The 144179-nt window shown below is 32.6% G+C and overlaps 7 protein-coding genes across 7 annotated transcripts; 3 read left to right on the plus strand and 4 right to left on the minus strand.

Moving 5' to 3' along the window:
• Positions 1 to 2461: 2461 nt before the first annotated feature.
• On the plus strand, positions 2462 to 30682 carry LOC137928950 (gamma-aminobutyric acid receptor subunit alpha-6). Its single transcript, XM_068771958.1, has 11 exons — positions 2462 to 2621; positions 18943 to 19320; positions 20073 to 20140; positions 20465 to 20685; positions 21831 to 21913; positions 22672 to 22806; positions 26700 to 26827; positions 27562 to 27747; positions 28550 to 28681; positions 29166 to 29358; positions 30519 to 30682. The coding sequence occupies exons 1-11, from the start codon at positions 2462 to 2464 to the stop codon at positions 30680 to 30682; spliced, it is 1848 nt and encodes a 615-aa protein (XP_068628059.1).
• Positions 30683 to 33808: 3126 nt separating this feature from the next.
• Ac13E (Adenylyl cyclase 13E) lies at positions 33809 to 46640 on the minus strand. The gene is made up of 8 exons (XM_068771703.1): positions 46393 to 46640; positions 45537 to 45884; positions 44443 to 45449; positions 44118 to 44372; positions 43675 to 44046; positions 42080 to 42462; positions 36980 to 37183; positions 33809 to 36452 (listed from the first exon to the last, which is right to left on the minus strand). The coding sequence occupies exons 2-8, from the start codon at positions 45821 to 45823 to the stop codon at positions 34629 to 34631; spliced, it is 4332 nt and encodes a 1443-aa protein (XP_068627804.1). The 5' UTR covers positions 45824 to 45884; positions 46393 to 46640; the 3' UTR covers positions 33809 to 34628.
• A 1914-nt stretch (positions 46641 to 48554) lies between these two features.
• LOC137928852 (uncharacterized) lies at positions 48555 to 49898 on the minus strand. The gene has a single exon (XM_068771844.1). The coding sequence runs from the start codon at positions 49800 to 49802 to the stop codon at positions 49041 to 49043; it is 762 nt and encodes a 253-aa protein (XP_068627945.1). The 5' UTR covers positions 49803 to 49898; the 3' UTR covers positions 48555 to 49040.
• A 711-nt stretch (positions 49899 to 50609) lies between these two features.
• On the plus strand, positions 50610 to 70399 carry LOC137929054 (probable phosphorylase b kinase regulatory subunit alpha). Its single transcript, XM_068772114.1, has 17 exons — positions 50610 to 51002; positions 51580 to 52565; positions 52702 to 52915; positions 53804 to 53913; positions 56095 to 56242; positions 57077 to 57241; positions 58214 to 58381; positions 58945 to 59074; positions 59520 to 59605; positions 60323 to 60508; positions 61566 to 61822; positions 63942 to 64070; positions 64496 to 64634; positions 66217 to 66321; positions 67785 to 67900; positions 68647 to 68904; positions 69758 to 70399. The coding sequence occupies exons 1-17, from the start codon at positions 50744 to 50746 to the stop codon at positions 69971 to 69973; spliced, it is 3672 nt and encodes a 1223-aa protein (XP_068628215.1). The 5' UTR covers positions 50610 to 50743; the 3' UTR covers positions 69974 to 70399.
• Positions 70400 to 71416: 1017 nt separating this feature from the next.
• mRpL28 (mitochondrial ribosomal protein L28) lies at positions 71417 to 75998 on the minus strand. Its single transcript, XM_068772113.1, has 5 exons — positions 75870 to 75998; positions 75499 to 75766; positions 72971 to 73290; positions 72116 to 72297; positions 71417 to 71594 (listed from the first exon to the last, which is right to left on the minus strand). The coding sequence occupies exons 1-5, from the start codon at positions 75888 to 75890 to the stop codon at positions 71537 to 71539; spliced, it is 849 nt and encodes a 282-aa protein (XP_068628214.1). The 5' UTR covers positions 75891 to 75998; the 3' UTR covers positions 71417 to 71536.
• A 780-nt stretch (positions 75999 to 76778) lies between these two features.
• Positions 76779 to 91990, plus strand: LOC137928843 (protein lava lamp-like). The gene is made up of 10 exons (XM_068771835.1): positions 76779 to 77064; positions 77963 to 78092; positions 79766 to 79879; positions 80670 to 80827; positions 80969 to 81167; positions 81281 to 82480; positions 82727 to 82834; positions 82913 to 89318; positions 89665 to 89819; positions 90399 to 91990. Exons 1-10 carry the CDS (start codon positions 76945 to 76947, stop codon positions 90476 to 90478), a joined length of 8670 nt encoding a protein of 2889 aa, XP_068627936.1. The 5' UTR covers positions 76779 to 76944; the 3' UTR covers positions 90479 to 91990.
• A 1128-nt stretch (positions 91991 to 93118) lies between these two features.
• Positions 93119 to 110912, minus strand: CycD (cyclin D). Its single transcript, XM_068771750.1, has 5 exons — positions 110572 to 110912; positions 108018 to 108239; positions 100648 to 100810; positions 95622 to 95743; positions 93119 to 95471 (listed from the first exon to the last, which is right to left on the minus strand). Exons 1-5 carry the CDS (start codon positions 110797 to 110799, stop codon positions 95289 to 95291), a joined length of 918 nt encoding a protein of 305 aa, XP_068627851.1. The 5' UTR covers positions 110800 to 110912; the 3' UTR covers positions 93119 to 95288.
• Positions 110913 to 144179: the final 33267 nt, after the last annotated feature.

The raw sequence follows: 144179 nt of genomic DNA on the forward strand, positions 1-144179 counted from the left end.
AAAACGTCTTCAAAGATATTATTTTTATATCTGTAGCAGCTCTCCAAGAAAAACAGTCGTGAAGCATTTTTATAAAAGGTATTAAAGGATTACATTACATCGGCGTAACATCTTTCGTTCATCTCTTTTTTAAAAACGTTTATTTTATACAAACATTTTATGAAGATTTACTTTTTAATTACAGAGTTCAAAGTTGTTATAACTAATGAAAAAAGGTTGAACGTACCTCTCATTTATCTAGATCCTTTTTCATGCACTTGTAAATTTTATTATCCTTATATAATATTTAACGTGTTTTAAGGTTTAAGAAAACAAAGACTTTAAGGCCATTGCTAAATGGAAAAAATCATGTAAATTTTTCAAATTTAAAGTATCTCTATTTAAGTACGCAAGCACATTTAAATCGTTAATTATTTTAACATTATATAAGCCACACAGAATGCTGATCTGCTATCAGCCGACTAGTAAGTCAACAGTTACTCTTTTTTAATTTAAGAATAGTTGATGAATATATTACAATATCTAGCCTGCAAATTAGTCAAAAATATATAGATGAAATTATACGTGTCCGGACATTATATCAAAAAACATCGTCTCATCGACATATCACCAAAGTAACATTTTGGCGAAGTATAACGCCTCTTACATAGTTCATATCGAAAAGAGTAGGTAAGTTAAGGATAGGTTGTTTGTATTTACTGCAATAATTAGCCCCTATTTAAACTACTATTAAATATATTTATGACACGTTAATTTTAAAAAGCATCGATAAAATATGTTTCAGTCTTGCGTCCGTCGGTATAATGTCGTCGTTTTAGCCAAATATATCTATGGGGAGATACGCCATAATCGCAACGTTTGGCGGACCAGTTGTCGATTACAGTGTGGTATTATGTTACGCAGAGAACGCTGCTACCCATCCTCTGGAGTAAGCAGTGGCAATCCTTTACAATTAAGACACAAATTGTGAATTATTTATAATTATATCCCGAAAATCGACCCCGCGGCCGCAAGTTGCAAGTCTTAGTCCTCTATCGCTGGTCAACCACAGCTCGGTATATGGTTAAAGCAAACATTCCTTGTTTAGCTTTTATATGCCACGTCCTTTACAATCTGGATCACCATCTGATACTCTCTGTCTGTCTCTGATATAACTTCATATGCATTTTATTATTATTTACAAGGACCATCCTACCTCTTAATTTTAACATTTATGGCAGCCGTCACTTCTTCAAATACCAGTCTATTTTTTTGTACCTCTGGTGACTGGTGTACATCTGTTTTGGTTTAATCTGATTGTTTAGAAAGCGATTAATAGTTTGGGAGACATATTAATACTATAACTTGTTGAGCAGATGTGCCCTAAGAAAAAATACCATAACGCCGCCGTAAGCGTTCACAGCTGACAGAACGGAGCGGCCGATACTCTGCCGGTCTTGCCGCACGTATAACTGAGGCGCACAACACCAGTCTGGTAGTATTATAACTGATAGACAGAATCCTTACGTTTTCGGTATCCTAAAATAGACACAATAAAAACTGACGCTTGGGACTGTTAATTGAGCCGGCAAAATATATGAATTTTAATGATTATTAAAAAATATATAATTTTTTATAGTGTCATGAACTTTAATTATGATCTTTGTGACAATACTGTTCAGGGCACCTTCTGTGTATCAGGTTAATTTTACGACTTTTACTAAACGCGAAGGTGTCGGTTAATTTTAAGAAAGGCTTTGCATTAAAATTTGGCATCTTTTTATTTAAAAAAAGCCAAAATTTATGAATGTGTCTGTACCTTTGACACTTTGTTTCCACTTGACCGAATTTGATGAATGAACAGTGCCATGTCTCATTTCGCTTGTAATGTTGACCTATAATTGTAATATATTTAGTTAACTAATATAGAAACTACATTTGTTACGTCTGGATATACATGGAGAAACCGAGTAATTATTTTTTTTCGTTTTACCTAATTATGTTTATAACTAAAAATAATAAATATATTTTTACCTTTATAACTTCGTATAGGAGAAATAAATTTCATACCTACTCATTGCGTTTCCAAAAACTAATCCTTTTAATGGTTCTATATTCGCAAATTCTTAAATTTTAATTCTATAAAAACAAACTAATACTAACTAAATGAAGAGAACGCCTCATTTACGTTTTGCTCACGTCGCATAATTAACGATTTATATACACGATACCTATCTGACTTTTCCTATAACGTCTGATTGCTACGTTTACAAAGTAATTAAATTTTACCCCCGATGATTTTACTTTAAAATTCTATGGTTTATAACGACAGTTATTTATAATCAAAGAATGTTATTACCGATTTTAAAACAGGATTTCAATTTTCGAACGTAAATAAAAATTCAAACTAGATAACAGAACTCTTTGGGCCTCAAATCGAAAATTTAAGACAAAAGTTTAAGACCGACGTTTGACGCCAATTATGATTTACGGCACTCAAACATGGTTTCTCACACTGGGCTCTATTAAACGCAAGCAAGCTTACAGTCACCGGACAGCGAGCAGGCCTCATAAAGCGCTGAACGGATGGCTGCTGGGGCCTTTAAGTTCTAGAGTAAAGACCAGGGAACGACAAGAACAGTGTAAGACGTCCATCGACAAGAATGCGCTTATTAACGTCGTCGAAAGACGCTGGTTGCAGGACCTTTTCAACCCATCCTACTGAAATCTATGAAGAAGGGCTATGAGCTTGGGCTCAGTAGTAGACGTTACACGAGTGAAATATTTTAAAACTTAAGTTCAATAAGTATAATACGTATAATTACGTAACTTGTTACCGACTATACGATTTGTTATTAATAAAATTAAAAAAAATCAAAATATTTTACACTTCCTTGTAGAAGATAAAGTTTACATTTGCAGCAGAGATATTTCGATCACACTTATCAATTTACTGCGAAGTTGTAAATTTTTTCACGACCAAACGTAGCGAACTTTCAAAGAGCCCTCGTCTAAATACCCTTAAGATGAATAGGGTCGACATTTTGAAAAGGTCCTTATATAGACATCGTTGCGATAAGCAAGTAGGGTGTTCTGGAATACTTATTGAAGCGGTATGAAGCATTTCTTTCGTTATTTCTGGATGCAACGTAACTAGCCTTGACCTATTGCCACTAAACTAACTTGTCACTAATTTTCTATTTGTTTTACTTCTTGCTAACAATTCCCTCAATAATTCTACCTACTTTTCAAAATTTAATGGCCCGAATTGTGTAAATATATTTTTCAGAAATTTATAAGGCGTGTCGTCATTGATTTTTGATTTGTTATTTAAAAATTATAAAATACACTCACGCGTGGCTATATACAATTAGAGCCATCTATCGGCATTATTTGAAGTTACCGCGTTCCGACATATAATTTCGTATGTACAGGCTTTCCACATAAATAAACGTAACCCGAAATTGAGGCTAAACTGAAAAAATATGAATGAAAACCACAAGCTGCAAAGACGCGTAAAGCTCGATAGAGTAATAATTGTAAGTACATGACTTGATTGCTATTTTCTATCATAATCCGGCCACAGCAATATGACTTAATGTTTGTTGTTTAAAGAAGGGTAAAATTATTTTCATTTTTTATAAAAAATTGAGAAGTAGATATTTCTAATGTAAAGAACATCACAGGGTTGATAAAATTTGTAAAATTTTTGTGTCAATTAATTTTAAATAGGTGTCCTAGATTTTTTTATTAATTTCCTGGGGTTTCCTCCTTTCGTACGATTACTTTTCAAAGAACTTATTACATAGCCAATTTCATTTAACATGAAAGATAACAGCAGTAAAGTCTACATTATGTAAACACTTATTATTATTTAATCACGGAAGTTAGTAAATGTAAACAAAATTGATTAAAAACTTGAATTTATCATAGAATCTGTTTCCTTGATTAGAGGGACCGCACTAAACAGCCTTCGCTGATTGGAGGCCAAAGTTTAGTTTAAGTTGCATACTTTGTTTTTTTTATTTATTTAAAATTTGGAAAACTTTCAACTATGAAAACCGGATGGACTCTAAAATTGTTGGCTTATAGTTAAAGATGAGCAAACAATTAGAGTACTTATAAGATAAATACAATTAAAATTAAATCTTTGATAACAGAAACTAAACAACTTTTAAATTAAAAAGACAGAAAAATAATTACATATCGTGTTAGAAATGGTATGACTTAAGCATCGTCTTGCCGAAGACTAGTGAAAGAATGAAGATATCAAAGATGTACAAAAACGGATCGCATCTTCGAACCGATGCGCTGTAAATTATTATATAATTAAAACTACCTACACACCATTGAACAGTGACCCAGGGGTAGAGAGGTGCTTGCCAAGTGAGGCGATTATAGTATATCCTCCTATAAATAGCTTCGGTGGAGACTTATGCCTTGTTTTTGGTATGTATGGGCTGAAAAGACAACGGCCCTCGCACCATCCTATGTATCATGTTGTATTACTTTATCTACCTGTATCTGTAGCCCATATTTTTTTTCTATTCTATTGCATCTTATAATGTGCTGAAAATTTTATACTCTTATAAGACAATAAAGTTATTCTCCATCCAAGTTTTAAATTGATACTGAAACTTTAGCTACATTATTATAGTCCATAGAGTTAAAACCTAATTAAGCCTACGCTATTCAAAAGAGAAGTCTTAATGAACGAGCTTGCGGTATCAACATCGTGTAGTGTTCCTTGCAAGGGCAAAGTTGACAGACTGCCAATTATCGAGCCATGAATAACGTCATTCAATGTCAACCAGCTCTTGCAACCACTTGCCACGTAGCTATCGATCATCGCGGAACTCGGGTAGTTGACACTGAATTTGTGTAGTTGATTTTTAACTTACAATGAAAAATACGACACACGTGACAATAAATTTATCCTATAATACTTTAGATTAAGTGAATGTTTAATAAAACTACAAAAGTAGTATCTATTGCTCTAAGAGGTGATGGCCGCTGGGGCCTTAAGAAGTGGAGGTCACAGATCACTGACGACTTTATTATGGTCGTTTAAAGGCTTCCAATTATTCCTATTGAAAATAAATAGAGAAGACTTATGTCCAGCTGTGGACGACAATGATGTTGATATAAAAAAATAACAATTCTGCTATAACGTATCTCCAATACGACTAAAGTAGCCAAAGCCAGACGTAAAGGGCCATTGATGGTGGAGGGTTTTTATCATCTTCATGTAACTGCGGTATTACTTGACTGCTATGAGATATTCAGCCTTCTTCAGTAACACGCCTAAGACATCGTGTGTGCAGTATCAAAGAGAACCAGTGGCTTAATTTGGAGAATTCTGGTCTTTTTGATATACTTAGTACTCAGGTGGTCATCTTCAGGTTTTCCTTGGCTTTAATGTATAAGGCTTTATACACGAGAAGAGACCAAATAATTCGCAATAGATCGTATTAGTTTCCTATTCGATTTGTAGATGTAAGAAAGGAAGGGCCAACAGAATGATAATTTATTAGTATAATAAATATTCAATTCAGTACAAGTGTACATTGTTCGTATTTAAAAATCCGGACCTATTTGTACCAGTTTAAATTGAAATTCGTCGGAAAAGACTTCAATAAACAGGTCATCAAAATAAAACGCAAGGCGGGTCATGAGGGGTTCCAAATTGTTTTAAAGAAAATCCATCAGAGACGTCGGAAAAATATGTAAGCAAGCAAAGGGCTTATTTTATAACAATTTATAATATATACATATAAGTATACACATAGATACGCGTTGACATTTAAATGTTGTTTATTTAAAAATATATTATAATAAGAATAGTATATTAATTATCTTGTGTATATGTATGTAGTTTATCATTTATAGAATATGTAGTTATCAGAATCATTTCTAGTAATTACTTGTCTTGTCAAAAAACATCGTCATCGCTTTTAATGACAATGACAAAATCAACCTAAAAGATAAGCTCAAGATACTCTAAATAATGTACTAATAGAGAGTACTTTCTAAATCCCTAAAAATATGTAAGATATAGATATCATTTTTTAATTTACATTGACTTTAATATATTATCTTTTGACGATCGTATTGTCGAGCAGTGTTAGCATAGCGGTACAGTGCTGAGAATTTCGATTGTAGGCTGCGGGTTCGATTCCTGTGACAGTCTTATATAATTCACACTTTGTATGTAAATTATATGGGATTACCACTGCCAGTTTCCAGAGGATGGGCAGCAGCGCCTTCATGCCTGCCATAATACCACACCACGATTGCCAACCTTCGTGCCAAGCATGTCAATTCTGATATTTCCCCTGTATAAACCTTTAGCAGTGGCCTATACCTTGTAGTAGGTGTCTATAGACTGAAACGATACATCGTGTATTTTGACGATCGCATGCGTCGAGCGTATTTTTAACTTATCAATTAACTGGGCTCTTTGGGACTGAGGTCCGTAATAAGAGACCGTGTTAACAACTAACATATAATTTAATGCTTGATATCAATTTAAGCTTATTTTTTGACAAACTTGGTGAAATTTAGTAGGATAATTACAACCTATGTGTGCGAACATAACTAAGATTGAATATTTTTTTGCAAGTTATGCGAAAACACAAGGACGAATTTATTTTCAATTTTAAATACAATTTATATTTGACAACTAAAAATTCTGCACCTTACCATAAAAATCAAAATATATTTTTCTCGTCGGATATTTACGTCTCACAGAATATTGTCACCTAAAAACGCCTCCACGTCAGTGAAAGAATTGTTTATTTCATCACTACATTACTATTAGAACACAGTGGTAATTACTAATCATTAGCATTCTAAAGTAATGTAATTGCTTTTTTATCGATCACTTCGTTTAATGATTTAATATCGTAATTTTTAATTTATTTTTTTATATTTTGTAACACACAATATATTTTACTATTTTATACAAAGACGCAATTTTTTTTTCTTGTGTTGACGTCTAATTTTCAAAGACTTAGGACTGGCGTTTAAATTTAATCTATGAAAAAAAACGGTTGGTTTTAATATTTTCCTCCCAATCAATCTGTTTTTAACGCCATTGGAAACTTCTTTCGCACCTGAAATGAAAATAATTTATAAGATAAATATAGAAATAAAATTTAGCAAAATTGTTTAAGCCGTTCTCGATTTTTGCAATTAGGAAAAGATTTGGCGATTCTTTTTCATATCCTAGTGTTAATGCGGAATTTCTTATTAAAAAAATAAAAAAAAACATGTCAAACATGTTATGAACCTCGTGTACCATGCGTCAAATATAAAATAATCCATAATGTCAAGAATAACCACTAACAACTATTACAAGTGTAGTAAATGTAAACATAAAATTATTTACGCATATGATCAGAAAAAAATACAATATTTCTTCTCTTACGCTGATTCCTTTTGTTGTGTGTAAAATCATTACATATGTGAAACAAAATTTAGAAAATATACTTTCAATATAGCAAATTTAGCAAAAAAAATGCTAAGATATATATTATTTGCAATTAATAAAAAAACATTTATAAGAGAGTAATTTATTACCTTACAATACTTACATCATTTTTTCCTTTTTCAAGTGCTATAATTAAGCTGCAAAAAACATTTTATTTATTTTATTTACAACAATTCATAACCTTAAAAAATACTCTACAGATTACAGCTTCTATATTATAAGGAGAGAAAGCTGTCATAACTGACAACCAATAAATTTCATGTCAATTTTTCGTTTACATAAAAATCAATAAAAATTATTTCAAATACTGTTTGCAACAATTTGGAAAGAATGATCGAAAATTTAAGTTAACAATTAGGTAACAGTAGTATGATAAATGGATTAAATCAGAGATAATTCAGAAGATTAAAAATTTTAAACAAACTACGCATTAATTTTACAACAAACAAATAATTCTAGAAATCTAGAATTTCGATTAATATTTCAAAATGATGACCGTGACCAATGATGTATACTTAAGATGATTAAACAGAAGCGTTAGCATTAAATGCGGAATAAAGTTGTATACTGTTTATGATTTCAACTGCACAAATACAATGTCATCTGATTCAAGCACATAAACATTAGTAATTTATTGCTAGCTTTACGATAACCATAATTACTGAAAAAATCATCACTTTTGAATCGTCATGTACGTGTATAAACAGTGAGAGTAATACACCGCTAAACTAATGGTGAATTTGAAGTACACACAGATAATACAGAAATGTTTACCTCACTTCGGACAAGTGCTCATGGCTCTCGGATTCGCGTTAGACCATTACGAATTTTGTCAACCACCGCTGCCAAGTGCAGTAGTACTTATTGGTCATCTCTGCGTGTTATCTGATCCAAACAAGTTGTCGTCGGAAAGGCCGAAATTACGAATTGTAAATCTTATTTTCTTATTCGGTAATCTGTTTTCATTTGTCTACGATTTCTTATCAGCTTTACAAAGTTATGAGTAAATCTTGAATATTATATGTTTACTATGACATTTCTCGTTTGATTTTTAAAATATATTTTGCCAAACACACATTATATATTTCATTAAAGAAATATTTACTAGCAAGATTATTTTAAGCGCATGGGATTTAAATTGGGAGGTGCGTTTTATTGGGAATAATTCAAACATCTATAATTAAATTTCAAAACCAGACTTGTTAGAAACTTAAACGATTAAAATGGTGCTAATAACTAATAAAAGATAAGATAAATATAAATTCTACTTGTTCATAAATTCCCTTTATCGATACTAAAATGAACAGTATGAACGTCAATGGTTTTAGTAGTCTACAAAAGTACTCAGTAAGGTTTAAAAAAAAAGATGAAAAATCTTGCAGACAAAAAATGTAAAAAATATATAATAGATATAATGTAATAATTTACATTTTTTATAAATTAATATTATTAAAAAATATAATGAATAATGTTGTATGTACGTTTGCATATATGTATGTTTGTACACATTAATGAGCCATTTATATTTCTCCTGTTTCTATACTACGGTTGTCTGCAGAGATAGTCTAGTGTGATAAGTCCGCCCATTGTTTTTTTTTTTTGTTTATTATTAGATAATTTTTAGGTGCATTTTAGCGTGTACAATAAATAATATTAATTAAATTAAAAAGTAATACATGTGCAGAGTCTATTTCGCCTACTTGGTAGTTATGTAAAAAGTGTATTTAATTGTCATTTTTGACATAAGTCATAAATTTTCTACCAAAAACCTGATATGGTTTAACATAAATTCCAGTTTTTTTTATAAATACTTTTAGTGACATTCATTCATCTACTTGCGCAAAATGAACTTATATCCATGCAGTGAAATTGATTTAACAATGCAATAAATTAAGATGAAAATATCGCTTACAAAATGTGGCACAGAGTTACAAAAGAAAAGCAGCGCGTCTAAGAAGAAAAAAACTTTTATGCCTATTAAAAATATTAATCTATCATTGGCAAACAATTTATTGATAATAATAGTGTATGCGTTGGCAAAGATATTCGCCGATGAATATCCGTTTTTCGCCGGACTTATGGTTATATTGGGCCACCTTCTCGCAATATTATCAGATTCCTGTTCAGTATATCGTAATATCAAAAATGCAAACGATTGCAGAGAATATACGTCAAGTCTACTTTTTGTTATCGCAAACATTTTTTCCATCTTCGGTGAATACATGGAAATGCAATCGACACTAAACAGCCAAAGAGTTTTAATAAGTTGAATATGGAAGGAAAAAGAATACCTTGATGCCGTGCCTAGAATGCCAGAATTTTACCCGCAGTTTCTTATTTTAAAATTGTACTTCGTTTAATTGAAACATTGATTTGTCGAATTTGTTTCTGTTTTGCATGTTTACGAACGAGACGGGACATTATCAACAATTTATGTAGTCACTAAGCAATATAACTAATTTACTAACAGCAGAAATAATTTGTTTCATTCCGTTGTCTTTTAAAATTTGTCGACATTCAATTAAATCGGTGAAATAAGTACTCAAGCCCTTTCGCCATGACTTATCATTACTATGGTCAGAAATAGTAATTTTTAAAATGTGTATAAACAAAATATATGACGGGTAACATCAGCTCGTGCAATAGCCGACGAGAAAAGACTCTCGAGTGGCGACCACGAGCCAGTAAACGCAGCATGAGTAGGTACTACCCTACTACTACCCTACTACTACTACCCTACTAGGTAGAACCCGAGCGGGATTAACGAATTCGCTCTTACGCCTAATTGAATTAGCCATATTTCACTCAATTTTAAAACACATTTTTTTTAAAAAAAAAAAGGGAATCCTAACCTTTTAAGTCCTAAATAGAAATATTAACTCATCTTTGGCCCGTGCGTAAATCCGGCCCTGGGTATCCAACTAGGCCTTAACAAAATAGTCAAGGTCTCGGGAACTTGCTGGATGCGGCCAGCGTGAGGCCGATCACGGTGGCGATCTATGGGGAAAGCCTATGGCTTATTCGTGTATCCTGTTAATCTCCATTTAATTAATTATTTTCTTACTTTTCAAGGCATCTATTTAGTGTGGTAGTGGAGTTACATTTTCAGGTAACTTGTTCCGTGTTACACCCCTCTATTATTTGTAGACTCGTGGTTAATATTTAGAATTAATATGTAGAATAATGTAAACTTCTCTTAAATGACGATTTCACGACGATTCAGAACGACTATCTGTCTCATGATGTAAACGTTTCGATCAAGCTAATAATTCTGTCAGTGATAACAAATTACTATTGAGTAAAAAAAATGAAACGTAAATAACAATGAAAATGGTTAAAAAATTCAATCTGGTAAAAGTTATATAATAAAAACGATTATTTGTTGGACGATAATTTTAATTTGTTTACTTGGCTATGTTGGCTTAAAGAAATTAAAATTCATCTCGTTCAACTGAATTAAGCGGGCTCGGCGTTCGTTCGTGTTCAAGCCATCATACTGATATACTGCTCGTAAAAATAACTAAACGAAGTTAAAATTATAAATACACATCATGTTTTCGTATTAGCAGTGCTGACTTTACGCATTTTAATAACATCTCGGGGATTACTACTCTACATATACACATAGGTTTTTTTTTGGGTTTTCTATAGATTTTTAACACTCAAGAACTAAAGAGCTTTGCGTTATTAATTTGACAAGGCTATCAAGTCGTCGAGAAACATCTAGAACATCAAAAGTACGATCGATGACAGTTCAAAATTTGCCGCACTTTTACAAGACAAGAGTCCTCATGAATGTAAGGGTCATTTGCGTTGTCATCAGCAGATTTTTACGCTCTTATCGTTACTATCAAAGAAATCAAATAAGCCTGATGTCAAATTTGCTTAAGAAAATGTTTCAAATCATTCTAATATTAAACTAGTAATATTAAATCATTTACACATAATATAGGCTTTTATAATAAAGAAAAAACTTTTTATTTCCAAATATGTTAATATGGAATATTATTTATTTAGCCCGATTGTGACAGATATACATAATTTTGTTAACCACGTTGTGACTTCCCTATGTCATAGTTCATTTTTAACTTATAAGTTAATTAACTATTACTTTCATTTTACATCCAATCATGTTAAAAAAATACTAAAATTATTTATACAGGATGGTCTGTTATAGGTATAAAGGCTTCAAAGGGTGTAAATGTAAATGTAACTCATTTGCTGTTAATTAACATACGGTACTACTGTATCCAAAAATCAATTATTTTAGAAGTAATAAATAACGTAATGATAATTTAATAACGAATTGTTTTGAACGTATGGCTTATTAAAATTAATTATTGGTTACACTTGGTCCCTGCACATTGGACTTTGTAAGCTAGTGGCCTGTCGCATTTCAAATAGAAAAAATTGAATTAAAGTAACATATTTCAGAATGATCACTTTATACAGAGTGACTGAAAGTAGTATTTTATTCGTTAAAGCGATTTTTTAGCAAATGTGCAGCATTTAAAGCTTTATTTAACCAATAAACTCGTATAAAATTGTGATTTCAAATAAAGTTAGTTATAAAATGAGCGAATACATTTACGCTTTTAAAGCTTATACACCTATAACCAATCACCCTGTATATTTTTTTACAGTTTCAACTCAAGTGATCAATGTTATTATTAACATACACAAAGGAATTATTATTTTTAAAAAGTGACAACTACGTATTTATATTTACGTGATTCGAATCTCGAATTTAAAATCGGAATAGTGGTATTCCTCTGACTAAAACATACATGTGGGTGCTAAGAGAAAAGTTTTATTAGTACATCTAAACTACTCTCTTGTATCTGTTGTCTTAACTCTCGATTACTAGGAACCCAGAACGCGGGGGAAGTGTTAAACAATATATAACATTTAAGTAACATCCTAAAGTTGGATTACGATAATACGATTTAACTAAAACATACGAATTTAGGAAGAGCTAAGTTTTACTTTCTATGCATTTTCTAGAAAATAGCTTTTAAAGTCTACCGCTTACCTATACACAATTATATTAACACATTACTAATACTAGAACACGACCCACGCGTTTAAATGGCCCTTAGAGTTCTTACACTGGTAATGCCACACTTTTAACCTGAATTTTAGTTTTTCCTATTGCATAAAATTAAAGCCATTTAAACTAGGTTTCCAATCCGTTTTACCTAGACAAGATTTAAGACTGACTAGGGACGCTTTCGAACTATTTTATTCAAGATACCCGATTTTACATTTAAGTAAAGCTTTAGTTAAATACTATAAACTAATAATTGGATAGAATTTATTAATAACTAAAATTTACTATGTATAGATTACATAACAACAGATGACATATTTACAAAAAAAGGGTACACATCAAATAAACATTTTTTTGTCACTCCGGTAAAAAAATAATAAAACTTACTTTTAAATTGATCCGTTGGTCATAATAATATTATTTTAATTGTGTTAATCGTTTTAATATAGGATTAAGATTGACTAGCAATTTAATCTTTAGACAGGAATTTTTTTTATGTTATGACGAAAATCTTTATTCGTTAAAACTGGATAATTAAAAAAAAAAACTCTGTGTCATTTAACTAAATATAAGTGCACGTTTCACGCTTGGTGTTACAAATTATAATTAATAGAAATGTTTGATATTTCACAGCTTAAATCTATTTTGATAAATAGAAGGTTTCACCAGCGGCCTTGCCTATGTGCTATTTATACATATACACATGTGTCTCGGCATTCCTTTTGTCACGAAACAATAAAACATCTCAGTAGAGACCTAGTTACACCACTCTTAGAGCCACAAACCTTTGACGGAACGGGTGGAAATATTAGAAAATAGTAAAAAAAATGTGCGGACAAAATTCTTAAAACTTTATTGTAGGGTCGCCCATTAAACCTTGTTATTTCTAAACCAGAAGATATCGCCGTTCCTGAAATAAATTACTACAATCATTTTATTAAATTTAGTACATTATGACTTTTTCTTTTTTCCTTAACAAATTATCAAGATCGCTTGATCGTTCTGATATTGGGTGTGATGCAATAAACTTTGTGCTGGAAAATCTGTTTTTAAGTATTCTGTTAAATATTATTTAAGAAAGATTATTAATCCAAGTTATATTTTATTTCGGATTATTCACGAAACAATACTGATATAGGCTGTGCTTTTAAATGTTATATAAAGAAGACAGTGAAACTAAATCGCTTTATTCTTCATCTGTGTCCAAAACCAAACTCCAAATTTCCCTGAGGCCACTTTATGTACTGCCTAAAGCTTAGATTCGGTAGTATTTTCGTTGACTAAAAGCTGTCGCTATAACGCGGACCAACATTTCACCAGTAAGAATCAAATCCGGCAATCTAAGGATGCGTTTACATTCATATCTGGATTTGCTCTCCTACTGTTTGTTCTCGTTCACTCAATAACCTTTAAAAAGGTAACAGCGTGTAGGCACATCCTTAACTAACTTTTCAATTATTGATGCTTACTAATCTCATCTATCCCTTCCACTTGCTTTCAAAAGAGCCATTTAAGAAGTTATACAGGTATTTAAGTCAGTCCAGCGAACAAAGTATCGTATAAAAGACCTATTTCTATGTTTTTACTTTTTGTTTTTAGCATTTTACTACTTTATTAATATTTAAGGAATTTATTAATATATGAAATAGTAAGTGTCCCTAGTATTTTTTGTTGTAAAAAATATTTCTCGGAAAGAAATATAATAGAACTCTGCGCTACGAACACGAAGAAGCAACTAGAACGAAAACATATCGGCCCCGAGGAGCCGGCAATCAAGATCGTTCATTCATAGAAGGCGCAATCAAAGCGTGTCAGATTTCAATTACGGACCCATGAATGTACCTACATCTACAGCTTTCTACATACAGCATTTTACTAAAAGATTTTTCTCATTTTTAAAAGCTTGTAGTCAAAAGGAATGTGCTTGGGTACATAGATTGTTTCCGAGATACTTTCCATCCGAGTACACAAAAATCAAAAGATAAATAACGTTTTATACATTCGCCTTCGTTACAGCCCATAGACCAAAGATATCGATGATTGTATATACGTACGCAGAGGACGCTTCTGCTCATCCTCTGGAAATTTGTTTATGTGTGGCAAGTCTCAATCCTATGTAATTAATGCACATAGTGTGGATTATATAAGATTGTATCCTGTGTATCGAACCCGCTACATACGATCGTAACTCTAACTAACTAGTGGACTGATCCTCTACCACTGGGCTACCACTGCTCAATTATAAATTTATGCATAAAAATTGTTTCAAAACTTGTCTCAAACAAATCAAGTTTTATTACATGTATAATGTAACACGCATATTTACAATATTAACATATAGATACCTTACATTTACCGCATGACTAACAAATATAATTATTAATAAATGAAAAAAATCACAGATATCTTTAAGAGTCTATTGTACGTGTCGGAATACTTTAATAGATATCATAGATTTCTGATCGAAATTATAATCAAACTTTGTATATATGTATATATATATATATATATATATATATATATATATATATATATATATATATATATATATATATATAATGTTCTCGAACAATATAACTCTAGTCTACTAAATATCGTACATAACTAACGCGGCTGACATAGCTCTCAGACTTCGCAAGTTTTATGTCATACTTCCGGAAGCTCATTTCCGATGAAGCCAAAAGAGCTATAATGCTAACAACACTAACTTTAACCGATACTACATACCCGATCATTAAATATTGTCATTTGCACAAAAATATTTTGTGAGAAAGGAGTAAAAATCAACGCCAGCGTTTAGCAAGACACAGTTTAGAATATATTGATAAAGTCGTGTCTCACACCTTCTTACAAGGGTGGCCGTGAATATTCTAGCAGAACACTGTACCAACACACAAGACTATGACTTCATCAGACATGAAGACTGACCCTCTTGGAGGCTTAACTATGTTCTAACAAGACCTCATACCTCATCTTGGTGGTGTGTGGAACTTTTGATGAGTAGCCGCAGAAACTAGAAATAGTAATGTGTCAAAAATAAAGACGGACATTTGGAATGTAATAAATTTTAAATAATCTTATGTTGACACCTATTCTAATATAAAAATATTTTAAAAAGCCGTTCGTGTTAGTTGTAGAGGTAATTACAGAGAGTATTCAATGACCGACTACGTACAGTATGGGGATTATGCTGTAAATCAGCGCTGAGTGAAGACGCTGTGCAAACGATCCAATAAAATATAATATATTTTCCAGTGAAGAGTGTTCTTTACACTATGTATAAATAATAAATGAATCTTCCCCGACGCCAAAGCGGCCTACTGCGCATTCCTTACAGTGGAGCTGGACACAGTTCTAGCCCAAACATGAGGGCACGAGGGGTTCGTCCCTTGCACATCTGTGACCCACCTATGGACGAGACCGTGGTGCACTTGATCGCACTTGTCCCGTGTTCGGAAGACAGAGAACGAAGTTGAAAATCGAAAAAAGAGAGAGGATTCAATTAGGAAACATCGACTCCTTGGTGGAAGACGAAAAACCTAACGCTTCGTTGCTAAAATTCAGAAAATAGATCGTACTGGTTACAATAGAGAAAAATAAAACGTAGCAGTAAGGGTCGGGTATATATTATAATTAAAAAAATATTAAAATTGTATAAGAATGTAATTAGATAGATAAATAGGAGATTTAATATTAAAGACAAAAATTCAATTGCACTTTGATATGAAAGGAAACACCAAGGAAACCTACTGTGAAATTTAGGGAGCGAAGTAAAAGCAAGAAAGGTAATGTATAGAAGAAGTCACTCGGTATATTACCTTTCTTACTAAAGCCAGAGGAATGTGATATATTGTAAAGAAAAATAGAGGATTTTATTACTGAGATTCTGACGGAAAAGAAAAGAGTAAAAAGAAATAAATGGAAGTGAAAACATTATTAAATTGTAAAAAAAAAACCTACCAAGAGGAGAACGCGACAAAAACAAAAGAAATTAATTGAAATTTATTTCGATTAGCATCGTACACAAATCAATTTTAATCCTTAAATGTAGAAACTGCGGGAGAGATTCAAATGGTCTGGGAAATCTGTTTCATTTCCTCTCGTCGGCTGACCGCTACCCTGATTAAGTATGATTAGTGTCACATGAAGCGGCAATATCGAGATTATGAAAGCTACGGTAACTTTATTAGCCAGAAGTCACATTGAGTCTAGTTTTAAATAACGATTTCAGCCTATCAAGAATTATTGCTACATATAATAGATGTATAATGCACGTCGTTATTATAACTAATTTAAATTTTATTAACTTACTGTAAAATAGATTCGTGATGAACTCTTTTACTCGACTTCGTCGTAATAAATCTTTCTATATTGTAAATACATATGTGTTTTTACAATATTATCCCAAATGATATTCAGAAAGCTCCTATCAATAAATTTAAAAGAACATTTGTGTGGTAACAGGTGACCCTGTATTAATTTTATAAAAGATAACACACGGGGAATGATCCAACTTATTTCAATTTATATTATACTTATTTATAATTCTATATTCTTTAAGAAAAATACATAATCCCGCTGACTTTTCCCCTGTTCTTCACAGGTCTGAGACAATATAATATCTGAACATGTGATAGACTCGTCTAGACTTATATAAGCGATGTTATATTGTGTTGATGTTATACCATGGTTTGAACACAATATTTATTGAAAAAAATAATAATTGTAATCTACTCTGTGTTTGATAAAGAATTTTTGAATTTTGAATTCGGCAACAACCAGCTGTTTAAGTACTAACGCGGCGTGTAAATTTTCTTTCTTCATATTCTCTATATTCGATGATGTTCAGTGATGACATCCTTTAGAGCTTTTACAGCTTCATAGAAGTCATGATTTATGGATCCATAATATGTGATCAAAATGTAAATTAAACGTTAACAATCATGAGTGTTTATATGAATATACATATGTTAAGTGCGAGTATAGATAAAATGTTGTGTACAATAATATTGAAAACAAAAGCCTTTGTAAAATCACACTATTATAATCAACTGTATTCTTCGCCATTAGATAAACGGCATGCTCGTTTTTTCTCTTCTTACAGAATATCCTATATATAGAAAAGGTTCAAAACTGTTTGAATACCTGCAAAGAAGCAGCAATTCATTTTAAACTAGCAATGAATTATGAGAGCAGTAGTAGCCCAGCGGTAGACGACAGACACGTGTAATTGTCGCGGGTGCGATTCCCGGGATACAATCTTACATAATTTACAATTTAAGCATTAATTATTTTGGATTGCAACTGTTTACAAATAAGATTCCAAAAAATAGGCAGCAATGTCCTCTGTCACTAACGGACAAATATCACGCAGTGATCGCCAACCGGCCTGCCAAGCGAGACGAGTATGGTATATCCACCTATAGATTTCTATGGGGGAAGCCTACGCCTTGCAATGGACGTCGAAATATAATTGAACGATTTTATGATTTTAATTTAGTCTGTCTATACACTCAAACGCTTGTTATATACGTAACACTAGAACTTTTTAAGAGGATGACATCTTTTTCTGTTTACTACTGTACATATATACGTATATATACGCTGTTGTCGATTTATGTAGGTCAACATCACATCTGATTTTTTGAAACAAAAATAAAACCATTTTTATGCACATCAAGAAACGTTGAGTGCGCAAATAATATAAAATATACAACAAAACCGTCCCTGTTTAACATAAGACAAATATAATGTAAGGTAGTGGGCTCGATGCCAACATTTCGCTGGACGTTCTTGTAAAATCATAGAACAGTAGCGGCTACCGCTGCAATATGAAATCGCTTAATATTTATGCAATTATATTAAATGCATGTTCAACTCGAGCAATTACGTAAAATGTTGGGGAAATCGCTATTGAATTGTTACCGAACGACATTGTTTCCTGGCTGATTTGCATTTTAAAATATTGAATACACAAACTCGTGTATTTACGTAAAAAATCAGAGATGAGGGAAAATATTTACCGTATTAACATTTATTCTAATTATTCTAAGGATTAATCTGAAATTAATATTAAATCGATACCTTCTCTTTTTTAAATTTGAATTTATTTTTAATGATCACAATCATATCAGCAAATCTACGCCCACTACTATACGTAGATCTCTCCCAAATACCGCAACAATGACCTGCTTGCACTACCCCTTAATTAAACATACAACTTTTTTTGAAAAAAAATGTCGCCACAATCCACATTGTATGACGTGATAGCAGTGGACGTCCTATTTACTGCTGAAATGAATGTATGAATGAATGAATGATTGAATGAATGAATGAATTAATGAATTAATTAATTAATTAAATTTATTTAATTTGAATTTACTTCAGTTGAGTCTGTAGCAACAATAAATTGCAATTTTAGTTTTTAATTCTTTAACTATTGTTGTCAACAGATGTTTTGAAGCTGAAGCAAAAGGAGCAATATACTTGACAACTAAAAATGGAACATTTCCAATATCCCTTACTTCCGTGAATTCCCACAACGCCGCCGCAACGCAAGACACTCCGACGATTTTCTCCGCAACCACTAAAAATGTCACAGATCTACAATGGGACGAAATTTCCGACGAATTACTCTTCTCTAATTTTTTGAACGAAAGTCAGGATTATGACAATCTAAACGTGTGGAAAAACAATCATAAGCGAAGTATTAATGACGCCGTGTCTAAAAATATTACATCAGTATTGGAAAACTTATTAAAGAACTATGAAAATTCTCAACTACCTACGCATGGGAAAGGTAAAAATCACAGTTAGCTGTCATAATAGATTTATTTTCAAAAAGCGCAATAAGTATAACTGTTTGAATATAACTTTAAATTAATAAGCATGAAGCTACTGTGAAGAATAAAAAATACAACAAATTAATTAGAAGTACCCTTGACAATTAATTACGGAAGACTTATGAATAGTTTTGAAAATATTTTTCAACGGAATAAAATATTACGAGCTTAATTTATCTACTAAATATAGTTATATTGGTACAGTTTTTCTCTAAAATAATTATACAATTAAGATAACGACTCTTGTGATACCTGACTTCGTGAAAACATTTGCAATTTTGTTGCACGCATAATCAAACAATCTCAACGCCCCAGTAACCAGCGTAGGTTACTAGGCTTTTCACACAAGTATCCGATTTTTAATAAGATAATGATTGTCGAACTTTAAACGATTTTCACTTAACAATATAAACAAGTTTAATGTTATGAGCACAGTTGTATAGTACAGTTATAAATCGGCACTAAACTATTAAATCCTTAAATTGAATGAAAGTTCCAAAACTTAAAAAATAAGTGTTTTATAAATACTTAAAAGTATAGAAATGAACAATTCGAAAAACTTTTTTAGTTTCGTCAACTTTCATTTTAAATTTATTAGTTTGAAGTCAAATTAGTGTATTTAAAGCTGTACAGATATCGCATTTATGTAAATACCACAAAGACATCGTAAATGTTTTTAACGTGTAATGGCATATTTCCTTGTATGCAGGTTACCCAACCGTCGTCCAAACAAATATTTTAATCAGAAGTATGGGACCCGTGTCGGAACTCGATATGGTGAGTGTCGTCTACTTTAAGCCACTGAATAATTTTTCCAAGATTTTATTTTAAATATTTGCAAGCCGCACTTCCGATTTCGAATTTAGTTATTTAACTACATTTTTGTTATTCGTATTAAATATGATGAACGTTTTTGCACAGTTACATTTTTAGAAAAAAATGCACATCTCAAATATATTTTAAAACATTCGGATAGGTAATAAATGATGCGAGTCCTTTTACTTCAAGATTTTGCAATGTAATAAAGAACATGTCTAGAGCCGTAAGTGGCTGACTATACGTGGTATCCTTGTAAAATACACTCTTATTCTGTTCCCGCAGGACTACTCTATGGATTGTTACTTCAGGCAGTATTGGCGTGACACGCGTCTGTCGTTTTTTGGCCCGATTCGCTCCCTTTCCTTGTCCATCAAAATGCTGGAAAGAATATGGCGGCCAGACACGTATTTCTACAATGGCAAGCACTCCTACGTGCACACAATTACAGTACCCAACAAACTTTTACGTATCAGTCAACATGGTGACATTTTGTATTCTATGAGGTAAGATCATATTCACAATTTACGTAATTTAGGCTATTGCATAAATTGATATTTGTCTATTTATAAAATAGTTATTTCTAAAATGTAATAAATGAAAATCCAAAGTAATATAAATACAGTAAAAAATGCTTATCGATGCCATAAAGAGTTGTTATAATAAATGAAAAAATCTAATAAATGTAGGACAGACGATTATTAATTTTAAGACGTTAATCAAGATTGCGTCTCCATTTTAATTGGGTATATGCGAAATGAAAAATGCTCTTTTATTATTACGAGAGCAACTTATTCATTGGTAGCAAATTGCTTTGGATCTCGTTTCGGTTTGACGAATAAATTATTACAACGTTAAATGACTTCTAATTATCGGACCAAGTCATTTTGAGCGCATAAATTATAAATCTCATGCCTATTTTTCGTCGATAGTCATAAAATCTATGGAAATTGATACATAGCAGTGTACTTAATGTGTCATACTAAACGTAGATTTTTTTACGAATCTTTATATGCGTTATAAATTTATTTATTAGTTTTGATTTTGAAATTGGCAATATAAAACATGTTTAATGGCACAAAAACATGCAAAATCTAGTGAGTTTTAAAAACACCAATCTTAATCATCCTCGATGTTTCAACCGATGCCGGTCAAATCTAATAAGATACGCATTAAACTAATTATCAATACAGCAATTTGCTACCTACTTTCAGCTATTCCTTTTAACCATCCTGTATCATAATCCATCAAGTAAATTTTTTCCAGGATGTAGTTAATAGTAGTTTCCCTCATTGTAGCAATTTCAGATCCCAAAGTCCATCATTGTCGAGTCAGATGCCATAAACGATGTCAATTTAAAATCGCAACTTGTAGATCAATTGCAGCTCTCCTTCTACGATTGTATTCGTTCATAAATTGTACTTTATTCTTCTACGTGATCCTAAAGAAATATTATTTATAAGCATGATAATATTGTTAAAGATTAAAATTTCTCAGAAGACATTCAAAATTACCGAACACAATCGGTTTAGAAGGAATTAATCGACGGGTCGGTCTTTCCACAGGTTTATAGCGGATTTATTCGTAAATCCTTCTTAAGCATTTTGTAATTACAATTTACATTTTCGTTTAATATAATCGCAATTTACAGATTGACAATTAAAGCGAAATGTCCCATGGAACTGCGTAATTTTCCAATGGACAGACAATCTTGCCCACTTATTCTCGGAAGCTGTAAGTGTGTTTAATTTAAGTTTCCCAAAAAAAATTTACAAAAAATGATTACTATTATCTTTGAAAACGTGTGTCTTAGGTAAATGAATGAAATGTTATGAAATATTATGGTATAAAATTATTAAAAACAAAAATCAAAATCGAAAATCAAAAACTACATTTACGTCCCTATATTATTTATTACAAGGTATTTAAATTTTTGGTAAAGAAAAGTGATAAATATTTTGAATTTACTTAAAAAATGAAGCTAACATTCAATTATTTCGCATATTAATATCAAGCGTGTTTTAACGGTAAGCGGTAAGAGGTCATTCGCCATCTATATAATATACTTATGTTAGTTTTAAAGGTTTCGACGTCATTGTCGAATATAAGAATATCACCTTTATCCTGTACCAGTTTACGCAGGTCTCTTTGAGAAGAGGTCGTTTAGGTGGAAACGATAATATTCCATTGTATTATAATTCAAATTGGTCTAACGACGAAACCTTATATCGGTCTCACCAAATCAGTACATATTATATTCTGGTAGTGATATTAAAGTCGACATATTAACAAGAAAACCGATTAATTTTTACTGCTCTGGAATTGAAAATTTGTATACTAGATGGAAAAACATCTTCTTACTTTCCGGTCCCCCTTATATAATATCGGACTGTATTATATTTATAATTTGACTTAGAATTTCTGTTGTAAATACTACCAAATATTTTCATAAATTATGTAATACGAATAACATGGAGTCTCTTATTTTCTAGATGCATACTCCAACCAGCAATTAGTATATCAATGGCAGAATTCTCAGAGCGTAAATTTTGTGCCCGGCATGACGCTTTCTCAGTTCGATCTCATTAGTTTTCCTTATCGGAACTTTACCTTTACAAGAAGGGAAGGTAAGTAAACATGCTCACACCTATATTTAAAAAATCTTTTTAAGCATCGGTAATAATATTTTTTTTGTATTAAATTTTATTCTTAAAAAAATTAAACGTTTCGTTGCTTATTTAAGTTTAGATGTTTTAGGCTTTAAGCCAGACAACTGCCGTTAATAAGAAAATATTTATAGATTTACCCTGTAACTTATTATTATTTACTAGAACAATCTTTACAATCAATACTTAATGGTAAATATACTTCAGTAAACAAGAACGGCGAACTCCTTTATTATAACTCCTGCACAAATAGAAACTACATTGCGGTAATATAATTTTCCTATTATCTTTATTAAAGATATTTTCGTCTAAATATAAGATATTTTATTAAAAGATTATCGTTTTCACTCGTTAATATTCTTGTACAATAATAATTTTACAATACACGAAAACAAGCTGGAATTATTTTTTATTTATATTTATTTTATTAAATGAGGCCTGTTTACTGTTACTGTCATATTTAAAATAATATTATGAATCTTACTCGCAGAATTAGAATCAATACAACCAAACATAATATGCAAAAAGTACAAATAAAATAGAAAATAAAACAATTTATTAACAATTAAAAACGAACACTACAAATGCGGGTACAGACGAAACGTAATAGCAGTATAGATAGTAGAGATTTAAACGGATTTAAATCATGTGTGCAAGTTTTAATATTGCAAAAAGAATAATGTAGAATATACAAATAATTTTAATATTACTAATGCATTTGTTTGCTAATTTGTACATTCGTGGTAATGTTGAGCGGGAGCCAAATACGGGTCTTCTACGAGGAGGACAAAGACAAGTGATTAGACCACGAGAATATCTGCCACTACGCTCTTATATAATCTTTTTACAATAATTGAGAATCTACTTTCCCGTCAGAATCTTATGTACAATATATCCAGAACCGTTCAGCACTTGTGAAGTAAAATTAAAAAAGAACTAGAACTATTGAAATTAAGTTTCTTAACTAAATCTTTCGATTGTAATAAATAAAACATGAATCTTTTAAGAGTCCTTTCAAAGCACAGATTATTAAGAGAAAAATGTTAACATCTTGTCACGCTACTATATTCTAATACACTCTTAATAAAACTATGAGAATATGATTTTGGTTTCAGTTTTCGGAATTTTTTTTCTATTTATAATATTGAAATCTAACAATATAGATGCTTTCTTAAACAGTTTTTTTTTTCATATGAGGACCAAACGTGAATGACCTTCCTATACGACAATACCTTCAACGCTGTACGATAATTGTACAAGTATAGAATTGTCATACATTGGTAGGAGTACATTCTATGTTTACATTTAAAAATATAAATATGTATTCAACTCAAAATTTTACTTAAGTCTATCTAACCCCTTTCATAAACATTATAAAAATTGAAAAAATTGTAAAATGATGCATAATTAAGCTTTTTAATTTGCAGACATATATGTATATATAGATATATGTATGTATATATATATGTATATGTACATATATACAAATTCCGCAAATATTTAAGATAGCTTCAGTTAATCTAAGTAAGCTCCTATAATGTAACGATAGTGTAATATTTTGCTATAATTAACTTTACATTTAATACATTATTCGTGACTTGTTTTATTATTATTAGGAGAACTAGCATAATTATTACCAGACCTAGTGGACGCCTACTGTAGGCAAATGTTTTAACTTTTCTGCTCTATTATATGATACTAATTTAAATTTACGTATTGCTATAAACGTGCCTATTTAAAATAATGAATAAATAGTCATTATTTCATTCATTATTGAAAAGTTAGAAGAAATTACTTAAATATAAACTGTTTAACTTACACAAAACCAAGTAATATATACACAAATAAAATAATAAAACCTGTTAAACTTTATACACTTCCTACTTGACACTATTTATTCACTTTACTTCTGCTCAAAGGGCGAAGCTGAGGCGAGTGCTGTTCTAACTTTTACTGATTAGGGACCTACTTAATAAGTTACACTTTAGCGACTTCTTTTTCTTAACTTTGCTTTTTACTTGAACTATTAGAAGTTACGAGAAAAAGAATAAAAATAATATTTTAACCGGTACGCTATATATTTTCAACTCATTTTAACCGAAAAATAAATGTTTACTTGAAAATATTTTCAAAGATTGATTACTAATCTAAGGTATTTATTTTTCATATAACATTTAGCTGAAATCATTTAATAGGATGCAATTAAATGAATATTGTAGCAACTAATTCTGCGTCAAATTTTTACGTATGTATAAATATTAACTACCACAAAATTAAATATATTTTACATATCAGAGAGTCATTCCATTATTCATCTTAATATTTTAACACTGAATAACCATTTTAATTTTCCAATACAATATGTAACATGACATCCTCCCCGAGGAGTAAGTATGAAGCGTGTAAAAAGCGACAAGACAAATTGTTTCGACACGATTCAGCTTTTACTGTTACAGATTTTTTTCTTTTTTATGGTGATACCGACCTTACAGCTCACATTACAGTTGATATTACGTCGTCGTTGTAGTTTCAGCCCATAGACGCCCACTGCAAAGCATAAACCCAAAGATATCTATAAGATGATATACGATAATCGCCACACTTGGCAGACGAGTTGGCGATTGCAGTGTGGTTTTCACGTAGAATACGCTACTACTCATCCTCTGAATTTTTTTGTAAGCAGTGGTAATTCGATATAACTATTACATAAAGTGTGAATAAATAGGATTGTATCACGGGAATGGACCCCGCGACATACATTTGCAAGTCTCAGTTGTCTACAACTGGGCTAACCGTGTTCCATGTCATGATTTTATTATGGTAATTGATATTAGATGATCAGCAGTAATTTCAACGTAAAATAATTTTCGTTACTAATTCATTCATTTTTATTAATAATTTATGGTAATATTTCGTGAAACTAGAAGTTTCCTGCGCGAGACACAATGATGCTGTCGTGAAAATCGACTCCAAAAATATCTATTCAACACTACTTATGAAATGTCATAAAAAATTACACAATATATTTTAAGTTGGAATATATAAAATAAAATATTAATAAAAATGTAAATAATAAAAAAGAAAGGGAAAAAATAAAAAGTGTAATAATGTGAGAAATGTGGCAACAGATAGAATGCGATGTATGGAACGTAAATAAATGTCATAGAGTGGATGTTACTGTGAAGAGAGAAAGAAGATAGAATGCGAGTAGTATAAGGAATGGAAATAAAAAAAAATAAAAAAAAATTTGCAAGTCATAGATTAAGACGGGAACAAGAGAACCCCAAAAACGGGGACCTTAAAAATACAAGGTACAATGCAGTACATACGCGTAAATACGTATAACAAATTACTTTTGGAGTAAAATGCTAAATTGCACCATATTATAAAGGTGACTTATTATATATAGTAAAAGTATTACTAGGCCTTTAATAGCAATAACAGTAAACATTTATTTCATCTCTGTTCATAAGTACTAAAATACACATAAAATATTTAATGGAATCAGCGTTATCTTGCGGAAGTCCTCCTAAGAATCCTAAGTAAGATAGGGACCAATAATTAGCCACTTCCGCACATGCAGTGGTAGGGTCCAATTAGGACTCTGTGTTTGGCACTAATCGGAGTAACATAACCTGAAGATGCCCCGTGGATGGTGAAACACGTGTTGAGTGATTTGACGGTGGCAGTTGTGTAATTGGCATTGTTTGCCGCATTCGCATTTATCAGCGGACTGGCGGGCGGTGCACTTTGTTGCATGACTACCGCTGCATGTGCGGAAGTGGCTAAATATTGGTCCTTTTCATACTCATAAAATTTAAAGATTTTTGACATTGACCAATTTACTTTTACAGGCGACTTCTCCGTCCTTCAAGTATCTTTTAACCTTCAACGTCATACAGGTTATTTCCTCATTCAAGTGTATGTACCCTGTATACTTATTGTAGTGCTTTCCTGGGTCTCGTTTTGGATTCATCGAGAGGTAAGTTAAACATAGGGCAATATTTTCTGTATTCTTGTGATCTGTTTGGCCTTTGTAACCTGCACAAACTTACTAATACTCAATATTATTGGTTATTTAAACTATAAAATTAACAACATTAAATACCAATACTTGATATATGCTTATGCAGTAATCTCTCCTGTAATGCAACACTTTTATAACGCGTTTTCATATTATGTGAGATTAAAGCACTCGGATAACAAGACTGCGCCTTTTGTGCGGGGATTGCCCATGTTGTTTCTGTACTATTACATATATATTAATTAGCATTAACACTTCATAATCAATTTCGCGTATGTCTACACATTGTGCCAGTTGTGTATTTATATGTTCACATTTTCAATGTAAAATTTTATGACACAAAATTTGTTTACAACATAGTTTTTAATATTCTATATAAAACCCCTTTAACGACAAAAGTTAAATCATTTGTATATAAATCTTTATATGCGATCTTATGAGCGCGTTATAAGAAAATGTTCATACAACACGAAAATAACCAACCGTGTTATAGTGGATTATTATAAATTCACATTGCGGATATCAGTATCCCACGTGCGGTATTAGTGTGATATAAATAAAATACCGATTAAAGATTAATGAATTATTTAGAAACTTCAAATCGTATGTAATTTAAGCCGCTGCCGTTTTACTCCATACACAAATGCCAGTTTTAGTTCATCAATCTAATTTAAATATTACATCTTTTACAGGCTACCTCTGACCGCGTAGGCCTAGGAATAACAACGGTTTTAACCCTTTCGACAATCAGTTTAGATTCAAGAACTGACCTGCCTAAAGTGCGTTACGCAACTGCTCTGGATTGGTTTCTACTTATGAGTTTCTTTTATTGCATCGCTACTTTGCTGGAATTCGCCGGTGTCCACTATTTTACTAAGGTAAATAATTATTAAATACCAATGAGAATTACCATTGAGACACATCTAAACCTTATACACATAAGATATATCCACTCATAGCGAACGCATATGGCTATTTCCTCCGCACTTGCCTTAATGCCAGGAAGAGGCGTCCTAAAGACGTCCTCGTCGATCCGATCGTAGGGCTTCCACAACCCAAGCGTCCCACCACACACACTGCAGACATAACACTGCAAGCGTCGATCTCACTTAAAGAACATCCACTCAACCTGCGACACATCGAACAAATAAGCACGTACGATGTAACAATATCAGACATCAGACAACGAACAATCCGATTCCGACCTCCCGCCTCCGCGAACAGCGAGGATGATTCGAGGTAGGATCCGTATCATACCTTAAATTTCTGAGTATCCAATCGCTGCTATTCCAAGCCAACACTATTCATCTTGTAACTGGAAGACTTCCGTACAAGTAATAATTTTTCGCACGTTCCGTACCCTTCCGATCCGTGTACATAATTTCGATAAAGCTGTAAAAGCCCTCTGGGCTAAGTACGAAAATATCAACAGAAACAATAGACAACATTTCTGGTCGGGCTACAATAATTTAGAAATGGAAATAGTCTAATAAATAATCCATTCCAAGAATATAATAAAATGAAAGGAACCAAGTCTCACGAAGAAGCGATTGAATTTTGCTACCTACAAAAGGTAAAGGTTAAGTGCCGTCTGTGCCCAGTCTTTTCAAACTCGTAGAAACGGCTAATACCATTTGAATAGCAGAGTGCAAATCTAATATACAATTTAATTAATTTTAGGTCGGATCTGGTGAAATCGTCATCGATGACTCAGAGTGGGAAGAATTAATTGAAGAAGTTGGAGGTGACGCGCTTGCTGCAAAGCATTTAGCTGCACGTCGACGAAGCTCATCTCAATCCGTTGCAAATTTTGTACGTAAACAATATAAAATCATAAAAAATATTTTAACACAAACTTTAGTCAATGAATTCTCTACCCTAACTGATTAAACGAATGAATTAAAACGCATGACTGTTTTATACGAAATGCTAATATTGATATAAATCCATGGAAATACACCCGCGGGAATAATCACAGAGCTTCAACAGTTGCGGGCCGTATCAAATGGCACACCGCCTGTTGTGGCGATCAATGCGGTGTCCAATAGTGTCAGCGTTTTTCGAAGTGCAACGCCATTGCTGTGTCGTTCTTGAAGGCGAATCACAGGTCATACAAAACGATTGTTTCAAGGAAATAGACTTTTTTCAAAAAGCGCTAACGGTCGAGGCTCGCGGTTTAATAATCCTGCGATGAATGAGGCAGCTATAAAAACTACCATCGATTACTTAAAAAATTTACTACAGTTATATGACATTAGGTAGTATCACGTAGTTTATACATTTTGACAACTTTCAGAACTCATCCCTACCATCGCAAGGAAATTGCGTAAACGAAGGCGATGATTTACCTCCTCCACCAGAGCAAACATCTGTTCGACTTACAATGGAACGCACCACGCAGACAGAGAGAAGAGTACCCCGTTGGCGGCAATTACTTTACTGTCTCGCTGGGGATGACCGCTATCGTCGCCAGCGCCAAGTAGAAGCAGGTGAATTGGTCAACTTATAGTTTTACTTTTAAATAATAATGACTAGTCAACCTGTTTAAAAACAAATTATTATAATACAAAAAAAATTTTCTTACAATATCTTTTAATACAAAAAGAACGAAACAAGCTGGGTTTTGATCTCATCATCATTATTTTATCCGTAGGACGTCCAGAGCTGGACGTAGGCTTTCTCCATAGATTGTCAATAAAACCAGGAAGAAGCGCAGGCGCAGGAATGCCTGAGTGAAACGCAGAATATTTATCAGATTATAAATAATTCGTCTCTTCTCAGTAGTTTCTTCATTTACGAAGGCTATCCCCTTCTAGATAATTAGCTGTTTAAGCTCTTTCCATAACAGTTCCATGGCATGCTATGGAACATAAACTTTAAAATCATGAATTTGTACTTAGAAATCTGTGCAATATCAGTGTTCGTTCGCCAACTTAAGTCATGTGGTGATACGTGACCAATATTTACTAAATAAATAATAATACTAAAGCACTAGCGACTGGCACTTTAGCAACTTTGTTTAAGGTTATATGTATAATGGACGCAAATATGCTAGTCACGTTCTGTGTGTGCCGCAGTCGGTAATCAAAAATATTGTGTGCATCTTGGCAATCGCACCTTTTCTGCTCTCATCTCTCACATACCCTAAGCGGTGACTGAAATTTTAAGGCATACATGTTTTTTTACACTACACCGGTGTTTACAGCCTGTCCGGGATTGAAAAGGTCGAGCACTGTCGGCTCTAAATTTCCTTGTAGTCAGTTACCTCAAGCATGGGGGTTCCTACATTACCTTCTTCGAGGCCTAACTTTATTAAAACCTAAACCTATTTCCAAGCCCCATGTATAAAGTGATCACTCTGAAATAAGTAATATCAATTTATTTTTTTCTATTGGAATGTAACAACAAAACAACAAATTTAAGCAAAACAACGTCTGCAGGGACAGATAGTAAATAATTAAATGGTTTAATAAAATAGTAATCTGAATATTAAAAACGCTTTTTCATACCATATTATTGTTACATTATTCCAAAAACCATTGGAAGGGATTTATTATACATTGCCAGCAAATGAGCTATAAATTCACACATTTACATCTATAATTAATCACCCTGTAAAAGTAGAAATTCATTTAATTCTTTTATTCAGGTAAACGGGGCCACATAAACAGCGTGTCTCACATTGATAAAGCCGCCCGCGTACTCTTTCCTGCATCTTTCGCGCTGCTAAATTTGTTCTACTGGATGATCTACGCGTTTTCAAGCGACGACTTCGCATGGAGTGACAATCCAATGAACACACTTTCTCATTAGCATGTCATGGCACTCATATTTAGACGCTTATGTATGTCATATATATTTATAATTCTTAACGTAAAATAAATTATGTATTAAAGTGCTTAAGGTAATATTGTGTGTAGTGACACTGTCTGTTTTTAATAATAAATGTGAATGATAGCTTATACTTCATTACAAAAAACCGTACAATATACGCTACACAGTGTAATTATATATATGTGTGTGTATAAATATATAGTACAAGATAACATATCAGTTTCAGCACGGTAAAGGCAATTTGACAAAACTTATAGATAAGGTAAGAACTAACCATCTCACCTTTGCTATAAATTCCCTTTATTTAATTTTTATTATCTACGAAAAAATATTAGTAACAGATATATTCCAACGGATCGGCAAATTGAAGTGACAATGGGCGACATAGTGTCCAGAATTGAAGGCAAGCTCAGCGTACGACGTCCAATCACAAGGTGAACAGACGACCTTCTCAAGCTAGTCAAAAGACCCTGGGTACAGGCATCTTAACGTCATAGTAGAAATCTATGGAGGAAGCCCTTGTCTAGCTGTGGTAATCCTAGGGCATAAATGATGATATTTGTGAAACTTAAAAAAAAATACTTTCAATTTTTTTTATAATCATAACATGTCAATCGATCGATCGGTTATAATAAAAAAATAGGTGTAAAAATAAAATTAACATTCATTTTAAAATATCATATAATGTATTAAGTTTGCAGTACGCTAAATAGTCGAACAAAATTAGTACATGTTTTCGAAATGTAATAGAAAATGCAGACAATTAATATTGTAAAAGCATTGTAAAAATTATCACAATAGCAAAATGTCGTAGACCGGTGCTGCCGCAACTCCATCATTGACTTCAAATATAAACGGGTAATTGTATCTTTTATCTTTTGGCAGTAAAATTTTTTACGATTTTCCGATATACATTAAACGATACATTTTGGTGATCAAAGAGCGGATATTCTGATGCATATGCTAATAAAAAATAAGTTGCATAGAAAAGAAAGCACTTTTGGATCAAAAAAATCCCAGAATGGGCAAGTGAGATGGATAACTTACTTAATTGAGACAACAAACTATACTTGCTAGTGGACCAGGTGGATACTCCAAGAAATTCTTTTACTACCATTATGAACATTCTAACATTAGCCATTCTTTGTAGCCACCTCCATACTGTACAACGAATACCCTATCACTGTGTACCATACACGCTGTAGATGTTTTTATTTTATGCGATTTAATACCGCCGTTATTTTTAAAGTCAACGTGGCGCTGCAAATGGTATACAAAAAATAACATGTTGTGTTTAATTATGTAACGTTATAGCATATAAAAAGTGGTATATATTGGCACGCGAAATAGCAACTGATTTTGAGCACTACATTGTAACTATCCACATTAATAAAGCTGTGTTTTCATTTCTTTTTTTATTTAAATAACTACAATCATTGTACATAAGACCGATTTTTCTTTTCTTTTTTGTTTATTTAAAAAATATCTATCGCCCGATAGTTACATAGATATGTAAAAAAAATTACTATTTGTTTTGATATAAAGCTATAGAACATACATATCCTATATATTTACACAGATTACCAAATATATGGTGACACTTCCAGAACCTTCGATAATATAATAGAAACAATAAATAAACATTTATATTCAGTTTTGCTGGTTTTTGGCAACAATTTAAGTATTACTTCTTTTCTTAGGTAAATTTCACTTATCATGACCAATTTTCTTGACAAATATAAATAACGGAATTAAAGGGTGAGAAAAATTGCAGTCTTATAAAATAATGTTTTAAATATAAAAGTTTATGTAATAAATTCAATATTATAGTTATTTCAACCATCCATAAATCGATTTCAATGTCATTAATTAAAATATAAATAATGAATACAAAAAAAAATGTAAAATGTTTATTCGATATTACACAATCCCACGAGAAGTTATACTTCCAATCTGTATATGTATATGACTATATGTATAATGACATGCGCGCGAAATTTGAAAAGATTAATGTTGACACCTACCAGGCTGTTCACCTTCAAAGTTCCACAATTATACTTACCATTTACACGTATTAATCGATGTTAAAAAATTTTAAATTAATTAAACTGTAAAGAGAGCATAATTTACTTAAGTTATTTCGAATTTGGTCCAATATTTTTTTTAAATACAAATAATCTGTCTTTGAATACATCGAACTTCCGTCAATCCTGATGACCAAAAATACTTTTGATATTAAAAAATAGAAATTTTAAGGCAGATTCAAAATAGAAGTGGAATGTATAATAAGGCATTTATATTCATAAGCCTGAGAATATCTAAAACGATATAATTGTAGACATTTTCATTATATACATTAATGAGATTAATTAAGGATCAGCTGTAAACACGTGTATAATACTATTAATTTACATGTTACGTATTGATTTTACCAAAATATTAAACTTTTCAAGGAAAATTGCTAATATTTCTTTGGAAACTAAAATATTTGCCTTTAAAAAATCTGATTACTTATTTTTGAACTATAACTACTAAAAAATTCGTTTTAAATACACTCATTAACATACGCATGGTTTTCGTCAATGTAATTTTAATTAAAGCTTATCATTTGCAAGGTTTTCACATGGTTTTATTTAAAAAAAAAAAACATCTTTTGAACAAATCTTAAATTTTCGTTAGTGATATTGAATATAGTATTTATCAATTTACCTATTTTCTCCATCTAATTTTTAAAAAATATTGGATTAATTTGGAGAAAGTTGTCATAAATAATCTTTTAAAATAAAAAAGTTAATAGAAAGAAGAAGCTTTTAAATAATAGTTAAATACCTATTCCCCTCTATCGGACTGTTTAATGAATGATTTTTGTTTCTTCAATAGATACAATATAAAGTTCAATTATTTGGCCGACAATCTACTGAAAAAGCTAATTTTACAATTAAAAACTTTCGCAAAATTTCACAACCCATAAAAAAATACAGAAAATGATAGAGGTTTAAATAAAAAACGCAACGGTAAACAGATTGCAAAAAAAACAAAAAAGGAATAACCTTACAACATGTAACAAAAAGTTTGACATTGATTTAAAAAAAAAAGATGCCACAGATCACAACATTGAAAAGGACGCATGTTTTAGAACAAATAATTTACATAAAATTAAATATCTAATTTTCCTATCGATAATTATACTACATTCTACGATACAAATATTTTTACTTACAAATACGAATAATCATAAATAGATCTACATTACCTACCCTATCAAAACATAAACCAAAAAGTTGGATTACGTACATGTTAGCTATTTTTAATATAGAAAATAGTATTTATTACGCTATAAATAAGAATTATTCCTTTATTAAATCTCACTACACATGAATAGCCTGGTATACCCCTAACAGGCGATTTATAGTTACCTCGCAATTTTATTACAAATTATATACAAATATTTACTTTCATAGGACATTAGGTATATAGCAAATACCTCAATATAATGTCGGACTAGAACACTGGTCACACATTTATATAGGCAAGGATTATTAAGCAATTTTATTCTTAAGAAGAAATCACAGAGGAAAAGTCGCCATGTTTACGTTTCATTCAATAGAAAAAAGAAACTAGAAATTCGTACAGCCATATGTAAGTTATAAGTAACAAGGCCGCCTATACTAGAACCGCAGCGTTAGCTATTGTGAATGAAACGCAGCATGGCAACGTGGTTACGTTTTAGATGTCTAAAGCTCATAAATAGTTAGTACGATTTCATGCACGAGTATTTTTTCAAGTCTAGCATTTCAGTGAAACATTTATAAATAGAATACAAGTATCTCTTACCATATATATAGTGTCCCGTTTAATAAGGTCAATGTATAAAATATAAATAATTAAATCACAGATTCTACGTTTTTAAATATAATTATCTAATCTAGATGTCCTTCTTACCAGCTACCAGATACACATTCATATTATCTTTGCCTTTAACGTAAACACTGCCGCGAGGTTCGAACTCGTACCTAGCGGATAAGACGGGAACGCAGGCCTCGCCCACCTGAATGCGTTTAACGACTCCAGTGGAATCCATTCTTGAAGCAATATTTACGGCGTCACCCCATATATCGTAATATAATTTCGTGGTGCCTATGACTCCCGCTGTAACGTCACCGAAGTTATATCCGATCCGCAAAATAAAATCAAATTCCAATAAATCTTGATTGAAGTTATCAACAACCTTTTGCATTTCAAGTGCGAAATCCATCAACTGATACAGATGATCGTAAGTTCCCCTAGAAGTATGCCTCAGATCAGGATTGAGTCCGCTAGCTGCCATAAAAGTACTGCCTATCGTTTTTATTTTCTCAACGTGTTGAAACTGTGGCCTCTCCAACAATTCATCAAAGTCCGCAATCAATTCATTGAGTACTCTCAGGTACTCTTTTCCTTTTAAATACGATTCATCGTACATTTCGTTGAAATTTACTATACTCGCGAATATAATACCAACGTCTTTGTGATTTTCGGAATACTTTGCCGTATTTTTTAACTGGTCAGCAACGTGGCGGGGTATAATGTTGTGTAACAGCCAATCTGCTTGATTTCTCATGTTCTGTACTTTCTGCTTATCCAGATTGGCTACAACGTTGCTGTAAAAGCTTAATCTATAACTAATTTCAAATTCTCTGTTAAGAAACCAGACAAGCATAAGCAGCAAAGCGATGTCCAGATACAATTCTGTTAAATGCATTTTATGTTTTGCACCTTCGTATATTTCCGTTCCGTTATAATCCGTCCAATTATCGTATGAACCGTTAGTGATATTCGAAAACGTTGTGTTATGAACTAGGATTTGCGAAAATGAATTGAAACTAATATCGCCGTCTAGCAACTGAGTGTTGGCCTCGTGGCAACCAAGAACAGCGAAGAACAAGAATAACCCTGCGTATAACGTCACCAGAGTATTTTTAACAAGCCAACTCATCTGAGTAAAGTTACAGAACTGCACTATCCCAATGCAAAGTAAATACACGTAGAAAGATTGCTCTCCTTTCAATATAGTCATAGTGGTGTTCTGACATGAGAAATTAATTAAAACCGCCAATATGGGAAGACTAATTAAGAGACTTCCTGACAAATGCCAAGGCCACCAGTTGGACAATTTCTTAAAAATCTTTACCGATCGCCTAATCGTATTTGTAACCAAAGGGTCGTTCTTTGTTTTCCACTTCAGATAATGCCGGTAGACACAGAGAGACATGGCTACTGTCTCGATAACGATGAAGAATATCACCCAGCCATAAGAATGACGCCACTCGCTATACAATATAAATATTGAAACAGTGACTGCAATAAAAATGATTGCTGACGCAATAATATCCAGAGCTGTATTAAATCTAGACGTGGTAAGGGTAGGTGGAAAATCTTCACTGTCGTCGCTTCGGTGCGCTTTATCTCTATAATGTTCCTCCATCTCTGGTGACTTGAAGAATAAAGTGAATCTATTTAAGGGTGGCTGAACGAAATAGTTGATACCTGAACGGGCGCTATCTTGTACACATCTAATTAGCTGGAGATCTGATTGCTTCCGTAATTTTTGCAACGACTGTACTTGTTGTTCGTTTAGCGGCGGAGGCAACCGACTCTTGGACGTCATCTCATTCAAAGATGACTGACTTGATGTGTAATAACCAGAAACCCTGTGCTGCATTATATCGTTCTGCGACGTTGCCAATGCAGCCTGGTTAAGTGCAAATATCTGAAAAAAAGGAGTTATGTTGATAACTAGAAGAGGTTTTATAACATTATTTATCAAAAAATAATTATAATAAATAATTAGACAAATGTATGCTTAACGTTTCCAAGTACAAGTTTACAAATACGATAAAAGCGAAGAATTAGGATCTACAGTTCATCACATATGAATAAATTTAAATTATAATCAATATAATAAACAATAAAGTAAATCATTGCAATTCAAAAGTAAAAGAAATTTACTTGTGTTACCAATAGTCAGATATTTTTTTAATTTATTATACAATGAATTACAGAAAATATATAACGGCGACTAAAACGTACTGCTTCACGTATTAAAATAATAAATTACAAAACTCGCTGATTTGATATAATTAAAAATAAAATTTTTTAATAAATATTTATAGGCTATCCAATCATTTTTGTAAAAAAACGTTTTTGCAATATATGTATTTTGCTCGTAAGTATTTTTTGTTATCGAAATTCTCAGACCTAAACAAAAAAGACGTACATAATATTTTTTTAAGTTACCTGATGTTGAATACTGGACCGGCGACTAGTACTTCGAATTCCTGAGTCTTTTCGACTGTTAACAGAAGGACAGAGGCTGATTGAGTCATCTTGAACTCTAGGGGACTGTGCTGTGGGTAGAGGAAGGTTTAGTCGACGATCTTTGGGTCGCACCAATTCCCCTTGCGTAGCCAAGGTTGAGCTCCTAGCTCGGCAAACGGGTGTCTGAAATACATTTCCAGTCACTTAATCAACCACTATCTAAACATCTTGAATAAAAATTTATGATTTTAGTTTTCATCAACTACCCTAAGATTTAAGAATGAAAAAGCAATCGTGATCTGCATATGATAATGATAACATGTAATTTATAAACAGGAAGCTTAAGCTTTGTACAATATACAGGATGATTGGTTAGAAGTGTAAAAGCTTTAAAGAGGTAAATGTGTAGCCGATTCACTGTCAATTAATACACGATACACCCTTAACGACAATCAACGTTTTCTGAAATAATAAATAACGTAACGATAACATAGAAAATATGTTTACAAAATTTGCATTGATACATATCAAAGTTAATTATTGTTTACTACTATCCCTACAGACTTTATACTGCCAGAAGTTAATGCCCTGTCACAATCCAATAGAAAAAAAAATTGATTGACAATAAGTTTAAAATCTTCAAGCTTTTAAATTTTTACCTATAACCAATCATACTGTATAGACAGAATAGAACGGTTCAACTTATACGTCAATACTTTTATAACACTGAAATATTAAATACGTGCGAGTTAACGATTCGGGTAATTCGCATAGTTGCAAGCAGCGCGTTGATCATTGGCCTGTTTACGCAACATTCAAATGGTATCAAGTTCATTGCCACTCTACTAGCAACAGCTAAAAATACTGCAGGCAAATTAACACCACGCAAAGGTATCAATAATAATATTTTCTTATACATAAAATGTATAGTTACATTTTTCTATAACATCAGGTCTGTTAAAATACTCAATATTTTTTGTACATTATCATTTCAGCCATAGGACGTCTACCTGGACACAGGACTTCCCCGTAGATATTCAACATGACCAGTTAAAAACGACCTGCATCCAGCGTCTCCCAACGAACTTAATGAGGTCATCCACGCTGTGGGCATACGTTTTACATTGTGTTTTCTTACATATGTTACTGTAAGAAAAAAATGCGATTCAAACTAATATCTTTTCATTGACCATGGATATAAAAATACTCGGGATTCCTCTGGGAGATCGAACCAGATATGCGATTCGTAGACCAACAAAAGATACTGACATAGGTCGATAGTAACAGATGGCCGCTAGAGCCTTAAGGTTTTAGAGTGAAGACATGGAGCGGAAAACACAATGTAAAACGTATGCCCACAGCGTGGATGACCTCTTTAAGTTCGTTGGGAGACGCTGGATGCAGGTCGTTTTTAACTGGTCATGTTGAATATCTACGGGGAAGTCCTGTGTCCAGGTATCAATATGTATCTTAACTTTAAATGTTAATAAATCTATAAACCTAGTAATCTTGGATAGTATTATTAGCTATTATTGTAAAATTAAAACATCGTAACAATGTTTTTAATAGCCTACTCCTCTATCTCTTTTTATAAAGGTGACTAAGATGTATTGTTTCTATTGATGTAGTTTCTGCTAGCCTGAGAGGCTTTTGAAGCTTCATCGGAATTGAGTTCATTAAACAAAACTGAAGAACAAAATTTACTGACTCAATCTTATTGCAGTTGAACGATGACGATCGCACGAAGGGAGCAAACTACACGTGTGAGTGTAGAGTCGCCCTGGCTGTGTGACGCGGGGGCGGGCTGACTCCGGAACTGAATTGGTTTATGAGAAGTATAGTGCCTGATTTTGTTGAGTAATACGCGTATTTGCTTGAGATGTGTCATGGGTGGAGCGTTTGTTGTTTGTGAAGTCTACGCTTCCAGTGACTCAGAAGGTTGTTGTATGGTGAATGGGTTGCAGAAACTCTAAAATAGGATCGGTAAGATGATTCTTAGGAACTCTCTTCTGGACCTTCTTCTTAAAGGAAGAGAAATGGGTAACTAGATGCGCTAGCTATATGATTTGGGTGTATCGAGGCTAATTCAATGTATGCTTTTGAGGAAACCTAATGAGTTATTAATTTGTTTAAGTGATTTAAAAATTTTACAACGATTTTCAATTTCCTAGAATAAAGTGATTACCACATTAATTTATCTTTCTTATTTAAATGCGACGGGCAAATATCATCTGCCAGTACAAAATGATCAGAGACAGATAGTTGTAAATTAGAATTAGTTTTTAATATGTGACAATTCGAATTTTCGAAACGCTTTTTTTACGTTATTATTCATTATTTCTGAAACAATTGACTCCTGGACATGGTTTACAAAACCTTTAATTTAAAGCCAATTGACTATACAATCACCATTTACAACTTTTACATCTATAACCAATAACCTTGTATAACTAATCTCTCGTGGAGGCTTCTTTAATTAGACGTTATAAATGAATTTTAAATAATTATCTACCACAATGACTACCCAAACAGTCAGTAGTACAGTCCTCGAAGATTGTCAAGTAAAGAACACAAAAAACTAATTGAAAATAAATCAGACATAAAATTTCATAACAATATTAGCATAGAAACTGTACAAATCACACGAGGGACATTGTCAAGCTAAAGCGATATATCCACCGTTGTAACCTACATACTGTATCCAGTTAAGTGTTCTTGTTACGTGATTGCGCCTTGGTACAATAGGCCACCACCCCCAACGAACTAGGCCACGGTGCCAGCAAACGAGATATAATTTCATACTTAGAAGTGCTGACAACACAATTCAATAACGAAATAATAAACTAAAGCTTTCTACGTTGAATTTATATTTCTTTTTAGACAAGAAAGAACATTTTAATCACGATCCGGATTACTTTAGTTATTTAAGTCTTATTTATATAAACAAACAATGAATGGAAAACAATAAATACAGGAAATAAAAACGAACATATAGAGTCATAACGCCTAAATTTCGTCTACAAGAAGTTAACACGTCATTCATGTTATAAAGTTTGACATAATAGACATCATTTAAAAAAAAAACATTACTTTCATAGTCTTAATATTAATAATGACTCAATAAAACTCTGTAAATCTATGACGACCGAACTGACAATCACAAAATTACTGTACATAACCCTAAAATTGGCGGACATTTATTCAAAAAATTATCCGTAAGAAAATTATTAAAATATTTTTGGTGTGATCTGCGAAATTGAATCATTAAAATTTTTAACAGATCACTCTAGTTATATGTATTGGAGATTTTTAATTTCACATTAAAATATAAAAAAATTAAATACCTGAACTACCATAATTTAGTAGTAAGCGTATTTAAATCACACACCAGTTTACAGGGTTATGGCTTTGCAAGTGGACCAAGTATCCGGACAAAGGACCAGGACTAGGTTTTTGCGATACTGTCATGTCATAAATATTTACAACTTTCGTGTCAAATATATTAGTAAAAAAAACCGTAGACCTACCTTTCTTAGTTTTAAATCTTAATATAAAAGTATTTTATTGAATAACGCTTATAGCATTCAAGATATTTTAGTTTATTAAAAAAAAACTAAAACTATTGAGTTTTTTGACGGCTTTTCTAAGATTAACATTCCGAAGCAGTGAAAGCTTGCATTGTTAAAAATAATAGACGATTCAAAATGCGTGTAAACAATAATATGAATTCAAAAAATTAATTTTGGATATCTGAACACAACGTTCATACGTATTGCAGAAGTATGTATATATCATAAAAAATTAAAACATTGATTTAAAAGCCAATTTAGTTAATTTGTAGGTACCAGGCCGCGGCGTGGTGCAGGCTACTAAAATCTAAATAATCCAATATAGCAATTAATCTTTTAATCGCTCTGCGAAACAAACATTTAACGTAAATATTGATTCTATAGCTGAGACTGTGCCAAGTTGGAATGGATTTGTTTATATATGGACGCATACAATCTAAACTATTGCAATGATCCATGTAAACATAGTTCTGTTCTAATAATCAACGTTTATCAATTTATTAAAAAATAACTGTTTTCTTTATATAGCTTAAGAGATTAGATAACTAGAGAAATCATTTTATACTTGAATACATTTCACAAGGAATTTAATTATTTTCATAGAAAAATCTTATATTACTTAACCTGAAACTGAACAGTTGCCACAAAAAATATGTTCTAGTTAAATTTAAATGCTCTACATAAAACAATATATGAGTGATGGGTAGCGTTTTTGTAAAAATAAAAAATAATTTCAGCAAATAAAAAAATTTTTATATACAGCATGATTATGGATGTAAAAGCTTTAATCAGGGTAAAATTATAGCTCATTTGCTCTCAAATGATGAGTGGTACACTCGATTAATGATTTCAATAATCATAATTCACTTAAAGATATATTATCATAGAAAGAAAGAGCATTTTCATAATTTGTATTACTATTTGAAATTTTTTACTGTTCATTTTACTGTTTATTTTACTGTTCACAACGAAATGTGTTGTAATGTTTTATATTAAAACGAAAACAGATGCATCAATAGCGACATTGGAGGTACTTGCAGTTACTCTCTCATCATCGTTGCTATCTGTCACTTACTCGTAATATTTCATAATCACTTTAATATCATTACTGTGCTCATCAAAAGTTCTCATATGACAGTCACTATTAGATGAATCGGAAAAAGACATGGTTTCTTTCGTCATTATCCGTGTACGCTTGTTAAAAAACTTGTTAAAATATTGAAACATTCTCTAATTTCTCTAATACGATACTTTTACGGTAAATATATAAACACAGTGGTAGGCAGCAATAAACAAAAGCTTATGGTTCGGTAGAAATGTGCCAGTTTTATCTTTTATATAACTTTTACCGCAAACACATTTTTTTTTTTTAAAAAATTATCAGGCCTTATAGATCTGGTGATGAGTTAAAATAGTCTTTCACATTCCCACTTTCTCGGCTCTAGTGCTTAATGGCGCACTGAAACGATTAAAACTAAAACTATGGATACATTTATTTTAAAATATTTACCTCTGCATTCGGCCTTCCGTATTGTGATCTGTAACTACTACTTCTGGCAAAAGGCGACATGTTACTTCTGGACTGACTTAAATAAGATCTGATATCGATAATCTCTTTCTCGAACGAAGCCAAGTCCTGTCCTTGTGCTACATGGATCTTACTACTACTCTGCACCGGCCTGTGCTTATTGTCTTGAGATTCTATAACTATAGGCACTTGCTGATAACCATTGTTTGATTGTGAACCGTTCTCATCGCCTCTCTCTAGAAAATGAATCGTTTTATCACTGAAATTCTGTTTCTTCATTTCATGAAGCGGTGTATCCGAATGTTTCCTGAGAAATCTGGGTACCTTCCAATTTTTCAATTTGTTCGTATACTTGCCGTAACTCCCTGAAATAAAACGCGTTAATCGCTTACGTGATTCAGTTAACGGTCAATAATAGCGAAGCATCCGGATTTATCAAAAATACGACGCGTTTTATAGCTATTTTATAAAGCATTCAACCTATTGAAAAAATTACAGATTACTAAAATAAATTAACATTTCTTTCAAATCTTAAATAAAGTTTATTGGAAAATCATTTAGCACTTTAATGCCACCAAAACTATTCGATCGACAAGATCACATTTTGAAAGTGATTCGGAGTAATTGACCTTAGCGTAATAAATTAATTTAAACTAAGGTTTACCGAGACCAGTCTCGCATAACAATAACAATGTTAATTAAAATGTTAGATATCTTTTGATTTATTTACGTTACATTTTATACAATGATATCCATAAGATATTTTTTTTTGAAAAATCATACGTAAATCAATTTTAAAAATATTTCTGAAGCTTCGATTAAACTCGATGATATTCAAAGTAAATAAACAATTGGAGGATATATAATGTTTATAAATACTGTTCAATATTTGAAATCAACGTCATACATTCTCTACTACACGTCCAGTTTATGTAAGGACACATAGATCACGAAAATATTGAATAAGAATAATGACGCAATTCTTCCTAAATATATTAAATATAAAAATTCCTAAATATATTATTAATTTTATAAATGCTAGTGCAGGCGTACTAATGAACATGTAGAGATAAAAATAAAAAGAGACCCTTAACAACGATCTCCTCAAATAATCGTTTAGTCTGATTACAATAACACAATGTCGTGATGCGGCGGGAGCATCACCTTCTAGTAATTAAGTGTCATGCTATATCTTATCTGTGACTTGTGCCTTATGCCATTGATAAGTAAGACTTCTAATAAATAACATCGCTGTACATCACGCTATTTACACATTCAGCGCATGACCGTTAAAATAGTGTAAATAGTGACCGTTCAAACAATAAAAATATGTGAATTTAAATTATTGAAAATACAGTATATAAAAATGTTGAGTACTAAAGTCGATCTAAAATAGCACAGATGACATAAGGAAAAATTAAACTCTTATATTGTAATATGTTTAAAGTTATAGGAAAATCAATTTTTTCCTACAATAAAAAAAAATTTCAATCACACTTGACACCCATGGACTACGTGTGAAACTAAAGGATTAAAGGAGAATGTTTTTAGCCTTCATTAAAAATGTGTCAACTTACCAACAGACGTCGGACTTTTCGAAGAGTTATCATTGCTTTCGACGAATACCTTTTCCCTTTTCTCATCCAGTTCAGCATCAGAGTCTAGTATACTCGGTAACGAACTGGCCTTCGTGCGAAAATTAAACGGGTTAGGAGATAGGAAGTTTGAACTATTTGTATCACCTTTACTGGAGCCTTTCTTTTCATTTGGCATCTTTTGCGTTTGGTGAAAAAGAGGCAAAGGTGTATGGTTATAGGTTAAATTGGACTGTGGGGACGCGGCGGGAGATATGATGAGACGGGGATTAATAGGATTCGAAGGTGTAATACATTGATCATGGTCGTATGGAGAATTAAGTTGACGCCCCTCAATGAAGTAGGTTTTATGACCTGAACACATAAAATTTAAAATAATATAAAGCTAAGGGTAGACATGCAATGACTATAAAAAATTTACTCACCAAACACTTCGTCACCTTCTTCTAAAACATAGGATCCTACTAAAAATTTACTTGTTTGTTCCGAAATATGTACTCGTCCTGGTTTACCTGTAGACTCCATTTTGTTTGCAAAAGTTACATCATTGCTCCAAACATCAAATTTAAATCTGCGAGTACCAACAATACCACAAAGGACTGTCCCAGTATGAACCCCTACTCTCATATTAACACCCTCACCACGCTCTCTGTCAAACTCTTGTATTGCTTCTATCATACCTAAAATAATGATATGTCTTTAGTACCAATAAATTTACATAATAAAAACAAGTCTAGTTTTATTACCCACCAAGCCCCATTTCAACACAACATGTAGCATGATCAGGCCTCGGTTCTGGACACCCAGAGACACAGTAGTAGCAATCGCCTAGTGTAGATATCTTTTCGCAGCCATGTATTTGACACAATTCATCAAATTTCTCAAATAAATCATTCAATATATTTACTAATTCTTCAGCACCTTTATTACTAGACATCCTTGTGAAGCCCACAATATCAGCAAACAATATACTAACATTATCCATGGAGCTCATGTTAAATGGTCTAAACAATGATTTTATGTCACTGGCACCGGGGTTTGATGTTCTTGGATGCAATGAATGTTGCGTCTTAAAATTTGTTTCACATTCCAAAACTTGCTCTTCCATCAGCCAACTAGCAAGTTTCGGAGGCATAACTGAATGAATCATCTTTTCTTTTAATTGCTTTTCCATCTCCAATTGTCTTCTAACCAATAAACTTTGTCCTACTTTCATAAATGTGCCGCGCATTCTAACAAAAGTCATCAAATAAATATGCACTCCAATTATATGCACACAAAGTTGAAGTAGAACCCTCACAAACATTCCTGGATACTGCCATTCTTGTTCAGATAAATGTAAAATTATATTTAGTATTTCAAATACTATTGAGTACAAAATGCCTATAATAACACAAGCAAATAGTGGCAAAGGTGTTAATGTGTATATGATCAGCAGAATTTCAATACAAATAGTGAAATGTCCTGATTGGCTGATATCTGCCACTTGTGAAACTGTTGTTTCCAATTGTGTTGTCAGTGTAACTAGAGACAGGCTAAGAGTACACAGAGCCAGTGCCATAACCAGAGAAAGTCGAAAGGTAAAAATCTTATAAATATCTGTAAATGTCACAAACAGCATAGCACAGGTTATCAAGACAACTCCAGCAAATATAGAACACAAAAATGGCCATTTTATAGTTATACCATATAAACCAAGGACAACAAAGTAAACAAACCATGATATAGAAAATATCAAAATGTATAAAAGTGCAAATCTGAAAAAAAAGAAAGAACTCTTAAATTACAACATTAAGATCCAAAAAAATATTCAATCAACAATGAGTTCAGATATTGTAGCTTACCTGAATCTTAACCTAATCTGCCTAAAGGAACTACTTCTGTATTGGCCTTCAAGTATTTCTGAATCAAATCTGGGGTTCCACCATGTCCCTGGCGCTGCTCTTTCAAAAGCAATAGGTATAGCAAAACCACAACAGTTCGTTGTAGGGTTATTGTGGGCCAGATATGCCTGCACATGAGGGGCTAATCTTATCTGGGCATCTTCTCCCTCTGAGCATTCAGGATCATGTTTTGTTTCATAGAGCTCTGATCCCCCATTGCAGCTTACACACCCACTTTTAGTACTCATTTTTTAAATTAAGTTAATTCCATTTTACTGTAGTTAATTTGTTGTTGTACTTTAGTATGATCTATGTGTAACAGAAAAAAGTTATTTAATTATCTAATAGAAGCTATGAAGTTATTTTAACAATAATGAGTTATTTAACTTATAATATTGATTCTGTTATCAAGGCTAAGAGTAACATCTGTCTGTACCTTAATAAATCTATAATCAGTTGATCAGACACAATTGATCAGATTGTAAGTACATAAACTATACAACACAATGATTGTACAGTTCACTTAAAACATAATCAAGTGTGACTACAAATTATCAATAATGATAGATTATAACACTATTAAAACATTAAAATAACGATAAATCACATGAGAAAAATATATTTATTATTCATATAGAATAACTAAACAGCTGATACTAAAGTGATATATGCAATTATTTTTAAAAAATTACTCATACGTTATTTTATTCGTAGTTGCATAGATTTAGTTAAGACTATAAAGTAATAATTTCAAAAGTTTTTTCAAAACTTAATATTAACATAATAACGTATATAAAATAAACATATATTTACTCACGATTTTTATCCAAGGTAATAGTTTCATATCAGAATTCATGTATTATTTATTACGGATCACTACAAATCACTTTTCTTAAGAATGGCTAAACAAATTTATGAGACATTGCTTTAATATGAAACATTATCAGTAACATACACCACCACTAAAATCTATTCACTATTTCTGACACTTGTTTTTACTGCCTTAAGCTGCCAACAGATTAATAAATTTAGCCAACTTAAGGGCGGCGAGTTTACAAAACGCAATTCCAAATATTATTGGATATTTGATAACTTTTAACTAATATGCATAATACTTAGAGATTATTTAGACATAAAAATTCTCGAATTTATTTTGTAAGTAATATTATTTTAGATGACACAAATTGATAAATATCTCGACGTTTAATTTTTTTTTATAATAATGAGGAAATCGCAAATTAAACTACTTGATTACTAACTAATAAAACAAATTAATAATTGTTATGCCAAATATATGTGTCTAGCACAGGAATGACCTTCAGATAGTGATACTGACATGACCATCTTACTGAAGAGTACACACCAGTAAGCATCCGCTGTGGCCTCAGGCATCTATAACAATTTTTACAATAAAATTTGTAGTAGAACTACTAACGCGGCCTTAGTGATCACAGACATTATTTAATGGGTATTTGATTATAATATATTGTTATCATATACACATCCAAAAAGATAGTCCATAACAAAATGTAAACCAGTAGTATTTTGGTGGAAACGCGAAGAAATTGAGGTGATCAATGAGAGGATTAGGAATAAATGAAAGAAATGATAAACTCGTGAAAAGATGAATGAATTAATGACATTGATAAGGAAAAAATATGAAAATGCATATTATAAAATCTGTGAAAAAAATATTTTGTAAAAATAATCAAAAATAGTCTCTGCATAACCAAGACAAGGTTATTACGAGAGGCCAGCTGATGATTGTAGGCCGCTTAAGGCAGTTGTTCCCTAGCAAATACATTGTCTTTGAAGGACGCTCTACGCTACGTTGCTCAGTCGGACGCTCTATAAACCAGACACAACATTCCACAAAAACGAAACCTCGGCTTGGACTGTCACTCAATGCACATACAGGATCCCGCTTCAAACCGATTGTAAGATGGGCCCTCCAATGACCTTTAATCACGTCTGCTCTGCTGCGATCAAAAAACTTACGACATAAAAGTAAAAATTTCTTTACGGCAGTATCCAATCATCAGAGCTTAGGCTAGATTGTTAGTCATGAAAACAATTTTATTTACAAATCTCTGATATTAATTATTGTAAAGACCAGTTAATTTTTAAAGAGATTTAAAACTTAATAATCAAGTCTAGTGACCTATTTGGAAATCTTAAATTGGGGTGTATGTGTATTAAGTTATTTTTAGGAAGAAATTATATAGAGGACAACTAGTACATAATTTTTTCAACCTAACTTACTAGTTATATTAAGAAAATGAATTTTCAATTATTACCTGCATATAAGCAGATGCATGCTTTAACATGTCTGTTGAACAAGCAGGAATAGTTATCTGCCTCACCAAATTTTAAGAGTACTTTCATTAATAAGGCAACACTTGAATTTTAGATAAAAATAAAGTAAATATCCAATCTGTGTTAATTAATCATTATAAACAAAGCTGTTACATTATGTACAGGGTGATTGGTTATAGATATAGAAACTATAGGAGTAAATGCATATACCAGCATAAAGCAATAAACTTTTACACTTATTTCTAATCAGTGATTGCTCTGAAATTTGATACCTACATTTATTATTTTTTATTATAATATAACAAGCCAGTCGTGGGCCTACTTCAGATAGTAAAAATCTGAAAGGACATATAGTAAAGTAAAGGGTAAAAAAGTAATGGTAAACAGCAAGAAGAGATAGTAGTTATGTAAATGTTTTCTAGTATAAAATTATTACATTACATTAAAATATATTTCTTCTAGTACTTCCAAACCATCAGTTTTGGAAAGGATGTCCCATACATTAATTAACACCAAATGAATTTGGTTGGTGAATGTATAACTTTTACACCTATAACAAATTATTTTATATATATTGTTACTTAACCCAATTTTGATAATTAAAGACATATACATACGAAGAAAATTTATTGCAATGTGATTTTAAAGCCTAACTGTGTGTAACAGTATCAAACAATACACTATATAATTATAATATTTAGTAAAACATTTAATTAAAATCTGAGTATATCACAACATTTTTAAATGTATCTAAATATAAGGGAGACATTTTAAGTAGTAAGGCAAAATTATCAAAAATATATTATTCCATTTACATCAATATAGTTTACCGTAAAGGCATATCATAGCTCTAATATTGCATCACCTGTATAATCTTATTAATTAAGCTCATACGTCTTCTAATCACAATAATTTCCCTAAATTACTTATATTGCTCCATGAATAACTTAATTATCATAATACTTAATTTGGAAAAATATTCTTATTAAACAAAAGCTCTTAAACTTAATAATATTGTCCAGGTTCTTTTCATAATCATAGCTTCAAGGTTTTTTATGTTCTTTTGAAGAAAAATTCAAAAATAAGCTTCCTGATTTTCTTCCTCCCTTACCTTTGACGTTTTATTAAATATATTCACAAATCAAACAACTAGTCATTATACATTCCATCAAGAAGAAAATCCATTCTCTTATAATGTCTATTTTTCCATGCTTCTTGACCTCGCTTTATTGCCAAATAACCAATGACTGCAAACATTGGCACCACCAGTATTGTAATAACAATTGGCATAATCATACCAGGATGACTGTTTGGATTCCTGGCAGCTTTAGTGTTAGAGTCATCTTTAGGATAAAAAGCCTCATAATCCTTCAATGTTATTTGATCCAATGCTTCATTTGACAAAACCAAAGGTTTTTTTGGTATTTCACTTTTAGTATTTTTGTCTTTTGTATTGTGTTCTGGCAAATCGCCACCAGTCATTTTCGGATTAACTGGTGCTATTGTGCTATGAAGATTATTAGTAATCTTGTTAGGAATTTCATGCTCTTTATGGATTATGGTTACATTACTTTTACCCAATTTAGTACTATTTTGTGAATTCTCGTTATCGTCAACTGAAGTGTATACTACTCCTTTTCGTGCTACAACCGACTTTTCTTTATTTTTGCCCATTTCAGTATCCAAATTTAATAGAATATTATGTTTATCTTTTGGTGACGGTTCAATATCAACTGCTGGATTCGGTAATAATGAGCCACCTTCGCTTTCTAGAGTCATCTTAGTTTTATTATCTATGTGTTGAGATTCATTTAAGACTTCTTTACTCAATTTAATGCTTGGAGGTTGCGAATCTATGCTATTGCCAATAATATAGGGAATAAAACAATATAAAACGAAAAATAATATCATTTTGTAAATTAAAATCAAATAAATTCATAAACATAAATCATCAAAGAAAAAATAAACATAAAAAAAAATTATAAAAGTAAAGAGACTGACACTTACTAATAATATAGACCCATTTTGTCAAATGTTATGACATTATGTTTTCAAAATATGGACACAGACAAAACGTGATATACAGGACTATACAATATAATTAACTGTTTTTTTTAAATATTTATTTAACGAATGTTGTATTACTATTAACATTAGGTTTCATATTCTGTTGCATTAAACTACAAGATATAAAAGAATATAGTCATTAAAAGATGCCTCTAATAATAAATAATCTCCATTTTTTAATGTTAAGAACATTAAAAGCAAAATGTAATATTAGTTCGTTGGTTTCAGGTAAATTATAATTCTAAAACTTCAATTCATCAAATATAATTAAACGATAATTTATATAAAATTATTTCAGTCTAATAAATTTTCCATTAAGCATTTAAAATTTTACGATTTTAATTTTATGGAACATGTTTAATTTTTTATTATTTTTCGCTTTCATTTTTAAAGTGTTTATTATTGATATACTTTTATCATTAAAACAGGTATATATATTTTAAGATAATAATATGTGTAACATGTACCTATTTCTTTTATTTCGTGCGTTCAGAAACGAACACATTTATTTACATTTATTGTAAAATTGTATAAATGTGCCAAGAGTGGCTCTTACATCATAAATATATTTAATTAAAAATTCTTCTACGATTTCAGACAGACGAATGTATTCATTAATATGAAATATCACATAATATTAAACCTGTGTTGAAAAATAAACGGGTTTGACAATCTCGACATTCAAATGACATATTTTACAAATAGATTTTATTGTATTTAAAATATGTGTTGGTACTTAATTGGTTTTATTAATAAATATCATATCTGACTAAAAATTGTTAAAAATGAGGACCCGCAGTAATTCGGGAGTTCGTTTGGATTACTATCAAAGACTTGTGCACAAGTTAATTTTAGATCATCAACAACCAGTAACAGGATTGTTCCCTGCTAGCCCACATAATGATCATGCGTGGATTAGAGACAATCTTTATTGTATATTGGCAGTATGGGGGCTTTCAATGGCGTTTAAAAAAATCGCAGACCAAGATGAAGACCGTGCTAAAACATACGAATTGGAGCAAAGTTGTGTAAAATTAATGAGAGGTGAGATAAATCAGTAATTTTGGCTATATTCTGGTATTTTAACCTGAATTTATACGATACATTACTTTCATGATACTTTGAAATGGGCTATGGTAGCTGCGGTTAAGGTATATATTATGTATGACCTTATCATTTGCTATGACTTCCTCTTTAAATTGTCGCCTTATAGTTCTCAAAGCTAGTTCTCGAGGAACCTAAAGACGATTTTACAACCGTGACAGACATTGCCTCTGATTGGCAAAGTAAAGGGTATGAATTAGGTTCTAAGCAGTTTCTATCAGAATATGTTGCCATCAGGTCATCATTCATATCCCACTATGAAATTGTAATTCACTTTTGGTGAATTTCCTCACTTCCTGATGGAGGTCTAAGTCACAATAGAGAAAATTGTATTATGCTTACAACATACTTTAAAGAGGATTATATATCTATTTTAATGCGTATATAAATATGAATACAATGTGATACTAAGAATTTAAACTTGCTTCAAAATATAATCTACAATATTGTGGTGATCTCCAAAATTTTAAAAAATATTTCACAATGTTATACATATTTATATCAAAACATTTTTCAGGTCTTTTGATGGCAATGATGCAACAAAAAGATAAAGTTGAGAAATTTAAAAGTACACAACATCCTATGGACTCACTGCATGCTAAGTATTCCTCAATTACTGGCCGTGTAGTTGTTAAAGATAATGAATGGGGGCACTTACAAATAGATGCTATTTCATTGTACCTTCTTATATTAGCACAGATGACTGCATCTGGCTTACAAATTGTTTTCTCACTTGATGAAGTGGCATTTATACAAAACTTAGTTTTCTATATAGAATCCGCCTATTGCACACCTGATTATGGGATTTGGGAAAGAGGTGATAAAACCAACCATGGTCTACCAGAATTAAATGCCAGCTCTATTGGAATGGCAAAGGCAGCTCTTGAGGCTATGAATGAGTTAGATCTGTTTGGTGCACGAGGGGGGCCATCAAGTGTTATACATGTGTTGGCAGATGAAGCACAAAAATGTCAAGCAGTCTTGCAGTCTATGTTGCCTCGAGAGTCAAACAGTAAAGAACTTGATTCTGGTCTTCTTTCTATAATAAGCTATCCAGCATTTGCTGTGGATGATCCTCAATTAATAGCAAAAACTAGAGATACTATAGTCACCAAACTTCAAGGAAAATATGGATGCAAAAGATTCTTAAGAGATGGTCATAAAACACCCAGAGAAGATCCAAATAGACTCTATTATGAACCATGGGAGCTAAGAATGTTTGAAAACATTGAGTGTGAATGGCCTTTATTCTTTTGCTACCTTATACTTGACTATTGCTTTCAAGGTGATAAAACTAATGTATCAGAATATATGCAAAAATTGGAAAAAATAATGCTACGGAAAGATGATGGAATGCGACTTGTTCCGGAATTATATTCTGTGCCAGTGGATAAAGCTGATGCTGAACAGCATGATCCAGGAAGCCAGGAGCGCATACCGCTTGGTAGGTGTCCTTTCATATGGGCACAATCATTATATATTCTTGGAAAATTGTTACAAGAGGTTAGTTGCATTTCTAGAATCTGTTTCCTTAAAGATTATAACCAGTCTAATTAATTAACCTGGGTATAGAACATTATAATGTTATTATTACTGTTATAATTTTTGCTAAATGAATATATTATTACATATTTTTTAGGGATTTCTAGCTGTTGGAGAATTGGATCCTCTTAATAGAAGGTTGTGTTCGGAGAAAAAACCAGATGTGGTTGTACAAATTGTTATACTTGCTGAAGACAATGAGATTAGAGACAAATTATTGGAATATGATTTACATGTACAGACCATCAGTGAAGTGGCTCCTATAGAAGTTCAGCCAGCTAGAGTATTAAGCCATCTGTATACATATTTAGGTATTCAAGTATATTTATGCTTTTTATAAATGTATATTTATTACTAAAATAGCCATTTTCGTTTTATTCTCAACAATACTAAGTATGCTTTGAGAATGGCTCCCCCAATTGGGGTAATATTTAGTTGTATAATCATTAATACAGGGGAGAGTTTCTTATAGGGAGAAGAATACAAGAGCAAGGATGATAATAACTTTTGTCAGATGAATTTAGTAGAAAAAACATTTTTACTTGATCTAAAGTAATATTTCTTAGGATTTTTACTTTGCTTAATCACCATTGTCATTTTTCCCATATACTTTTTTTATAATTTAATGGGGTTAAACAAGCAATATGACACTACAATAGTGTACAATAATACACTCAAATAGAAGGGTTTTAACTTGAAATTATATTTCATAAGCACAATAATCATTATAATTGTATGATATAGCCAATCTGAAAATCATGAGTGGCTGATATAATAAATAGCATAATGATTATATAGTAAGAAAAAGTGTTAGTTGTCAAAATTCAGATTACTACATATCAAAATGAATTATTGTTTACTATCTATACCTGAAAACTTTGTACTGCCACAAGTTATTGGCATTACTGTTGTGTTTCAGAGAGATCTCTTTGTTTATGATCACTGGAATTAAGTATAAAAGCTTTACAGCCTTTAGGTGTCAAAATGGCTATACATTCACACCTTTTAACTTTTACACTTGTAACCAATTCTGTATATAAAATATGTTACAGTTATAAATTTGCTGTAAAATTAGGTACTATGCTAGTAATGACTTAACTAGTCTTTTAATAAAATAATATATTTATTATGAAAACAGTTCGTCACTATTTAAAGTCATATTTGGCAGAATTTAATTAACACAATTATTCATTTGTCAGGACGCAACAAAAAGTTGGGGCTTTCGGGAAGAAAGTCACGTGATGTCGGTATACTTAGTACAAGCAAGTTATACTCTTTGAATGACCGCATTTTCGCTTTTACTCCACAGGTATGTAGTAGATATTTAAAAATGTAATATTCATATTTTAATTCTTGTAAAAACCAGATGATGTGAGATGTTACTTAAATCTCAAATACTTTTGTAGTAATGAATATGGAGTTATTTTAAGTTATTTTATTGAGTGAATATAGTTTTATTTTATGATTACCAGAAATCGGATATTCAGTTATATTAAGTTAGTATTGGCTTATTATGGTAAATATTTTATTGATGGGCGAATGAATCTTGGCAAGAGATAATTGCTTGTGTTCATGACAAACCACTGTTACTTGTTTGTAGCTTAACATTATGAAAACAGTTGTTTTTGTTTTATTAATGGAATTCGATTCCATAATTTATTAACGAAAACATCTTTATATAAAAATATGATTATCTGTTTTTTGATCATTCTGCTTGTTACTATTATTTTATTAATCTTTTAATATTTTCATCGAAGACTTCTTTCAATTTTAGATTTCATTTAAGGTGTATAAATTAAAAAGATTTTTAGTTATATTTTGAAATACTGTTAGTACTACTTTAATGCCTTGTATGGGATTTAGTTTCTATTTTATAATATTCTCTGATTACTAAGGTAATGGCACCAATATTTTCTGTGTAAAAATTGTGAAATAAGCAGCAATTGACATAGGTTATATATTAGATACAGTTGACTTTCAAATGAACAGGCAATAAAAAATACTATACATTTTTGAAGAACCTATTGAAAATTGTTTTTTCTGTGATAAATATTAACGAAAACAAGTTAGTCTAAACTAGGGGTTCCTGGAATTATTTTCACATAAACCTCTTTTGAAGTTTGACCGTGGATTCCCTGCAACTACATTTTCGATATATTCCCAAAAATGTGAAGATTAAATCTAACTATGGAATTTTGTTTGGCATATATGAATATGCAAGTTTTCAAGTAACGGACGTCGAGCTTCTTGAAATATTATATGTCTACACTAATGGGACCCTTACATAAGAATTGTGATCACAACACGGCGTGCCAATAATAATTGGCACGCGAACGTAGACCCACGCCGTCTGTCGTGGACAGCTGAGGGTCGATCTGCACCATCTTAGGGAACTAAGGATTTAATCTCTTGAAACCAATTTTGTTCTAAAATAATTTATCAACAACTAATTTGTATTAGAAGTAATGTAATACAAGAATTTTTCATAGCATATATTATCATGAAAATAATTTAGGGCCTTTGTAAATAAAGGGACACAAAATGTTTGGTGTCAATTATTGGTGCTATGACCTTGATTGTTTCTGCTACTATTGTTCTAAAAGATGTCTATTATAAATGCTACATATTTGAATGCATCTTATCTTTAGTTTTCTTATATATGCTCATAATTATTTTTTATTTGCTAGTTTTCTGACATGAAGCGTTTTTACATTGCTTCTGACTATGAACTGATGGTCGATACCCTTAAAGCAGAAATTAATTTCTTGAAATCTTCTTGGCAAAATCTACTCGGAAGACCGCTTGTTGTGTTGACTTTGAATCAAATGCACTTAGGTACTATTTTATAATGTATAATTACTAAATGAATGGCTTGCTATTTTCCTCTCCTATTTATTTATGTAGTATTTTTTCTTTTATTTATTTAATAATATCAAGCTTGTGGAATGTGTCAAATAACTGAGACCGAATATTTGGCTTCATATTGACACAAAATTGAAATGTTGGTACATTATGGTACTTTTGTATCTATAAAATTCTAAGAAGCATATGGGCGAGTGAGAATGATAACTATACTGGTTTGTGAGAGTGAGACGGCAAACAGCTTGCTTATGCACAAGTAGAGACTCAAAAAATAGATCCTTCAATAATATATCTATATATTTAGAATCTCAATGATAATTTCTTAACCAAAAAAATACTTAAATAAATATGCATTCAAATATTCGATCTCTTCATATAATATATCGTCAACTGCATGTGGTGTTTTAAATAGTTTTTAACAAGTATGTTTTGCATTAAAATCTAATGCTGATAAAAATTTAATTATCAATTAGAAAAGTATTTTAAGTATTTTGAATCGAATCTTTTGTGGTATTTAAACTAAAACTTATTTATATAAAAAATACTAAATAGATAACGATAGAAATATCAGTAGTGTTGCCCGTTGTGTTTTGCCTCTCAAAGACCCCGTGATATCCCGCATGTTTAGAATTTCGACTACGAGGAGTACTACATGTCTCGCGACCCGGCGCTACTTGCGAGCACCTTTACCGCGAACGTCGCGTTTCTCGGCATGAGCTGGAAGCAAATGCTAGGCCGGCCCACGATCACCTTGCTTGCCACACAATACCTTTTAGGTAATGGAACTAATATTACATACATAATGCTGGCGTGTCCGGATATGGTATCAAAAGACTTTTGGCCGACAGACTATATCGACATATAATTGGTCGACAGACATTTCACCAACATTAATCTCCGTATTGACACTTTGGCGCCAAACAACAGGTCAAATAAATGTTTTACCGATTTATCTTTAGGTTTATTTTTGCTGAAATAATTAACCGCTATTTTAGAACAGCATGAGATTATTCAGTATCCATTAATGTTCAAGTAAATCATAATCTATGAAAATGTCAACTAAATCATTATTGTCTTATATAATAGTCGGCCAAATGTCCAACGGTATATTGTCAGGCTACCATTACTGGAAAGGTTAACCTTTTTAATGTTTGGATGCATATGTTTAATAATTTGTATTAAGGTTATCAGGAAATATACGTGATAATTACATATTGTAAACCCAAATGTTAATGTTTACAAAAATAAAAATTACTTAATGAAACATTGGTAAATTTTGTACTACATATTTTATAAAAATAATAAACTTTTCTTTTACAATTTTGTACTAATTTAATTGTATTTTAAATGAAAATTATTGATATGCACATTAATCTAATTTCATTTGCGAATCGTAATTTATGAATTTTTAATATCATATCATGAAAATTAACATACATTTGTCACATATTTTGGCATAATTATAAATAAAGGCGATATAATTGTATAATTATCAAATGTGTTTAACATTGGTGTTTATTTAAAAAAAATATCCCGCTTATGAAGCTTTAATTGTTATTTAGTTTAAACTTAATGAATTATGATATTTAATATACAATTAAATGTTACAGATCAAGGCCGAATTCCCATGGCCATGATAACAACGATGAAGAAGTTAAAATCAGGATATATCAATGGCACTAGAGTAACATTGGGTAATCTAGGTGACTTTTTAAGTACGTCGGCCATAACTAATTTGAGTTTCTTGGGTAGTCAAGAGGACGGATATCCGGATAGTAAGTACTCTCTCTGTTATATAACATTGTAAAAAAAGTTTTAAATCCTAAAAACGAATGGGATGGAGAAAGCAGAGATCTTATTCGATGGCGAGTAATATTGAGTTGGCGAGTGTGTAGGTAGTATAAACGAATGAAATAAATGAAAATGATGGTTGTAATTTGTGACAAAACAAACAAACAATCAAAAATGCATCTTTGCACAAAATTAAGTATAAAAAACATAAATTAGAGAATTAAAATTATCCAATTAGTCGCCAACAAATACAAGGTGAACAGATAACCTTATATAGTCCATTTTTATAGCCCCTTTGTCATTAATAATTTTTTCACATTTCTTTTTCTTGTCATTTTCTTATATCGATCTTCATATTATTGTTCATTCATTTTCTACAATTACAAGAATATTTGTTATTCCAACGATTTAATTTTTGTAAGTATCACAGATGTAACGTTTTTATTTTTATTCTTTATATAAATCTGCTTACCTAACCCTATATTAATTCTAAGTTTTGTTCCTCCAAATTGTGTATGTGTGTGTGTGACAGTTTCATTTGCAAATTTTCCTTTTTAGTCGGTTAATGTATTTGTGAGTTATTTCAAAGATAAATTCATCGTCAAAACTGGTAGAGAATCGGGTATATTATCTATCTATTGTTTGAAAACTAATTAGATTGGCGAAGTAAGAGGCGGGCCACTTCTTATCGATCCTGTTGGAAATCTATGGGGCAAGCCTGTTTATTTACGTACCCTTTTTGCAATATGTGTAATAGCGGACTAAATGCCTTTAGGCATTCTTTAACAATCAACCAAATTCTTATGTCTGCCAATAGTTTTTCGTACTGAAATGGTGATAATGAATACATACATCCCAACCATGATATCTTTGGAGCCATAAAGCTTAGGGACTTGGATTAGCCTATGTCCAGCGATGAATGTCCTACGGCTGTTTAATCTTGTATTTTGTTTCAGAATTAAACCCGCAAGTGCAATGCTATCTCGAGGAGCACCTGTTGAAGTCGTTTAGTAACAAAATAAGCTTTTTGTCGCGGCCTGCGGGCGCTCGCAATGCCAAAATGTTGCGTCGCCGCATGTCTGTTAGAGGCGCTATTAAGAAGACACGCTCTATTAACGTAGATTGTAAGTTAATTACATTCGTTCAAAAGATTAAATTAACATCCTGTACATTTTTATTCATATAGACATGTAAACGCACTTTTGAACCGTCAATTATTTTATTATTGTAAGTTTTAAGCTACCACCGGAAAAGAGCCGGCAATAAATTCAACGGTTATTGTTTTGAAATGAATTTATTAATAAGCATAAATTATTAACGAGTCAACTAACCAGCTTTCATTTTGACCAAATAAAAACCTCTTGAATGTCATAATAAGGTTTATACAATATTACGCTTTAAATTTTAGATTTGAAAGTAAGAAAAGGAAGGTGTAGGAAATCTTGTGGAATTTTATTGTATTTGCGTACATGCATTTACGAAAGATTTGTTCAGGACTTTCCCTAGACGAAATTTTAGCGTCACGAGTTTATATTTTTTGTATTTATTTATCATGTCTTTTTCACGTTAGCTTTTATAGTCAATTTAATTTTGGGACATAAACAAGATTATTTATAGTGAACAGAAGAAATTTTTAGAATACCAATATTATTAAAAAAAAATCACCAGTACATCCTTATATTTCCAGCGGAGACCTTAGGCATGGAGGGTGAACATGTGGGACCTCATCTAGAGAGAAAACCTTCTTGGCTAGAAGTCGAAACTACTTTAGGCCGAAGTCCATCACCAGAGGACGCCAAGAGGAGGGTTATCACAAAGTAATATTTAATTAAAAATTTTAGTTATTTGTAAATCGAAATCATTTATTCTTTATAAAATAATTGAAATCTAATTTTATTACTGTAAATACTGGAAAAAATATTTTATATTTAAAATGACAAATGCTACTCAAAACGAATTTTTGATAATTATTATTGAAAATTATATTTATTGGACATAAAATAAGTTTCATGTCAACATAGTTCCTCTTGAGACAAACTTGTGTGTAAGCACAGTTTCTTCTCGTGCAATTTATAATATTTTATGCCAAATACTAAAAGAATGTGAAATAAAAAGCAATATAAAATAAAGAACCCGGACAATGAAATCTAATAAAGCTATGTACTCTTCTGGTTGTGTTTGTGTATTGTAATTGCATTTATAATTTTAGTTACCTCCTTAAAAAAGTAAAATGTACATATTTATCTTTTTCAATATTTTCAGAGGAACGTCGACTACTAGTTTGGGTGTAGTCACACCCACAATCGAAATAACTAAAGAACAAACGCCTTCGCCGCCAAAAGAGGAAGGTAAGTGTTAGATTTATTGATTTGTTTAATATTTACATATAATGTATTTTCATGTAAAAAATGCACACTTATTATCTGTCTCATATGATCATCAGCACAATGCCCTAGACATATTAAATGTCTACTGTATATTGTAATAATAGAACTGAATAAATATAATTTTGGAAATTTCGAGACTAGGGACATATATTACTCTGATAATATTTAATGCATTTGTTTTTAACAAAATGTTTTAAATTTCTGAAACATCATTGGTCAATAATATGTTACGAAAGAAAATCTCTTGGTTATCAGTTAAGGATTAATAATGTTCTGAATTTAATTAAATCCATAGCAAACATTATAAAACAATAGGCTACCCACCACTTACTTAAATCTTGGATTTAACCAATGAAGTAATAAAATGTATTTGCTATCCACATTTTAGGACATTATATTATTATATGTATGCTCTGTACACGTCAACTACCCATTATTTGTACTTACCTTTTCCATACTACGGTCGTCTGTAAAGAATCGCCTAATGTGATAAGACCGCCCATTGTATTTTTTTTGCATATTATTATGAAACTATATAAATGTGTCATAGCGTGTACAATAAAGAATATAAAATAAATAAATTAATAAATAAACCATTATAAATATATATCATATATTCACTATGTCCAGCTGTGGACGTTCTGTGGCTGAAATGATGATGTCAATGACACGTTTCAGGAGCCGTTAACAAAAACATACCGACAATAGTCCGCAACAGAACGACGTCAGAGTCACAGAACTTGGTGTACGCCGAGCAGGAGACAGATGAGCTGATCGCAATGCTGCGCGAGACCGAGAGCTTGGATGAGCAGGGCGATATACTGCAGTACTTAGTGGATACTCAAGGCTTGGACTTTTACACGGGTATGTTTCTTATGTTGATCATAATATATACCTTTGTTTGATTATCTGAATGGGTAACGCGATTTCTGATGCACTACGCTTGACAGCCGAGGCCTTTCAACATGGTAACTTCATGGAGTCTCTGCCGAAGCGATCTAAGAGCTCGCTGGCCTCCTAATACGGTAGAATTGTATGTAGCGGCGCGGGTGCCCTCGGGCTTCCATGCCTTGTAAGAGGTCTGAGACGTCCTTCCGTCTTGAACTCGCGAACATAAAAATGCCACTTGGATAACAGTAAATGTGCGGTCCAAAAAACATATATGCCTTGACGATTTTTTTATTAAACCAAGATCTTCACGATGTAAAATGAGCGCTTTGCAGCCTAGTTGTGTAAACCAGTCTGCTGAGACAAGACAAGACAAACCAGGATCCCTCAGATCTTCGAAAACACTCAACTATTGACACTCTGGAGGCTTCCAAGAACAAGTTTAAGCTATTGTAACCCCGCCATTTCCTCTCGAGTGTTTTAGTTCAATTAGTATAATATTACATTAATTTTCTTTCATTTTAAGAAACAAATCTTGTCTGTTCTTTTCAACTTGTACCTTGATTATGAGAACTTGATATGAGAACCTTAATATGAGAACTCTTCATAGCTGTTTTTTAAGATAATCATATAAACAACAACAAGAACAACATAGATATAGAATAGAAAAGGTCATATGCTATTTTAATAAATTCTTTTAAACTTTAGGAAACCTATAGTTTGCAAATAACAACATTTATGTATTTATTTCGATCGCTTCGCCTTATTCCGATTAGTCAATTAAAAAATTGTTTCTCTAGTTGATAATGTACTTAAATATTTTAATTTCATATTCTAATTGTGAATATTGAGCTATAATCAACTTAGTCTGCCAATCATTTATAATATATAAACACCTAAATAAGTATTTTTTTAAGTAAAAAAATTATTTACTGTTTTTTTGTTACACAAGATCAAGATGAAACATTAATTTGATCTATAAGTTTTAAGTAACATACTGAAAGTACATTATTTCAATTTGTTCACACCTCAGGAATGATAGAAAGTGGCAAACAAGTAACAGTAAAGGATCTTCTGAAGGCACTTTACGAAAAGGCGTGCTCCCAGAAACTCTGGGGCTTAGTCCGTCACACTGCCGGCATGCTGGGGAAACGAGTGGAGGATTTAGCTAAGGCAGTGACGGATCTGTTGGTCAGACAGAAACAAATAACTGTGGGCATGCCGCCCAACAACGAACACACCATCACGGCACCACTGCCGGAGAATGAATTGCGACAGTTGATTCATTTGGTAAGTAAACCTTTATGTAGTTCGTTCGCATTAAAAATTCGTTTTCATCATGCTCACCGGCCTTGTTACGCCCAACCAATCAAATCATTAAGCACAATAAAACTTTTTTGCTATCGATAGTATAACCTTCAACTGATCTCTGCTACTTTAGCCGCAGATTGTTCACTTCTAAACATAAGCCTCGTTCATAGATTTCCAATAGAGCCGATTTAAAACTGTCTGCATTCAGCATCTTTGGATGGTCTTAACATCATCTCTCTACCGTTGTGCACTTGCCGGTCCGTGATCTACTTTCCACAACCATAGTAGCAGAATCGCAGAAGTCCCTGCGATCAGCAGTTCTACGCGCTATGTAGCTTTCCTCCTGTCATTTCAATTTTGTTTACTTTCGTTCGTCAACATATCTCCTTATTCTTGTTTCGTTTTTGTACAAAAATTCCGAGCCTTGGCTCGATTTTCGACTGTGAATTTTAAAATCACTCCTGAAATCCGAGTGGTCAACGTCACATTCTAATTGAGACAATGACGACACTCCGTTCTTATCGCGAGCAAACTATTAACATTTACATAAAAGCTTTTTAATTTAATCAGCTATATATAGTTCACACTGTTTATTTTACTTACTGTTAAAGATATCATTCCATTATTCACAACGTAATATTTGTTTCACGCAGTCATTTCGTCGAGAAAAGCATGAGAATACAAAGGTAACGACATATTTTACATTCCATTTATTAAAATTATTTGCATTACTTATCATTATCGACTATTATTCATTATCTTACGCTTATTTTGAAATAATATGAACAAAACAGAAATAGCACAGATTCTACGGAAGAGTAGTGTTGCCATTGACAATAACTTAATTGTAATATATTGTTAGAATAAAACTCAGTCTAGCTATAATTTCATTTATGTGTTCATTATATGATAGATGATTCTGAGATGTATTTTCATAATTTTCGTAATCTGGTAATATAGTAGTCTACACACTACTATATTACCAGATTACGGCGCTAGCCGAGGCTACTACAAGAGTCCTCGAACTTTGCTACCTTAAAAAAGGTTTCACGTTAGGCGCCTTCTGCGACCTGCCGCTTTGAATACGAGGAATCTCCAAAATTCTGTTTGGGGAGCAGTGAAAGTCGGGACTCAAAAAAAGAAGTGGTATGTAAGGCTTTGTAATGGAGACCACAGATATTCAGAGCAACGTAAGACGTCCACCCACAAGGATAGACAGATGATCTAGTTTAGATTATCTCAGCAGGCTAAATACAGACAGTCTCCTATCGATCTTTACGGAAATTTATGAGCGAGTCTATATCCAGCGGTGGACGTCTTACAGCTAAAATGATGATGATGATGAAAGTACGAATTAAAGTCGCGAGGAACATGTATGATCTTACACTACTTAAATAGATAAAAGAGGACCATTTATCAAATATAACAATTAACCACTTCGGTATGGTGCTCGTCGTCGGCCACGATAACGTACCCACAACCGAGCGTCGACTTTAGTCGTCAATCAAGATATTTTAACATAATTTTGCAATTACAGTTTATTATAATTGCATTAGGTTAAGGCCATGCGTCGTATCATGATGTGTTTGGTGTGATATAAAAAAAACATTTATTGCTATATTCTAGACTTGCGATTTTAAAATTGCATCAATTTTTCATTTATAAAAATAAAACTAAACATATTGATATAACGAAATAGAAACAAACGCCGTCTTAATTATGTTATGAGTAATATTTGCTAGTAATATAAAACAATCTTATCACAAATGAGTTAAATAGCAAAACGGACTCAGTATTATAGCAAGTAAGAGCTGACTGTGTGTGTTCACTTGAAGTCATCGACTTTAGTCGACGCTCGTACCGAAGTGGCTATGATCCTATTTTTTTTCACACTGTTTGTTTATAGGCTAGTACAGCTTAAGCTAAAATCGAAACTCGTATGGCTTTATAACAATATTTTTGATCAGGCTTTGAAAAATAATTTGGAAACTTGCACTAATATGGAAATGTGCAACGAATAGAAATTTATGTTCGATTACAAGATTGCGAATCTCTGCCTATTTATCTGCAATTATAATGCAAGTTAGATAACTTTCAGGCGTATGGCGACGACGAGAGTACAGCGATGTTGACTCAGGAGCTGCTCGTGTACCTTGCGATGTTTATCAGAACCGAACCGCAATTGTTCTTAGAAATGCTGAGACTCAGGGTTGGACTTATTATACAGGTATGTCTTTACCTTATTATAACACTTGTACTGTGGGCGGATTAAGCATTTATTTACTACTTAATTATATATTTATAATGCAACTAGGCTACGTTTAGCCTTCACCTGACGTAAATAGACAAAACAAAACCATGTAACAGTAAGTGTGGTGGGTGATGCGTAAATGTGATAAGGGTGACTGCTGTATGTGGAATGTATGCTAAATTATAGAAATTGTAAAGGATGAGAGGAGAAAGGTGAAAGTAGGAGGGGGCTGTCTCGAAAATAAGATGGGGAAAAATTTAAAAGAAGAAAATTTGAAAAATTTACACACTTTGGATTATTGTGGTCCAAAGTGTGTAAATACATTTTTAGAAATGTTATGAAATGTTACTATTATAAGTAAAATTTGGGCTTGGAAGTATATGTTCTAATTGTTTTTTCAGGTGATGGCAACTGAATTGTCACGCACGCTGTCTTGCGACGGTGAAGAGGCTTCCGAACACTTGCTTAACCTTTCGCCATTCGAAATGAAGAATCTTTTGTACCATATCCTCAGCGGCAAGGAGTTCGCCATTAACAGCGGTAAATTATAGGTTTTCTGATAATATCATTTTTAATAATTATATAAATAATTAAACAATAGACACATGCACTTCATAAACCGTCAAAGTGCGTCTTTAGCAAAGTTTACATTAAGAAAAGCTATTGCTTTTTGTTAAAGGAGTAATGTTTATTTTCCAGCAAACTCCCTGTTTGTAATAAAGGAAAAGATCAATACGGACAAAGGCGAGTCACTACCATAAAATACGTCCTACGCTTTTGTTTATGTCAAATCAGGATAATTTAGAATTCATGGCACCATGCATGTCTTGATTCCTTTTAATGAATTTTTCGCATGCGTAAAGTATTATTTATAAAAAGATATAATTTCATAACTTTATATCACTTTTAGCGTTACTTCTTTGAAACTCATATCCTTTATAATTTTTTGTAGTTGCACAAGTTAATGTATTAATCATTTATTCAGCTTTAACTTTAAATTATTTTACATACCCTATATCATTTATAAAATCCTTGGTTATAGGTGTAAAAGTTTTTTATGGCTGTGTATAGCAGGAGTGGCCAAGTTCCTTGATAGTTCGAGCCATTATTCGAAAATTGAAATTTTTCGCGAGCCGCAATTTATTACGTATTTAAAACACGAAAACGGATATTTTTACCAAAAAATATATATTAACTGGAGTTATATGACAAAAGTACAAAATATGTGTATTGAAGTTAGATATAATGACACATGTATAAGACAGCACTCTTAATAAATAATATGTAAGATGCCGGTTAGTTAATTATGATCGGTGTTTGAATTTCGCTAATTTTATGATGGAATAATAATAATTGTTATTCATACCAGTGATTTGTTTCGATTTCCCAGGAGGTGACATAGGTTATATAAATTTAATTATTGAAATAATTCGACAATCAATCGGAGCCAAAACAATCGTTCAAGGAGCCGCATGTGGCTCGCGAGCCCCATTTTAGTCGTCCCTGGTGTATAGTATACCCTGTTTAAAAATAAATGGTTTCTGAAATCATAAATTATGTAGTGATAATATAGTAACCAAAAGCGTTTTTAAATTCCGATTACTACATTAAACTTTACTATTGCTTGTATGTATGTGCGGAATTTGTATTGCCAGAAGTTATTAGCCAGTGCCATTCCTGTAACTAATTAATTACCTTGTATAATAGTGTATTGAGACTTATTCAATTGTCTTTATGTATTTAATATTTTTTAAACAAAAACTAAATTCTAAGTATAAAATTAAAGAACAATGATGGATTTTTGTAGTGATATGTCTAATACATAATCACAAATAGATATGTAAAGCAAAGTAAAGAATTCGAATTATCCTGTACTATATATGTTCTAATACTTGTCTTGTGTATTCAATCGTACAGCTTTAAAATAAAAATTCATAATGTACATAATTAAATTGTTCTATATTTACATGCATATTTGCATATATCTACATGTTTCTGTTGACATTGTTTCTCACTAATTCATTACACTTTATTTCTTATAACAAACTGTATTTAATCCATCCTGCTAGAGCTGTTTGATAAATATTTACTAACGGTTATTATAAAAGTGCAGTTCTTTCAGTTGGCCGAGGAAACTTCTCAATAGTTAGCAACAAATCAAATCGATACGGCAAGAAGTCTCAAATAGTGCTGGAAGGACAATCACTGCAAGGCGGAATAGATGACGGTCAGTTACATTTTAATAATTTCATCTATATAAGTTTTTAACCAATGTATACACCCATCATGATATCTCTGAAATTAAAAGGGCTTCGAGGCTTTAAATTTGTTAGGAATATTTCTTTCGCCGTGTAAAAGTCAGTTTAGGATGGATTTTACAAAATTATTTCTAAAAGAGGATTGAGGGGGGGGGTCTGGCCAGATTTTTTTTTTGAAAATACACCCATAAAAGGCAATTCAGGCCACGCTTACCAAGCAGGGGACAATTTGTTTTTTTTTTTTTATAATAGTTCTGATTTTAAATTTTACGAAATTCAATCCGCAAGGTTGAAGGAAGGAAGTCATTGAGTTTGCGAGGCTGACTCACTCAATGACATAAATAATGAAATATTATCAATGTTAAGACAGAAGAGTACCCCATACGACTAATCATTTTTACATGTTACACAATACTATTCATACATTTTTTAAAGATATAATTAGTTCTAGGGGCAACATTACGTCATCGTTTCGGCATCGAAAACGGGAATTCCCCAGAAATAAAATTGTTCATTTTATATCGGTATAAATAGGAACGAAGCTCGAATGAATATACACACTTTTACTTGTGACTTCGTAATGTTACTACTTCAAGACCTATCACCGGCCCTAGGAAGAATCCCACGTAGTTAAAGACGTTTTCTACGTAAGAAGTATATTTATGTTTGTAATAATGCCGCCTTTTAATCTCAAAAGTAATTAGGACATAGTCTTAAGTTGACAACTAAATTATGATGATGTAAATATGTCTATTCATATTTTGATTTAACGTTAATAAAACAAGTTACGTCGGAAATTAACAATCGATGTTATCATATACTTAAAGTTAGTGCTAAAAAGACATTAAGGATATAGCAACAGTTATTTTACTTTAAATATTGCTGCTCAGAGAGATATCCGCTTTTGTCGTTGTTTCAGCCCTTAGACATCCACTGCTAGGCATAGGTTTCCCCCAAACATACCTATAGAAGATATGCCATAATCGCCACGCTCGGCACGTGGGTTGGCAATTGTGTTATCACGTAGAGGACGCTACTTCTCATCCTCTGAAAACTTGTTTGTGTGCAGTGGCAATCCTATATAACTATTGCATAATGAATAATATATGATTGTTTCCCGGGAATTGAACTCGCGACCTGCGTTTGTAAGTCTTAATCTTCTAAACTATGCTAACACTGTTCCATATTATGACGCTTGGTGACCGAATTGTGGTATTGTGGTTCGCAGAGGATACTACTGCCCATTATTTGGAAACTTATAAGCAGTGGCAATATTTTACAATTAACGAAGAAAGTGTGAAAAGTATAAGACTTTAATCCTGGAAATGTAACTCGCGTCCTACAATCGCAAGTCCTATACTACTGGGCTACCACTGCTTGATGTCAGTTTACAATAAAAAAATAAAATACGTAATATTATTATGGGGTGCAGTGCCGATGGTGGAGCAGGACCGTCAAGGGCAGTGGTTGCGTCGACGCCGTCTTGACGGAGCCTTAAATCGCGTCCCGAGAGACTTTTATCCCCGAGTCTGGGGTGTTTTGGAAAGGGTAAGTCATTTCGATTAAAAGTAGCACTAACCATAAAAAAAACTATAAAATTAAAAAGTCTGATAGGCATGTTTACCTAAAGTTGAAGCGAAGGCTTATTATGGAATACACTTTTGTATCAAACAAATCCAGGATACAAATGAATGAGTGAAACAACTGTATCTGTTTGTACACGTGAGACTACAAACTACATCTGTTTCGTTGTCGTCGTTTCTGCAAGCCAGCTGCCAGCATAGACGCCCTCTGCGAGGTATAAGGCCCAGCGCAACTTGTTTATGAGCCGTGGTAATCCTATATAATTAAATCACGAAGTGTGAATTACATAAGATAGTATCCCTGGGATTGAACCTGCGATCTTCGATCGCAAATTTCAGTCTTCTACCGCTGGGCTACCTCTATTTATAAGTAGATAGAATCTAAGTTCTGTTTTCTTAGTTCGTTAACACCTGCCATATTTTTTTATTAAAAAAATCTTTAAGGTCACCTCTTATATCGTTTATTCAACATATGTTTGGAATTATTTCGTAACATGTCTTAGAATTATTATTTTACAATAGTCTGAAGCTTAAATTTGCCGATTGTCTCTTTCCAAAGATCGATGTGTAATATTTATCGCCAGGTACTATACATAATAAAGAATTTGAAGGATTTATACTTTAAGTATTAGAATATTTAGTGATTCTGTTAGCCATTTTCATTAGGTTATTGTGGCAAAATGTACAGAAATAAATTGATTTTTATTTCAGTGCCAAGGTCTAGTGATTCAAGGCAAAGTGCTACAACCGAATTTGACGCAAGAGATGACGCCCGGAGAGTTAAAATTTGCGCTTGCGGTGGAAACTGTCTTAAATTCCATTCCTCAACCGGAGTACAGACAGCTGGTGGTCGAGGCACTCATGGTGTTGACGCTAGTCGTAGAATACAAGGCCGTCAATCATTTAGGCGGCATGATAACTGTGGAACATTTGGTCCATAAGGCGAATCAGACATTTTTGGAAGATCAGGTAAATATATAAATTTTAACTAATATTGATTATGTGGTCATTACTTAACATAACATTGTTTTAGCAAATAATATAAATATTTAATTTGAGATGTCGTAATAATAATTTCGTAGCCAAACGCACTGCCAACGGATCTATAGAGTCCTTAACAAACTAAGACAGGTTTTTTTAACATTAATCATAATTATCATACATTTAAATAGGATTTTTATGGGTTTTTATTTAAGGTACTTGTCATCATTTTAGTAGGACATCCACTGCTGGACATACACCTCCCTTATAGTTCGATTAGACCAGTTAAAAGCGGCCTTCGTCCAGCTTCTTAACGAGCTGTCTTGTCCACTTTGTGGGCGGACTTCCCAGGCTGTGCTTCCGGTCCGTAAGGTCCACTCAAGAACTTGAAAACCCCAGCGACCGTTTGATCTTCGCAGTGCCTCTTCAACTTAAAAATTTGCTGATTCTATCTCAGATAAAAATCCCGTGTATAGGACTCTGTTAAGCGACTGATGATCTTGGCAGTTAGACCCGAAGAAAGCTTTAACGAGTCTGACTCGTGATGAAAACTTTTGCCCAAACATCATTATGACGAACCGGGCTCGTGAATAGGTCGTTAGGCCAAACATAAACGTAAACAGTATTGGACTACAAGAGCAGTACTAGAAAAGTCTAATTTAAAAAGTGTATATCAGAGGCATTTATATTTCCGCTGGTTTTGTGACCTTTCTCGCGCATCAGTCTGATCTGTTTATCACGCGTTGACGCGTAACACTTGGGCCCGAGTTTCGTCGAGCTAAAGGGCACGGCAAAGAGTTAAATAGATGATGTATAATTTTAATTTGTTTCGGATCCACAGATGCGATGCAACGGCGACGCGACGCTTTGTTGCGCGAAAGCGGACTGCTTCGGTGGGGCTTTGCTTTGCGGTGGGGCCGCTGGGGTATGCCAACACTTGTATGACAGCGCGCCAAGCGGCAGCTATGGAACTATGACATATTTAGCAAGAGCAGTAGCCGCTCTTTTAGCCGAAAGGATGCCTCATGACTCGCCTATCGAATGCACTATTACGTAAAAATATTTACAACCATGAATCTCTATTAAATTCATAAAATAACCTATTGTGTAAAGAAAAATCATTTGAAGTATTCACATAAATAACAAGTTAAAGCCAAATTAGTCTTCTTTTTACTGTGATTATTTGATAAAATATATAGTTTTTATAATCTATGAATATTCATAGCAATATTAAAAATATGAATAATTATTACTCATTTAAAAGACATTAAAAATACTAAACATAGTATTAAATCATTACAATTTTTTAACAATCATGGATATTAAGAATATATTACCTAAACTTTTAAAGGCATAGACTTATTGTACATACAAAGTATTATTCTTGTATTATTTAAAAAAAAAGTAAATGACATACATATTATTTTCGAGACACTACCTGAAAAATTTCAATTTTTTATGATAACATTGACTAATAATATTAAAAGAAAACAGGAGATACTTTTTCCAAATTATATTTATAAGAATCATTGAACTGTAAACAAGAATATATTAAAAATAATGATATTTTACTTGATGTGAAATATTAGACCTAAATTTATTTTGTAGGTACATGTTATAATTTAATAATTGATTAAATCACAATATTTTATAAATTATTTTGTATAGGAAATCAACATTTAATGTCTTGTAAAAAAAGATATGGTTAGTATATAGTTCCGTGTTAATATTTTTATACATTATCCAAAATTTGTTTTGCAAATAAACATATTATCATATCTTGTTTGTTTAATTTAATTATAATATTGTCTTTTGATTTTATTAATAGCCTTTTCAATCTACATACTTTTGAAATTTTTGTCAGATTTATTGGGTTGCATATTATTTCGTCATGATTGTTTCGTGCTGTGAAAAGTCACCATGTTATTAGGCTTTAGCATCGAGAATTTTTATTGGAAAATTATCAAATGTTAATTTTTATTAAGCATTATAGAGGTTACTACAATGAGTTACACAAAAATTATCAAAAGGATCTTTTTGGAAACTACCTGAGCACATACATGTGGTTTATCTTCTCCCTTTCTTCTCTTTCTATCAAGCACGTTTTAATTGTCTCATTTGAATGGGTGATAAAGATTGAAACCGACAGATTTATGTTACTAAAGAACCTTTTAATAATAAGCATCCTAATATTCTTAACCATAAGCTTGTGAAAATTAAAAATTATGAAAGTATTTTCATTTTCTAGCAGATTAATTTTATCATTATTAATGTTTGTTTTTGTGGATATAGTTTAATGTGGGAATGCATGTCGAAGACAGAGTACAGAAGAATCAACAATATATGTTTATTGGACATGTATAATGTTATAAAATATGCAGAGCTATTTTATACTCTTATCTTTCTTCCATAAAGTTGGAAAAAAATCAATGAATTTGACATTTATAACTTTATTAAAACAACCCAATAAGAGTTTTATAAATAAAGTAAAACAAAAAAGCCATGTTAACACAGCTAACTATATTTTTTATTATATTTTTTCTATAACACAATATTTTCAAGAACACCTAATAATTCAAATTGCTACATTACCTTTTGGCCAAAAAGGTGGGTTTGTTACCTAGGCTTCATCTTTTTTGCCAAAAGGATTCATTTTTGATAGCCAAGATGTAGTGGTCCTGTAAACAAAAATAATTTAATAAATCAGATATTTAACTTAGTAAATTATAAAGCCGGTATTAATTAAGTTTGGGATAAACTAGAAGTTATAATAAAATATGATTTGCTACAGAGATTATTAATCTTATAATAATGTACTATGTGCAATGTGGTGATCATGAGCCAGTATACTCATGTGGGTAGCCCTACTAGGTGGACCAATGACAAAGCCAATGTCGCTGGATACAGCACAAGACCAGTCATTGGAACAATCTTAAGGGAATGCTTATGCTGTACAGTGGGTGTCTATCAGTTGATGATGTGCCACGTGAAAGGTTTGGTATATAACTTACAAATTGCAGTAATATTTTTATAACATCTATATTTTTCAGACATACTCATGGACAGTCAATGAATTTAAATATTTCTGCATATGCATCTTGTGATCAGTTTGTTTGTATATTTTTCACATATATGCTAAAGTAAACATGAAATTTTAGTCATGATAATTTGCATATTAATCACACATAAAAAAACTTACGATATTTCATCAGTAGCATTGTTCTTATCTTCAGTTTCTGCAGCTTTTAATTTTTCTACCAATTTTTTTCTATATATGTTTTTTAAAGGAACTGGCTTATTTTCTGCTTCCTTTTGCTTGGCTACCTTAGTCAAAGCTTCATACCAAGTCAAACCATACCATTCTATTTCCTCAGGGGTGTACTGTAAAGAAAATACCATTATCTGAATGCTACTGACTATAATACAACTCTCACATCAATTCAAACTTTTTTATGAGTTAATAGCTAAATGCAATCTCCACTTTAAGACATGTTTTACTCCGTGCAATCTAGTGTTTTGAAACTATCTTCAGTACATTCCTACCCACTTTCAGCAGTTTCATTTCACTTCTCTATCTTTGACAGACATGGTATTGCAGCATTTACTTTCAATCAGTTAATAATTCCTCCGACTAGCATGCACCATTAAAATGAATTCCAGACTGCCAATTTTCAATGGTATTCAAGGCCCTTTTCATAGTCCAAAAATACAAGACAGCTAGCTGATAATGCAAAAACAAGTTGCATAATGTGTGACATTGTATTAATTTGGTCTTTGGTGCCAAATCCTCTTTGAAACCCAACCAGGTTGGATTGAGTTGGTGACACTTATCATTAATTATAGTCATAAGTTTTAATTTGGGTAGTGATTAGTAAAAAACATTGTAATTCTTTTTTTTGTATTGTTAAAATAAGTTGTAATAGCTAGAAAGATTGGTGAAGTAATTTGAAACTCTTAACAGGTGCACCAATTTTTATATATCTATGATACAATAAAATTTATCTATGTGGCCCTATATTCTTTTTCAAGTCTAGTAACTGTTATAAATACTTACTGAAGATAGATAGGTCTTGTATTCATCATAAATTTCTTTTTGCTTTTGAGGATTGTTTGCATATCTTGGACATCCATTCATTAATTCTATTAGAATTTGCTTTTTAAGTTTTAGCGCAAGCATAGACACAAGGTCACATGCAGGAGTCTTGAGCAGGTAATGATCAAACCCATAATGGTCATTGATTAAATTAATTGTTCTATCTGTTACAGTAACAGAAAGATGTGTGTTCAGAACTTCAGAGCGAACTACTGTTCTCTTCAGTACTGGCACCCAGTAGTGAGGCACTCTGCGCCTTCTTTCATCTCGTTTTTGAAAACCTGAAAGAAACATGTTATTCAATCTATTCACAAAAAACAATTAAAAAAGCTTTTCTAGTGATGGTAAAAATCTAAAATGGGTGCACATTTGCCTAAAGTTGTTTGCTAAAGGCTAAGGTAGCTTCAACTCAAGTTACAAATAGATATTTTAACAATTGAAACTATTTTCAGTCTCCTCTTCCACACATTTATTTTGTTGTCCCACTCAAACAAGCAGGTATGGTTAACATCTCTCTCTATGCTAACAAAATTTTCTTTCCATAATAAGTGCTATTTTCAGACTGTTGATGGTATTGAGAAGAAGGCATTATTTCTTACTCTATACCATATTTAGAATTATTGTCATTAGCACCTTTTTATTCTCTTACAAATTGTAGGTCCATGAAATATCTCCATTATCTCATTATTATAATTCAATATTTTTTGATAATTTGCAGTAAAGAATTGGGTACCGTCAACTGTTGCAACTATACCATGTTTTTCAATATTTTATGAAACTGTCGAAACAAGAAATGAGTTATCTTTTCCATCATTGCATAATCTGTTGAACTGGACATGTTTCTACATATTAATCAGTAAAATTCTACAAAATAATTAATAGATTGATTGTTAAGTTCAAAATCATAGCTTGCATAATGTTAACAAGTTTTTGGCAACTTTACCCGTTGTCCAATATTTAATAATTTAAACAAATGTGTGCACTTGTGAATTTATTCTAATTGCTACTTTATGAAAACATTCTCTTACATGTGAGTAGTAAAAGCACCTACATGGTATTGAGACTATTTTTTTGTCTGTATTAATTAACTTAATGTAAGGTAAAGTTAACTAAAGATTTCCTGACTTTTATGTTATTTTATGGATTAACTCAGGGCTGTCACTTTCTTTAAAAAAATAAAAACCAAAAAATTGTATTTTTTTATTATCTAATTAAAACTTAAAAAGTAACTAAGTATAGTTAGTAAAACTGCTGTTAATTAATTTAATTTTGGAAATACTCTTGAAATTCTATAACTGTTTCTTCTGCACGTGCTTTCGTTATATTTTGGGTTGACCGCAGTGTAAGTTGGTCCTTGTATCAATGTAGAAAATTTTAGATGAAAATTAATTTAATACATAAGCTGTCTTTACAAATAAAAAGGAAAAATTTGTAATCTAGCTGAATATTATTATGAATATTAAATATGTTTTTTTAAAACCCTTTTTTAAATATAAAAGTATATTTAAAAATGGTTTTAAAAAAACAATACTATTAACCGATTTTTAAATAAATAATTAATATGTTTTACACATTAAATGAATTTCCTAATTTGACAACCCTACTATTAGGTAAAGATGCCACTAACCATGCTGTGGTATTTTGACCTAATGTAAATATCATTTCCACCTTTGTTCATTATTACAGAACTAGTTGTTGAAACTGTTTATACGTTAAATACACAGTAACATGACAATATAACTCTTATTATTCAACACCAAGCTCTTATTTTAAGTTCGATTTTTCTTAAAAATTTCAAAAGTTTTCGGGAGCTGCACAAACACAAATTGACCGATGCAAAGAAAAATGACAATATTTGGACTAATAGCGACATTACCTGAGTGAAACACTTTTTGGCCTGCCAGAATTTAATCTATAATCTATTCAAATGCACAAAATATAGTTTATGTAACAAAAAATGGTTTTAAACTAATATTTGTGGCCGCAGTCGTCGTAGGTCAAGTTGCCCATAGAAAGTAAAGTTGCCACAGTTGACGGTAATACAATAAACACATGTAATTGACAAAATGATTTGTGGAATAATTTGTTAATTAAATTAATAATTAAAAAAAGCTAGTATAAGTTAAACTAACACAAAAATTACACCAGGGATCTTTAAAAAAAATTGAAACCTTTGTCACCCCAGATGATTGTAAAACTACATATTTTTTTTAACTTTAAATCTAATTACATTGTTAACAGCTAAATAGTGACGGAAAGTTAATCACTATCAATAAAAATTAGTTCAAAACACGCCACTTAACTTAGCTAGATTCTATTTTCACAGTCAACACAAAGCAAAAGCTCTAGTCTGCATAGTGCAAATTTAACATGTTTACTGAGATTATGCCCATGTGTTTTGCTTTCTTAAATCGTATTTAATAACAATTGAGATAAGTTTTGCATTTTCTGTAATTAAGTATAGTATAACCTTAAATAAAGACACTAACCTTTTATCACAGCTTCACCACCCCAAATACCTTCGTGAATTTCAGCAGGATGTTTCAATGGAATGGGAATATTCTGCACGGGTAAAGTTTCACCAGTAAATTCATCACGTTTCCATTTGCTTTCTTGGGGGATAAAATGGACAGCTGCAGGTTTCAGTACTTTCCACTCACGCCAAAACTTCTTATAAGCTTGTGGTAATTCCGACGCAATTCCGATATCGAATCTACTTTTCTTTTTAAATGTTTTAGATAACTGGCGTGCAGTAGCCTAAATAATTAACAAACAATTTTTGATAACAAATTCATAATAATCAAAGAAAAACAATGATGATGTAACTTGCATTTTAAAGAGTTAAGCAAAATTATTATACCTGAATACGAGACGATGCCATTTAACTATTTTAAATTAAACAACATACAACTTAAAATTTTCAGCTGGCTAAAATTATCTCAATTTCAGTTTTTACTAATTCTGTCAAAGCAGTCCTTAAGTCATTATGATTTTTGTACCTTTGTAACATTGTTGTCACAGCATAATCAGATGCAAAATTTTTATACGAAATAGCTATTAGTATATTTTTTATATATATTAACTTAATGTAAATATATATCTTGATGAAAACATCTATATTGAAAACATTAAGAAAAACAGCTCATATTGAGCGAGTAAATTACTAATATAATAGATTTAGAAATAGGTTTTATGTGCTTGAACTTGGTATCCTGTAAGCGATGAAGGACTTAATCATAATTTTATTTTTCATTATATCGGCGATCGATATAGTGCATAAAATTATTTGGACGTTTGATTCCTGTATCCAAAAAAGGACTTATCATTTGTAAATAAGATCATTTATCAAAAACTCTCAACATGTAAATACTTTTTTCAATGTAAAATTGATTTGTTTTCAATATTTATGAATAAAAAATATATCCATTTTTATATGTGTGATTTACTAGTATTCCATACTTATGCAATAATATACAATAAAATTATATCTATATAGTTTATTTCTAAATAATTACATATTTTAATAACTCAATTTTTAAAAAAAAAATAATCTTAGAAGATTGACAAATATCGTATGTAAAAACCTAAAAAATTAAATTGAACCATAATTGTATAACGCAAAAATTATATATTCAAAGCGTATTTAATGCCTTTATTGACTCTTCTCTTGAAAAATGTGTCGAGTCAAAATCAATTGTAAACATTAGACAGACTAAAGTTACTACACTATTACTGACTGTTATTATCAATCTGTGATGAAGTTGACGTGGATTAAAAAATGGCAATAGCATGCAATTAGATATCCAGGTGGTGGCAAAATATTGTGTTTATAATCTCTTTATTTGATAATAGTCATTTCTGTGTCCATTGCAGTTGTATCGTGTAGATAGGTGATAAAATATTAACGCTTTAATGTGCGTAGTTAATGTAAAAACATGTCTGACAATAAAAAGGTCGATAATCGTCCTGAGAAGGATCAGACGGATACCTCTGATACCAATATAGCAGTAACTCTAGGAGAAGGGACAAATGTTTCTAGTGTTAAAAACATAAAGGTAATGAAATTATTGTTATACATATAATTATAGTTCCTATTAATACAGTTGGCTATTTTATAACTTAATATGTTGATTTTGTGTTAATAATAACAGTTAATAAAAATATTTTGGCATAAAGATATACATTATTGTCGTTTTGATTTCCAAATTAACAATACATTATGTTGTATAATACATGTACACAATTGTAATGTATAATATGTACATTGTAAACATAACTGTTTTGGAACAATTTTTTTTAGTAACATTAGAGATGATATTGTATTAATTAAAATTATTTTGTTTAGAAAATTTGGATGTTGACTGTAAATATATTATATGTAAATATTGGTATGTTCATTTAGGATAACTGACCTATACTGCTTTTAAATGATTTTTACCACCTCTAGACAATTAAAATGTCTGATTATGTTTTATGTTAAAGATTTATTCTAACATTGGCCATGCAAATATCAATGATGTACTAGGGTTGTGAACATTTATTTGCTAATAGAAGAAAGTATGTATATAAAAAGGTATATTCTGTTTCAAGTTGTATCATTGGCATCTATGTCACCTTTTAATGTGTGATAATATTAACTAATTAAGAGAATAAATATACAGTAGTGTAAATACATATAAGCTATCCTTCATCTGCTTTGCAAATGTAATAAACCGCAACCACTTGCAAATGAAATTTCATAAAATAACTGCTCAGTGAATGAAATATTCCTACCAAATTTTAACTCTCTGAACATTATGATTCCAGAGATATCATGATGAGTAAGTATATAGTTGGAAATCTCATATCATTATCATAGACCTATATATTTATACATGTATATAATTATATACATATATATTGTATTCAGATACTTGTTGTGTAGAATGTATTAAATACACTTTTTGTTTTTAGCACACTACATCTTCTGACAGACAGATTAAGTTTGAGCGTGCACAAAAATGTCTCGAAAATGCTGCACTGGTGTCAAAACGCATCAAAGAGCATCGAAAAGCAACAGCAGAACTATTAGGAAAACCATTTGGTATGCATTTTACTTCATATTGTAAAATGTATTTTATGTAATTTATCTGTAATGTGAAGTTATAAGATCTTCAAAGGTATATTTACCTAAAGTCACTATTTGTTAATTCAAGAATGGTGTGTTTACAAACTAACCTCTTAATAGACATGACAATAATAGCTGCTTTTAATTTTCTTTTATTAAAGCTGTCTCCATACTTTTTACCGATAAACATTTTTAGGTAAATATCTAAGGTGCTTTAAACAAATTGTTGATAATTGTTATATATATATGAATTTTTAAATACAGATAATTAAATATAAATAACATTTTAGTGTAATTCAATGTTATGACTTTAATTCTCGCTTGCTAAAGTTATTTTGCTATGAAACACTGTAATATTTGTTTTACAAACCAATAGTCAATATTTTCATGTAACCAAAAAATTTTCTCTGCATATTTGTAGTCCATATAACGGATTAATAACAATTGTAATAATAGTCCAATAAAAAGTGGTGAACCTTCAAGTAGATGGCTTTAGTGCTTTATACTAGATGATGTACATGCAGCTTGTCTTTTTATATTGGGTATATTGCAAACATATGTGAGCTCAGTTGTATGTTAGTGGTATAGTGTAATAACCAAAGAGTCAAAACATGACTATTATTATTAAGGGAAAAAAGAGTAGCAACCCCAATCAACAGAATGTGTCAGCAAACAATGGTTCCAAAACTTTTGTTGTTAAGAAGTTAGGAAGTGTTGATAAGAAGAAATTTGCTCTGTTAACTATTAAAAAAACAAGGACATGTAGATTGTTTTGTGAATTTGTCTTGTAATCACTTATGTAATTACTCAAGAACTTAAATCGAACTTTTCAATGGATTGTATCATGATCTTTTTTATTTTAGCGCCATTTTGAATGGTATGCAGCACTCATTGTAAGGGAGTATGACTGAGGCATTGGATGTGCATACAGTGTTGTAAGGGTACCCTTAAAAAAAGTACTATAATTTTTCTGAGCTACCAATGTCCTGATGATTTGTAGTGTTATATCACATTTTAGTGGGTTTGGATTTAATTGTATTGATTAGGGTTTTTATAAAGTTTAAAGTGCCCATTCATCACCTCTTTCATTTAAATTCCCTCGTACCCATTTTTAGTATACATGTTATTTTTACATGAAGATTTGTCTTATTACAAATCCAATATAGTAATGGCAGTCTGTTATTATATAAAAAAAACACTAGGTAACACACACTAATATTATTTTATGGCCTCAGTTATTAGGGGCCTCTGGTACAATCCTCTGTGTTAGGTACCCAAAGACAATATGTTCTTAATAAATTTTTCACTGAGAATTTCATTTTTGTCCTTATCTTTTATCCTTCACGATATCTTTGTCAAATCTTTCAATTTATTCATCACGTTTTCTATCCTTTTTTTCATACTTTTGCACACAACCAAGGAAATATATTAAACATCACTAATAATGTAAAATTTGAAAATATTCTTATATTTCTTCATAGTTCTAAATGCCAAAAAAGAGAAAAAAACAATATATACTATTTGCTTCAGTTTTTAACTAACATAATATGAAGAATTTTCTTAAAAACTAATCAAAATGAAAAGATATAAAAATTTTATGTCATCTTCACATATTTTTTTTATATTTATAGGTAATTTTGTTGTTTCAGATGATGATGTTACAGATACTGCTTCAGAAATGGCTTCCACCATGAGTGAAAGAACTGGTTACTCTGTTGCTACTGATACCTCTACTACCTTGTCTGTTCAAGATGCATTAAATAGTAAGCATGTTACTTAAATAACTATAAAGCATTGTTAAGTTTACATAATATACAAATTTTAGCAATTAACAAAAGTTCATAAAATTAATTTTTTTTAATAAACTTAATGTGGACATGAGACTCTTGAAGAGATAATTGCAAAAGTGGTTTGGTTCTGTGTTTTGTAGTTATTGAATTATGCCTAAGATCAACAATCTGACAAATGATGATGTATATACTACTATGATGTATGTAGATGTATGTACTTACTTTCCTTGAATTTTGAAACTACTATTAAATGTTACATAGACTGTTGTATATTATTTGTTAAAATTTCTAAAGAAAACCACTTCAGGATACATTTTGTTTAGTAAAGTTTTCAATGTTTGCAGAATATTCTTATTGAAGATTGATCTCAGAAGAAATGTGTTGTGTTTGATTTCAAGTATTATATTCTAACTTTACAATAAAATAGTTTTATGTTTTGATCTCAGTTATATATTATTAGACTCTACCTAACTGTTGAATTTGAAAGTAATTCTTTCAAGTTGTCTAGACAACATTATAAATAGGTTATATTAAATTAATTGCTTTTTTTTTCATTTACCTGGGAAGATTAATTGCTAACATTACACTTAAATTGTTATCAGATTGAGGTACATATTTAGAAAAATATATGAAAAAACTACTGTAGGGCGTCTCGTTGAAGAGTTTTTCAGATTTAATAGTCTGCTGAGGGACATTCGAAACATAAAAGTTGAAAAAATTAAATGCTTTAATTGTAATTAATAATACCCTTCTAATAATTAAGTTCCAGGCATAAGTGAAAGTTTGGCAAACACCTTGAGACAGAAAGAACTTATTATGGAAAGGATAAAACAATACAAAGAAATAAGTAAAAGACCTATGAAAAAATCTTCATCTACCAAAAAAGAATCATATGATATTAATGTACAGGATGCAAAGAAGGTTTGTATTATATCAAAAATACTTCAAAAAATATTTAGTATATTATAATATATAGGTATTCTTTTAGTAAAATTAATGATTGTATTGCGATTAATTTAAGAAATATTGTTCTAATATTAATGACCTAAAATTTATTTGCAGGGAAATGATAGTTCTGATGCGATAAGATTAATAAATACAATAAAAGAAAAAGAGAATGTTCTTAGTGTAATGCAAGTAAAAATGAAAGCATTGGAAACAACAATATTAGATTTGCAAGAGAAAATTAATGAAAAAGACCAAATTATTGAAGCGAAAAATAAAGCTACAACATTAATATCAGATAGCTTAAGTAAAAAAGGTAAGCTTGCCTCTACAAAATTATAAAGATAGTAAGTTACATATAAGGTATCTACTAATCTGTTATATTAAAAACTATTCAATCTTAAATTATTAGAAATGTATATTTTCCAGAGAAGGATACCTTTGATTTACTTGAAGACACTCGGCAGCAAATGACTAAAATGCAGTCAAATTTTATCAAAATGGAAGCTGAATGGAAAGATGAAAAACAAAGATTAATTCAACAAATAGAGGAACAAGAGGAAAAAATAAAAAGTCTTGAAGAAGCTAATTCAATATTAGAAAATTCACGATTTGAGATCAGCTTAGCACATTCAAAATTAGCAGAAGAATTAGAATCAAAGAACAAGGAGATACTCCACTTACAAGAAAAAATAGAGGCTTTATCACAGATAACTGTCGAGAAAAAACAATCTGATGTTGAAGTCAAGGATGTAGGAGAAGAAAAAGGAAGTTTAGAAATAGCCAATATGGTTGAAATAACAAAGAAAATTGAATTATTGGAACAAATAAATTGTGAAATTCGACGAACCAATAAAGACCTAGAAAATCAAATAGCTTCAATAAATGTTGAGCAAAAACCTACATCAAGCTCACCTATTAAGAAAGTGTCGTCTAGCCCGCATCCTACTCGAAAAGGAGGAAGGAGTAATTCATCGAAAAGTAAATCGCCATGGAGTAATTTGTCAATTGATTCAACACAGCATGAAACAGAAAAGTCTAAAAGTGACATTTCTAAACATGAAATGTTAGTCCAGTCTCTTAATAAAGATATATTAGAGAAGGAATATTTAATATCACAAAAAGATGAATTAATATCTAGGTTACAATCGGAAAACAATGAGAAGGAAAACGCTGTTCGCAAAATGCAATTGGAAATTGAAACATGTAAATCTAATATTGATAATGTTGATGTTGGAGTTTCAACTGAAGCATTAAACAGCCAACCTTTCGATACAAACATATCGGAAATTAAAACTACAGAACCTATTAGCATAACACTGTGTGAAAGTATATCTGATGATGTTAATACTTTGCAAGAAAAATTGAGATCTGCCGAAAATCAAATTGCGCTACTTAATGACGAGATAGAAATAGCTAATAAAAATATGATTAAAGTCAAATCAAACTATAAGATAAAACTTAAACAAATGCAGAAAACCATAGATAATTTCAGCAAAGTATCAGATGCAAATTCTGAAATAGTAAAACTTAATGAAGAAATACATCAATTATCACAAAAAGTTGCAGAGTTGGAAGAAGAAAAGGGCAACCTGCAGCTACATCTGGTTGACTACGATAGCGGTAGATGTAAGTACACTCCCAAATACACAAAATATTCATTTACCTTTCAACAATTGCATTACAATGTGTATAATAAAAAAAAAAATTATGAATTAATTAAAAAAAATTCTACCATTATATTGCAAAAGTAAGAAGTCTGGGAACCATGAGATGCATTATGGCAAATAAATTAGATATGATTAGTTTATCGAGGATTTTTAAAAAGTTAAGATAGTGACAGTAATAACAACATTTTTTTTCTTTTATTTGCAGTAACGGAAACTGAAGTATACAAGAAATTAGTAGAAATGGAAAATTTGGCAGATTCAAGACTTAATTCTATCACTTTATTAGAAACACAGAAATTCGATTTGGTTCAAGGTATTTTTAATCATGTCGATAATATGTTTATGTACCAAGTCACATTTCTCATAATACTCATATAATTTTTTATTACAGAACTACATGTACTGCAACAAAAGAGTGATGAAATGGAGGATAAATTAGCAGATATGGCTCAGCTTCAAAATGATCATGTTTGTTCCGAAATTAAATCTGTACAATTAGAAGAGCAAATTGATGAACTAATTGCTTCGAAAAAGGAAATGGAGCTTGTAATTGATAATTTAAAATTAGATAAAGAGCAATCGATGAAAGCACTTAAAACATTACAAGAAGAAAAAGAAGACATAATTCGTAAACTGGAAAACTATATACAAGAAAATATGGAATTAACAGATAAACTTGAAAAATTAAGTGCTGAAAAAGTGAGTTCAACAGAATCTATTGAAATGGTTGAATCATTAACCACACAGGAGAAACTGGAGCTTGAAGAATATAATAAGACTATGGAAACTAAACACGATCATAGCCAGTTGCAAACCAAAATTATTGAGCCAGAATGTATAGAAAGTATGACAAATCTTGTTGAACAAAGCGCAGAATTAAATAAAAAAGTAGAACTATTTACCCAAGAAAGGCAAGAAGTAATGGCTAATATGAATAAAGTTTGCACAGAAAATAAAGAGTTGCATGATAAAATAACAGAACTAAAGATGCAATGCAGTTCTCTAAACAATAAGATTGACATATTAAGTGAAGAAAAAAATACACTGCAATCTTTGACTGAGGAGTTAAACAGCCAAATAGAAGTACTTAAACGTGAAAGATTAGATATTATGAAAGAAACTATTGAAATACCAAAACCACTAGTTATGGAAGAAAGTGTAGAGGGAGGGAATGTTGAAACATCGCATGACGAAAAAGTAATCAGTGATAAAGGTAATAGGTCAAAATCCGTCAAGCAATTAACAAAAGATATTCTTAAACTAAAAACAACTATTAAAGAACGAGAAGCTGAAATTGCCGATTGTCAAATGAAGATATTATCTCTTGAAGAGCAGCAACAAAAACATCAAGAGTTGGCACAAAATACAATAAAACTTGACAATCAATTAAAACATTTGACTGAAGAAAATTCTCAATTAAAACGTGAATTAGTAGCTGCACAAAAAGATTCTGAATCTGATAACAACTACAAACACGCAAATGATTTGTTACAACAAGAAGTTCAAAAGATTCATCAAGAATACTCTATGGCTATTAATGCCCGTGACAGTAGAATACATGAGCTGGAGAACCTTCTTATGGAATATGAAAAACAAATGTTCAGCTATGGCAATTCTTTACAACAAAAGGACAAAGAAATTGCCGAATATATCAATCAGATAACTAAACTAAACGACATTTCCCAAAAGTTAAAGTCAACAATTGAACTTCTTGAAGAAGAAAAAGCAAAAGATCAAAATGCAGAGTTAGTAAAATCTTTAAATAAAGAAATAATGATATATCAAAAAAAATTTGCAGAGTGTGAGGAAAAGTTAAGAATTTTGGAAGAGGAAAAAGTAGAGTTGTTGTCTGTAAAAACAGCCTTAGAAGTAAAAAGTAATGATTTAGAAATAGAATTGAAACAAATACAAGAATCATTAATGGAAAAACAAACAGCTATCAAAGAATTACAAATACAGAAGCAGAAGCAAGACACTGAATTATCTACAATATTGCACGAGGCAAAGGAACGTGATGAAGAAATACACGAAATAAAACTACAATTAAGAAAGGAATCTATTGAAAATGAGAAACTGCGTAATGAAGTATCTGAAAAAGTTAATGCAGTAGAAGAATTTAAGAAACAGTGTAATGAATTGAGTCTGAGGCTGAATTCTGTTGTTCATGATAAAGATAATGCAAATGAACAGTATGTGGTATTAGAAAACAAAAATAAAGAATTATTAGAAAAATTAAAGAAACTGGCTGTGAATATAAAGAAAAAATCTTCTCTTTATAGTGAATTAGAAGGACAATATAATGATGCACAAAAACAACTTGAACATAACAATTTAAAAATAGAACAATTATTGTCAGAGAATGAAGTTATACCAAAATTGCAAAATAGAATAAAGGATTTAGAAAAAGAACTTGCTCATCAACAAAATGATAATTTAATAAAAGAACAACGATTGCAAGATATATCTCACCTAGAAACAGAATATCAAACATTGGATAAAAAACGTATTTCTGCTCTCGAAGAGATATCAAAATTGAATATGTCAATAGATGCTACACATAGAGAGCTTATGTGTGCCAGAGAAGATAATGAAAATCTCACAAAGCAAATTGAAACTTTGAATAAAAAATTGGTAGAATATGAAATTGATCAGAAAAATAGCACTAATCTTTTAACAAAAATAACTTGTTTAGAAAATGATCTTAGCCAAAAAGAGCATCATATAATAGAGCTATCTTGTCAAATAGATGCTTACAACCAACAATTTAACCAGCTTCAGTTTGCTCATGATGCTAAGGTACAAGAGTGTAATATGTATATAGAAAGCTTGCAAGCTGAAATAGATAAATACAAAAATCGTATTTGTCGTTTAGAAGAGAGTATATCAGTCATGGAAAACAGAAGACATTCATTAGAGCGAAAAGCTGATCAATTAGATACTCAGTTACAAGAAAAACAAAAAGCTTATAGTGAATACACAAATCAAGAGGATGAGCTAGTGAATCGATTAGCAATGCTCATTGATCATGACAGAGTAGTCGAGAAACAGGTCCATGAAGTAGAAATTGAAAATCAAGAATTGCAATTTAAAATTCAGCATGCTAATGAAGAGATTCAACATTTAAGAAACTCATGTTCCGAATTACAGATGCAATGTAACTCTTTACAAAACAAAGCGAGCAAAGTAGATGAAGCTGAATCTGAGCTAGGTATATATCAAAGTAAACTTCATGAACTTGAAGTTAATCTTAAACGTGTAACAAGTGATCATCAGATGTTATTAACTCAAAGAAAAATTGAAATTGAAGAATTGGAGTCTGAATTTAATACGCAAATTGAAAACGCTATTAAAGAGAAGAAATCATTAAGCGAAAAATATGAAAAGGTTAGTGAACATTTAACTCAGATGGAGCACAGGTTACAAGAGTACAAAGATACTAATGAGAACTTATGCATAAATTTGGAAGAACTGTCAGTTGAAAATAAAAAATTGATTGAAAAAAATAAAATAAATGTTGTTGCTGAGAAAGATTACACAGACCAGTACATAACAGAAATAAACAAGCTTAATGCGCTTGTTAATAATCAGAAAGAATGCATCTTTGAACTTGAAAATAAAATAACAACTTTGCAAAGAACAGATAAAGAACTTTTAACAGGCTTAGAAAATAAAGTAGCTGAATTGTTATCAAAATTATCAGATTCGTCAATCCAAATAGAGCATATGACAAAAGAATTTGAATCAATCAAGCAAAATAATGATCAGCTTCAAACATTACTGCTGCAAAAAGATGAACAAATAAAGAATTTGACAGAAAAAAATAAGGTAGTTTTTGAAATGAATATCCCCAAAACAGAGGGTATGACTATATCATCAATGATTGAGCAGGTGAATGATCAAAGCAATTTTGATTTAGAAGCATTACAATCACAAATTGTTTCAGAATCCTCAGTTGTGCATGAAGAACCTTCATTCAAAAAAGTGCCTGAAAGCACTTTCGTACAATCTTATCCAACGGGAGGCAATCAATCACATACGATTGTACAAGAGCCTATTATAGTACCTAAAAAACAATACGATTGTTACAAAAAAGATGATAACCTTAGTGAAGAAGATCCATTCAGTTCACAAGAAGGGTGGGGTTTTGGAGGAGAAGAAACTGTTGAAGTTTCTCCTTTGTATTCAAATCTAAACGAGCAAAATTTAAAATTAAAAAATGAGAACGAAAAGTTAAAACTTGATCTAGACGCTAGTAGTGTTAAATTATTAAAGGTTGTCAGAAAATTAAAAGAATTAAAATCTACAAATGATATGTTGTCAAAGGAGCTTAAGCTATCAAAACAGTTATCAGAGCAATCAATTTTAGATGCAGCAATTGAAAATGAATTATCTAGCAACCTTAATATTTTAGAAAAGAAATTAGAAGAATTAAACAGTGAATTAGAAAAAGAAAAACGCGAAAAAGAAACACTAAAGAAACAGAATGAAATATTCAAAAATGCTAATGATCGTTTAACGGAAATGAAGGAGAAAATGGATAATGAATTAGAACTTTGGAAATACAATTTTAAACAAGCAAATGATAAAATATCCTCTCTACAGTGGAGTACAGAATCAAAAGATTCTATTGAACATAAAATACCCTGTTCAATACAAGATAAACCTGTCAATGAAGAAATAAATAAACTTGAAAAAGAAAATGATGAATTACAGTCAGTTATTGATGAATTAAATATTCTTAACAAAAAATTGACAGAACAAAGTGATGAATTGACTAACAGAGTAAACGAATTAGAAAAAGATTTACTGAAAAAATCTGTAAGATGTGAAAACTGCGAAAGTTTCCTGAAACAACTATCAGAAACTGAATATTGTAATACTTCTTTAAAAGAAGAGGTTGTTGCGCTTAATGATAAATTAAAAGAATTTGAAAACCGATGTAAGGATTTAATAATAAAAAATGAAGATATGTCAAAAGTTAATGAGGAAAACACCAGACAGCATGAATCAAAAATCACAGAATTTGTAAATAAAATATCTCTCTTACAACAAGAACTTAATTCATTAAATACTTTAAGAGATGATGCTAATAATACCATAAATTTGCTTACCTCTGAACTTGAGGGTTTAAAAGGTAATGCAATTTCAAGAGAAAAAGAGACCATTGATGCATCAGAATTTTTACTTGTGTCAGAAAAATTGAACTTTATAGAAGAACAAAGTAGTCAACTGAGAAGTAGCTTGGAAGATTCTAATAACAAAATCACACTGTTAGAAAATGAAAATAAGGAATTAAAGCAAAGTTTAGATGATTATAAAAAACAAGTAGAGGAATTAAAATCTAAGATAAAGAATCTTAATGTTGAAAATGATCAATTGTTATCAACCGTTGCTGAATTGCGTTCATCTGTGTCAAGTGCTGTTGATCAACGGGGATATGAAATAGCCGAATTATGGAAACAGCATTTAGCGCAAAGAGAACATGAATTTCAAGCAATAGAAAATGAACTCAGATCCCAACTAAGTGCAGCAGAATCAAAGTATGAACTTTTGCTCGAGAATGTTCATAGTGCTACACAAGATGAAACAAATAAACTTATTGCTACAGAACAAATCAATTCTTTACAATGCAAACTTCAAGAAAAAGAAGAACACTTAACTAGTCTCCGAAGTAAATATGCTGAAGTAATTCATCAGCTAGATATGCTTCGTTCTGAAACAGAAGATGAAAAATTGATTAATGAAAACAAAATGTTGGTTCAACACGAAGAATTTGAAAAAATAATTGAAGAATTAACGAAACAACGACAAATTCAGTCGACGGACTTTGAGAATACAATTAAGAATTTGCAAACAGAATTAATAGCTACTAAATCTGTGAATGATAATTTAAATCAGCAAATTGATGAATTACGGATGAATTATGAAGAAAAAATACAAGATTTATCTAAACAATTGCAAATTAAAGAAAGTGAAATATTTCAAAAAACTAATGATTATTCTGCAGTTATAACACAACGAAATGAAGAGTTCGAAAATGTAAGAAAACAATTATTAGAATATGAAAAGAAAGTTGAAGATTTAACCTACGAAAAAGAGGCTGAGTTAGCAGTTCTTCGATTAAAAATTCATGACAATAAGGAACAACGCGAGAGTATAGAAGAACAATTAAAAAGTGAGATAAACAATATCACCGATGCACTAAATGCCAAGATAATAGAATGTACAGGTCTTAATAAACAAATTACAGATTTAAACATTGTATTGCAAGAATATGCAACTAAATCAGCAGAAATGCAAACAGCTTTAGAAAATCAAGAATTAGAAATAGTGTCTCTAAAAGATGAAATTTCAAACATGCAGGCGTTAATTCGATCTTCGAGTAGTAGAATTGAAAAGCATGTAACATTTGCGAAGGATACGAAACCTGCAGACAGCGACAAGACAGATTTCAATAAAGATCTATTGGACGCAGTACCTAGAGCCGAGTTAGATATAGCCTTATACATGTTACATCAAAGAGATGTTCGTTGTGAAGAATTAACTGTGGAATTGACGCAGTTATTAGAGGAAAGAGATACTCTTCAACTACGACTTTCTGATAGCTTACGAGCATATGAGGAATTGAAATCTAACTGTAAGCTGATAAATGTCTCAATGGACTCCAGCCAAGATTCTGTTTCAGAATTACCTACTTTCAGTATAGAAAAGGAACAAGCGGATACACATCGAGGGCAAACGTCGCGAAGCAGTAGCATAAGTGATTTTGATGGAGAAAAACCAAAACTACAAGCGAAGTAAGTGCAAAAATGTGATGTAGCTTTTATTAATTTCATGTTTTTTATGCTATTTTTTCAGGACCTCAATCGGAAGTGGCTAAATGATATAAAAGACTGGCGTTTTGTCTCTATATTGATTTTGAATGTTGTAATGGATAATATGATGGTCACAATGGGGTTGACATGTCCAAACATGGATAACACCCAAACCTTAAAATAAAGCTTTAAAAATGGGGTTTAATGTGCAAAGACAACCTAATAAAGCCAATATTAGACCAACGAAGTTCTATAAAGTGTCACTAAAATCGTTTTAAACTTTCTGACTAACATTTTTGTTACCAAATAAATTTACTTGTGTTACCAGGTTGTCAGAACTCCGCAGTGTAAAGCACAGCAGAGACGTTACACTACGGCACGAGAGCGAACAAAGGCAACTTGGAATGCGTTTGTTACAACGTGACGTGGCGAATTTACCACCTGAAGCCTTAGAACAGCTCACACAAGCACATCATACTTTATGTAATTATTATTGCATATTTCACGTAATGTTAAGTTTTGTGACAATTAATTTCAATTCAGGAATATTTTACTTAGATTAATCACCTATCAAAACTAATAAAACGGAAATCTACATATTACTACACATTATACCTGGCATTTGATTTAGCACTTTTGTGTAACAAGACTATTTGACTATGAACTGTTTATACAAAGTCATGGATCATAGCTACTATAAGTTAATGTGGGATACAGCCTAATCAAAAATGCCTGATTTTCGGGAATAATAAATATCGTAATAATGATGAATAAAGTAAGAAAAACGTTTGCAAAATTAGAATTACTACATATTAAAATTAATCATGTTCTACTATCTGTCCCTGCAGATTTTATAATGTCAGTAGTTTTTAGTCAAAAAATAATTTATGTAACATATTTCAGCGCTAATTTTTTTTTCTTATGAACATTAAAAATTAGATTGTGATGAGTATTCACCCCTTTAAAGCTTGTGTATTCATTTCTAATCGTGTATATGCATGATTATAATACTTTAGTGAAGTATTGCCTAATGGTTGTAAATAAATAAATATTGATTTTCAGCTCGGGACACGCAGAGCACTTCCACAGTACTTCTGAACTGGTTGCGAGGCAAGAGTACGCCTAAGGTAGTACACATGTGAGATGCCGCATATTTGTCTTGGTAGTAAACTAAAATTTCGACAGAATGTAAAAATATAATTATTATAATTCAAGATTGTAATAACGCGTATTATTTTGCCACCGCCGCACTTTAAGTATTTTTGTTTATAATTGCAACTTCTGAAATTGCTATTAAAATGCACCGGAATTTGATGTCACCTAAACATTTTCAGTTTATTTATTTCTTATTTTAATGACTTTTTTTCATCTACTGTCTTCGTCTATTATCTATTTCTGTATACATTGTACAAACATATCTATTCGCATGTGTATGTATGTACCATTAATCACTAGTTTATTAATTAATGACATCTTTCATAAGAACGCCTTCAAAAAAACAAAGGTAACAATGTATTGAGCCCCATCTCATATAGGCATTTTTATAAATATAAATTATCAAAAAATATTAGTCCAAATTAATAATATAATAAGTTTTGCTTATCGTATATGGCATACTTTGACGATATCATTTTTCGGTGCATACGAACGAACGAAAATATACGAGTTCATTCCTTTGTTTATGTATTCTAAGCTGTTACTTACTAATAAATCTTTCTTTAAACAAAGATCGTGGATCTTTGTCATTGTGAAAGCGTATTACATTTTTACAAAACTGGATAATTTTTTTAATGTAGGTTTATTTACACATTACTTTTTATTAAAAAAAAAGCTTAAATGTGTTAAAGTGATACTTAAGCAGGGAATAACACTGAAATTGTTATAAGAACCATGTGCTCTGGAACTTTCGTTTTTTGTTCTCTTTATCTTGTTTTCTCTCTCTATTATTTGCAACAATGCTTTGCTTAAATTATTAGTCAAAATGTATTTATTTGTAATCCTTAAGAACTTAATACGATATTACGCACATGTTAACAAAGTTACTATTAAAAAGTGAATACTGTGTTTTTCGTGAAGAATATTCACATCTATTCTTTCTGATGACAATTTCGCTGTTAGCCCGTAGGGCTTTTCCATCTTCTTTGGAACTGTGTTGTCGGAACAGAAGGGTCCGTGAAGTTCCAAAAATTATTACTGGACAGACGGATTCCAGTTGCACAAGGCAGCTGCTCTTCACGTGTAAGTGTGTTGTTATGTATGTGAGTATGTGGCTAGAGATGGTAGCGAGGACCACTGGGCAATGTCAGATAGGATACGGACCTCGGATAGCCCTCGTTGGTCGCGAAGGTAGGGACGGGAAGCCGCCTCGGGAGAAGGTTGACATTACCTACTTTCAACCTTATGAAGTAAACCCTGCTTATCATTTTTCTTATATTTATGTTATATATAAAATTATTCTTTTAATTCCAAAGTTTATAATATTAAGGACATTAAAACAAATTATTTAAAATCGTGCCTTTTGCAGTGTAATGTATAATGTATTATGGCCGTGGTAATAAATGCGTTGTAATTAGTGTATATATTATGGGTACACGATCGTGAGAAAAATGTACTAAATTGTAAATCATGTTTTTCCATTAAATGTTATTACTTTACATGTTTTTTCTTCTAACTTTATCATTATTTCAGCCGTAAGAGCCCACTGCTGGACAAAGACCACCGCGAGGGACTTTGGATAGGACCGGTTGAAAGTGGACCGCATTCGCCGTCTTCCGACAACATTAATGGGGTTGTCTGTAGGTTGGCGTCTTGCTTTCTGCACTTGCCTGTCCGTAGTCTGCAATTTTTGTGGCCTCTTTCCCTCGTCGTGACTCATAGAGCGACTGTGAACGAACCAATGAGGCTTAGAGTGGGAGACTAAATCTCTAAAATCACTAAACTCTGTAACACGCATAGCCTTTTTTCGGGACAATATTTTTCATATTTCACACTGAGTGAGAAGCCGCTAAGTACTAAGGTTCACTGAGGCGGAGATTCCATGGTGTAACGGCGTGGTGTAAAGGCCCCAAGAGATGATCACAGCTTGAACTGCTACTCGATACGCATTTAGATTCCTGGCCTTTGAGGCCTTAGAGTGGAAACCACGGACTGTGAACACGTAAAAACTATCTGAAGACGCTGTGATGAAGACCAGTTTCAACTGGTCTTATGGCAAATCTATGAAGGAGGCTTAGGTCCTATAGTTGAAATGATATGAAAGTAAGCTTGATTTTCCCTTACCGGCATTTAAACTTTAGGCGAACACTGACTACGCGCAAGGCTTGCCTTGTTATCCGAACACTTTAATTATTCATGTTATCTTCCTACATTTACCACTTGTTTACGTCATCAGCAGAATGCCAGATGACAACAGTTTTTCTTCTATAATGGGATCCTTATACTTAGTTAAGGGGGTTTCAATCTTTTTCTTTACAAGTGTGAACTCGTGGTGCCAAGACTCGATATTAAAAGCCAACGGGTTAAGTAGTCTATTTAAGTATTCTAATATTTAAGTAGTTTAATTATTTTTTACAGTCATAAATAACACTTATAACTTGTATTAATTTTATAGAAAAAATAAATCATAATTTATAATCTTCAAAACTTTATTTAGACTTTGTCAATCAACTCACTTGTTCTTGAGGTTATCGAAAATTTTTCCACTGGTTTAATGTCAGGGTACTTAATTTGAAAATATGGGAATTGCATATTAAAAGACAAAAGCATTCATTTTGATTTTTTTATTTTTTTTAAATATCTACATCTCGTAACGATTATACAATACAAAGAGTAACTTAAATGTAATCATCACATAAAGAATCAAAGTACGCTACTTCGCGCTTACACTTCTTTAGAATTTAGCTTCTTATATATCATTCCCTTAATGTCATCCACAAATCAATTACAAAACAAAGATCACTTCTGTTAAAATAATATATTTACATTATAATCATATCAAAATCATGATTTTGAAGATACATTAACAATTTACACTATTTCATAACAATAATATGTAATATCTTAAACTATTCCAAAAAGCCAGTCCAAAAGCCAAATAAGCATTAATTAGGTATTATTTCTATTTTTAATGCGTATATTTTCCCACCTAGGTTTACATAAAAATTATATATACAAAATGTCTATTTTTATTAGTGACAAATTTAAAATTTTTGATACCTCAACCGAAATGCTTAATTAACAATGTTTTATGAAATCAAACTTGTTTTGACGAGCTTAAAGAATGCAGGCATTTTAGAAATCATTCGTATTAAATATTCGCTAATAATTATTTGCCTTTATAATAGCTTTAGTTTGCAAAATACTTTTATCGTAAAATAATAACTTATGGCACCAAATGCTTACAGCAAAACACATATTTACATTTATTCTTAGATTATATTTACACTATAAACCATTATATGAAAATGGGAGTTATACAGACTGGCGCGAAAACCTCCGCTAGTTTCCAATCTGCTTCCCAAGTCTCTTAAAATAATTGGAAGACAATGGATATTATTCGAAAGAAATAATACCGCACATTTGTTAAAAATGGAAATAAAGATGTAACCACTGAAGGCTTAAATCAGCGATGTCGTTATATGTATGTTTATTATTATCTGAGAAAGAGATATCACATGTATGAAACGGAAGATTTGTAAATCTCTATAGGGTAGAATTTATCTTAAGTACAAATAAAAATTGACTATTGCATAATATTTCCAATGGTTCATAACATAGGAACAAATACGCGATTTTATACTACTAACTTCTTAACTAATATCTTAACCTTGACACGAATCACATTTCTTTTCCTCCCTCCTTAAGAATATGTCAACTGTAATAGAACCCCTTTACATATTATGACTTGAAGTGACTACGATTTAAAGTTAAATCAACACTATAACTATCACATTAATTGTAAGGCACTTAACTAAATACTTTTAACACCTTGCAAAAGGAACAATGGCAGTATGCCTGTGCCTGCGCGCATTCAAAAAATATAAACAGCCCTTTGTCTACATATTTTATATTTATTTTTATTTCTGTGCATATTTGAACGAAGTGGCTTTATTTATAACGGTATCTGGAATAAGTAGAAAACTCCTATACAAATTTACTATATAAAATAGATGAATATAAGTTTTATTTTTACAAAATAAAAGCGTATTTTATTGCCTTCCCCCAATGTTAATTGAAGTCAAATGACATAACATATGAAGTCAGATGGAAATACATGTGTTTTTATGTTATTTATAGGTAATTTAAGTTTCCGTAGCAATGGAACTACCATTTCTACTTACCATTAAAGAAATGAGATAAGTAGTTTATTCATTTACATCTGACAGATATTTAAATTAAATGCCAATAAAATTTGAAATCAATTTTTTATTTCAAACATTTACTGAAATTTCATACTTGTTCTTTATCCAAATTGTTGTAAACAGTAGTAACTTTGGTCCCATATAAATATTTCTTATGACTAAATTTATAAAAGCTATTTGCTTGATTGAAAGGTCTTCCACAGAAAAAAAAACTGTTAATTGCCTTAAATATTAAGAGGTAGATTTTAATTTCAAGAACCGCGTAACTAGAAATTGAAGATGTCTGTAGTGCTATATCGAACACAGGAACCGCTTCAGGTGGTTTCGGTACTCGTCGGAGTTCAGTCCCTAATTTGAACTGGAAAAATATCTGCAGTAGTACGCAGGGCTTAACAAACCTAAACAAATAGGGTCTACACTTAACACAAAGTACCTTATGTTAGACACGTGTAGTTGTCAGTCTTCGTATCAGTCCTTGAACACGGATTCACCGTAAAACTAAACGTTTTAGTTTAAAGTATTTTCGTACTTATATACACTGCGATTAAAGCGACAGTTTGGTGCACTACTTCATGCTCGTAGAGGCGAACCCTCAAAAGTGCACGTCGCGGACATCAGTCGGGGTGGCGGCGTTGTTGTGTGCCTTGTTCTGCGTCGGCGGAGGCGTCCACTCCGTTGCCTCCCTCGCCTGCCCGTTTGGGACCGATACGACGCGTTCTTCTATCATATTCTGTACCATCTCTTCTACTTGCTCAAGGCACGTCTGGAGGCAATCCTGTGGAATAAAATCTACATTAAAATATAAACTTAACCATCTAAATAGCTCTATCTCATTTAAAATATTATATATATGTTATAATTTATTTTTTGCAAAAAAAGTTTTGTAGGGCGAACTTTATTAAGTAACGAAGGAGTTGGTAATTACCAAATCAATGCCGGTAAGTTCGTGCAAACGGGAAAGGTGACCGTCCAGGCCCAGGCCTCGCAGCGCAGCCGCGATGCTGCAAGATGCAAGTGTGCTCGCCGAGTGCAAAGTAAACTCGTAATCTGTAGAAAAAAAATAATGTTAGACAAAAGAAATTGCATAAATTTTATATTTATGTGAACCCTACCAGAAATACTGCTTTGGATTAGGTAAGATCCTTATTCTGAATATCGCCGTTTTTCCTCTATTAATTTACGCAAGTCTAACACGAATTTTTATCCTTAGCTTGCATCAAAACCTGCAATGATCGTTAAACCACTAATGATGTGTGTCAAAGTTATAATTGCACAATAATGTTGTGGCAACACAGCGTTCCTACGTGCGCTACCATTTAAATAACAAACGAGCGTTTTGCCAAGCGATATCAGTTCGAAACCGGGTCATGCTTACGAGCATGTACGAGTACACAGGTTGGTTCGTTTCAGAGTCGCGGGTGTGGAATTGATGTACTTGTCGCACGATTACAACGACATGTTTGTTCTGTTATTAAATTATAACAATGTAAAAAGTTATTACATAATTATAACTTTAATTACTTATGAAAGACCTAATAAACGTTTTTAATGAATGTAAAAAGAATGCTTGTAGTTAATTATATATTCATAATTACAGCACGACACTTATTACGTATGAATTTTAAAGATAAAAAAGATTGTAAAATTTTATTCGTTTTTAAAGCTACCAGAATTATGTTTGCAAATATTCCGTTAGACGCACGGACAGTTAATGCCAGGCGTGGCCGGCAGAGGGCTCCTTTCTCCGTAGCGGAGGTTGCCGCTCGCCTGGAGAGTGCAGGCTCAAAGGAACCGGCATCCGCCATCCACCGGGCACATTCCACAGGCCCCGCCGCGTTCGATTCACTCGGTACATTTCTCACGGGTTTACTTCGCCAAAACCATTATACCTACGCACATAACCATAAAAAGCCTCCATCGTGAACCAATTTGGGACTGGACGTTTCAAATTGCACGTTAAGATAATTGACATCGAAATAAAATGAAGTAAGAATAACATTTCGACACCTAATTTGGATCCCGATGAATTTTTACTTGTCGCCTTGTAGTTTCTTAACTTTGAATTAAGGAATACTTAAAATTGTAACTTGGTAAATTCATAAAATAGTTGATGTAGAATACGAAATAAATAAATTTTAATGCAGAATTATAAAATAAAGGAAATTGTCTCTAATTATTCCTTCACAATTAAGAAAGTATATAACGTCAAAAAACCTAAAAGTTGCTATCATCGTATGCGAAGATATTTAAACCGCGGACTCCGCTTATGGATGGCTCGTTTAAAATGAATACATGTAAAAACAATGCTTAATTAAATGTAACATAAAAATCGTATGTAGGTACAGCGAGTAATTAAAGAGCCTGTATTCCAGCGCAGTGTTATCGGCAGCCGGTCGGCAAGTACGTGCTTAAAAACGATAAAACAGCAGGAAAATCAGCTGTTTGACCTTGCGGGACGTGTAATTTTAATCCACGCAGTATGTCTAACAATTAAATTTACCTATCATTAAATACCAATAATTATTTAATTGCATCAAAATAAATAAATTCTCACGCGCATATAATAATCTATTGAAATTGCCCAAGAGCATGCGAACGCTGACAAAACAAATGAAGCTTTCCTCAGCCCTTTTCATTCATCATTAAGTAGATGTATTGTGCCGGCAGACGCATGCGTGTATATCGAACACTCTTTCAGCTTCATTTAAAGAGCTCCTTTCCCTTTTTTTTTAATTTGCATGTCGGCATTTCCGAGATAAAAGGTCCGAGGTAAAAGGAACGAATAAAAAGAAAGAGATAAAACAAGGAGAGCGGCTCACTCGAAGCATTTGCATAATCTGATGTTAATCAAACATCGAGGCCCCACCGCCTCGCTTTGTAGCGGTTACGACCGGTATCAGAATTCAACATTACCAGGTCACCGTTTCTCGGCGGAACGCTTCGTTATGCTTTAGAGTGGAGCACTGCCAGAGCGGAGGAGGACAAGGCGGATGCGCTCGTTCCCTCTTCCTTATAGAACGCGACGGGCGCTTACAAAGCTCTCAAGGAAGTAACCATTGAACGTACAATCTACGGGACATGAATTGATGGATATCACTTCGTGAACCGAATACAAACACTCATACATAAAGGCGCGAGATAATCAACGTCGGAAGCCAGTTTGGTACTGTAACTAGCGGTGACATAATCGTCGTATTATTATCCTTGAACGTGGAATACGTAGGTACGGAGAGGGCAGGCGACGGCGCAGTACGCGAGGTGAACGCTCTCGCGAGGCCGTGCTTACTAGAGTTGCTTCTAGCGATCTCTCACTGAAAAGCGCCGGCCGGAACTGTCGTGTACCCAAAATCCTACTGACACATCCGCACATGTAAAACTTCCGATAAGATAAATAACCACGTAATCGCTATCGACGCTTCAACGTTCGCCCGATAATGTTCTCGGAGATAGTTTTTCTCTCAATGTTTCTACCATGAAGCCGGTGAAATAAGACATATTGCTTCTTTTGTAAAGTTCTATAGCAATTTATCTCCATCCTCACCGCCCCGCAGGACATGTCGGCTTTGAAATAACCCATTACAAATTTAATATCTTTGCGAATTATGAATTCACAGAGTAAATTGTGCCATTCGAGTAATGATACATAATGCGGGTTCGCTCGATACCGCGAATGCCTACAAAAGACTCGGTTACTTGTTGAGTAAAGCCGCCTGGTTGTTAGGTGGTACTGTGTTATGACGGTAACATTATCAAATCATGCATCATAACTCTGGGCAAGAGAAATCATAGATCACTACCGTGCACATGTGAATGCAATATTATACAAGGAATTATATCTTCAAATTACGCATTCAAAACAAAAGTGTCCCAAGCTAAGTAACGCAATTAATGACATAACTAGTGAGTGAAACCATGCTTATGCTTTACCGATTTGTAGCCGAAAGTTTGAAAATATTTCTGAACTCTAATAGTAAGCCATAATTTAAATATCAGATTATGAAATCTATTTAGTTATAATAATGTAGTAAATACAATAATTGATTTTCTTTATTAGGCAATGGCTAAGATATTCTTTTAACCATCTTTCGATCTATTGTTTCAGACCATATTACAATATAAAGCGCCGTGAAATCAGTGATTCAGTCTCATTTATTTTTTATAAATGTAGAATTTAACGTTTAAATATAAGCTAGCGTAATTATGGCTAGATCTGAGTGCGCCAAAATAAGCAAACATTTGATTTTGTACAAAGTTATATAAAACTAATGTAAACTAATGTATTGCTGTTGGCGTGCCTATTTGAAATAAGCAAAAGGTAAATATAATTTAGCAACGCAATCGGGTGAAGGATCTTACACCAAGTTAATTTTGAGCTAAAGACGATACCCGAGGAGGCAGTGAAGTAAAAGAGCTGGAGCGTGAACTTTACGAAAAAAACAATAAGAGAGTGGCGGCAAACAACAAAAACCGTTGCACAAAAACATATGATCTCAAGAGGGTTGCGGGGGCCGGGGGCAAGGCGGCGGCGGGAGGGGAGGCGCGAGGGGGAGTCCCGAGGCGTGCTGGAATGCGAACGGGCGAGCGGCGTGGGAGGCGCCGCCTTGGGACACACACGCCGCCTTTTACTCGAGCATTCTCTACCCTTGTAAACAAACGCATTCGATTCCTCGACTTTCCAAACCTAATATAAACAATTCCACGTGTGTTCTAAGCCGAATGTCAACGGGTTCGCAGCGTAAAGCGTCGCCGCACAAGTACATACCGCACACGCAACGCCGGCCCTCCGCGCTGATCACTAAAACGTAGTTATCGATAGCTCACATCCGTTGACGCCGAGTAAACATCGGGGTTATAAAATAATGCTTCAGCGCTTCACGTTATTATCGTTTAAGGTTTAACTAACTCGAGATAAAATCGCCATGTGAATTAAAATAACTGCTATAACAGGCATGATCAACATTAGGACATTCGATTAGATGTATCTGTTGGTGCATTAAGCTTGAAACCAATATTACGTAGGCGTAAAAACAAAACCCAATTGAGTGACATCATCGCAAAATATCTTCGGTATGAATCAAGCGATAACTAGATCGTTCCCATAGTGATGGTTATACTTTGTGCTCGTGGGATACCGAGGTTCACTGACACATGACACGCATATGACGAGACCGTCTAAGGGAGCGCGATGACATCGTCGTGACCTGACATGCTATCTGGATGCTAATTACCGTCTGCCGCCGCAAACAAAACGTTCCAATGCTAATGTAGAGCTATTGGTCAGCGCTTACTTTATGTATCAATGCGATGCTGTGTTCAAAGTTCCTTTTACGACAGAAAAAATATCAAATTTACTAAATAAAATGTGATAACTTTAAACTTCATAAATATGTATCATGCATATAAATCCTGATTAATGTTACATTTGGCTCAATAAAAATAATTCAAGTTTAACAGTTTTTCAATATACTTTAATTATGCGTTTTCCTTGTGATATTACTGTATAAGCATGCCAACAATGTTTATTTGTATCTAGTATTTAAAATAGGTTATTTTCAAATTATAGAAGGAAAATACAATAGATGAGCCAATTATATACAAGGTACATTTGTTGTTTTTCAGGATGATTCTAGTCTTAATTACTCTAACGCACGAGATTATAGTATCTAAGCGAATGTAATATTATATTGGGAATTTATTAAATATAAAAATTAATGCTTGGCGATATATACGATTTGTAAGACTTTATGACATTTTAGAAAACATATTTGGGATATGATATAGTTTATGCATTAAAAAAATCGTCGATGGAAAGTTATTCCTTTAACCAAATAAAGAAGTTGCGGCAGTGGCCATATATTTATGCGTACGATATATATACATATATATATATATATATATATATATATATATATATATAGATAAAAGTACCAGTTGGGTACAAGGGAACTCACCTCTCGCAGCAAGAGCAATGAAGGTCTGTGCGTGCCTTTGAACCATTTCTGTGTTGACAAGATCACGCAGCGGCAGTCTGGAGAGAAGCAGCGGTAGGAAGTCGTGTGCTGTGACCCCAGCAACGTCCCACTTCAGCTTTGACAACACCAACAGCTCCCAGCTCTATAACAAACGCATCACCATTAATATTATTGACATTATTAACGTTATTTGTACATACGCTCGATAGTTTTATTACATGTTTCGCTATTATAAATTCAATTAATAACAAATAAAAAAATTGTTGCAAAAAATGTTATAATCTATAGGGTATGTCTTAAAGTTGATTACGTTAATTTGTGGCATTAAGGGAAGTCTGTAAATTTAAGAATTTAATTAATACTAACATTTTTTTTGTAATAAAAAATTGTAATCGAATATCAAATAGTAGACTTGATATTTGACTTAATGAAACGATTCCGATATAAACGAAGCGATTGTTATACAAAAGAAAGCGTCGAATCGCTAGGACAAAATGGCATTCATGCCTCTACATCCGTCGTATAATCATAAACATGGCAAGTTTCGCCCGACTTCCCGGAACGGTGCGTAGGTAGCCGCGGCACATTGTTGTTAGTGAACACATACCGACACATTGTTTTTATATATTAACGTGGGTTGATTGTTTAAAATAACTTATGCAGTCAAAACACCGAGTTCACTCATAAAAATAAAAACCTTTATCCATGGAAATACATGCATTTTTGTTGAATAAACTACATGTGTAATGTTTACTTTGAAACTTAACTGTTGAAGTACCAAAGGGCAATCTTCGTTAACAATGAATAGAGACGGTGATTCATATTATTACGTTAGCAGAAGGAAGCGGCTAGGCTGGTGTTACATCACCGCGTGTGAGGATTGAACTCGTTTACCACTAAAAATGCAATTCCATCCAATTAACTTAAGTAAGGGCAAATTAGTAGCAGCGGCTTTTTAAATGCTTGAGAACATTTTAGCCCTTCGGTTTTGTTCTGTCACTAGATGATTTTTTAATTTTAGTGATATTCAAATCTATTATTTTATTCCTTTTATGGATATTTGTTTTAATTTTTGGCCCTAAACTCTGGGTTCAAAAAATATTAGTCAATCATAATATAAATCATAAAATAATAGAATTTCAACTGTATGTATACAGCTTTATTGTTTTAACTTTATTTAACTTATCGCTTATACAGATTTCTGGCTAAAACTTTTCTTATCTCCGTTGTATAGGTGACCTACATTAAATTAATTATAGCGATAATATAAACTTCAACACAGAGATGGCAATTTGAATGGCCGATTTTATGAATAAATCGATTATTTCATGTACACACGCGCACGCGCACATGCACGAAGTGATGCATGGCCGTTGACAGATAATACTCGATGTTTACTTAACTCAAACGACGGGGTCGGTCGCGGCGGCAATCGTCTAACTCCAGCTACCATTCGATTTCGTTTCTCAAGGCGATAAGGGTAGAGTTTAAACTCGTGCTTTGTAGTTTTAAGCTTAGGCCATATCGCTTCTAGATAAGCAACGCTTGTGAATGAATGAAGTCTCATCACTGGCAGTCGCACGAATCGGGCACCAGTGTGCGGCATAACGCTGGGGCGTCGATGTGTAGCGATAATGTCGCGGGGAATATTTTTAGCCGTGCTTTATGTTATGATGCGAGGGAAATAAGGTTTAGTTAGAAGTAAAAAAAACAGGTGAAGACGTTAACGACGATGCGGTATGCGGGTCGACCGCGGACTGAAAACTTTTTTTCGCCGGTGTTGCGATCACGTCAAAAGCAGTTTAAAAACAATGCACTCATAAAGCATTCACCGCAGATGCCGCTGCACGCGACGCTCGGATACGTACATCTGTTAGGATTATATTCGTGCTTATCTATGCCGCGATGGGGGGTAATTATAGCATATGATACGCAGGTTCTTTGTACGCTCTACTACGCGCAGAACAATGAAAATTCTTTAATTCATATTGTCACGATTACACATGAAGTTTTGTTATTTCTTTCACAGATGGCATTATTATAAACAATTTAATGTTCTGTGAAGTGTTGGTTCATTAAAAATATGTTTGATATGGTTAAAAAGGCGGAAAGGCGAGGCGTGAGGAATGTGGCTCATAAATTTCCAGTCCGGTGTTCATTAGAGGAGTCGCGGCGCGGGTGTGCCGGCCGCAGTTATCGGCCGCGTTACAGCCAATAAAGTGAGCTATGCAAGCAGCCCTGGCTGCCCGATACACTCGCTGAATTCCGCACGGCGTTCCCATGCTTTATCCAATTTCATCGAACGGTGTGACTGCGCTGTGAGAGTCAAACAATGAGCCCGGGTCGCGTGGCCATAACGCTACTAATACTAAACAACCACGGAATTTTCCAGATGCGGATAGAACACACCGCCAACTCGAACCCCATAAACCTGCTTGTGTTTTAATTATATACTCCAAATAGTTATTAAATATTGTGTGCGTAATATTAATGATATTTAATAATTTGATATGAATGCTCATAGTGATGTGGACCAATCACAAGATGTATAGAGAAAGCATTTATATTTATTCAGTTTCAGACATTTGGAACGTGATGGATACAAAGATCCCATAGACTATCCATCACTCGCAAATTCCATAAAGCTGATAATGCATTAATAGTTCAATCCTAGAAGAAACTCGTATCGTATATTCTTTACGATTAATATAGCGTTAGCGAGTTGGAAATAACCGGTAATAAGAAGTTTGCGCCATATATAGTAAATAAAATACATTTTTAACCGTTGATTTATATGTAATATTAATCACCAGTTGAAAATATTTAAATCTAGCCTCATAGCGTGGCGCCGACTGGCCAGTAACGGCTTCTTATCATTACCCGCCTTGCTATTCGGCTAACCACAAAAAAAATCCCCCATTGCAGACGCCCGCATAGAGCGCCTTATATTTAACTCCCAACAGTTTATAATTTTTATTATCGTTCAAAGTCTTTTAGGAGTCATTACTTCAATTATTTTACCATGAGAAAGTAATGTTGCGACTGTAATGTAATGCATTTTATTGTTTGATTAACATATACCTTTTGAGCTATTTAAAAGCTAATTACGAACAATTCACTAGAGTAATTCAAAACATAATCCTCGAAAATGTATTTCTTACGTTTAAATAAATAACGGTATAATTATTAATCTTCAATTCAATAGCAGTATATATTATATTTAAATAAATTGCTATCTATTTAATTAGCTTTAATGTATTTATAAATAAAAAAATGTGAGTTATCAATAACACGAGGGTATGAGATTTGTCCTGATCGAGACGTTGGACGAGGTTTAACAAGCAGGCAGGCTGCCCGGCTCTGGAATGCGACTGGTTCCTGGCCCCTCCCTCGCGCACCCTTCCTTACTGGTGACTATCCAACTCGTGAGAAACAATGCGAAGAAAGTATAAAGAGGAATCGTTAATGAAAAATACATAGTTCTTTGCACTAAGCGTTTTATGTCTTAGGAGGGAAGTCTCATTTGCACCGGAAAAGCTCGGCCTGAGATTGGCAAACAAGCCGGCCTGGAGATTTCGCTCATTCCAAGTATTGTTAACTTCCAGTACGCCGTTTATTTACAGAGTCTTCTAGCGTGTCTAGGAATTCCGACGCCTATCCAGTTCGCAGTTACTTCCCGCGGCCGTTTCAACGCGAAATATTCAGATTTTCTGCGTAGAGGCGTGATTAGAAAGCAAATATGTATGTTTTCACTTTCGCCGCTCCATTATTTATTCAAAGGTTTTATTTTTACTCTAATATGAGTAATATTTATATCGTTTTTACTCACTAAGCTCATATGATAGTTATGCGCAGTGTCATTTAGGTATTTATACATATTTCTTTAATAGATGTGTTAATTTTTTAATTACATTTAAAAAATAAAGATCTATGCTCGTATGTTTTTTACATTGGTATTATTTAACAATTTGCTTAACAATTGCTAGATTTTTTACGCACCGAATGTAATTGTCAAAAGATCAATGGCTAAGTGTCTTCACGACTTCTATTCAATGAAATAAATAGATTTTGTGTACATTAGAGTCATGCGAGTGTTTTTCAATTGAAGTCGTGAGACCGGAACCAATTCAGTCAATCAATAAGCAAACGTTACTCGATGGCGTTACAGGGACTTATAACCTCTTTTTACTATCGCTATTGACCGACAAAGATAAATAAGTAACACCATCGTACTCTGTGTACTCTCGGCAACAGTGCACGAAATTAATGCTTATTATTGTTTGGAACCTCAAATTTTAATGTAATATAATAATAAAAGCTACCACATAGAACGTGAAAGGCGCTTTGGCTTTAAATTTTACGAGAAATGTATAAAGGCTCAAAATTTATTTATTCATACTATTATTCACATATGATCATTGGCAGGGACGACTTGTTTACGAGAAGAACACAGCTTCAATCAAATTGAGCTTTTCCGTAATGGCTTCCTTCTAAATTGATTCAGATGATTAAGAGTTCGACGAATATACATAGTATTAGATAAAATAAACAATTATATTTTACATCGGAAAAGTTTGCGACTTTGTTTAGATACCAAAGTTATGAAAAGTTTTCCTAAGACAAATAATATTAAATGTTTTAATAATGCGAATGGTTATTGTCAATATAATTGGGTATCATCGCTAAATTTGCCCTTATTTGGCAATCAATAGCAAGTTTTATTAGCGTTTAAACGTTTTAATTAAGCTTCATTGTTATGCAGTAAGATAAATATTGAATTTTTCTCCTTTCGTCAAGCTGGCACCACGAGTCGTAAACTTATGCTTCAATTATACTAAGCGTTTACGGTGGTAGTGTAGATGTGAGAACGCACAGGTTTTATGATCGTGAGAGGGCCGAAAGGGGAGGGGAGAGGGGGGAGTCTATAGAGCCCCGCGTTGAAGCGGTCTCGGATGCCAAAGCGCGCTCTTTTTGTTCGAACCTTCGAGTCTCTGGCCGGGGCTGACCAGTGAAGCGGTGTGCTCTCGGCCCCTACAACGTACGTTACGTTACTTTACGGTAATACGGGTACTTGAAAGCTATTACAAGACAAAACTTCACATCGCTGTAACTAGATGCGTTTGCAATGAAATATTAATTGATATTGCCGGCCACGGCTGCGGTCTCCGGCATTCGTCACACATGGACGATCCATTATGAGAACATAACAATTTTTGTATGCAACAAGTGTGACGGCACCGTTAGAAGTTAGTAGTTAAGTAACAAATGTAACAATAAATATATACACAACATGTAAAAATTACGACTGAATTCGATTTTATATCGCATTTTTTTAAAAACGCGTGTAGAGTCAATGAAATCTCAATCTACGGCAATGCGTAGAGGTTCTACGAAAGTGCTACGATGACATTTAAAGCTGTAACAAGTGATAAATGTTAAAAAAAAACTAGTCATTGTGTTAAATTATTTTAATAGTCAAATTGTTAAAAAAATTGGTCACTATAAAAATCGTCTTCAAATATATGACTATTTTGGAATATCTTAAAGATTGCAAATCCTTTTTTTCAGACTAGAAAAGTTAGGTGATGAATTTTTGAAGAATAATAAATAGACTATAAATGAAATCCTAAAATATAATGGTAAATATAGTAATGCTAAAATAAATGTAAATAATAATTTTAATTAATTAAAATTTGTTCATAAAGAGTGAATGATTCTGCAGTAATGTATAGAATATGACGCTCTGTGTAGTATGGGCGATAACAGACGACGGAAAAAAAACGGTATCGCTAAAACTATAAATAGAAGTTTTGAACGTGCGATCTCATTTGGGTTTGTGTTGAAGAGTTTGCGCGTGGTGCGACTTGCAAGGTTAGCGGCGGTCGCACTGGCGACGGCGTGAGAAAAAATATACGGCGTGCTTCGTCTGTAATTGGTCTGATTGAAACGCGGCTCTCGTTCGGTTCTTCCGAGAAGGCTGTCGGCTCGTTAGGGGACACTGTCCGCAGGGTAGCTCTCGACCGCTCCCTGCCGCATTCCGCGACGGCAACGCCTATTTCGTATAAAATACTTTTTTTTTGAACGTGTACTTCAGGGCGTAATTAGTGAGACCTAAGTACTACTACTCAGTTTACTACACAGTTGTCACGTTTTTGAAAGGTAACCTAAAAATCGTATATTGTAGGTATGCACTTATAAATAAATGGACCTAAAGTGAACATGCGACGCGCGAAGATCTACCGTGCACTTATTATCTACGGGACAGCGGCGAACGGGGCCCCGTCGGGTGGCCGTGCGCGACCGAAATGCAACGCTCTGTACGTTTTATAACGAACGCTCACTTGCAACTACATATAGTTTCAACGGCGAAAGGCTTTGAATGTAAGCATTCTCAAAGCTCATGTATAATTTAATATTAGACACGTGGACTGTCGAAACGCCAGCAAGTGCCAATGCCCTTTATTAATTAAAGCATTGCACTATCTATGTGAATTTGATCGTCTATTTACGACTTTTGTGCTAAAATTTCAATACAATAAAAATTACTTTAGGTTTCAGTATAGATATATAAATGTTAAAATTTATAATGAAACATTGATTCATCACCACGTAAACTTGTTTAACTATGACCGTTTTGTTACTTACAAACGTGTCTGCTTACCACCGCTTGCAAAACTACTATAATATCAATAAACCATTACAAATATCAGTAACAGTTGCACGTCAAAATGAAAACGCGATTGTTTTACGAACTATTCATAAAGCTTCGAGTTATTTATATGTAAAGTTTATTTATATGTCACCTCTTGGGATACACGTATGACACATACGTATTTTTAGATGCGTTCAAGAAATTCGCACACAAAGAGATTTTATAGACTTCTAAGCTGTTCTTCCCAGTATAGCTACGGCTATGTTATAACACAACGTTAACTTTGTACATTCCATATAAAAGGATAAGAGAAAGCGTGAGATTATAGTGTTATTAAACTCGTTTTAACCCTATAACCGTGTCGATGATTTCCAGCGTATGGAATACAAAATCCGGGCGTGCGCTAGTCGAAGTGTTAGACTCATCATTTCGTTCGATTAATTAATGTACCGTCACAAATCTGAAATTCCAATCTCTCACGGATGCTCAGACGGCGGCCGATGTAGTTAGAAATCAGCGGAGTGAACGACACGAAAGCGTCTAGCAGCGAGCGTCCGTGCGGAGTCGGTACGCGGTACAATACAAAAAGAACGTGAAACTGTATGATTAACGAAATCAGCTGTTTCTACGGACAAGGAAAGTTAAGTAAAATACCTTCATATTTCCTAAGAAAGTCGGAATATAAATGAGAACTCACGCAAAGGTCTGCCAGCGTGACACTGTTGGCCGTGTAGAAGACCAAAAGCTCGGCGGGCAAGCCGCGCGAGCCCGGCTCCCTCAGCTTAGACGCCAACAAGAGGCAGGCTGTTCCCAGCAGTTGAAGCTGACTCTTGCCCACCGTGCAAATGCTCAGGAACCGGTCCAAGTATGATATAGCCAATGGGAAGACTTCTTCTTGACAGCTCTGATCCTCGCATACCTGCAGAAACAAAGATCCAATCAGTAAGAATTTAAGTTTCCGAGAAACAAATGCCGCACCCAAACCGTTGTTTATCGTGCGGAATTCCTGATAACCTAAATAATTCATAAAATTGTAGAATACATGTATTGCGATAAATACAAGACGCATAGATTCCCTGCAGTTGAATTTGTTATCAATGTGTATTTTACATTACATTATTGAACGTTATATATTACGTAGTCAATTTTAATCGTGCATGTATATATGTTTCGTGATTTCAAAATTCAACAAAATTCGTCGACGGTTACAATTTGAAATAGGTTAAGGCTGTTACGAACGAATCGGTTGCTGGGACGGATTGTAACGGTACTTTTATCATTAACATCCGCGATGTCGGTTTTAGTAAGATTTACCGTGTTACGTGGTTTTAGGAAATTAGCAAAAGTGAGGCATCGAGACTGGTCTCATGGTAAGCGGAGAATGTCACGAGAGCCCCGAGTCGTCCTCGCATAGTTTCGCACGGTAACTCGAGGCGGCGCGGATGTAACGAGAAAATATTTATACCGTAGAGTGCTACTCAGCTGTTTGTCTCACGCTCGTGATCCCGCCGTCAGCTGATTATGTCTCAGCTTAGCGTACCTATTGTTCTCAGAGCCAGAACTCCCTATATAGAATCACCTGGGAAAACTGCCTGCCAAATCTGGGTTTATGGGTCTCATTTTTTTCTTTTTTCCGGTTAATGATAAAATCGAAAAATCGTTTAAAATTTTTTAAGTATGCTAACGTCATCAAAATTTTAGAATTGAATAAGTTCGTTATTAATAGATTTAAAGTAGTCGTTAACTTAAATACAAAGCTTCGTAAACATGATCACTGTTAATAGATACAACATAAACATGTCATAGTTATGTGTGTCATGAGCGAAAGATATCCATTTGATTATACATGCATTAAACCAAACAGAAGACATTGACCTCAGGCGTCTTCCCGTGGTCGTAGCGGCTTGTACTTAGTAAGTACAGGTTAATTTGTGAGACATATAGGTGTATTGAAATGTCAGTGACCTTACAGCCACAATTTCGATATACTTGTACTGAAATTTGGTATGTGACTGGTTTAGACGAAACGTAGCCACGAGGTGTCGGCGAAGTAGAATCGACGCATGCGCCGCCATCGCAACGAGCATGACGTCAGCGAAACCGCCGCGCTCGTCCCACGTGGCCCGGCTGTTCACAGCTGACTGATTTCTCATGTACTCCCAACTCATACTGTACAAACACTATCCAAGATCGAAGTGTTTCATAATCAAAGTAATTTAAAATATTAACTTTATAAAGCTGTTACATTCATATCGAAGGTGCCAATAACAGCATCTTGCATCATATTGATGATATTTTTCCAATAAATGACTACTGAATAATGCAAATTATTCAAATCGCAAAACTTGTACTGAGCGCTTAGCGATTGTGTGTGTACTGGCGACGATAAGTGCGCGTCCGGCGTCAGCTGTGTGCGTGTCAAAATCAGCTGATTATTCAAATAGAACGAGCGAGTCGCATCGGTCGCCGACCGCCTGCGTTCCGGACGGGGGCCCCTCGCTGCCCGGCGCACGCAGCGAGTACATTCCGACCGATTATACTACCTATACTGTCGCGCCCAAAAACGTGCACGTTTCCCATCATACCAATGCTCTGTCGTTTCGTTACCCCATACGCCTCACACCGGCGTCGCAACACTTCGACATGGGATTTATCGGCCACGTTTCTTTTTTAATGGCCTCAAATGAGTAAAGTGCAAAAGTAATCTCAAAATACTTTCTTATTATTTGAAATATGATCCTATCTGATTAGTAAACTTACAGAATAACATTCTAACAAGATTCTAATATGAAAACATAATCAGCTGATCGTGTAAACATTGAGGCTGCGGGCAACCAGTAACTTTAATACCTACCGTATAAAGCATATATCATCATACGAAAATTTTCAAATACCTTCTTGATAACAATGGGGTACACATTGTGACTGCTGCATAAGAGGGAGGAGATTCACGCCTTCGATAACCGAGTAGATATCAGTCAATACAATAAATTGGGCGTCGCATCTCAGGTGGGTTTTTTTATTTCACAGATTCCAGATCCGTAAACCCCGAGTTTCATGAAGTTGTAAGTCAGAAAGGTCAACAGCACCTAATAACGCAAGTCTGTGGTTATCGCGACGAGCAACAGGTGCGGATGGTGCGCCAGCGGTGGCGAGAGCATACATGAGCTGGAGGTGCCAAGGGATGGCAGGCTACACGTGGCCGAGCGACAAGATGGCGAACGGTCGGTGTGGGTGCGGCGTGCGCTCACCTCTAGCATCCAGTCAGCGACGAGACGGCGCATGTGTGGTGTGATATCGGTCTGCAGCGTGCCGAAGTAGTTGGCCGTGACCGCGTAACGCTCCTCAGTGCGCAGCAGGTTGTCGAGCACGCGGCGCCGCAGCAGCACCGGGTCTGCGGCAGCCGCGCGGGGCGCCGGGGCTGACACCGCCGCGCCCTCGCTTCCGGGGCTCACGCGTTCCTCGCACAGCAGGTCCATGGTGCCACACCGCACTGCGGCTTATGCGGGCTCGCTAAGCGGCTGGGTCTCGCGCGGACAGCTGATCGGACGCGACTGAGCTGTGTTGCGACAGCGACGAGTGCGCGAGTCGCAGTGAGCGGCCGCTGTGCGCCCCGTCGCCGAACATATGATCGGCGGGGCGCGCGGGGGGCGGGGACCGCCGCCCGTGAGGCCCGCACGCAGGTTTCTCCCGATTCGACGCTCGAATAATAATACATAATACGTGCTCTCGCTCGCTCGCACTCTACCGTCGATATCTCCTTCTAGTATTTACAAAATGAGATGAATTCCGTGGATTGATTTTTATAAAAGTGACCACACTACAATACTTATCCACTCGTACATATGTACATACATTGACAGCGGTTAATTATCGAACAGGTTGACTTTCCCACTGACTGTGTGAAATTTAACCGACATGGAAAGGCGCGTTGGTAATTGCTGAAAAAATACTGGAATATCTATGCCCGCTCGACAATAACGTGTTTAAAGTACTAGATTTCAACCGTCTAATGATAAATAAATATCACCGTTGTATAAATAAATATGTAATGAATATAAACTGTACTTATTTTTGAGACATAATATTGAATTAATATCTATGATCGGATATAATACAAGAAGAAATTTGATTTCCACAAATTGATCTGGCACTCTGCCAGTACGTAACAAGTACAAAACAATAAATAAAATATTTCGTTTACTTACGCTATTATTCTGTTAATAATCATTGACAGATATCAAAACATATCTATCAGTTATGAGCTTAGTATCGACATTCGGCATCAATTATCTACATAATCAGGAATCTTCGCCAGCTGATTGTCAAAGTAGTGGTCGCAAAAGTCTTCTAGTATTCGTAGTCAGGTCGTAACGTAAGAGATATTAAATTCTATTTATCGCGGTCAAATAGAAACAAACAAAAATGAATCCTTTTTTAAAAGAAATATTTTATTAATCGGTTTAAATAAACAAAAAATACAAAGATACTGATTTTAAGTTTCCTAGTATTTTAAGTCGCAATAACTCATTACACTAAAAGTATAATATTTCCGTTTATGTCTTATTTTATGTTATATTATAAACGATTTTTTTTTCATTACATCAAAATAAATCTTTTGGGTTCACATTAAAGTTATTTTCGACAGACAGCGAAAAGTGTTTTACTTCACTCTATGGCTTGTATGGTAAAAGATGTATCGTTTATTACTTTCATTGCAATTTTGTTATTTTTACTACAACAATCTTTCCAGCCGTTATCGAGTTTTATGCCTAGCAAAACACTTGGTGATATTTATATTATTTATATACATATTTTAAAATTTTGTGTACTCGATATATTTTAACACGTTGTTGATAAAATTGTAGGCACTGTACTATAATTGCACGAATTTTCTTTTTTCGGTTTTGCATTCTTAAAACTTATTTATTTATATATTTAACATCTAGCTGTGGTTAACTGTATCTTGTACTAAGTTACACGTTTTCCTTGTCAGATAGCCACGGCGGTGTAAAATAAACTAATAATAATTGTTGACGTTCTGTTGTATTGCCAATACAGCAAGACATATTATCAGAATAAGCTAGCTAAATAGCTATTTGAAAATTTTACCACATGAAAGATATTTGTATCTTGTAAATCGAGATCTCAAGTACTAAGTTTCTTGATCGGAAAGGAGATGAAGGACGCTAGGACAAAAGAAACGTGTTTTTGGGACTGTCCTTGTATTTAATATATAACTGGAGAATTTATGCACATAGAGAGGTTTTCGTCATTTTCGCTTATCTATCATAATTTAGTAGTGAGTTAGTTAATATTGTGAAACATTGTAAGCGACTATGAAATGTATATTTATGTCATTACGTTAATTATTCAATGAGCATGCAGTTATTAACGAATTTAAAATAATTCACGGAAATTGAGTAATTTTAAAATTAGTAAAGAAAAATATAACCAATATAGCAGCTATAACCAATAACGTAATAGAAATAACTAGATTATGTTTATAGAATGAATATACTTTATTTCAAGACCTTTTGATGTCATCTATTTACAATGGAGAAAATAATTGTAACTAGTTATCAGACTTCAAATCATATATTGGTTATGGTTGTACATAATTTATGTTAAGTTAAGCTAACTTATAAGGTCAACTTAGCTTGGTTGTTTCCAAAACGGAGCTTTCTTACGAGGTTAATGATAATATTCGTGGACGCTCTATTCTCATGATACTGTTTCTAAACCTATCTTTCTTAGCCTCATAATATTTTTAATACATACGTATTGTATCGATTTTACAAGATAATCTCGACTCCTTTTACTTTTAACTTTTATAGCATAGGACTAGATTTATTGCCGGCGGCCATCATCATTATCATTGCAGCTCTAGGCTGCCCACTACTGGACATAGGCTTCCCCCACATATTTCCAATAACACCGGTTGAAAACGATCTGCACTCAGCGTTTTTCGACGTCCGTTTTGTTGGTCTGTAGTCTTAACTGAAGAATTTTAAGGCCCCAGCGGCCGTCTGTACTTCGCGCATACGGTCTGCCCACCACCACTTTACCTTAGCAATCTGTTGGGCTATATCAGGTACCTTTTTTACATCATTTACTGGTAACAAGAAAGACAACGATTGATTATAATCATCATAATATTTGCATTGAACTATATGGTAATTTCGTCACTAGGTACTGTACACTGAATATAGTGAAGAGGTTTTACCTCAAAACAAAGAAAATCATTTCAAGGAAGTTTTAGCGTCCATACCGGGCGTTATTTGCTTCTTTATTTAAGTTCGGTAAAAATATAATTTTGAAGGTATATAATAAGAGATACCATAAACCCTTCATTGGGATAACTAAGGTTCCTTTTGTTAGCTTTTATTTTCACTTTTGAGAGGTATACAGCACCTTTTCAATTTGTTTGAACAAAATCTTATGGTTAATTTGACTTAAACAAATCTTCCGTAATAATGAAAAGATTCTAATAGTGGTTTCTGTTCGTAAAAAAATTCAAACTCACCCGTAAGCCGCTGCGCGAACTATAAGCTTTTCAAGCAAGTCAAATGCCAGATAAAACGATTATGGCTTTAAAATTTTTGACCATTTTTTTCACCGAGCATTTCAGATAAAGCTAACAAATGTTTGAAGTATATACTACTGGAGAGTTTTTTGCATTTAGTTAATTTGTCAACATTATGGTTTCTGAAGTTAATCATATCAGCCAAGAAACGTCTACTGTAAGACATAAGCCTCTCACAAAGATCACCACGATAACCGATGGTGATGGTGATGATGAAGACCGACGACTTCCTTCTAGACTTATGGATGTAGTTTATTACTTTGATAGTATACTTTAATATTGTTTTAAAATTTTTAAATATTATGTGTTGGTTAAATATTATGTTGTGTAACTATGCAGCTATAATAAATACTAAAAGTAAAACTGTCTTTTAGATATTCAATTATTTATTTATTTGTTTTAAACATTGTGTTATAGCGGACTTATTCCACTATGCACTCTGTAAACTCCTTCAACCTACTTAGGAGGAAAATAATACTATTAATACATGTTTAAATCTGTCGTCAATGATGTTTAACCTTCCTATGCTATTAATGAATTGTTAAGAAACTTAATAATATTATTTTTAATGTATATATATTGAAACTATTTCATTGTTGTATATATAAGAAAACATAGCTGTTAACTACGGCAACGTATCATCATTGTGTGCCACGTTTGTCACACGTGGGAGAAATCAGTAGTCGTGAGTATTGAGTTACTGAAAAGAGAGAAGAGCTAAAAAATTCCATTGTTTTTTAAAAGTTAGGTCGCTGTTTGCAAATCGCTTTTCAATTATATAGGTATTACTTACCTAACAATTTGTAGATAAAATGGACTAGATTAAAGTAATTATTAATAAATTAGATTGCAATTAATTGTTAAAATCAAATCATATTACCATGCACACTAGTCGGTCGTTAACTCGTCTGAAAACTTATTTAGATACATAAAATGTTTGCTTTCTTCATATGTACAGTTCGTAAATATGCAGTCGAGAGTACCCATAATGTGCGCGCCTTGAATTCGTAATTCGCAACGACATTTTTGAATCCGACTGTCCGTTACAAATTTGACTTTAGAACAAGTTTACGTTAGTAAGCAATTTAATTATTTTTATTAACGAATTTAACGTCATTAAACTAAACCGTTATGTGTTATTATATAGAAGATAAAAAAAATCTTCTAGAAAATTTTAATACTTTAAGTGAAATCGCCACTAAAAGTGATAATATAAATCTTTTGTAACATGTGATGTGATGAAACGTCAGGCGTAGAATCTAGTTTAGTGGTTTCAGTTAAAAGCCAATGACCACGCAAAGCGGCCGACGACGACAATATGATTCCCGTTTCGATCAACTTCGTTCTTTTTTGCAGAATCAAACGCGCGGGGCCGGCGTGCACCCAGCACAGGAAGTTCGCTATAACTGGCTTCCATTAATCACCGACTGGCTGATTTCCTCCACCGAACAAAAGGGCGACAAATTTAGCATCAAAAATTTATTCTTATTTCATAATTAAACTCTTTCCGCAACGTTTAAGTGACGCGTTGACTACTAAGCGGTACCTGAAAAAAACTAGTGTTGAATTTGTCCGGATGTTAAGTGTTGACTTTAAATGTTGCTTCATTACTCGTATTGAAAGGAGCTAGGTACAAACAATGAACAGAATTCCAAAACATAGGCAATAAAGCGGAATGCTTAGTGCGAGCGGGACATCACTCTTTTCTCGGAATCACGAGGCTGCGTAATGGAACGCGGCAAAATGGAATGCAACAGGCACCGTTTGCCGCCCGAACAATCGCCTATCTCGACTAAAAATAGTAACTTACACCCAGAACTTAATGAGAAAAAGTTGTATTTTTAGTTAATTCTTTAAATAGTACCGAACATACAAAAACAATACTACGTATGGTTTTTGTAATCGCCGAAAAAAAATTGAAAATCGACATATTTTATTAAACTTTTTGTTATTCTTAAACTTAAAACTGAAATTGACTTTACTTAAAGTACAATTAAATAGTTGTCCCCCGCCCGCTCCGCGTGGCTCGCACTGCCTTTTGTTGTTCTAATATGATAAAATGTTATTTTGATAAATTTTAACATGCCAAAACAATATTTTATCTAAGAATTATAACAGGAACGTTTGACGATGTGCATTTCTTTTAATGAACGTCCCATAAACATCGGGTGGCTCAAAATTAGTTTTTAGTTAACCTCAACTTGGCGAAAGGAATATTTTTACTTAATTTCAAGTCTCTTAGACTTAGTCAGTACATAGGTGGAAATCTCTAATATAATTAATAACGATTCAAGATAATCATAAAAAAGGATTTCGAATCTATTTTACAATCATTATCAAGTCTGAATATTTCAAAACGAAAGAATCAGCAGGTTGAATATCAGATACTAAGAGTTAAACTGATGTTTATAACGGATCTATGGAGGTGTTTTTGCTGACATTACGCATTAAAAAGAGTTCGAATGTACGTGTTATATATTGCGTAGATAACAAATGTCAGTAATATACAATGTGGCCGATGGAAGCAATTTGTCCATTACAGCAATACACAAGGACAACGGTCTTCAACAGTGGAACGGCGAGAGACAAAGAAACAATGCGATGCGTGTGTGGTATCTCACATCATAGTTGTCACGAGTATATACTCTAGCTTTAATTCATTTTAGTCTTTTTTGAATGACACATCCTTATTTCAATAAAACCAATTCGGGAACTACGGCTACACATTTTTCACCATACCTTTTAACGTGGTATATATAATATTTTGTGATGTTGCCTATACTGATCAACTAAAAATTGTTTCAACTCAACAGCGTTTTCTTAGTTTGTATTTATGAGTTTCACGTGATCATGCAAATCTGTTAGTTACTAACGCTTATAAAGTATACCTTAAATCGAAACGTATATTTTTTATCCTTTTATGGTCATTATAGTTTTTATGCTTAATATCGTTTTCAGTCCAAAACGGCAAAAAGTAATTAAAATTTTTAAAATTAAACTTTATACAGGCTGATTAGAAATAGAAAGTGTAGCTAATTTGTCAGCATAAAGCTTTAAAAAGCTTTTTCACTTATTTCCAATCACCATGTGTATAGTGATCACTCTGAAATATGTTACATTGATTATTTTTTTCTATTTGAATGCGACAGGCCCATATACTCCCAGAAGTACAGTGTTTGTAGGAATATGTGATAGTAAACAATAATTAATTTATATAATAATATGTAGTTATCCGAATGTTAATGACGATTTTTCTTGCTACATTTTCTTTACGATATTCATTATCTGTAAAATCATTTATTTTGAGGTACAGTATACCGTACATTAATTGACAGCAAATGAAATGTACATTCAGCTCTTTAAAGCTTCTTTTAGTCATCCTGTGTAATATAAACATTTTAATGTAATTTTTTAATAAAAATCCCATATTTAAAATTGTTACTTACAATATTAAATGTAGTCAGCTGTTTTAGAATGTAATATTTATACCGTTCGTAAATAAACAGATATAGTTATATAGCGTCAGTATCTTTTCTTATGAGAATTGATTGCTAGTTGCTAAAAGTCAACGCAACTATAGCGCCCATTGTACTCGTTGCCACAGACATTGGTTGTAGTGACACAACGTGATAATGTTCGAAAAACCGAAGTTTTCGCCGCATCTAGTTGCCGGATATAGAAGAACTTATTAAAATCTTCTAATGAACTACTACTACGAAAGCCAAGATGAACTGATAATTCCCAAATACATTAATGCGGCAGCAACAATTATCGAACATTTTTCTGATGCCTGGGAAACCAAGCAGTTCGCTGTTGGTATTTTCAATGACCAAACCAAGGACAAATTCCTTCACTAATCACGGAAGATTAATATTAAAAAATAGTTATGTTAAATGTATGTCTATGTATGTTTATTTAAGTTATTTTGTAAATACGTATGTTTTATAGAGTTTGCCTTGTGTGATAAGACCACCATTGGTACTTTTGTCTATATTATCGTGAAACTATTTAAATGTATCATAGCGAGTACAATAAAGAATATTAAATAAATAAAACAATTATTACTTTTAATGACTTATTTATACCGTTATAACAATATGCAGCTCTAAAAATTGAATAGTTAACTTCAAGCATCTAAATCTTTTGACGCCTATTGTTTACAGACGCACGCCGGCAGACTGTTGCCTAAATTTTTTAATAAATTATGTCAATGACTTTCCTTATACAACAAAAGCCATACTTGCTTTTGTTGTACATAGACTTACGTTACGTATATATATTATGTGTTAAATATATTTATATATTTAAATGGATCCGTAGTGTTACTTAGTTAAAAGCTTTTATAAATAATAATTAACAGTTAAAGGCAGCAACTTCTACAAATGATGGTGTTGAAATTAGAATAATATAATAATAACACTTTAAAACAACATTACCGTAAGGTGTTTTAAATACCACATGGTAAGTGTTTTCAAAAACACTTCTAAATTTATCATCATAACGTTTAAATTAGTTTTTAATCGGATCTTCAAGACATTCCGTTTCGAAAGATGCCAGTAACACAAATCTACGACGCATCAAAAGGCATCTGATAGATGAGAATAGGTAGGAAAACAGTAGCTTAGAGACGAAAACTTTGAACTACGTTCTTATTCGTTACTTAAAACTTTGCTATAGTTTATTAGTAAAGTTCTCATTTGGGATCGAAGAGTGACAGCTTAAGCCTAGGTACTCTCGTGGGGATCCTTGAGCCTAATGACTCCATGGAGCATCCGCCGAAACGATTTAAGAGCTTGGCGAGAGCTCGGAGCTTGGAGCCTAACTGCGGCTTCCTACGGAACCCTCAGGCTTCGTTACGTTAAAAGAGGTTTAGAACAAGCGCCCTCAGCGGCCTTCCCACTAAGACCCGCGGTATTTGCAAACGCTAATTGGGCAGCAGTGCAAGCCAGGTCTCAAATAAAAATTGTTTCGGATCCATACTTTGTTTTACAAAGCTGCATTGCTGTTTCATTATCAATAAATTTCGCTTTTCAAATAGTCTTTTTTTTGGTCAAACAAAAAATTTTGTACTTGTAAGAATAAAAGGGTAAAAAAAACAGGCCCAATTGTGTTATATTTTCACAATTAATATTCGTTCGGTACATCCTTTTCAAAATTCTTTACGTTTTATGGTCATAAGTTCAAAAAAACATCTTATTAAAACTTTGAGAACGCCTTAAGGCGTAATGATCGCTTAAAATTCGTTCGGTAATTTTGAATACCTTCGTCGGACGTTGAAATTCCTGTATATTACGAAGTTAGTGCATAACGGTCTGTTGGGAAGAGACGCAACCGTTAGCCAATAGTTTCGCCAGAGGTCATTACATCTGTCAACCATTTTCATTATGTCCCTTAATCTTTAACGTCCTCATTGTCTGAAACTGTTACTTGGAACAGGAAAGTGAGCTATGGAGCTTTGTTTTGAATATTCAGTTAATATTAATTTCAAAGTGTTAAGTTAGTCTATTTGACTACATGTAGGCGTAATATTTAATTTAATCATTACTTAATCGCAATTTTATAGAGGGTGATTATGAATAGACGTAAAAGCTTTAAAGCTTTTTGCTGATAAATTAGCTAAACATTTTAAACCCTTAAAGCTACACTAAGTGACGTCTTAGGTAAGGCGCACTATGCACCCTGCCACCTCATATTCGCGGAATCTGCAAATGCCATTTGAGCAGAAGTGAGAGTCCATAAAAAAAACCAAAGCCATTAAAACTGTAAGCAAGCAACCTGTATAATACCTATTTCGTATATTGTTGTCAAGAGGACCGCTTCGAAATACGATATTAAAAGAAATGAAATCGGTTAACATTTTTTTTTAAATTGTATTAATTGAGGTCAAAACTAAATAAGACTCGTATGTGTTGTGCAGATTTTTTGTAGTTGCTTTTGAATTGAAATCTCCATAGGAATATAAATACATATGTATATATTTATTTTATATTTATATACATGTATATATTTATATATGTATATATTCATAAATATATATATATATACATATATATATATATATATACGATATAAATTATGCTCATATATAAATATAACAGCGACATAAACGCATTTAATTTTTACTTTTAATTATAATTATTTAATTTCATATTAATACTCCCATACTTTGTATATAAATGATAATTAAGTAGTAAAATTTAGGAGTAACGAAATCGCTAAAATAATTTGTTGTACATTGTAGCAAACAATACCGTGAGCATGTTTCCCAGCGAATACCACGACAGCTACGCCATTTTTATTTGTTATTCAAACCAACCGGATTTGTCACAATGCAGATAAGAGTTCAAGTGTACCGGAATTCCGAATTTAAAACTAGTTCCGTTCAACGGCCAAACGTATGAAAGACATAAGAATGTACAGAATTTAGCTGGCATCTCAACGTTTTATTCATGTGTTTAACATGAAAATAAATAATATTGATTGTGTGCAAGAAATATGTTATTATTAATTAAATCTAAGCGTCGACCTGTGTTAAATATTTAGACGAGACTCGTGGATAGTAATCCGGTTCAATTTCTAATTTTACTAAGATCTATAAAGTAGCAATAGACTTTTAGGTATTTATTAACTATAAACCTTTACGTGATCATGTATCATGTAAATGTACCATGACATTTACCTATAGTCTTGATAAGGTGATAAAAAAGATTTTTTATATTTTGGTTTCAAATCATGTATCGTTAAACAATGTAATACAATATTATTTAATCAAGTAGTAGTAGTACTCGATCCGTTACGTCCTTATTTTAATACCATTTTTATGATTTTGTTTATCAATAAACATAATTTCGTATTCAGATCCCACGTACAAGTTCTGCGTACTGTTTTATTATCTTCGTTTTGATATAAATCTTCGTATATATGTATATAAATATATATCCGGCTAGTTGCGTAGTTAAGTAATATTCTACTCAGTAAGAAAATACCATATTTTATAAAGATTATGTTATTTGTTGGGCTATTTTAATCTTTTAATTCTGGATATCAGTTAAATAACCAATAATTATTAGTGGATTTTAATTTTTTTGTTTTAAAATATGTTAGTTTAAACTTAACAATATGAAAAACATTTTTTTGGTATAAACATGCTGAATATTTAAATTGTTCGTGCGCCCTGATGCTATTACATTTAAGCCGTAAAATGTTTCGGGTTAAAAGACCGTAACTGAAACTTTTTTTAATAATCTTGAGTATAGGCAATTAAAAAAATAAATGAAACAAAAAGTTATTTTTAAAATGTGAATGGTTTTCATAATACACATTATAGTACTCAATTCCAATTTTTAAAAAATTCCGGAAAGTTTCAACCGTCAATCATTCACAGGGCCTCTAATTATAAGCTGAAAGAGCGTAGGACAGCGGGGGCCGAATTAAAAAAAACTGACTAGAGACAACGCCGAGCGTTGACCTGGTAAATGTTTACTGTCCTTGGGCGACGGGCGCGGGCCGCGACTCGAGTCCGACGTGACGTCACTGCGGAGGTACCGATGGGTTTCAGCACAGAATAGATCAAGTCCCTATTCTATTCCTGTTAAATGCCAGTACGCACTCGATTAAATTTGTAAGAGGCACGAAAGGCGTATGTTATATCTATCTATAGTTTATTATATACTATGGCTATTTTAATTTTTGGTCTGTTTATAATTAGTATACATAAATAATTTATATTATTAGTATATATACACGTGTACGTTTGAATGCACGCGTTGACTATCTGGTATTTGTCCTTCTTCTATATAGGGTGGTAAAACAGCCCATTGTATCGTTTTTAGTTAATATACATTTACGAATTTATTATAATTTATTTTCCGACATGTACAATAAGTAAAGAAAGTATAAAATTAGTAATAAATAAATAAATATAGCAAGAGTATATTATAATAGTATTAAAAATAAAATAACGTTTACCATTACCGAGTGAATAAAATATACTCGATTGTTTTAGTTCACTTAACGCTTTAATAAATGAATTTTAATGTTCTTTGTCTCGTGAATGATATCTTTAGTTTCTTAAAACTTGTCATAGATAAACAGATACAAAAAGAATTAAAATTCTGTCACATCGCGCACAAATAAGGTCGTTCGTTGACTTTTAGCCATCCAGCGTTCATTGAGAGCGCAACAATTTAAGTAAATACAACAAATGACGTAATAAAAGTATGAAATGAAATGATCGGAATTATTAAATCAATTAATTGCTCTGTTTAAAATGGGTGTGGCTGTTCTTGTTAAGTCGGACAGCAATAAAGCCGCTTCATATGTCACTTTTTAAGCATAAAAACTAAAACTAAACTTCGGCATTAAAAACGAATAATTTAAACCAAAGAGTAAAAACTATCTCGGTTTCTCTATTTATTTAACGTCACTGAAAGCTTAAGTTTCAAAGCATTAGTCCAACTATAAACTTAAATATTAACTCTGTTAGGAGTACCATTTTATGATTCATGATTTTTTTTATGTTTTTGTTTATATATTGTTTTTTATACCTTAGAATAAATATAAACCACTGAAATATCTCTATATACACAATGAGTGTGTAAATTCATTATCGCGTTATGTGTAGGTATACAACCCAATTATTTTATAAACCACTGGAAAATTATTAACAGTATTTATTTGTCATCCAATCTTTGATAGTATTATTCTTCCTCTGGAATAGCTTCATCTGATTTCTTCTTGTTCGTTTCTTACACTTTAGTTTTTATAGTTTCCATTATGTTTTATAAAATAATTTCAGCACTGAATGTTGCTATTTACGTGAACGTTATTTTCATTGTGTGTTCGAAATGAAACATCCGTCGATAATTCATAGTAAGAAGTCTATTCTGGTTAGTTAATAAAAACTCAGTGTCGTTGACGACGCGATGCGATGCGATGCGAGAGAATTAACACTCGGGTAGTGTCCTGTGGGAACTGAGGTGTATCTCGAAGCGAGTATTGGATTCAGGTACTTCCACATAGTTGCGATTGCCGATGTCTCACAGAGTTTTTGCGGACGACAGCGGCGAAGGTCGGTCGAGGCGAGCAACGAACAGTCTAGCATACCAGTCGCTATGAATGAATAGTTGCTCGACTGGTCGACCACCGCACACTAAGTTACTTTAGATTAATTTGACAACAAACATTTAAGTTGGCGAAAACCGGAATGAACGCAGTCGGCCCCGTGGGAACGGGCATTTGTCTCCGTTATTGTTTTATCCGCTCGTTCGCGTAGTATTGACATCTCAGTTCGCACGATGTTCGTTGTTGATGATGTGTCTCTTTTAAGCTTTTATTAAGTAACAAGTTCATTTGAGGTTATGAAATATGACGTAAATTTGAATTGCTTCGTAGTAAACGCATAATGCATGTACAGATGAGGGCATGGTTGGCGATGACATGTAGAGCTCTTTTATAAAACCCTAAAATCACGTTTAGAACTCGTTAAGATTATTGCACGATATTTTAGCTCCATATATGGGTATTCGTTATTTTAATATAACGTTTGACGTAGATTATTAACAATTGTTCATAATTTATTTTGACAAAAATAAATAACATGCTGAAATATGTTTCTTAAGAATCTCCTTCGATAATATGATTAGAACAAAAGAAACATCACTCCATGATAATTTTTTGTTTAGTTGTCCAAATTTATATGATTTGAAAAGGAACATTTGTATATGTATATACCATCGAACCCTCCCGAATTTCATTCAATTTGTTGCAGACAGGTAAAAGAAAATTCTAAAGATAGATGCTATTTTAGTTAGTATACCTTTCGATAAGAATTAATTTAGATTGGAAAATATCTTTTGGTTTCGTTTTCATAGAGTTTTTAATATTTTTCCGGTTATTCGTAGTTATTTCTCTCGCCGGAAGTGCGATCGTGGCCGTCATAGACTTTATTTCAAAGAGATGACCTTCACTGTATACAATGATGATTAAATCATAGACTTTTCGCTTAAGTTATTCAACAAGCGTAGTTAGTAATAAAATGTGCTGGTATCTGATTACCGGCACTACTACGTCTTTTCATTGGAATGCACGAACGCTGTCGTAATGTGATATTATAATAATAACAATTTGTTTTGTAATCTCTTTCTTAGTAATATGTTCGCATGTTTTTCCATTACATTATTCATTTAATAGTAATGCAAAGGTCTTTAGGCAATATGTAATCTTTGGAGTCAGTTGAAGTACGTGTTTGAGTTACATTTTTAGAAAAAAAGTAAAATAATAAGCGACAGGTTTATGATACAGCGACTGTGAGACTGCATTCCAACAAGTTTTTACCAATGAATTTTCCTTTTTTAAAATTTTTAGCACAATAATATAATTTACTAAACTTTACGCTCGTCGCTTCGAGAATATTCCAGTAAGTCCGAGAATCATAAATATAAAATAACACGACTAAGAGTTAACTGTACCCACAAGTATATTAATATAGATTTCCATCCGAAATACCTAAAATAAACGATAATGACAGAGCGCATTTATAAATGTAGTTCGCTATTCAGAAATCAATCATTTTATTAATATATTACTGGAACAATGAGATGTACTCTCCTTTATTTGGGGGACGAGGACAGATGCCATGTTGCGTTGTTTTTGATCTTTCATAACTCTGGGTGGCATTGCTCTGTTATGAATGTGATCTATTTCTGACCTTAAAAGGAATTAAATATCAATTCTGCCGAGAAAAGGTCAAAGATATATTTACTTTGTCGATCGTGGTTTTTGCCCGTTTTGGGTTATCTTATATACTTTAGGTTATCTTTATTATTATATATAAAAAAGTCATGAATTAATTGAAAGGATCGACTTTTAAATAACTTTTATTATTAATTATGTTAAATAATAAATAATGTTTATTCCATTTCCTTCTGTGGACGATAAAGCAAATTGAAATTATCAATAGGAAACCCCAAGTCGTGTCGACGTGACAGTTAATGAAGTCACTTGTAATTAATAAGAATATATTAATAGAGAAAAAAAATATTATATTCGTACTTATTTACCGTCAGCAAGTTAAAAAGAATATTTTAAAAAAATTTTGTTTATTGTATTGGAAAGAATATTCATTTGGTATCCGTTAGTTTTGTACGAGATCTTCTGTAAGATGTACAAAATAAAATATCTATATCTAAGAATATGCTAGATAGTTATCCGGATAAGTAAGGCAAGGTCCAAAGATATCAATGTGAAGATGTACCATAATTGCTTCGTTTGGCAGCGGGGTTGGCGATTGCAGTGTGGTATTATATTACGCCGACGCCGCTGCTCATCATTTAGAGATCTGTTTGAGCAGTGGCAACCCTATTAATTAATAAATAAAATAAAACTAAATAATTAATGCAGAAAGTGTGAATAATATAAAATTGTATTTCGGGAATCGAACCCGCAGACCTATGATACGATACGCAAGTCTCAGTTTTAGTTAATTTATTTTAACATATCAAACAATATATCAAAAACGTAGACTTACTCGCGTAGGTATGTAGAATGTCCTATAAATCAATGCTAAGTGAGCATCGTACGATATGGCAGTAAGCATCTAACCCCAGAAAATGTCTGAACCGTATTAAAAACGGTCTATTATAGTTGGATGTAGTAATAATTTTAAGTACATTGTTCGATAGTTATTTCATTTCAAAATCAGGCTATTTTAACACGTATTTTTGTCATACACGTGCAGAAGTAAGTAAGGGTAACAAAGACGTAGAAAACAAAGGATAAAGTAAACATTTGTGGTCATAATAATAGCAAGGACACCAACAGTGTGCATAAAATTTACTTACTTTTTAAATAGTTTTAAAAATGCGACATAGATTATTTTGAGAATGTGAATCTCAACTTATCGTTATTTTAGGGGAATTCTATATGTTTGATCATAAAATCTTTATAGATAATAATACATAACGAATCAGACGAACAAGTGGATATTAAGACTGTAAATATTTATGAATACGTTTCTAATTATTAGTTTTTTGATCTTCATTTAGAGTGCATATTATTAGTTCGTTAATGGTACGTTCACCTTTTCCTCATCTCTAATATATTATTGACAAGGACGCCTATTGAGACCGGATGTAAGACGCTGCTCGCATTTGTGCATAATTTGTAGCTTTTGAAAAGACGTATAAAACTATTAAAATCAGCGAACATTTTTCCTTAGTCTATGTTTCAAAAAAGAATATTTACCTACTCCGTGGCACTTGCATGCGTTAAAATTTCGAATATTTTGTTTTTATGAATCCTAAATTATTTGATTTATGGATTGAAAAAACATTTAAATTTAATGAAAGATATGTTAGCAGCGTTATTTTTGTTTTAGAACAATATATACGGGTCATCGTTGATAAATTACGCGATATGTATGCAGTGTGATTGATGTTATGCTGCTGACCGGCTTTGAAAACAGGAGTTCTGCAGCCAAGCAATATGTGCTCTCACCTATTGGTAATAACAGATATAAATGCGAGGTTTTTTTCAGCGAACTTTATCTAGACTATTCTATGAAGAATGAACCCGAGTTTACTTTAGGTCCCCACCAACTAATAGGATTTGGTTGTACTTCTTCTTTATTTCTTTAAAAAGTCAAGGGTAGCTGACTGTTGTGTTTGTCATTTTGATTATACTTCAAGAGTACAAAAATCTAAATATTTAGAGTTGGTTCATTGGCCGACATGCTATTTACAAACTCTTCGAAAAAAGGTACCCCGAAAATAACTAATTATACTGTTATTAATAGTTTCATAACATATCTGCCCTATCGTATCCTGACAGTTTCATAAACTTCTAAGCAAGGAATAGTTTACCTAAATTTTATTACAATATATTACTTAAATTAATAAAAAAAATAAAAATTCAAAGCACTGCTTGTTAAGTAAAAGTGAAACAAATCAAATTGTTGTTTTTTTAAATTATCATCATGTTATTTGATAGACACTCACTGCAGGGCTAGGCTTTCATCAAAGATTTATATTTAATAAAGTACAATCAGTATAAAGTTTAATACGAAGTATGACTACCTTTTACCGAAATTAAAACTTGCTTTGATATATACACATGATTAAAAATTTTATCGTGAGATTTTGTCAGGTAGTGAAGAAATCAAAACCACCCGTTGTTTTAGCAAATGAGTATACAAGAGAAGGTAATAAATAAGGAATTTTTAAATTTTGCGCGTAATATTAGGTATTATTTAAAATAAAAAAATTAGTGAAGCCTAAAGAAATATTATACCTGTCGCACCTTCACGTGGTTGTTAATAAGCGAACGAGTTTCATGCGCGGTTTTAATGAACTAGAAACAAAACAAAGTTAATGAATTACTGATTACCAGGGAAGCGTTATCACTTTCGACATATTTTTTTTCAAAAAATCAGGTTAATTACTGTCAATGTCATACGATTCGCGTTTGTTACCCTTAAAGAAAGCGAAATATAATTTCTAATTAAAAACTTCACCTGCTACGTAATTTTCAAAATTACGTCAAATGAATTATTCAATTACAACGAAATTAGGCGACGTGTCGCAATATGACACATTAGTATATCAATTTTTAGGCGATTGTTATCACCCTTGGTTTACCTTGGTAAAAATTACCGCATATTTACAAGTTGGTATGACGAAACAGCGGAAACGTTCCGAGACGTTACGGGTTGAGTTTGTGTACGTTTGTAATTAAATTAATATTCTAGCTGCAGCACGTGGCTATTAAAATAGAGGAACAGACATGATGCTACACAATATTTTGTATTTCAAAACTATGTATAGCATTTCTGTGTTGAATATATATAAAAAAATAATACAAAGTCTTCTCTGGTAGAAGATAATTGCTGGCAATCGTATTTCATTCGTATATAGAAAAAGTTGCTACGTGGTTTTGGTTATCTATTGATCCTTCAGCTTTACTGTCCAAAACTATGTTAATAGGTAATAGAAGGAAAATATTTGTTAAAAAGGTGAATTTTTGGCTTTCCTATCATGAAGGGTATAAATTATCTTAATATTTTAAAGCTAATTTGAAAAGGATATACTACACACGTTTTCGTATTTTAGTACCATAGCAAATGCCATATTTTTGTGTGTTTTTTTAAGGGATGTCAGTAAGAGTAGTTTTTATCTACATTTAAGGGCAAGACCGGTCATCAAGTCGAGCCTTGGGGGAGGCTTATGCCTTATAGTGGACGTTTATCGGCTGACCTGATAATAATGTAAAACTATATTTGAAAAGAGGAACTGTTGAGTTTCTCACCAGCACAGCAGAAGTAGAAGAAGGATACTTTCAGAGCCGGCGGTAGCTTCCTATAGGACTGAAAATACCGACTTTTTATGTTGATTGACAACTCTAAAGTGCCAGTAACAGCCTATTAGAATAAATAATATTTATTTTGATGATTATAATGTAAGAAAGGCAAGATTGAAGCTTGTAATCCACTTTGTTAAGAATGCTTCTTTTCTTGCAAAAGTTTAGCATGGCAGTTGGTTGCCAATGAACTTGTTACAGAGGGCTTACCTGGTAATGTTACTCGCTCATAATTTATTTTATAAACATAGATGTTTTCTAAACATTAGAAGTTAGTATTTTTTAAACCTTTTTTATAATTTTAATTTTCATTATAAATAAGCGTCACAATTTTTGATAAAAGATGCCACTAGAAACCAGCCGGGAATAACATTAAATAAAAAAAAACACAAAGTAAGAAGTTTGAGTATATGCAAATAGACGTACTCTCTTGAAATAGACCAACTCATGTCACCAGACATCATTATAAATTTATAGTTATTAACCGTCAATGGCTTGTAACTTGTTACACAGATGCCGGAATCAACGCCATGTGATAAAGTTCAACGCACATAGATGTTAAACGGCGTTCTCCGAATATTTTTCTGCTCATATGTTACAAGAAGTCTTTACGGTACAGATGATAGTTATACAGCCATTTTGCCTCCTGTGGTCGACCCTGAACCCGTAGGTTTACGTTTATCTCGGCATCGGGGCCCACTATTTCGGTAGATTGCGTGCTAAAAAGGCGACTGATAACAGAGAATCTAAAAAAAAAAACTCGTAGCATGTCGCAACGCGTGTAGGATTTTAAAAACGTGTAATTTCTTGTCTAATAAATCGGACATTGCTCACTTCACTTCAATTTATCGAATGTTGGTTTTGAAGGCATCGCGTTACAATTAATTGAGTATTGACGTATTGCATAGTTATAACTATGCAATATGTTTGTTATAACAAATTGTGCATGCTGGTGCGCTTTGTTTAATGACTTTAGTTATTAATAAAAAAAATGTTATTGCGTTTTATATCGGAATAATAATATAGGATCGTATATTTAATACCTTGTATTATAATATTGATATACCTTTTGGTGACGAAAGATCGTTATGCTTTATATAAAATGCAAGTTACGCGAAAGTGATATCTTTATGTATATATGATGATGATATATGATGATATCTTTATGATATATATATTTATCTCTTATTTGATTATTTTCCACAAGTTTCCTTGTTTTCTGTTGAGAATAAAATGTGGAAAATACGCTCTGTAGTGACATTTCAGTCATATTCTATGCTCTTTTCGCCCGTCTTATAGTTGTTAAATCGATTGACTCCTACAATTTTTCTGAATCTTTAGTGTTATCTTGAAATAAATACAGTAGTCTAGTAAATAAAAAAATGTAGTAGTTCAGATTATTTTGATAAAAATCGTCTTTCAATGTCATATCTCCCAGCTCTTAACTAATTTCCATCGTTCAAGTTCCCGTTTAACATAAAAACGTGGCCGATCATTCAGCGGATTTTAATGTTTTTGTCATTCTCGGTCTTTTCATATCTTATCGAGTTTTTGTAGAACCAAACGAACTACGGCACGTCTTCCTATTTCATCATTGCAGACTTTGCTTGCGGTAACTATGGTCACTGAGTAGATTTTTTCTTGTCATTGACAAAAGCTTTACTCTTTGGAATTTACAACTTCGCCGGGTTTTAAGTAGTCAGGCATTTAAGGCGCAGAGCATAAATTTCGTCCCGTTAAGCTTTTAGATCGTCTAAGGGCCGTTCTTAGAATACATTCGATTTGATGAGGGTTGATGAGGAAGCGCTTAGTGATACAAGAGGTCACACAGTGGGACGGGGAGGTCTATATATCACTATACGTTTGTAGGTGTGAAACCTTTAAAGGGATGAATCTATAGCCCCTTTGTCATTAAAAAGATTCAAAGAGGTGTAGGGCCAGTAACTTTTGGCAGTACAAAGTCTGCTGGGACAGGTAGTAAACAGTAAATAATTTTAATATGTGCGAATTTTAAAAACGCTTTTTCTTAGTACATACACATACAGAAATAATAAATAACGAAATGATATTATTCATTATTTGTAAAACCATTGATAGTAGTATAGTGTGTACCATACATTAATTGACTGTAAATAAGCTATATATTACCTCTTTAAAGATTTTACACTTATAACCAATAACCCTGTATCTATATTTAACAAACCTCCACGGGTGGGCCACCGGAATGGTAAAGAAACATTTTTTTTTTAATTTAAATTCTGATTAAAATATTTCAATTTTGTTATTTGTAAAAATCTCATTCTCTGAAATCGTAACGTGGTGTGACGTGAGAGATATAGATATAGAAAATATAGAAAAGTGAAATTTTAGGTGACGTATACCATGAACGAAATAGACAGCTCTATGGTGTGACTGACTCTAGGACACGATACGTCATTCAGTAGAGGACGTATTTCAGAATCCGAAAGATGTGATGCTTGAATATGTCTTACATAAAATATGAAAGCGTCAAAACATTACACTTGTTGTTTGATATAAAATTAAATGTTCTTATTTCTTTTGCGTTTTATATTGGGCGTGCGCTATAGCGACGTACGTATGGTATGAACGGAATTTCTCTACGAAATAGAACTAGGAATGAGGGGATATGTGGACAAAGGAAAGTAACAGCCAAAGCCCAACGATTTGGCAAGTAGTTCTGGATACACTCCACGGACTAGTAAGTGCAACATAGGACATCTACACATAAAGTAGACAGACGACCTTTTTAAGGTCGTTGGAAGACGCTGGTTGCTGGCCACTTCCAATCGATCCTTTCGGAAATATATAGGGTAGGCTTATGTTCAACAGTGGACATCTTACGACAGAATTGATGATAATGGGTTATATACATCAAATAGCGTAAAATTCGACTTATAAAAAATGATTTTAAATTTCTGTCAACAAATTATACAAGGACGAATATTAAAATTTAGCTTTGAAATCGGTCAATTAATTTTTTTTGCTTTATTCTGGTTTTTTTTTTATTAATATAACGAGATTTACAAGGATATTGCACTCGTCGCTAATAAATAATACATTACGTCGCATTAGTCTAGTTTGTACATTTTATTTGATATTTGCATGTTATTTAAGACGGAACGACGACTCACGATGGGCAAGACGTTTATCTGGTGACGAGTGATATGGACGCCTATATGAAACGCTTTTCACAATGTTGTGTAGTTCTACAATCTCATAGAGACTTGAGGTACGTCTGATTAGCCCAGTTTCCTACTTGCTTCGATGACCACAATTCGGGACATACTTACATTTACATGCTACCATACGATGGCTGAAATGTCACGGTAGTTCCAACTTAGATTGCATTTCAAAATTCTTAATTGCCTTTGTTAAAAATGTATCATAAAAAATTAAGTGTGAATGTATTAAAGTAAGAATTCGTGTAGTCGGGTGGGAAGATTCGCCGTGAAGGTATTTATACGTAATCCCAAATAGCCGTTAACGCTTTACGCCGCTCCAGGCGCCCCTACACCGCCCAAATACTAATAAAACCAGTTCGAATCGCTTCGTCGAATGGCCTCTATTTCGAGAACACCCGCCGCGTCCTTATCGAGCCTCTGCGTTTCTTGCTACGACGTACGTGACCCTGAGACTGAGAAGCAAACCTGTACACCCCAAGGTACCACGGTAAAGTATTAGATGACCTTATTGTTGGCGATGTAACAGTTTCTCCCAACCTTATTGTGTCAAGCGCCACCTTAGTCTTTCTAAACTTCTTATACCCCCCCTTTTAACGTATATACTTTTTATATTAAAGTGAAAAGATGAAACTCGTGACGAGTTCATTTTTGAATTCTCTCTTTAAGAATAAAATCACTCCCCTATGGCCTTACGTTGGGAGACACTAGTGTAGATCATAATAAAAGCATAATTTCATGATTTTTAACAGTTCTTTATATATAAAGGAGCTGTTAGCTGGCCTACGCCTGCTTCTCGTGGCCCGCAGTGCCTTTTCTAGGTGTAATTTTATAAAGTCTATCCTCGGTTATCTTTGATATACCACGTGAAGTATTCTAGTCAAGTTGTATAGCTTACAAGGACCTATAGTTTGAAAATATATAGGCCTTTGTTAAGGTCATCTCAATCCACTTGCGGGTAGAGATAAATAATAATTCTAACCTTGTAATGTGTCCACCATCAGGAAGCACGCATTTTCAGAAGAGAATAAAGTAGATAATGAGCCTGTAAAACTTTTATAAATCAATTTGGATGCTTATAAAAATCAAAATTGTAATAAATATAGGTGTCGATTGAACAATTAATATTCAAGGAGATGTTAAGATAATTGTAGTAGTAAAATGATCAATTCATCACTGCGTCTACAGTTTTCTACAAATTTGCCACCGATTTCACCACACACTGAATATTTGTTATGCCATTATATTAAGACTCGGTGTGAAAACTGCATGTTTCTGAATTTGTTGTAAAAAAATCGTCCATCTACTATTGTATAAACTTTAATGACGGTGTGCAAAAAAATTGCGAAAAATCGTTAATGTGCTGTTAGAATTGTTTAACGATATTCGACATGAGAAATGTAAACCATGTTTTAAAACGTGAATAGAGAGTTTCGATATTTTTCAAGCGAGAATAATTTTAAATAATGCTTTAAATTTAATTTTGCAAAAATACAATGCGATACCAACTAATGCTACTTAAATAGCTATTTTCAAATAGAATTTGTTGTTATTAACATTTTGTTCAGCTTCTCGTCAGTGTCGAAATAACGATTTTTAAAGTGTTGTAATAGATAGTATTATTTAATTAAATTTCTTCGAAGAAGCGTGTCGGTGGTACGTTCGGCGGTTTGCCGGCGGTTGTAGTCGCCTTGAGGCGCGGGCGTGCCAATGACTCGCGGGCCTTGAGACCACAGACAGAAAATGCGGGCCTCACCGCTCTGCCTCGTTTCACTTTGTATAACCTATAGGTAAACTCTATTTTTAATACGCCAATGCCGTAGATGCGATGTAACTTTTTTACGGCATAGCATTTGCAGTAATTTGTCATTTATAATCTGTAAAACAGAATTTTTATGTTAATTTATTCAGTTTTTGATCTAATCAAAATATTGTTCGTTTAGTATTATGCCATTTCTAATTTCTTTTTGACAATTTGCTTCATTAGAGCGAGCTAACCTTTAAAACCAAAAACAAAAGGAAATTAAGTTGTGAGATAAAATATAATTCAAGGTAGATTGAGATTTGGTTAGTACAGAGACGGACTGTTGGTAAAGAGCATTCTATCACGTCCTGTGAAAGACAAAACTTTACCTTTAACTTTTACATCCTGTTCCTTAATTGATAGCTTTTTTCAGTTTTAGTATCAATTATCATTTAATCCTTTATTATAGTTGAAAAAGTCAGTCTTATAAGAACATGTTTTGGTTGAATATGTGATATTAATAATTTCGTCGTGTTTTACTATTTATACACAAATGATCTCTTCTCTATATTAAATTATGTCTTTCAAGATTATCTAAGGATTTGTTATACATTAAACAAAGTACACAGTTGGTATTTAGTAATTACTAATAATCCTTATGTTTTTCACCCCATTAGAATCCTAAATTAATTCCTTATTAAATAAAAGATGAGACATTAATAACGTTTTGATTTTATTTAATAACACAAAGGAATATGATAATCAACAGTCGCGATTTGGTTTCGACTAGCTCCATTCCTGTTCTCTGTCTGACTAAAACTACTTCGTAAAATACAAAGTTTGCTTTATATACCTTCCACATGTTTCGAGTATGTTAAATTACTTATCACTGTCGACGATGTCGGTCAAATAGGCGACTGCAATAGGGGCGTTATCGTTTCGCACACATATGCACGTACATTCCACAAGCATAAGCAAAGTGCTCAGAATACGTTTCCACGACACTATTCTAAGCGAAATTGGTAACAAACGTTTCGTTTTCTTAAAATAATTATTTGATAAAGTAATTTTTTAGAATACATTGATGAAATTTTAATATTTTCATTTTGCCTTGTAAATAAGGGATATACAGCAATTTGTTCATAAGTGTAAGATTTTTAGACGTGGTTACACTGCTGCTGTAGTGGATCGAGGGACCACAAAGCAGAAAACGCTTAGCTTTAAACCTCGTTTAAGATAAAAGGCCGGCCACATACAACAATTCCAACTGGGTAGCCACCAAGTTCTTGGGTTTTTTAGGCAGATGCTTCATAGAGTGATTAGAATCAACGACCTTCTCGAGGGGGCCTCGGCTTAGGCTTACCGCACACCAAGGACCGATTCTCGAATGGTTCAGTTGCTATTAACAGGCCTGTTAACGCTTTTTCATAATTGTTTTACCTTGTATATTTTTTGTTGCCTCACAAATACCGTCACGGATTTTTGTAGAACTGATAAAAACTTGAAAAAAAAAGCGATAATAAATATATGTACTACATACTTTATCTATAGTGAGAAGTGTTTTCAAATATCCATGCTTATATTAAACAAAGAAATATGTAATCGTTGAATTGATTACCTTAATTTATATTAAATATAATGGAAAGAAAGCCACTAACATGGCCCGGAATGTCAGCAGGTAGAAGCGACAGAGGGCACATAGGAATACAGGCCGTTGCTAGGGGCTAATGGTTCTAGAGCGGAGACCATGAATAGGTAAGCGCAGCATAGGGCATTTGCTCACAAGGTACAAACAACCCTATTAAGGTTTTCGGAAAATCCATGAGAAAGGCCTTTGTACAGTAGTGGACATCTTGGCTGAATAGATAATGATTGTAATAAAACAAAACGTGGTCTACGTCTGTAAATGATGTACGACAATTCTTGTGAAAGTTGACAAATTAGTTATAGAAATAGGTGACATCTACTTCTGATGAAATAAATAATGCAATGGCCCTAGATAAGATTCCTGAAGGAGGCTTCAAGCTTAACTACTGAAGAAATCTAGACTAAACGTCTTCAACTTTCTGTAACCGCAATCCCGATATGGCTATAAATGCCCAACAATTAAAGAGCATTTGTCCATGACATATATAAAATATTTGACCTATGATAACTTACTGGAAAGTTTAATACAGCACTCGTTACTACGTGAATTTAGCAGTGGAGTCCCAAAGAAGAGTTGTGGAGAAGAGTTGTAAAAGAGATTTCGTAGCTCGACCACAAAGTATCAAATTATAGCATTTAAAAGTTTTTAGTTGATTGAAATGTAGAACTTGGTATGTTGACTCATTTATAGAATTAATATTACAATGTACAAATTAAAAATGATTATTTAATTTAATTTAAAAGAGTAACTGTTGAGGTTCTGGCTGGCTCTTCTCAACAGATCATCATTCCCAGCCGGTGGTAGCTTACTACTTATAGTGTTAAAATAATCGGCGATTCAAAGCGCATGTAAATAAATAATTGTATAAAGATATTTTGATTAAGAAATTTAGTCGGATGTGTTCAGGTGTTTTATTCTATTATACTCGTCATCGGTCATGCGAGGGTGGGTTAAGTATTTCTTATTGTAAATAATAAAAACATTTAAATATTCACCACGCTTGATAATTTATTTAAGCTTGATACTTAACTATAATTATACAGATTGATTGGTTACAGAAGTAATAGCTTTGCAGGGGCCCCTATTCAAAATATATACCCTATTCAAAACTCAATGGTTTTAGAGATAATAAAATGAAATGATAATGTAGTATCAAATTCGGCTTACTGCATATTAAAATTAATTATTTTTTACTATGTATACATGTAGACTTTATACTGCCAGAAGTTATAGGTCTGTCGCATTCTAAAAGAGTTTCATAGTGACCACATTTTATAGGGTCTTTATAATGGAAATAAGAGTAAAAGCTTTAAAACTTTTTCCTGCCAAACGAGCATACATTCACCCTTTTTAAAACTTTTAGCCCTGTTATTAATCATCATGTATAAAATAGATTCCGGAACAATACAGGTTTACACAATTTAATCTGTTTTCCATTATGATGCCAATGTACAATATGCTCGTACATTTATAATACCACGTACATGTGTCTGTTCACGTCCAGATATGCCCTAGAATTTGTAATAAAAAGAATCCTTATAAAACGTATCAATATACTGTTACGTGGTAATAAATAATACACAATAGCGTCTTCGTGAAACGTATGGTAATGCAGAGTTTATTGACCGAAAACGCAAGGCAAGTTAGACAAGCACTATTTCCTGTGGGGTTAGGGGAGCGATCCGGGCGCCGGCGGTCAATTCGCACGCTCCTGCAATGAGTTTTAATTGAGTCGGACCGCAGGAAGCTTCGGCCACGGTCGTAGTGTAGGGTGACCTTAATTTACACAGAAATCTACAGAGATGACTAATGTTGTCTGCTTTTAAATCATACGATTAAGATTTATAATCTGGATTTGCCTTAATACGTTCGCATTTCATTTATCCGCAATGAGGTAGGTAGTCCAAAAACGAATAAATATTCGCATATTTATTAATTTATGGAAAACGTTCATTTTGTAAAGATCGTTTCATTCTGCAAAAATTTAGCACGAAAATTTGTATGTGTCTGTAGTGGTAGATTTTAATAACAATAATTATCTTATAAAATCTTTCACTACCTGCAGTAAATTTATAAGACTTCAAATAATTAACACGATGTAGTACATTACTATTATAAAGGTAATTATTTTTCTACACTTATCTTTATTTTTTTAGTTATTTTAATTTTTGTGTATGTTTTTTGGCTTAAATATCGACCCGTGTCAAAAAAATATATAGACTGTTTAAAAGTTGTTTTAAAATGTAAAATTAATTCAGTCAATTTCATGCACATAATTATGTTTCTAATTAGAACACCTGTACAAAATGAAGAATACCGTAGTGGTAAAATCGCAACAAGCAGTTTTTATGCGAATGAAGCATATTAAGTGAGCTACATCTATTAATTACCACCTATTTGTATATTCATTCATATATCACCGACATCACGTAGAATTGAGAATAATTAAAATATATAGAGAAAGTTTTGTGAATATGAACGTGGAATGTATCGAGTGGAATACAAATCGGTTAATATATCAGAGTACATGAGGATATAAAACCATTTACCTATACCAAGAATTAATGCGGTAAATAAGAACTTTGTGAACTTTGATTATGTGGCATAAATTATTTCGTATTTCGTATTATTCATGTGTACTAAACATTAATTGAAACTAAGATCAAATATTATATATTCGGCAGCTAAGTTGTGCAAAGATTTAACTTAAGAAATTTTCAACTTTTTTATTCATTAATGTAAGCCGAAAAAGGCATAAAATAAATAAGAACATAAAATACGAAACACGTTTTAGTTAACAACACTTTTATGTAGTACCTATTGCGTCCAATTTTCGTCGGAATTGCCAAAAAACAGTGTTTCGGATTTACTTAAATCTGTAGACGTACAAAAAATCCAATCTCTGTGGAACGAGAAATGAATTTAACTGTTGGTGCGCTGTCGTTAGGCGAACGCGTCGACAGCTCGACAATGCGATCTTCAAAATTTGTATATTTATAGAACCGGAAAAAATAATACAAAATATTTTTTTTATAAGCTGTTATTTCCAATAATTAATTTATTTATCAGTAAAACGAATTATAAACTAATTTAAAAATTGTTTATATTTTTAGACATTCCTGAATAATTAAGATGTTTGGCAAAACTACTGCAACGAGTTCGTCGCGACTGACGCGTTACGTATGTCAACTCGGGACAAATTACTGTTTATTGCTGCTCATTGAATAGTATATTCTGAAAGTTAAGCATCTGCTCAGGTTTCTTTATGAACAAGACGATATTGGTGACGTCAGCAAACTCGTTGTTTGACTAAAATTTAATACATCGCCTTTGACATTTAGATACATTGGTACGTACGTATTAATGCCACTGCACCTACATTATTGTTTTTAAGTAGTACTAATACCCCATTTTTTTTGAGACAAGTCATGAAATAAAACACTTTATTTAAAATCAAAACACTTTACTTAAAAATTAACATAACAAACCAAATCTAACGTATTACTGCGGTGGCGTCGATACGTAAGTACACTTTGATGTAATCTCTTTGTTAGGAATATAAAACCTGTGTTATAAAAAAAAATTTTTCTTTTTATTTTTAGCCAATAGAAACTTCTTCAAAGATCGCCACGAGGGCTGGTTTTGCGGTACCCGCATCCAGCGTTTGTGAAAATCGGCATTATAAAAATTAAATGTTAGATATTGCACGAAAATAACTATAGAGACTACTTGTGCTATAGAAGACATAGTAATTGTTTATATTTGTTAATTGATTGTTAATGTGTAGTCAACACAATCATACTAGTGAAGTCAAAGCTCCTAACGCGGGTTTTCTTTTTAAAAATACTACGTCGGCTAATTGATCTCTTATATAAAAGATTTCTTCCATTCGCAGTTTTCGTCTAGATGCAGTCTTAACAAGACCAAAAATGTTTACTGACACGTTTTATAATTATCAAAGGATGCGGACGTGTTCCGACGTCGCTAATTTGGAACACGATCGCGCCCGCGGCACTCGTTGCTAAACACTTAGAGCGTTGATGGCCTCGTTCTGTTCCTAATTTTAGTGAACCGTCCGCCGTCCTAATTCGTGTTTTCAACACCGGCTTTATAAAAATAAAATAATAGCTGCAATATTTGTTTTATTTAACATAGTTATTTATTTTTCATTATGAAAAACAACAATAAACGATATTAAATAAGTAATATCATAAAAAAGTTTCCTTTTTATGCATTATGCACAAATAATAACCTAATTAATAAATCTCGGATTATTTAATTTATAACTAAATGTGGTTTTAAATTTAGAGGTTACGTTAACAATATTAAAACGTTCTAATATACAATTAAAAAGTGACAATCATCATAGTTACTAATTAAATACAAAAACATAAAAAATTGCCAAATATTTAAATATAATGACATTATTAAATTATTAAAATGCATCAATATTCTCTCATTAGGATGGCTAAAACTCATTATTTATTTAAGTGTACTCAGTAGATAATAAAAATAACACTGCTATTGACATGAGTGTTAAGGGGTCCACTGGCCGCAGTTAACTGGCCGCAGGTCGTGACAACCATTCGTAAAACTAACAGAAAACAAAAAGAACAGAACCATTACCTTTGTCTACGTGCTATTGGCTCGAACAATTTGCACGAGCGAACAGAATTTGTCTTACGGTTCAACAATTGTCGTCAGACCCGCCATTTTATTTCCGGCTTTATAATCAACATGGCGGGTAATGTCACAATTTTTTTTGGAAAAAGTTTATTATACTGCAAACAAATCGGGTCTAGAGTACTTACGTAATTGTTATAATATATGTTTCTTTTTAAAGTATGATTTCAAAACAGCTCTAAGTTTTAAGTCGAAAAAGTCAAATATGTTAATTATATTATAACCCGTTGGGGCTGAAAGAATTCAAAGAACGAAATACTGGCAATTACGGATATTTATGATGCCAACGAACATTATACATAAACTTTTAAAATTTTGTTTCTACGTAGTAAACGACGGTTGTTCGAGTTGTAAAAATATTACTAAAATTGACTTATAAAGATTTTTGAATATCATTTTAATGACATTAAATTTATTTAAAAACAATTATTTAAAAATATCTTGACGTATGTGAACTATATCGAAACATTTTCAGTTAAGAGTATTTACGATTGTATTTTATTTGATTTAAACTCATCGTTACGTAAATAATGTAAAATATGTGATATCTAAATATACCGGTTCTTTTAAAAATAATTTTCCAATAATAGAGGTCTGTGGTAGCAGACATAGTTTTTTTAATCGCTTCCATATCTTTTCAAAGTTCCAAAAAATGCGTGATCTGTCTTATCGTTATTACCGGGTATTGTATGAAGTAAAACTATCAAGAAGTGTTCCATGACAAGGCAATTAGCGAAGCAAGCGCCATGTGCTACGTCGCGGGGGTAGATACGCAGATGTAACCCACGCGACATAGCATTGAAAAAATGAAGCCGCGATAAAAAGTCGGCGGGACGGGCGTGAGAACATCGCCACGTGGCCATTCGTTCGCTCATTCATGCATTTGATTCATGAGTAGGGTTACCATGACTAGTTATTGATTTTGAATATTAAATTTTCTATATCCTGTAAGTCACTTTATGTCAGTGTGTAATTTTTAAAACATTTGAATGGAAATGATAACCTTTATCAAAATTTATAAAATTACGAATATTGTACAAAAAATTAATATTATTCCATAAGGCTAAATACACTTTTAACAATTGACACACACTACTTGACTTGGATATTTTTCATGATCGAACTAGGCCAATAAAAAAAAAACTCATGTATTGTTAATATAGTTTATTCCGTATTTTTCTTTATTATTTTATCGTTGTTTTATTTTTTTTTGTTATGCCTTTAGTTCCGATTAGAGTAATACTTTGGTGAACACAAATTAATATAGTTCAATTTAAATAAAGGCAACTATGAACTTATGTACATCTGTCCTTTATGTATGGACAATTAATAAAGTGTTCAAAATTCTACAAGATTTGCTGTAATTTTATTTAGAAATTAAACATAAACAATCAATTAATTAGAAATTGTAGAAAATTAAGTTATATATAAATATTCGTTCAAATAACGTTTACTAGATGTTAGTTTGGCCTGCGCACCGTAAACTATACATATTTATAATGATTCGCATTCAGCTAGTGTTTCTTTTGAATATTTATTGTTTAGTCCTCAAGTATTGTTTTATTCGTTAACTAATGCGTTAGAAAAAACTGTATTTTTTTGTCAATGGTACTAATCAAAATGTCAGTAGACATTGTGGAAACCGGCTGGGGTAACACATATCTTACAGATTATTGATCTGTAAGATATGTGTTACCCTAGCCGCTCGACCCCAGTCGACTCTGCGCCCGCCTGGGTATATGTGTAGCGCACCTTCAAAGGAGGAATGTGTCATAAAAGTAATATTCAAATCAGGAATTCATCAGCCATATAAAAATAAAAAATATCATAAAACTAAAAAGTACTATTTTTTTAAATATATAAAAATACATATCTCTATGTTAGAATATCTACACATTAAGAGTAAATCATAAAATTAGGTCTACCCTTACCGTAGGGTTGAGTAAAAAGTCTATGAGTTTCATAAATAAAAAAAGTGAAAGTGACTACAAAACACGCTCTTTAAGCACACGTTTGCATCCAAATATTTATATTTATAAATTTATCGCAAAAGTCCAAAAGTACGCGCTTAACGAGTAATACCTACTACCAGTTCAAATTGGGAGCATTCAATTCTAGTACATGATTGTTTAGAAGGTAAAAGAATATTATTGTCTGTACGGTACATGTATACATATTTTCAAATGTTTAGTGCGTAATTAGACCTTACATTGGCTATTCAAAATCCTCTTCCAGTCAACCCATGAAACTGTGAATATAAAATAAGTTAAAATAATTATTTATTATGCAATTCATAGCGTACACACACACATACTAATATGTGAATATGTTTAAAATGTTGAAGTCAATGACTGGATTCAGGCTGCTCGCAACTAAACCTATTGTAAATCAGACCCATACAGAGACGGGCCAAGAGGCTGATTGGTAACAATGCTTTGAAGAGCGTTAAACTTCAAAGCTTGGAGCATCGGCGAAAAGTTACCAATTTATCGGTATTCTACAGACTGCATTTTGGAGAGTGTGCAGCGAAAGTAAATCAAATAATTCTCCCCATCTCTTTTCTTACATCAGACAACAAGACGCACGGATTCACGACATCCGTACACGGTTGAAATTCCTTCTACCCGGACTAAGCGTTTTGTTAATACATATAGTGCGAAAAATGTAAGAATGGCACAACCGGCGTCAGTGCTTCCAGCCAATTAAAATTTAGGAGTCTTCAAGACAAAAGTGAATAGGGTTCTTCTAGACAATTGTGTACCATCCAGACCTTGTCATCGCTTAACATCAAACGAGACGAAGGCCAAAATCTTCGCCTGCATAGGATAAAAAAATATTTGGGGTAGACTTATATCCAGCTGTGGACGTCCAATGGTTGAAATGATGATGATGTTGTGAACAATTATATTCGTTCCAATATGACCCCGGAAAACAGAATGTGTGGTGGCCCTATACGTGAACCGAGTGCTCCTAGTGCAGCATACATTGTTGATTCGCGCGCGACCGACGCACAATGGAAACGATACATGTATAACTGTTGCTGCAAATAAACACAATCGGCGGCGCACTGCTCTCCTATTGAGATGGATAATATCCGTTACAGGGCATCGTACCATATCTATTCAGCGCCGGTTCTGCTAGGACAATACTTGCAGACACCTATACAAGTGAATATTGCATGAACAGGTCACTTAAAGTTCGTATTTTTTAATGTTGTCATGCCGTTATTTCTCGGACAATATCACTCGATGATATTTTCCAGCTTAACGTGTTGTTCGTACATTTTTTTTGAACATCTTCAATCTTTCGTAGTAGAAGCTACAAATATCCAAGTATATCCACAAAACATCGATGTATAGAAATTCGCAAAGAATTATTGTTACTAATGTATTTAGATATCGACCGTGACATTTTCATAATTGGTTTTTATTTTTAATACATAAAAAAATTATAATTAAAAAAAAAAATCAGGGTTTACTATACATATACAAGGTGTAAAAGCTTTATAGGCTCTTATATAGTACGAATACCTTATGGCAGAAAAAATTCTGTAGGGATAAGCAGTAAGCAAAAATTAATATTATTATATGGTTATCTGAATTTTAAAAAACGTTTTTCGTTAATATACTATCGTTACGTTATTCATTTCATCAATTTTGAATCGGTGTACAATATATTAATTGTTAGCACATACACTAATTTCACCTCTTTAATGCTTTCACGTCTATAACCAATCACCGTGTATATAAACCGATGAATTTGCCATATAAGAGATGCTGATTTTTAGCTTTTCTCGTCTATACAATTATTGTTACTTAACAGGAAATTCGAGTCCAATAACTGCAAGCCACAGTTATGATGTCATCGTGTAGTTATCCCTGTAGTCCTTTCTGGTGCCACAGTTTGTGTAATGGTGAATTGATAAGCGCACATTATAATATACAAGGGTAGCAATATCTCTGAAACTGCCATGTCCAACTTGCTATTCGTTCATGTTCTGCGGCCCAAATCAATTTTGAAAACTGCCAGATATTACGGCACGCGGGTCGGTTAATAACAATTTTTTAAATTTCGCGTGTTGCCTTCGGGGCCATAAACATTATCACGACATTTTCGATAACCGACCTAAGTTGTTTGTTAGTTTATATGCGTTTTTATATCTATTTGCCATTCTTAAATAAGGTATTACCATAGTTTAAGCATTTTAAGATTACGTTTTAAGGCCCATCAGTGTATTCGCAGTAACACTAGCGAATAATCGTTACTTTACCATGCCATTGACCAATTAGATTATAATAAATTAGAAAGACGCGAATAGGGCTGTGCTCAGAATTTCGCTACCTCATCGAATAATCAGCAAAGAGGAGATCCGTAGACATATGAGAATGACTGTCATAGCCCAGTAGATTGGCAAGTTGAAGTGACTGTGGGCAGGCCACAAAGCGCGCACAACAGATGCGAGCCTTAAGGCTCTGAAGTGGAATGCGCGAACTGATATGCGCAGATAAGGATGTCCACCCATAAGGTGGACGGATGATCTCGTTAAGGTCAAGTAAGTCAGGAAAGCTAAGAGGCCCGTGTCCGTGTGCAGTGAACATCCTACGGCAAAATTTATGATGTTGTATGGAAATATACAATAGCTGTAT

This window comes from Battus philenor, unplaced genomic scaffold (genome assembly GCF_028537555.1).
Source record: "Battus philenor isolate CCGP_79_NKW_IND1 unplaced genomic scaffold, ilBatPhil1.0.hap1 SCAF_4, whole genome shotgun sequence".
In the NCBI taxonomy this organism is placed as follows: domain Eukaryota; kingdom Metazoa; phylum Arthropoda; class Insecta; order Lepidoptera; family Papilionidae; genus Battus; species Battus philenor.

Excerpts from the sequence above, each read along its gene's own strand:
- LOC137928950 (XM_068771958.1), top strand. The coding sequence starts at position 2,462 with ATGATTTACGGCACTCAAACATGGTTTCTCACACTGGGCTCTATTAAA. Across the intron at positions 2,622-18,942 it reads CAGGGAACGACAAGAACAGT|TTTTTAATTCTTTAACTATT; the intron begins GTAAGACGTCCA and ends TTGCAATTTTAG. Across the intron at positions 28,682-29,165 it reads CTCAATCCGTTGCAAATTTT|AACTCATCCCTACCATCGCA; the intron begins GTACGTAAACAA and ends GACAACTTTCAG.
- Ac13E (XM_068771703.1), bottom strand. The coding sequence starts at position 45,823 with ATGAGTACTAAAAGTGGGTGTGTAAGCTGCAATGGGGGATCAGAGCTC. Across the intron at positions 42,463-43,674 it reads GAAAAGTCCGACGTCTGTTG|GGAGTTACGGCAAGTATACG; the intron begins GTAAGTTGACAC and ends GTTTTATTTCAG. Across the intron at positions 37,184-42,079 it reads ACGGAAGGCCGAATGCAGAG|ACACCCGTTTGCCGAGCTAG; the intron begins GTAAATATTTTA and ends AATGTATTTCAG.
- LOC137928852 (XM_068771844.1), bottom strand. The coding sequence starts at position 49,802 with ATGATATTATTTTTCGTTTTATATTGTTTTATTCCCTATATTATTGGC.
- LOC137929054 (XM_068772114.1), top strand. The coding sequence starts at position 50,744 with ATGAGGACCCGCAGTAATTCGGGAGTTCGTTTGGATTACTATCAAAGA. Across the intron at positions 52,566-52,701 it reads TTGGAAAATTGTTACAAGAG|GGATTTCTAGCTGTTGGAGA; the intron begins GTTAGTTGCATT and ends CATATTTTTTAG. Across the intron at positions 67,901-68,646 it reads TCTGGGGTGTTTTGGAAAGG|TGCCAAGGTCTAGTGATTCA; the intron begins GTAAGTCATTTC and ends TTTTTATTTCAG.
- mRpL28 (XM_068772113.1), bottom strand. The coding sequence starts at position 75,890 with ATGGCATCGTCTCGTATTCAG. Across the intron at positions 72,298-72,970 it reads ACAAGACCTATCTATCTTCA|TACACCCCTGAGGAAATAGA; the intron begins GTAAGTATTTAT and ends TTTTCTTTACAG. Across the intron at positions 71,595-72,115 it reads AATGCTACTGATGAAATATC|GACCACTACATCTTGGCTAT; the intron begins GTAAGTTTTTTT and ends TTTTGTTTACAG.
- LOC137928843 (XM_068771835.1), top strand. The coding sequence starts at position 76,945 with ATGTCTGACAATAAAAAGGTCGATAATCGTCCTGAGAAGGATCAGACG. Across the intron at positions 80,828-80,968 it reads ATGTACAGGATGCAAAGAAG|GGAAATGATAGTTCTGATGC; the intron begins GTTTGTATTATA and ends ATTTATTTGCAG. Across the intron at positions 82,481-82,726 it reads TGACTACGATAGCGGTAGAT|TAACGGAAACTGAAGTATAC; the intron begins GTAAGTACACTC and ends TTTTATTTGCAG.
- CycD (XM_068771750.1), bottom strand. The coding sequence starts at position 110,799 with ATGGACCTGCTGTGCGAGGAACGCGTGAGCCCCGGAAGCGAGGGCGCG. Across the intron at positions 95,744-100,647 it reads CATTGCTCTTGCTGCGAGAG|ATTACGAGTTTACTTTGCAC; the intron begins GTGAGTTCCCTT and ends TTTTTTCTACAG. Across the intron at positions 95,472-95,621 it reads AACTTACCGGCATTGATTTG|GATTGCCTCCAGACGTGCCT; the intron begins GTAATTACCAAC and ends TTTATTCCACAG.